We start from the raw sequence: 107493 nt of genomic DNA on the forward strand, positions 1-107493 counted from the left end.
AAACAAACAAACAAACAAACTTAAAAAAAAAAAAAAGACTGCAGCATTAATTCCTGCCTGAGTTTCCAGCATACTGACTTATCTTATAGATTTTGAACTTGCCAGCCCCCACAATCATGTGAGCCAATTCTTTAAAATAAATCTATCTAGGGACATGCCTGGGTGACTTAGTGAGTTAAGCATCTGACTTCAGCTTAGGTCATGATCTCAGGGTTAGTGAGTTCGAGCCCTGCTTTAGGTAAGCATGAGCCCCACTTCAGGTAAAAAAAAAAAAAAAAAAAAAAAAAAAATTAGCCCTGCTTCAGGTGAGTCCCTCTTCTCTCATTCTCTCTCTCTCTCTCTCCTTGTGGGATTCTCTCTTTCTCCCCTCCCTCTCTTTCTGCCCCTCACTTATGCCCTCTCTCTCTAAAATAAAATAAAATAAATCTACCTACCTACCTACTTACCTACATATGTGTGTGTGTGTGTGTGTGTGTGTGTGTGTGTATCCTATTGTTTCTGTTTCTCTGAAGAACTCTGAAACAGCATCTAATTTTTTTTAATAGGAGATGAAGTTATCACTGGAGAGTAAAACAAGAAAATGGAAGATGAAAGAGTACACGTAGGAAATAGAATTTTCACAGAATGGAAGAGTAGACTGACAGAAAAACTATAATTCAATTTTTAGGCAGTGTTGAGGGCTCAGTAGAGGCCACTGAACATGATTCCCTTCTGTCCTTGTCTGTCTGGAAAACCATTGTTTTAGGGCCATGAATTTCAAGGCCTGCTGTGACTCTGGGACTCTTCTTTGCCCTTTCCAGGAAGGGCTGCTGCCCTCCCTGAACACTATTATGTCTTGTCCACCTTTACCTAAACAGCACTTGGTAGAGTGCCACAAACAACAAAAACACATAGCTTCACTGAGCTTTATTCTAGGCATTTTACGTACATTAACTCATTTAATCCCCACAGCAACCCTGTTAGGTAAATGCTGTTATTACCTTCATTTTATTTAAAAAATTTTTTTTGATGAGGTGCCTGGGTGGCTCAGTTGGTTAAGTGTCTGACTTTGGCTCAGATCATGATCTCTCATGAGTTTGAGCCCCATGTTAGATTCTGTGCTGACAGCTCGGAGCCTGGGGCCTGCTTCGGATTCTGTATCTCCCTCTCTCTCTACCCCTTGCCCATTCACACTCTCTCTCTCTCTCTCAAAAATAAACATTAAAAAATTTTTTTTAATTGAAATGGAGGCAAAATACCATACAGCTAGTGAGTGGTAGAGTCAGGTTTTCGATCCAGACAGTCTGACTCCAGAGGTGATCCCCTTTCTCATCAATGAAGACTGCTATACATTTATGCATTTGTTCCATAAATATTTTCTGATCACCTACTCATGGTGCCAGCACCAGGGAATGGGGATGCAACAGAGAGCAATCAAAATCTCTGCCACCACGGAACTTATGTTTCTGGTCAAGGGAAATAGGCAGTAAGCAAATAAGTATTTATATGAGATGGTACTAAGTGCTGTGGAGAAAAATAATGCAGGGTAGAAAGGGTAAGGAAGATAGGAACAGTGTTGTTATTTTATGCTGGATAGTCAAAGAACTCATTGATAAGGTCTCTGAACAGAGACTTGAAATGAGGGAATAAGCCTTGGGGACATCTGGAAGAGTGCTCCCTGTGGTAGAAGCCTCTCATTGTCCCTCAGTATCCATTGTCTCCTTTCTTTACTAATTGACTCTTGACTTTTATCTGGGCACATGGCCACTGGAAATAAAGATCAGATTTTACAGCTTTCCTTGCAGCTAGGTGTGCCCATGTGTTTGAGTGATGTGTGCATTGCCAGATTGTGCCCTTAAAAGTAAAGGTGTGCCCCCTACTTGGGTGCCTGGGTGGCTCAGTCTGTTAAGTGTCCAACTCTTGATTTTTGGCTCAGGTCACTATCTCACAGTTCATAAGATTGAGCCCTGCATTGGGCTCTGCACTGACATTGTGGGGCCTGCTTGCAATTCTCCCTTTTTCTCTCTCACTGCCCCTCCCTTACTTGCTCTCTCTCTCTCTCTCTCTCACTCTCAAAATAAATAAACATGAAAAAATATATAAAAAAAAGTAAGGGTGTGGCTCCTAATTTTTCCTCCACGGACTGTGATGGGACCTAGCAGCATGGTGGTGAACTCTCTTGGACATGGAAGACAAGGACCACCTTCTTGGAGAAAGTAGAACAACTGAAAGGCTGCCACGTTAGCCCTCAAGTATTTATACTTGGGCAGTTATGTAAGAGGGGAAAAAAAACTTCCATATGGTTTAAACCACTGTATTTTGGGGTCCTTTTGTTGTTACAATATATGTGGTGGGCAGAATTTTAAGATGGTCCTGAATTTCCCACTCCCTATGTGCATATCCTACATAATCGCTAGGACTATGAATATGACAGCTTATATGGCAGACTTGACTGTAAGAAAGCAATATTATCTGGGTGGGTCTGACCTAACCACATGGACTTTTTAAAAGCATGGAGATTTCTCTGGCTGGATTCAGAAAGATTCCAAGCTTGCAAAGAGTTTGAGACATGGTTGCTGGCCTGAAGGTGGATGAATCACATGGCAAGGAAGGAAGGTGGCCTCTAGGACCTGAATATGGTCCCCAACTGATGGCCAGAAAGGAAATTGGGACCTAGTCTTACAACTGTGAGGATCTGAATCCTGCCAGCAAGAATGAGCTTGGAAAAGAATTTTCCCCCAGAGCTTTCAGATGAGAACTCAGCCCAGCCAACTCTTAGATTTCAGGTTTCTGATACTCTGAGCAAAGAACCCAGCCAAGCCATGCTAAACATGGATCTGCAGAACTACAAGGTACTAAACGGGTATTTGTTTCTAAGCTACTTAGGTTGTGGTAATTTGTTACACAGGCACAGAAAACTTGTATGAAACCTTGTATGTCTCCTAATAGATACACAGGCAGAGTAATTGATACATAGGCTCTGAGATGGGAGCATCCTCGGTGTAATCCAAGCACAGCTCGAGTGGAGTGGATGAGGAGAGAGAATAGGAGAGAAGGAGAGATAGTAGGTGGCTGATCACATAGCAACTTGTAGGCCTTGTAGGACTTTGGCTTTCACTGGAGGGAATGAGATGATAGGGCATTAGTTTTAAGCAGAGGAGTGACAAGAGCTGCCCTGTGAAAAGGGTCACTGGCTGCTCTGAAAAGAACAGATTGTGGGGACAAGGGTCGAAGGAGGGAGTCCAGTTAGAAGGCTATGGAATAATCCAGGTGAGAAGTGATAGTGACACAGACTAAGGTTGTGGCACTTAAGGTGGTGAGGAATTGTTGGATTCTGGATAGATTTTGAAGCTATAGCCAACAGAATTTGCCAAAGGATTCAACATGGGAGGTAGGCTGAGGTGGGAAGAGAGGGATGGAAAGAGAAATCTAATGTGATTTCAAGGTATTGACCCAAGCAACTGGAAAAATTGACTTGTCATTTTGGGGGAGGCGGTGAAAGGAGTAGGTTTCTTTTGCCACCGGGAGGGAGGTGGTAGTTAGAAGTCTGGTTTGGACATTTTAAGATTTTAAGTTTATGTTATTTATCAGATATCCAAGTAGAGCCATTAAGGAGGCAGATGGACGTACAAATCTGGATTGCAGGGCAGAGGTGGGACTGTGTCATATGCCGAATTTTCTTTCTTTCTTTTTCTTTCTTTCTTTCTTTCTTTCTTTCTTTCTTTCTTTCTTTCTTTCTTTCTTTCTTTCTTTCTTTCCTTTCCCTTCCTTCCTTCCTTCCTTCCTTCCTTCCTTCCTTCCTTCTTTCCTTCTTTCCTTAAATCATTCAGACCTTCCCACCCCCCCATTTTGGACTTCTTATGATCAAGGATTTTGTCTTATTAGGGGTTTGCTTGTGGGGGAGGTAGTAAGGTAGGGTTGGTGGATATGTGGATGGGGTGCAGGTAGGGTCCCAAAGACATAACTTGCTGGTACTTGGTGCCAGCTAAGACGTTCAGTGAATGCATAAATAGGCACAGGGATGATACTTTCCCACGACGCCCTCACGGTTGCTACTTCCCCAAATCACCGTGTCATTTCTTTTTCAGACCCAGCCAGACTGATCACCTATTCTCAAAGCGTGTGGGCAGCCAGCAGGTTTGGTCTGGGCCGCAGTGCTTTAGCTTCCCTGTCCTCGCCCTAGCCCCTCGCCCTGCCCTTGTGCGACCCCGGACCAGCACGGATGCTGACTCCTCCCCTTTCCGGTTTCTGAGGGTTCCGGAATTCTGGGGTGAAGGCTCGGGCCTTTAGGGACCCTGTAACGGTTCTAACAGCTGGGAGGGCATGGAGCTGCGGGTGAGTCTCCAGCTTATAATCCTCTTCCCTTTGCCCTCAGACCTCCCTTGCCACTGCCCCCAGGAAGTTCCCCTCCTCCCACACTCCCAGGGACCCCCTGCCCCTCCCCCTCTTCTTCTCCCCTTCTCTCTCTCCTTCCTTTTCCTCCTCCTATTCCTCTTCCTCCTCCCCTTCCTCCTTCTCCTCCTCCTCCTTCCATCTTGGTCCTTTGCCACTTTTTCCTCTCTACACTCCCCCCAACCTCATCTGAACCATGTAGTTCTCTGTGCTTTCTGTTCCCAAGAGCCCCCCTCAGCTCTTCAGACAGGACTGGGGCTTTGTTGCCACAGAGTGACCACCTGTTCCTCCCTTCAGGCCATCCCTGGGCTCCACTCCCAGTGACGTTCCTTGCTGTTACCAAAGTTCTCTGAGTGAGCCCTTTCCAAGTGTGCATCAGTTTGTGCAAGTGATCACTCCTCCATGTGCCAGTCTCTCTGTATGGGCAGCTGTGATTAGAGTGAGCCTGTGCTTGGGACCCAAGTCTTGGTTCACCAGTTTCTCCAACAGGCAGTTGGGATGAAACCTTACCAGCACATCAGTCTCTCTTCCCTTCCGTTGCCTCCTGTACCCCTTATACCAGGTGAGGGGGACTGTGTCCTGGGTGGTGGGAAGGAACTCTTGTGCAGAGAAGGTCCCTGCCTTTGTCTTGGGCCTGCTTCTTACCAGAGTCATTGGGGAAGCTGTTGTCCTCTGCTATTCTGGCTCTGCCCTGCAGCTGCCCTGCAGCTCCATCCATTTCCCTGTCCTAAGTCCCTCCCCTCCCCTGTCCCCCAGCCCCTTAGACCCTGACATTCCTAGCCCAGGACCTAAGGCCCCTTCTCTCACCCCTGTTCTGGGCTGGGTCATGCAGGTGAGACCCAGCAGCCAGGAGCCTGGAACTGGCAGTCAGAACCTGAACAGTGGGCAAGGTCAGTTCGACAGCAGCTGAATGCCCAGCTCCTCTTGGTCTCGGAGCCAAAGGCGGACTTGTCTCCTGAAGAGGCATCACCTGAAGCCCTTGAATCTCAGCACTCCGTCTGTGTTCCAGACACAGAAGAGCAGCTCCAGGACCGTCAGAGGACACAGAGACAGTCCCCAAAGGCAGTGAGCCAGTCAGAGCAGCCCACAGCGCTGGAGCTCCTGGTAGCTGAGCTCCAAACTCTGTTCTCAGCTGTCCTGCAGGATGGCAGCCCTGCAGCTTGGCACTACCTGCATGCGGTGCTGCGTCTACTGCCTCCATATCGTGTGCTGCTTGTTGGTCACCTTGATTTGCTGCCCTTCCTGGAGCAGCTGTCCCACTGGGCACCCTGGGTCCAATCCCAGCTCCAGCTGGACCTGCTAGATGCCATAGAGCAGGCCTTTCCCCCAGACACCTCTTTGTTAGAGAGTGCCTCACATATTGAGTGCTGTTCCCAGAAGCAGAAGTTCCGTCACAGGCCCCCACACCCAGCCTGCCCTTTTGTGCAGGCCCGCTGGGGTGGGCAGCACGTGGGGGAGGAGTTGGCTACATGGCTGCGACCACTGACACTGCCAGAGCTACAGCGCAGCCTGGGTATTGTTGGTGCCCAGGTGGCCCTGAAAGAGACCTGGTGGCTAGATGGCCTTAGCCTCCTGCCCTTGGCACTGGCCACAGACATCCCCGTACGGTATGAAAGCAGGGACACTGATGATGCAGAGGAGGAGCCTGTTGGAAGAAAAGAGACTAAGTAAGTGAGGGACCCAGAGTGGGGCTTTGAGCAGAGGGGAAAAAGAAGAAACTTAACGGGTGCCTCCAGCATCACTTCGAAGTCTAGGGCCAGCTCCCTATTGATTTTAGGCATTAGCCTGAACCCCAAGCTATGCTGGTTGTAGCTGTTTCTTTCTCCCTTTTTGTCTGCAAATAAACCGAGTGTTCTGTTAATCCCCTTCAGGCAATGCAGAAATTAATGAAAATCAAAAGTCAGCTATAAGGAAGCCAAGGCATCAGAAAACAGCTTGAGTTTCCACAGTTTCCAGATCTTTCTCAGATGGTGCTAGAAGCTTCTTTAGTTCTTTTTCTCACTCTTTCATAATCCCTGACCCTCTCCTCTGGGCCTGCCTAGGGCTGGGTGCTGGATGTTGTGTACAGGTTCTTCCCTCAGGATGCTCCTAGGTGAATGCTTGTCTGAGGGACCTTCCCATACATTTGTGTGTGAGCTAAGCCAGCCCCAAAGCACATTAGAGTTGGCAGCTCAGGCAAATGCGACATTCATTCTGACCTTTTCAGAGCCTTCTTCCTGCCCTGCCAGTGTGGGTATCCTGGCCCCTTGAGTGCCAATTGTTTCCTCCAATCGGACTCTCATTGCTCCTTTCAAGATTTCAGAGTGTCTACAGAGACCTCCTCTTCTGAGAGTTCTTTAACACTAGTCTTAGAATTCCCCCCACCCCCCATCCTCTGGCCTGATTTTCTTCTTCTTTTTTTAATCTTAAAATTATTTATTTATTTATTTTTTTAATATGAAGTTTATTGTCAAATTAGTTTCGATACAACACCCAGTGCTCCTCCCAACAGGTGCCCTCCTCAGTGCCCCTCACCCACCCTCATCAACCCTCAGTTTATTCTCAGTTTTTAAGAGTCTCTTATGGTTTGGCTCCCTCCCTCTCTAACTTTTTTTTTCCTTCCCCGCCCCCATGGGTTTCTGTTAAGTTTCTCAGGATCCACCTAAGAGTGAAAACATATGGTATCTGTCTTTCTCTGTATGGCTTATTTCACTTAGCATCACACTCTCCAGTTCCATCCACGTTGCTACAAAAGGCCATATTTCATTCTTTCTCATTGCCAAGTAGTATTCCATTGTGCATATAAACCACAATTGCTTTATCCATTCATCAGTTGATGGACATTTAGGCTCTTTCCATAATTTGGCTATTGTTGAAATTGCTGCTATAAACATTGGGGTACAAGTGCCCCTCTTCATCAGCACTCCTGTATCCCTTGGGTAAATTCCTAGCAGTGCTATTGCTGGGTCATAGGGTAGATCTATTTTTAATTTTTTTGAGGAACCTCCACACTGTTTTCCAGAGCGGCTGCACTGCTCCCACCAACAGTTTGCCTTCCCACCAACAGTTCAAGAGGGTTCCCATTTCTCCACATCCTCTCCAGCATCTATAGTCTCCTGATTTGTTCATTTTAGCCACTCTGACTGGCGTGAGGTGGTATCTGAGTGCGGTTTTGACCTGTAGTTCCCTGATGAGGAGTGACATTGAGTATCTTTTCATATGCCTGTTGGCCATCTGGATGTCTTCAGAGAACTGTCTATTCATGTTTTCTGCCAATTTCTTCACTGTATTATTTGTTTTTCGGGTGTGGAGTTTGGTGAGTTCTTTATAGATTTTGGATACTAGTCTGGCCTGATTTTCTAAGTGCTTTGCAACTTGTCTAGTACACATTCACTGGGAAGAAGGGTAGCTTTACCTTTAATCTGGATTGGCTTCCTCAGTTTTTGCTCTAAGTTTATGGCTGGGTCAAATTTTTTCCTAAAATCTTAAAGCTGTAATGGTGGACAGATAGGTAGGCTCCTGGGGCTCTGATAGAAGCGGACAGTGCTGACAATTTATATCTTCAAGATCCCCAGCAGATCCTTTCTTTTTCCAAGACCTGCCCTGTGCCCTGAATATGTTTCCTGGGAGTATATAACTAAAGTGAGAATGGACTGAGATGTTGGAAAGGGGTCAAGTTCTTTGCTTTTCTCTTTGGACCTGGTGATAAGTCTCTGAGGCCTAGCTAATGTGGCTTAGCTTGCATGAAGTTCTCCAGGTCTGTTCCTCCAGACATCCATTCATTCAATAAGTATCACTGGAGACCCAGTACGTATTAGGAACTGCTAGATGTTGGAGATACAGACATGAACAAGACACACTCATTCTCTTTCTTTGGGGTTTTACAGTTCAGTTGGGGGAATAATATTAAATAAGTTGATGCCAATAAAATAATAATTTCAAATTGTGATAAGTGCTATATCCTAAAGAGAACACCGCCTTTCCCCTGGCTGCTCCTGTGTGTGTGTGTATGTGTACAGGTGCGTGTGTACATGTAGGGGAAAGCACATCAGAGGCATTTTGGTTTAGATTGAAGTTATTAACAAAATATCTTGCAGGTTATGAGGTGAAATAAGAGGAGAGTTTCAAGGAGGGGGAAGCAGTTAGTATTAAATGCTACTGAAGCAAGTAAGAAAAATCTGAAAAATGTTCATTGGTTTTAGTAACAAGGAGGAGGTTGGTGAGAGTGATTTATTTCAGGCAGTTTTGTGAAGGGGAAGCCAGATTTTAGTGCATTCAGGAGCAAACGGGAGATAAGGAAGTAGAAATCACATTTTACTATTCTTTCATGAAGGTTGGCTTGAAAGGGAGAGAGAGATAATGGGACACTGGTGTCTGGATAGGCCTCCTAAAAAAAATAAGATAGATGTTCATAGCCCTTACGACAATGCTTGAGAAGTGGGTGTTCAATATTTTTTTGCACAGTGCATGAATAAATATAGGCTAACAATAAGAAAAGAAAGAGATTGAAAATATAGCATGAAGAGAGGATAAAGGATCCACTTCACAAATGGAGGAATTAGTCTTACAGAGAAGAAAGGGCATTGCTTCCTCTCAAGTTGATTAGGATGGGATTAGGATGGGAATCTGGGCAGATAAATGTGTGGGAAAGCAGCTGAACTAGGGGAAGTTAGTTGATGGCCAAGAACCTCAGTTTTCTCTGGGCAGGGAAGGAGGCAGGGAAGGGAATGAGGTGGGGCCTGGCAGGGCTGGGCATGAGAGTAGGTAGAGGTCTGGAATAGCAGCTGAGGGGACTGAAAGATATAGGGTGCCTGAGGACTTGTATGAAGATACCAGAGCAGCATGAGCCCATAATTGAGATCAGATACCAGGAATCCGTCGAGGGGCTGATATTCCTGGTTCAGTAATCTTCTGAACCAATTTAGATCATGTAGGACTCTTAACTGTTGAGGAAATGAAACTTCAGTAGCTGTTACACGGTTCAAATGTCCCGATCCAACATCAAGGTTACAAGCCCTATTGTGCGATATGAACTTTTAGAATAGGATGGCACTGTTATCTCTGGGGTAACTTGTTCTGTTGATCTAGGTTTGGATCAATTAGTGACATTGCTATACACTTGACTAGTATAGTCCAGGTATTCAGTTTTTGGTTTCTTGGAAAATTAATTTTTATATCAATTTTGTTGGCTGGCGTTGAAGGGTAAAAAGACTGAAAGTACTGGTGTAGGCTTGAGGGGATTGAAGAATGCACCATTGGATCCTGGCTGGAAAGGAAAGGATGTGAAACTAGAAGTTAGGTGGTGATGGGGGAAGAGCAAGAAAGACTCACAGGCATGGAATCATGCAGAGTTGGAAAGCAGGCATAATGGGGGCAATGGTTAGGAGATCTAGGTTAGGAAGCAGTGGTGGAGAAATCAGGCCTGTGGGCTTGCTAGATGATGAGCTGGGAAAACAAAATATTCCCATTTCATTCAGTATTATATAATAATAGCTTCATAGTAATCATAAGAAGTCCAGAATGATTATTCATTTGTCAGAAAGGGAAGGGTTGTTCATTGATTGGTCTGTGTGAATATAGCTGCTTGACGGTATTTGCTCGGTATGTGAATACCTTTGGGTATAGGTGGTAGGGTAGGGTATAGGCTCTGACAATACTACATCACATCCTCTTCAGCATCCAATCTGCTCCTCCTTTCACTGGCTAACAGTGGCAAGCTGACTCCTTGCTCTCTTTTCTCCTGATTTTTTTTTTTTTATCATACAGGTCTCAGCTAGATACACAAGTTCCTGGGAAGAAAACATTACAGAAGAGAAGCTCTGGCTTCTCATTTCAGACTTCCCTCCTGGGTAGCCAGGTGATGACCATTATGAAGACAGAGAGATACCTGAAGAAGATCCACTTCCTCTATCTCAATGTAGCTCCCAGCCGGCACTTTAGGTAAGTCCAGATGGCTTTTACTCTGGCCACTCCCTGTTTTCCTCCCATGCTATCTCCCACCCGGCTTCCTCTCCTTACCCACTCCTCTCCTGTCCTTTCTCTTCTCTGGCTGCTTCTCCTCTGTCTTCCAGTTTGCCTCCCTCTTCCCTTCTCAGCTTCCTCCTTTCCGTTCTGCACCTCTTCTTTGCTCCCTTTGCTCTCACAGCCTTTTCTACTTTTGGTTCTGTCTTCTTTATTCTGTCCTAAAATGGTAGAAACATTTGGTCGTAGCCTCGGAAGGGAATTTAATGGGGATCTCTTCCAACTCCAGTGCACAAATCTGGTGTTTGAACAGTGAGGGGAAGCTTTGAGTTTCCCAAGGGGCCCTGTTCCTTAGACTGAACCAAGCTCTGCCTTCTTTTAACTTCTACCTTCTGGTCCTGGTTTTAGCTCTGGGGCTATAAAAACAAGTCCCCTCCTTCCACATGACTCAGGAGGTGTTCATTTTCTTCTGTTAGCTCTAAAATTTATGTATGTCTCAAAGCCCTGTTCAAATCCCATCTCTTCTCAGAAATAATAATTACCATTAATCAATTTTTTTCCCAAGCATTGTGCTGTTATTATTTCCATACATGAGACGAGCACCCTGAGGCATAAAGAGGTTAAGTAACTTGTCACATACTACGTGGTAGAAACAGACAAACCTAGCACTGTCTTAACTCAAAAGTCCATTCTCTTCAGCAGTATGTCGTGTACCCTCCCAGAAGGCTCTGTTTCCTACATACACTGCTGTCTTTCTCCTGAGCTTATGTAGCACTAATGGGGCATAACCATGCATTTACTGATCAGGTCATTTAACAAGTTCTCACTGAAAGCATTGTGCCAGTTATTAAGCAGTTGTCTTTTGGCTCTTCTCTCACTACTTCATGACACTGGGGCTGAGACTGCAAACTTTACTCTTCCTTTTTCAACTGGCCTCCTGTTAGGTTTTTCTTTTTTTTTTTTTAATGTTTATTTATTTTTGACAGAGAGAGACAGAGCATGAGCGGGGGAAGGGCAGAGAGAGAGGGAGACTCAGAATCCGAAGCAGGCTCCAGGCTCTGAGCTCTGAGCACAGAGCCCGACACGGGGCTCAAACTCACAGGCCAGGAGATCATGACCTGAGCCAAAGTCGCGCTCAACTGACTGAGCCACGCAGGCACCCCCTGTTAGGTTTGGTTAGTAGGGGGTGCTAGAAGGAGACTGGACAGCAAGATAAGAGAAGGAACTTCCTCTTTCCCTTGCTTGCTCCTTCTGTCAGGATTGGTCCTCCACCCTGGCGGCAGTGGGCACCTTCTGAATTAGCCTCTTCATGATTCTGACGACACCAGCGCCAGCTGGGTGGCACCTGCCCATCAGCTTTCTGTATCTTGACTGCCCCTCCTCCAAACTCCAAAGGCACTAGTACCAGTCTGGCAGCGCCTCCAATGAAATCCAGGCCCCAGGTCTACAAGCCCCTCCCCCAAGCTCATAGCTTCTGAGAATCCAGACCCCTTCCCTATGTTCCTCTCATTCTCGAGCTGGCATCGATTCCTGCGGTTATTGTATCAGTGCCACCTTGGTGTTCCCTTTCGGCTGTTTGTTTCTTTGACAGCTTAAAAAAAAAAAAAAGCTCTCTATTAAACTCACTTTGTTGAAATGCCCTGTTTGGTTTCTGCTTTCCTGATTGGACCGTTACTGATATCATGAAAGGAAAGGAGCCTCAAATATGGGATTCTGATACTGCCTTGGTAATGTCCTTGGCCTTGAACAGTACTGAGCTCCGTGCAAATGGTGTATAAGTCCTAGTAATCCATGCCATGTAGTGGCATCACAGTTAATGAAATGATCACTTGTGGCTGACTGTGATGAACTACCTACTGACACCCAGTGGCCAGCCACCACACCTGACCAGTAACAGTGGCGGTGTGGGACGGGATGCTTACTGACTGCAGTGGAGAGCTCACACCAAGAAAATTACAAGCTTAGAACTTTTAAACTATCAGCTCCATCATAATCACAGAAGCAGCACAATCAAAGATAATTAGGCACACGGAGAGACAAGAAACCATGAGCAAGAGAACTAAAAGGCAGTGAATAATTATAGGATGAACATCTGCCAAAGAAGGAAATCCAGTGAAGTGAGTTTAGCATTTGGTGGTGCTTTTCCCCAAACAGAGGCGCATGTGGATCCCACTATTGGCGATTGTGTGTCAGTTTTACTGTCAGCTCCTGAGCCGAGCTTTGGGTAGGCACAGACAGCCAAAGATCAGAGGCTGCAGCTGGGGACCCACACCCAGGAAAGCCATGTTTTCTGCTTCAACCTATAATGTGACCAGGGTACAAATCCAGAGCCCACGGCATTTAATTTGGACTTCCCTGATGTGTCCATACAGATGATTTTCATATTTTACCAGTTTATTTTGCCTTTTTCTAGTTGTTCTCAAGTGAGAGTGTTCTAAATTTCTAGTGCACCATTAGTTAAAGCAGAACCCTGCCCTTTATTGTTTCCTTTTGTTTCTTGGACATGTAATGGGTTTTTTTTTTTTTCAATGTGTTTGAATTTATCAATTTTTTCTTGGATTTGTCCCAGGTTTTTTAATTAAGTTTTTCATTTTAACTCTAACATAGTTAACATACAGTGTTATATTGGTATTTGTCCTGGATGTTAATTCATACTCAGATAGGAATTTATTTCTTCACTTCCTTAGGGTCTTCATTCAAGTGTCACCTCTCCCTCCCTCCCCCCTCCCCCCTCCCCCCAAAACTCCTGTCCTCCCCTGGCATTGCCAACCTCCTCTTCCTGTGCTTTTCTTCCCCTCTCATTTATTATGTTTATCATCTTTCTTCTTCAATAGAATGAGAGCTCTGTCAGGGCAGGGATTTTTGTTTGTTATGTTTAACAGCATACCCTGAGGGTTTAGAACAATTTGGCATAGAGTAGAGACTCAATAACATTTGTTGAATGAATGAATGAATTATCCAGAGTAGGAACAGGCATGGAGGCAAGTAGATGATGAGTTACATATAGAACTTGCTGTGTTTCAGTAAGGCAGAGAGCTTGAGGTGTTTTGGAAGCAGTTGAATACTCTCTAGCATCACTTAATACTCTGATTGATCTGAGCCCTTTGAGGGCAAGGACTATGTAGCAGTTATTTTTATGTCCTCATCTCCAATCACAGCACTTGGACAGAAGGGAAACTCGATAAATGGTTTAATTAAATTCCATATGAAGTCAGGGGCTGAATTTTTCCTGTTTACTGCTATATCCTTAGTGCCTAGCACAGTCGAATGAGTAACTATCCCCCAAAGGAGCACTTGCTGTGGGGAGTGAGAAGAGTACCCTCTATCCTGACCGTGTGCAGGAAGAGTAGCATTTAGGGGTGCCTGGCTGGCTCATTCTGTAGAGCATGGAACTCTTGACCTTGGGGTTGTAAGTTTGGTTGTACAATGTTGGTTGTAGAGATTACTTAAAATCCTAGAAGAAGAAGGAGAAGAGGGAGAAGAAGGAGGAGAAAAAGAAGAAGAAAGCAGCTTTTGAAAAAGAGAAAAGAAAGAGTAGTGTTCATTAAGAAGGTCATAAGGGAAGGAATGACCCCTTGGGGGAGCCAGGGTTCAATTAGTACAGGAAACTGTGGGAAACTAAGCAGCCCAGTGGTTAAGGGAGGTGACTTGAGTCAGGTAGATTCAGTTTTAAATCCTATATTCTTTCCTTAACTATCTTGGAAAAAGTTATGGCTCCTCTTTGTTTCAGAAGAAATGGTTTGGGGAAAAAGAGTACTTGGGAAAATCTAGTCACTTTGTCAGAAAGGAAACAAAGTTTTACATGACTTGACTTAGTGAGTTCATTCTGGATCTATCTAAATGTTCTTCAGTCATTTGCTTAATCATGTATTCTAGAAAGTTGAGAGGGAAGAGATAGAAGAGGGCCATTTTATCTCTTAGGCATCATAGGCATAGGAACTGGGACATCAAAGCTTATAAAGGGCTTTCAAATATACTTAATGCTTAAGTATATTATTGGCTCCAAGTTATGAAAATAAAACTGTAAAATAAAAGTTGATAAATACTTTATTGAATGTGCCCAAACAGCATTATGCTAACCAGTCCCCTGCAACTAGATACAACTATATAAATGGCATTTAGTTTGGGAAGCAGGTGCATTGTGCTGAAGTAAGAGAACTTAGTAGGATTTTAAGGTGGCTCCGGAGGTACTTGAGTGGTTCTTTTGGTTGCAGTTTTCCTCTTTATTTGCCTGTGTCGAGTCTTCTATTCACCCCCTGCTTTTCCCCATTCTCAGTTACTCCCAACAGCACCCACTGATTTTCTCTGCATGTTATTTCAGTACCTAGAGATATACATATTTTATCATCTCTAAGATGTACTTTTTTTTTTTTTTTACATTTTAACATCTCTGAAATTATGATGCATCTTACAAATTGGTGGAGTATCACATTGGCAGCATTTTAATGTTTCATTTTTTTTTTAACACTGCAGCTTACAACTGATGGCATCTTAGGTTTAATGGAATGTAAGGTATCTGGATCTGGAGATATGATCTTCTTAGACCTGGCTGGGTGCCTTTTTCTTTCTTCCCTTCCATCTTTGGCTTCCATTTATTCTTAATATTTATTTCCTTGGGGCACTTGGATGACTCCATTGGTTAAGGGTCCGGCTCTTGATTTTGGCTCAGGTCATGATCTCACGGTTTAGTTCGTGGGATGGAACCCTGTGTGGGGCTCTGCACTGACAGCAGGGAGCCTGCTTGGGATTTTCTCTCTCTCTCTCTCTCTCTCTCTGTCCCTCCCCCACTTGCTCTCTCTCTCAAAATAAATAAATAAACTTTTAAAACATTAATAATATTTGTTTCCTTTTTTGAGTTTGAAGATCATTCTTTTCTCTTTCCCTTCTTCCCACTTTCTTCTGCCTTCATTCCTGCTGCCATGTTTCGCCTCTCCATCCTTCTTTTGTCCCTTCCTGACGTCTGCAGGAGTTCCCAGGGCTCCTGCTGACCAGAGCTCTTTTCTAAAGGCCCTACAGCCTGGTGGTGGTGCCACCCAAGAAGGTGAACCCTGAGTACTACATCTTCTCTCCCTTTGGGATCCTGCATGTCCATCCTGTGGAGGGCAGTGAGACGATCACGCTGGGCACCTGGCACCGCCATTCTGTCCTCTGGCAGCAGCTCCAGTCCATCCCGTTCTTCAAATATTGCCTCTTATACAAGGCCTTGGCTTGGTAGGTGGTGACAGTATGGGATGTGGGGAGAAGTGTTGTGGGGAGCAGTAGCATGCTGTCGCTGCCCTCTGGTCTGTAGTTGGAAGAGGAGTGTGAAGTTGCACGGGCTGCACCGGCACCGGACTTTCCTAGGAAAGCATCTGCTCTTTGCTGTGCCCCACTTTGGAGCTGGGCTTCTGCATATTAGCAGGTAAGGTCTTCAAAATACAATGTCAATGGACCTTTTGAATTATTGTTACAAAAAAACAATAACATGTTCCTTGTAGAAGGTTTGGAAGACATGAAAAAGCACAAAGAGAAAAAAATCTTTAATCTTACCAACCGTAAATAACCACGACAAACATTTTGCACATTTCCCTTCTGGTCTTATTTTCTATCACATATACGTATGTGGTCATACTTGACATACTGTTAAGTAAGCAGTTTTTTTATGAATAATGTATCTTGAGCATATTTTCATGTAATTAGGTATTCCTACATCACCTTGCCCCAGACCACACAATTATTGAGTATTGGATCTAGGGATGTAACTCAGGTGCCTGAATTCAAATTCTCTGCTCTTCCCATGGTACCTTTTGGGTTCTTTTTTTTGAAGAAAAGCTTAGTTATTCCTGTTTTCAGTACTTTCTTACTTATCTTGCACTCCTCAGCCACTCTAATTCTCTTCAGTGATAGAAGTTGCAAACTCAGATGCCCACAGGGCCTGAGCCGGAGCTATGGAAGAAACGTAGTGGATTAGGTGCAAGACATGAGGGAGCAGGGGCATACAGTCTGGAGACTGCATCTAAATAGGACAGTCACTACTGAGTTCCAGTTGTCTGTTGCCTCTGGGAATATGGGTACAGCATTCCAGCTGCCTTGTTTTTCAGGATTTCCTGGAAATCCACATTTTGTTGTAAAATGTCTTAATTTTACCTACTTAACTCAAATTTTTATTAAAACAGTGTGCTGGCCAACTCTTACTGGAACATGTGAAAACATTTTCAGTCTGAATTTGACCCACGGGTTACTAGTTTGAAACCTTTGCTCTGGGAATCCTCCAGTCTAGCCTAATCGTCATAGTGTAGCTAAAAGCATAAGGGCTTGGAGACTGGACAGATCTGAATTTAAATCCTGAACCCTAGCAAGGACTTTACTCTTTGAGCCTCGTTTCCTGATATAAAAACTAGGGATAAACGTTCCTACCACGCAGCTATAGTGAGAATTAAGTGAGATTGTAAATATAAAGTACCATGTTCAATGCCTTTTAATAGGTGCTGAATAAATGATACCCATTATGATCACCTTTTGCTTATTGGGGATCTTTCGTCTTTTTCAAGGATTTTTAGAGATGTAGAATTCTCATGGAGAGAGTAGATAACAGAAGCAGGTTTTCTCAGGGATGGTCAGCCCATAGAGAAGTTAGAGGTTCCTCACCTTTGATCCTAAAACTGATCTGCCCATCTAGATTTTTTGGGCCCTTAGGCCTTTCAAGGAGACACTCTCCTGGCAGAAAGGTCAGTCAGTAGAAACATTTGCACACAACTCCAGGCCTTTCCCAAAGCATTCCCCGGCCAGCAACTTCCTCAGCTTGAATTCTTCCAAAGAATTCTCAAGAGGAATCTGTCTCTGTAGGTCACCAGGAATATTAGAATCTTTCTAAATCTTTGCTTATTCTGCGGTGTGCTGGGCTAGGAAGAGGTCAGAAGTGTTCAAGGAAAGAAGGCTGAGATGCCGGCTCTGACAAGCTTAGCCATTGATTGCAGGCTTCTGCAGGAGCTGCGCTCTGTATCCTGGCTCCCCCGAGACCCTGATCAATGCTATGGGCTGCTGGACCTGCAACGGGCTCTAGCCAAGGAGAACCACAAGGCTCTGCAGCTGCTCCATCGCTGCCTGCACCTCTGCACATCCATCCTGCACCTGGTAAGAGGCTTCAGTGCAATTTATTGTGAACCTTTTCCCCAAGCTGAGCTTGCCAGAGGCCCAGTCTCCTCTTGGCTCACGCTTCTCCTGGGATCCCCTGTGTGGTCTGGACTCTGAAGTTGGCCCAGAGCCATTGTCCTGCCCGGCACCAGCAGTCTCTGTTGTGGGGTGGATGGATCAATTACAGATGGGCAGAGGCTTAGACCCAACCTTTTCCCTAAGGGTTGGTCCTGGCCTTGAGCAGGGAGGAGAAGGAACATAGCAATGGTTTTTCTTTAGCTGTTTGTGCCAGGGGCATTAGGGAATTTGAAAGTTGGAGTCTGGATCTTTTATGCTACTAGGCTTATCTTTGAACCTATTTTGAATCTTCGGTGGGCCACTGTGGCTGGTAGAAGCATCCGGTGATGGAGTCCTTCCTAATTATGCCTACTTTGCATCCGTGGTACCTGCCCTCTGCCTAGGGCTCCTGGAGGCCCTGCTACATGTTCCTGTCACTATAGTTTGCTGTCTGTCGGGTGGGGCTGGATATTTACCCAGTTCTCTGGCTGATCGCCGTCTCTAGGTAAACTAGATCTGAGAGAGATCTAGTACATGAGAAATAATGTACGAGAAGCCCTAGGTAGATTCATACAGGGAAATGGCCTTCAGCCTCCAGACAATAACAGCTGGACCTGACACTGCACTAAGCTGAATGGGGCCGAAGGTGGGGGCAAGCTATTCCATGGCCTTTCTGTACCTCCCAGTTCCTAAATCCCACTCTTGTTTTAATGTTAGAAAAATATTAAAATTTTTTAATAGTGGTTTACTTTGGGGGTGCCTGGGTAGCTCAGTTGGTTAAGCATCCAACTCTTGATTTCAGCTCAGGTCATGAGCCCATGGTTGTGGGCATGCTGGGCATGGAGCCTGCTTAAGATTCTCTCTCTGCCCTTCCCCTGCTCTCTCTCTCTCTCTCTCTCTCTCTCTCTCTCTCTCTCAAAATAAAAAATAAATAAATAAAAATAGAGGTTTATTTTGTCAATTAAGGTAAATTTTGCATGCAGTAAACAAATTGTAAGTGTGCAGTTTGTTGAAATATTTACATGTATATACATCCATGTAACCACCACCCAGATCAAGATGTAGAACACTTCCAGCACCTCAGCAAGCTCCCTGGTACCTCTCCTGTCAATACCCCCACAAAGGTAACTACTACTCTGATCTCTGTCACCATAGATTAATTTAGTCTGATTTTGAATTTCATATAAATGGAATCAACATTTTTTTTTCACTCAACATTATGTTAGCAAGGTTTATCCATAATCTTCTAGGAAGCAGTGGTTCACTCTTTTGTATGCTATGTAGTATTTCCTGTATGAATATACCACAATTTATTCTCCTATTGATAGACATTTGAGTTTGTTTCAGCTTTTGCTGTTATGAATAATGCTGATGAGAACATCTTTTTAAAAAAAATTTTTTTTTAACATTTATTTATTTTTGAGACAGAGTATGAACAGGGGAGGGTCAGAGAAAGAGGGAGACACAGAATCTGAAACAGGCTCCAGGCTCTGAGCTGTCAGCACAGAGCCCGACGCGGGGCTCGAACCCACGGACCATGAGATCATGACCTGAGCTGAAGTCGGACGCTTAACTGACTGAGCCACCCAGGCGCCCCTGATGAGAACATTCTTGTGCATGTCCCTTGGTGGACATAAGCACTCATTTGTTTGGAGTATGTGTTCTAGGAGTGAAACTGCTGGAATAAGGTACATGTCTGTTTTACAGTACCAAACAGTTTTCTGGAGTGGTTGTACCAGTTTGTATTCCCCCAACAGTGTAGGAGACTTCCAGTTGTCCTATGTTCTCATCAACCTTTAGTATTGTCAGGGTTTTTAATTTTAGCCAAACTGGTATATAGTGGTATCTCATTGTAGTTTTGTTTGTTTGTTTGTTTGTTTTAGAGAGAGAGCACATGCAAGCAGGGGAGGGGCAGAAGGAGAAGGAGAGAGAGAAAATATCAAACAGGCTCCACACTCAGTGCAGAGCCAGATGCGGGACTTGATCTCACAACCATGAGATCATGACCTGAGCCGAAATCAGGAGTCAGACACTTAACCGAATGAGCCACCCAGGTGCCCCTCACTGTAGTTTTAATTTGTGTTTCTATGATCACCAAGGTTGTTGAGCGTCTTTTCATATGCTTATTGGCTGTTTTGGTACCTTCTTCTGTGATGGTCTAAGTCTCTTGTTTATTTTTAACTGTTGTCTGTTTTTTTCCTATTAATATGTAAGAGTTCTTTAGATAGTCTAGATATGCATCCTGTATCAAATATATATATATATATATATATTTGATAAAAAAATATAATATATATATTTTATATATATATATATATATATATATATATATATATATATAAAATAGATATTTTCTCCCAGTCTGTGGCTTACCCTTTTACTATTTTAATAGTGTCTTTTTTTTTTTTTTAAGTAAGCTCTATACCCAACATGGGGCTTGAACTCATGGCCCTGAGACCCTGAAATCAAGAGATGTATGCTCTACCAATTGAGCCTGCCAGGTGTCCCTTAATGGTGTCTTTTGATTAACAGAAGTTCTTAATTTTCTTGAAGTTCATTTTGTCAATCTTTTTTGATTAGTGCCTTTTGAGTCCTGGTTTAAGAAATCTTTGCCTGCCCCAAAGTCATGTAGATATTTCCTTGTTTTCTTCTAGAACTTTTATTATATTTTCTTTCACATTTAGGTCTATAGTACATTTCAAATTAATTTTTATGTATGGTGTGACATAAGAGCCAAGTTTTATTTTCCCCATTTATTGAAAAAAATATCCTTTCCCCACCTAATTACAGTGGTGTCATTTTCTTAAATCAGATGACTGTATATGTGTGGGTCTGTTTCTAGACTGTCTTGTGTCTGATTAGTCTGTCTTTTGGCCAGTGTCACTCCATCTTAATTATTGCAGCTTTGTGGTACGTCTTGATATCTGGTATTATAGGTTCTATAACTTTTTATTATACAAGATTTCCCTGGCTGTGCTAGGGTCTTTAAATTTCCATATCAAGTTTAGAATCAGCTTGCTAATTTCCACAAAATAATTTGCTGGGACTTTTTTTATTGGCTTGTTTTAAATTTGTATATCAATTTGAGGGAGAATTGATATCTTAATATTTCATTTTCTAATTCATATACATGGATATCTTCATGTATTTTGATTTCTTTAATTTCTCCTACTGAGGTTTTATAGGTTTCCTATAGAGGTCTTGAATATATTTCATTAGACTTATTACTAGATATTTGGTATCTTTTTGTTGCTATTGTAAATGGTATTTTAAAACATTATTGTTTTCTAATAGTTGCTACACCATACACAAAAATTAATTCATGGTATATAAAAGACTTAAGTGTGAAAAGAAAATCCAAAAAGCTTTCAGAAGACCATATCACATGTTTATTATCTCAGGGTTTCTTAAGATATTAAAAAGTGTAAACCATAAAAATATCAAGACATTTGTCTGTACTAAAATTAACTTTTTGGGGTGCCCAGTTGCTTGAGCGTCCAACTTTGGCTCCAGTCATGATCTCATGGTTCATGAGTCCAAGCCCCACGTGGGGCTCTGTGCTGATGGCTCAGAGCCTGGAGCCTGCTTCAGATTTTGTGTTTCCCTCTCTCTCTGCCCCTCCCCAACTCATGCTCTCTCTCTCAAAAATAAATAAACATTAAAAAAATTAAAATTAACTTTTTAAAAAGCACCATAGGAAAAGTGAAAAGACAAGCAAATGCAACATGTAGAGCCACTTTCTGTGCTGCTGTGTGGAATGGAATGGAACTTGTCCCTGTTGGCAGTCACCCCAAAGGTGAGGGGTGGCGCAGGGGAGAGGGAGAAGGAGTAATCATCCCAAATGGCAACTGAATTGTTATAGAGCCAAGCCTGTACTCTGTGCTAATAAAAGCATGCTGCTGCCCAATAAATTGTAGCATTATTAAATAACTAAAATAGATTTGAAACACTAAATAAATAATGATATAAAATGTGAGTGTTTGGTAGATAACCTTTATCAATTTTTAAGGATGTTCCCATCAATTGTTAGTTTGCTAAGAGGTTTTACCACGAATGGGTGTTGAATTTTGTCCAGTGATTTTTTTTTTTCTGATTCTGTTTAAACGATTATGGGAATTTTTCTCCTTTAGTCTAATATGGTGAATAATTGGTGTTACACCAGCTTTGCATTACTGGGACAAACCCATTTTCTTTTTTTCTTCTTACTTCTTTCTTGTATAACTTTTTATTTTGATATAAGTTCAAGTTTATTAGGAAAGTTGCAAGGATAGTATAATAAACTCTCATTTACCTTTTACCCAGATTATTAGTTTGTCTTATTTATCATTTCTGCTCTTTTTCTTTCTCTATGTAAGTATACATTATTTTCCTGAACCATTTGAGAGTTTTAAGTTGCACATGGTAAGTTCCCTTACCCCTAAATATGCCAGTGTGTTTCTCTTTAAGAACAAGGACATTTTCTTCCACAACTCCAGTGCAATGATCAAACATTAGGAGATTTCACTTGGATACTATTTTGTTATCTAACCCATAGTCCTTCCTAGAAATTTGCGAATTATTCCAAAAATGTCCTTTATAACTGTTTTTTTTTGGGGGGGGGTTGGGGGGGGTTTGTTTTGTTTTTTGTTTTTGTTTTTGTTTCAGGATGCAGTCCAAAATTGTGCACTGCATTTAATGGTCACTTCTCCATAGTCTCTTTCATATGTCACAGTTCCTCTGCCTTCTTTTTGGCTCCTTGTCTCATGGTGGGACAGCCGTACAATAGGGTCTTCATTCCAAAGCCTCCTCCCCCTCCACATCAGAACAAGAATAGCCTTTGCTGAGCTCTTGCTTGGCACTTTCCCCTTTCCTGTTTTGCTTCCCTCTTTCCCTTGGAGGTTTGTTTCCTGAAGATCATTCCTTTAATAAATCACATTTTCCCAAATTCCTCTCTCAGGCTCTTCTTCTAGGGAACTCAGTCTAAGAAAATGTATATATTAGACCAAGCTCACTCATTGTTCTGTGCAAATATTCTACCACCACAATAATTTTTTTAATCCACCTTATCTTTCAGTTTCTGAGAGATGCATGTTAAAAACATCCCCTCCTATGACTATAGATTTGTTCATTTCTCCTTGATGTTCTTTCATTTTGCAACATGTATTTCAAAATCATGTTGTATGCATAAAGATTCATAATAGTATTTCTTGGTGACTTTATTGCTATGAAAAGTCTGCATTCTGTTACTACTTTTCTGCTAGAGTTCTCTTTTGTTTGAGGTAAACTACATCAGGCATTTGCTCCATGTATCTTTTTCTATTAGTTTGTTTTCAACCTTCCTTTGTTATTTTGTTTTATGTGTATCTCTTACAAATAGCTGGAAGACATTTAGTCTGAGAGTCTATGTTTATCTCATTTATTATGATGACTGATAGGTTTGGACTTATTTTTTCCATCTTATTTTGATGTTTTCTATTTCCTGCAATTTCTGGTTGGTTCTTCCTTGTGTTTCTTGTCTCTTGGTGGGTTGTTTACATTTTTGTTGCCATTATTGTCCTCTAATGATTTGGATGTTATACATTTTATTTTTCTCATAGTTGCCCAGGAACCACTCAATGCCTGTTCATCCTTCTTAGTTTTAGAATCTTGATTGTTTCTTTTCATAAACTTGTAGCTGGAGGAAGCCACTTAACTCTGTTCAGGGCAATGAAACATAAGTGGAAGTCACCGAGAAAACTTTTTAAAAGAGGCATATCTAACCGGGATGTCATAGTGAGCATTTACTCCTGACTTATTGTCTGACCCTTGGATGAAATTTTTGGTGATAGAGAAGCTTTTACACAATGATAAAGGCAAAAGTCATATTAAAGATGGAGGAGAAGGAACATAAAAGGAGCTTTTTTTTTTATGTTTTATTTTTGAGAGACAGAGAGAGACAGAGCATAAGTGAGGGAGGGGCAGAGTGAGGGAAAAACAGAATCTAAAGCAGGCTCCAGGTTCTGAGCTGTCATCACAGAACCCGATGCTGGGCTTGAGCCCCACCAACAGTGAGATCATGACCTGAGCCAAAGTCGGACGCTTAACCGACTGAGCCACCAGGTGCCCCAAAACGAGTGTTGTTTTTATCGATACTGTTGGGCCAATATACCATTAAGGGATTTCTTATTGCATTAAATAAACCTTTTACTTGCTTAAACCGCACTTTTTTCCAGTTTTCTCTCACTTGCAGCTGAATCCATACGTAAGAAATGTATACACCTGCTCAAAAGATGTAGCTGTTCCATTTACACTTTTATAACAATGTCTCTTTCATGTCTTTTTCTAAAAGCACTTTGTCAGGAAGGCCTTCTCTGGGTCACCCTATTTAAACTTGCAAACCCCCACTATCACCAGCATCCCTGACCCCTTTTTCTACTCTGTGTTTCCTTTGCTCATAGCACCTATAACCTTTTTACATAGAATATAAATTACTTATTTATTATTATATATTATTATATTATATATTATTGTATTTCTCCCCCCACCTCCAAGAGGGTAGGGATTTTTATTTGTTTCATTCACTGATACATCTGTAGTGCTTCTTATAGGTTATGTCATATAGTAGGTGCTCAGCGAGTGTTTTGAGTGAATGAATGCCAAGTGTGCATTTGTATCCATGTCTTTCTCCCTAGCAGAATAAGAACCTTTACTGTATTCTAATTTCCTTTCTCTCCTCTCTTCCTCTCCCCACCCTCCACCCTCCCCATTCCACTTATGTTCAGATCTACTGGAATTTAATTCTGGATTGTTATGAACATTCTTGTTTTGTAGCCTGCTCATTTAGACCTGGCAATATGTTTTACAAATGCCTTTGCTCATCAAAGCTTCTTGTAGCTCTTATATTCATTTTCCTCTGTCAAAAATATACTGTTGTTTGTTTTGTTTCATTTTTTTCAGAGAGAATCTGTGGATGGTAAATGTTTAGAGTATTTGTATATCTAAAAATGTCTTTATTCATCCCCAAATTTCAGTGTGATACTGTGGCTAGATACAGAATTACAGGTTAAAAAAATTCCTCAGAACTTTGAAGGTATTGAAGATATTGCCCCTTAGTGGTGAGGCTTTAAAAATGTATACTGATTACATACTTGTGTAGTAATTATTGTTGCTTTGTGTATGGTTTTATCCTAATTGGCACTCAGTAAGCCCTTTCAGCTTGAGTGATACATTCTTTTTATATGTCCTGTGGAACCACCTGTGCCAGGCATTATGTGAAGCATTAATGCAATAAGATGTGACAGAGGCCTCGTCCTTGTAGAATTGCCAGTGCAGTGCACGAGTGACACGAGTAACTAGCTAGTGGTGATGCGTCGCACTATGGGCTGTGAAGTGGGAAGCACTCAAAGTATGGAGGGTATTTCTAGAGCGTGAAAGAGAACCTCTTGTCAAGCCCAAGGGCACATTTGTGTATGATGTGTGGCTCAGGCCTCAAGTGCCTTATGTCTGGGTCTCAGAAGACTGGGGTTTGAGCTCAGGTTGAGCAGAATACAATCTAATCACAGAGTCTACTGAGCATCAAAACAGACAGGAGAGCTTCAGGGACAGAAGGTCCATCTGGCCAAGCATGTCTTCCTGGTGTCTCCCCTCTGTTCCTCAACAGGACAAATCCTGAGAGGTGGCAACTGTCAGCAACCTCCCAGATGTGAGAAAGAGCCACCAAGAGGCTCTTAGACTTTTATCCCACATTCTTCATCCCCCAGTGGAAAGCCTCTGTCAGTGCCCCGAGACAGCATCTGCTGTCACGTAAGGAGTATTATGCTAGCCAGCAGGCCACACCTCCCAGCCCTGCTGATTGGAATCCGTGTCCTGGAATTATTGCCAAGCCCTACTTATCCAATCTTTCTCTTCTTTTGTGTAGCCTGTGTGTTAGTAAGCTTCTCTGTTTACACATGCACACATTTTCTCTCTGAGTTCGATCCTTAGGGCCTTTAGCAGACAGGCCTGGCCTATCAAATTAGCACTGTGGCCTCTCAATGTATGTTCTCCATTTTGCATCTTCTCTGGTCACTAAAGGATTTTGGGGGCTAATCTCTACCAAAAAGCAGCCTTCCGTGGGTATATCGAGGTGCTAGGTTTCAGACTCTGAGACCCGAGAGTTTTGCACAGGCCAGCGGGTAGCCAGTTTGTTTTCTTTTCCCTTTGTCCAGTGAGTTTTCCACTCTCTATTCTGACAGGTTCATGAAGATACGTATCACATGCAACAGGGCCTGCAGGAGTGGCTGAAAAACTGCAAGAGGATCAGGACTGACCAACTCTCGGTGTATCTTCAGAAGGTACAGGGCCAGCAGCTGGAGCAGAAGCTGAGGCAGACAGAGGCGTGGTTGCTGCGGCTGGGACAGTTGGCCCGCCTGGTGGACCACATGATTGGCCAGAACCTTGTGTCTATCATAGAGGAGGAGATAACCTCCTTCGTGGCCAACATCCTGCAGGTAAGGGAGTGGATGGCATGTGTGGAGGCGGGACAGGCAGTCAAGGCCACATGGCAGACAGCAGATACTGACCTGTAGCCCCACGAGCTGTCATGACCTTTCTTGACAGGCCCCAAGGCAGAATCCCTTTCTCTCAGCAGAGCTGGTCTTTGACGATTGTGGCCAGCTGTCTCATGAGCCATGTATTGAAAACATGATCCAGATTCTAACTAGGGGCCTGCAGTCTGTCAAGGCCTCTGCCCTGAAGGTATCCTGGACTGGGCAGGGGGGCTGGCTGCAGGAATTCCCAATTCTAATCCCCTGTGTAATCAGAAGTTCTCAGCCTGGTCTGAACTTAGTTCCTTGTTTTCTGTTTCTGCCCCCCTCTACCTGCCTTGGTGTGAAGGTAATGCAATCTACAGACCTGAAGACCCCCTGGGACTCCTTGATTTCTGAAGGTATTTAAGTAAGGAGACACAGGCAGGCAGGTAGGAAGGGTGGAAGGAGCAGGGAGAGTCACATGCACAGTGCCAATGGCATGGCCACAGAGTCAGGCCTTAGGTGTGGAGGGAGCAGCTATGACCTGGGTACTGCACACAGGTGTGGGGGACGGGGGTTAGAGAGTGTGGGTGTGTCTTTGCTCACTCATGCCTGTGCTTGTGTGCATGTGTGTGCATCCAGTTGAGTGGAATGAGAGGTGTGTAAAAGAATGTAAGTACATTGTCCTTCCTCTCGTTCATTCAAACTCCGTGAAATTACTCTCTAATGTCATAATGGCATTTTGTTTACTATTAAATTTGATTGCCAAGTAAATTTGTATTTACTTGAAGAACTCTGCTTATTTGATATTTGCTTTATTTCAGACAACTCTTTTTCATTTCATGTAAGATAATCTATTAGTATTGAGCTATTATGGTGACCAGTTATTACTGGCTTTCAGTCCTCAAACTTGTTAACAATCAGGGAGGAAATACATGTTCACATTTCCTTTATTTGCAATACTAACCCAGTTACAAATAAAACTATTACATGCATTCAGGCACATCCAACATGTAAGTACTTAACCCCCACCATCGCCTTCACTCAACTAGTATGTTTTCAGCAGGATGATTTAAAGACATGAAGTTGGGCGCCTGGGTGGCTCAGTTGGTTGAGCCTCCGACTTCAGCTCAGGTCATGATCTCACAGTGTGTGAGTTTGAGCCCCGTGTCGGGCTCTGTGCTGACAGCTTGGAGCCTGGAACCTGCTTCGATTCTGTGTCTCCCTCTCTATCCGCTCCTCCCCTGCTCACACTCTGACTCTCTCTCTCTCTCTCTCTCTCAAAAATAAATAAACATTAAAAAAATTTTTTTAAAATAAAGACATGAAGTCAATTTTAGGAAATAGATGACAAGGAAGTGGAAGGTTCATTGAAAGCAGCACATGTCTTTTACAAATCACACCAATTGGGGCATATTTGTTCTCAAGTGCATCTAGGTTAAATGGTAGAGACTATTGATATTTGTTTTACATGGTCAGTGGAAAGAGGTAGGGCTCTAGAACCAAACACATTAGTTTACTAGCCTGTAAAATGGGAATTAGGTATTTTTGTTAAAATACCTAACTTGCAGCATTAAAAGAGGTGATATGTTTAGTATAGTGCTCAGCACATAATGATACATGCTAAAGATAGTAACTTCTTAGCATTATTAGTATTAAGGACTGAGGAAAACCAGATATTTCACATTATTCTCTCATATTTTTTACTAATTCATGTTTTGGTATATTGTAGTATTTTTCTTTGAATGGCAAAACAAGCAAAAACCTTAATAAAATTTTATTCTAAATTCTAATGAAAGTGAAAATATTCACTTGCAATGTCCTGGGTTATCCCGTCTACTTTTTTTGTTTGTTTGTTTGTTTTTTGAGAGAGAGAGAGAGAGAGAGAGTGAGAGAGAGAGAGAGCACACACAGAAGGGGCAGAGGGAGAGACTCTTAACCACGCTCCACGGTCAGCGAGTAGCCCAACTCAGGGCTTGATCCCACAATCCTGGGATCATGCATGACCTGAGCTGAAATCAAGAGTTGGACGCTCAATTGACTGAGTCACCCAGGCGCCCCTATCCCTTCTACTTTTAAAGGATCACCATGGACCGGTACATTTAGGCATGAAATGTCCTGATGCTTGTTATCTTACTTTCAAATGTTTTTGAGGAAAGAGAAAAGGAAAATCAAAGCAATGTGGGCAAAATGTTAATAATTGTTGAATCAAAGTGGATGGGTAAAAGGGGTTTGTAGTACTTTTAAACTTTCTTACATATTTGAGATTTTTCAAAACCAACATTTGAAGGAAAAAAAAAAGATCAACATGGAAAATCAAAGTAATATCATGGAGGAACTAGAACCAAAGTTCTGATTTAGGATTTTTCTTAAATTCTTGATGAAAATTGGAGTAGTATTTAATAAAACTAAATATCTAGCAGTTAAAACAGAACTAGTGGTGTTTAAGAAACATACATCTATCTGAGAAATTTGTTACTTAAGTGAGGCAAAATGTGTACATCGTTTTAGCCAAATTACAAAATAATTTCAGTACCTCTACTTATATATACAAACATGAAAAATCAGCCCCTTAGAGTAGAAACTTACACACTGACTAGAGTCTGACCCCTAGAAGAAGACTCAATCTATTACTAATAACATAGTTGCAACATGTCTTGCAGTCTTTAACCTTCATTCTCCAACATTTTCCAAAGAACAGTCTTAGTACTAGAACCAAAAAAAGATGATCAATATTGTTACCCTTACAATCGTTTCAGGAATTTTGAGCAGTTTAAAACTAGGAAAATACAATCAGATAATGATTCTTCTCATCTGGCAGGTGTCAAGTTCAGGAACTTAAGGTTCTTATGTTAACTTTACCCAGATCAGTGTATCTTTTTGATATCTGTGGTAAGATAAATCTGTTACATTGAGAAGGGACAAAGGATTGCTTCATTTTTATTATAAACTCTTTCCTGTATGTTTTGGTTGGGGTGGTGTTGAAGTTAGCGTAGAGATAGAATGTAAACAATTAAACTGTCCTTACTGTATATTTTGGCCAAGGGGCTACATGTGGCAGGAAGGGTCTCTTGGGAGTGTGACACATAACGAGTATGACCAGCAAGAGGAAGAATAGAGGTAAGGATTGTAACAGTGAGTAGACCAGAAATGGAAGAGAAGAGACACTTTTTTCCCAATCATCCTGTAAGAAACACTGAAGACATGAAAAGTATATAAATATGTTTGACGAGAAGATTTTGCTGCTCTGTGGACTAAGCAGCAGTCTGAGTGACTCATTCAAGGAAACCTACAGTAAAGGTCTACATTATTTGGTTTTTCACAGTTAGATTGATATTTAAAAATGCAGCTCCAGGTTGACTTATACACACACACACACACACACACACACACACACACACACAGACACACACATTATACTGATACATATCTATTTTAAATTGAAGCCCAAATCCCTCAGTGGTGACAGGTAATTTATGTTTCTTTGATTTAATTGATATCATATTTCTTATCATAAGAAAGCTTTATTTGACTCTTTCTTTCACTTGGCTATGAAGTTGTTAGTGATTTCTGTTTTGTTTTGTTGGGATATTGCATTCACCAAGTTGTATTAAAAATACACTAGCTTTTCTTTCCATGGCCCAGAATCACACAGGAATTGACTGTATCGCACCGTATTGCTTGAGTGCTCCTGTGGGTCTTGGTACCTTCAATCATAGTTCTTCAACCTTGTCTCGTGTTTTGGAGCTCACAAAACAGAAAGTTACTAAATTCAAAGGCAGAAAAGATATAATAGCACCACTCTTCACAGAAATGGAGACTAGAAAGTCAGGAAGAGAGCCACATCTCTCAAATTGCTGCTTATCCTTTTATCTCTACTTCTCTCTGTGCTTCTTCCCAGTTCCCCTGATTCTCTCCTAAAACTAGCTGTCTCTGCTTTCTTTGAACTTTCTGCTCCCTTATAACTATTGCTTCCAAATGACTTGGGCGTCCTGTGGTACCAACCCCATCCTTGACTCTAGATGATCTGTCAGTTAAGTTTTCCTGTATGTGTGACTGACTTATTTCAAATTTTCAAGAGAAGGAATATGATTGATTTAACCTACCCTATAGAGAGAACCACATATCCATTAGCTCTGGGAAGGGGAATGGGTTGTGTTACAAACTAGTTGGTTTTAGCTACAGGTAACAGCAGTTCCTCTTAGAAGGGTATGTATAGTAGAGGAGGCTCCAATCTTTAGCTATGCTTGTATTGGCTATAAACCTACATTATGTAGGCCTAAATGTGCAAGTTGGGTTTGGATAACATGTTTCTAGCTCAGAGCTACGTAAGCAAAAAGGGGAATTTATTGGCTCCCATAACTAAAAAAATACATGGATGCAGCTGGATTCAGGCTGAGCTGGATTCAGCACCCAGGCAATGTCATTGAGGCTTTATTTCTCTTTGTCTTTTGACTTTGCTTATGTGTTTGAATTCTGAGTCACCGAGAATGCTTTTAGCTGGAAGTAACAGAAGTCCTGAGAGTAGCCTAACAGTGAAAACAATTCTCACATAATGAGAGGTCTCCAGGTAGGTGCTTCCAGGTTGTTTCAGTGGCTCAAAAATGTCATCAAGTATCAGGTTCCTCACATCTGTCCCCTGCTCCTTTCTGGTTTTAGCTATAGGTAAGGGCAGAGCCTCTTAGAGGGGTGTGTGTGGTACGGGAGGCTGTAATCAAAAAAGTTTTTTCAGGGCGCCTGAGTGGGTCAGTTGATTGAGCATCCAACTCTTGATTTTGGCTCAGATCATAATCTCACAGTTTCGTGAGTTTGAGCCCTGTGTCAGGCTCTGCACTGGCTGGAAGGGTAGAGCTTGCTTGGGATTCTCTCTCTCTCTTCCTCTCTCTCTGTCTCTCTCCCACTTGTGCTGTCTCTGACTGTCTCAAATAGATTAAACTAAAAAAAAAAAAGTTTTTTTCATCCTTAGGCTTATTGCCTTATAAATGCAAGACAAGCTCCAACTCCAAGCATCCCATTCTTAAGCAAAATCAGGGGAAAGGGAAACAAACACTGGAGGGAGAGCTCTTCCTGCCCGACTCACATTATAAAAAATATTTTTAAAGGTTTTATTATCATTATTATTTTAAATAATTTATTGTCAAGTTAGCTAACATACAGTGTATACAGTGTGCCCTTGGCTTCGGGAGTAGATTCCCATGATTCATCGCTTACATACAGCACCCAGTGCTCATCCCAGCAAGTGCCCTCCTCAATGCCCATCACCCATTTCCCCACCCCTCCACCCTTCCCATCAACCCTTAGTTTGTTCTCTGTATCTAAGAGTCTCTTATCATTTGCCTCCCTCTCTGTTTGAAACTATTTTTTTTTTCAACGTTTTATTTATTTTTGGGACAGAGAGAGACAGAGCATGAACGGGGGAGGGGCAGAGAGAGAGGGAGACACAGAATCGGAAACAGGCTCCAGGTTCCGAGCCATCAGCCCAGAGCCCGACGCGGGGCTCGAACTCACGGACCGCGAGATCGTGACCTGAGCTGAAGTCAGAAGCTTAACCGACTGAGCCACCCAGGCGCCCCTGAAACTATTTTTTTTTTCTAACTCTCACATTTTATCAGGAAAGGAAATCTTTTCCAGAAACTCCCCAGCAGACACACTTCTACATCTCATTGTAAAAATCTAGGTCATGTGGCTACCTCCAGCAGCAAGAAGGGCTGGGAAGTCAAATGGCTGACATTTCTAGTTTCTCGTGGAAGATGGACTCTACCACCACAGAAGAAGGGAGAAGGGAATAGCTATTGGGTCGTCAGCCAACATGCCTTCCAAGGTTCTAGTCTTCCATTCTCAAAACCTGGCAAGCAAGAGAATTACCAGCATTCTCCACAGCATCATTTCATACTATATTGTTTCCCTTCTAGTAACTGATATTTAGTAAAATCTCATTTAATTTTAGCTCTACAAGCAACAATGTATTTAAGCAGTCTGTGTTGATCAGTCTCTCAGTAATTTTGTTTGTCTGAAGCTAATTCTCTTTAGATTCCTCAGGAAGGGCTTGTGGAAGCAAAATTTTATTTCCCCTTTTGCCTGGATGCCTGAAACATTTCTTTTCTTTTTTTCTTGAAATTCAGTAATTTTAGTAGAGTATGCTTGTTATTGAACATTCTGAGGCAGTATTCTCAGGTATGCTCTTTCAAAATGTAATTTTACGTCTTTTTTATTTCAGGAAAGTTTTCTTGAAGTTTTTTAGTATTGATCTCTTCCCTTGCTTTGGTTTTTTCTTTAGGGACTCCTGTTACATGTATGTTAGATCCTTATCATCTATCCCAAATATTTGTCCCTTTATCTTGAAATTAAAAAAAAAAACACCTCTATTTCCTTTTTATTTTATAGTTATCCTTTTTTTACATTTTATTTCTCTTAAGGTATTACCTGTTAAGTTTCTTTGCTCTCAAATTCCTTTTAAGTTTCCATTCTGAAATGATTTTTCCCTTTATTTCTAATCATTTCCTGAGTTCTATCAAATGATTTCTGAATTTTTCTAATTCTGATATGTGTTCTTCTTTCATGATTTATATAACTTTCCTAGTGTCTTTTATCTTGTTTTGCAATGGGCTTGTTTTACTGTTTCTTGATATGTTTCCATTGTCTTTAAAGATGTTATTCTGTCTGGATTCTTTTTTCTTATAAAAGTTTTGTACGAGTTTGATGTTGATACTTTTCTGTTGCTCACCTTTGAAAAAATGGCTTTTCTGAACTTTTAGGAAGAGGTGAGGTTCAAACTGGCTTTCTAACCTCTCTGTTTCCTTTTCTATTGTTTTTCTGTAGTGTTCAAAAACTGGTGGCCAGCATTCTGAGATTTCCTGGTTTCTGTTTTGCTCTCCCAGTTTTGTCTGGACCTTTTCTCTTTTTCTCTATTGCTTCCACTCTGCTCAGTTTTAATTCCACCCCCAGCACTTTCTCCTTCTTGTCAAGCTCTGTCCCAGAAGGGACCCTGGCCAGTTGGTTTCAGGAGTCCATCGGGCATAGATTGCTTCAGCTCCTACAGACTTCATTGCTTTTGGAGTGGGAAAACTCCCTCCGCTTTCACCTCCTGTTCTCAGATTTGCCCTCTGATCCCCAGGAAATGCCTTTGGGCTGTATTGGAGTTTTCCTAGTCTCAGGTCTGTCAGTTGTGTCTTTATTCCCCTCTGCTTCCTCCCCTACAAATGACAATGCCATGTAACTCTTGAGGCTGTAGGTGCTTTGTCCCCACCCGCTTGCATTTTGGGGTTTGTAAGGATCTCTTAGCCCCATTTTCACTAAAATGTTATCATTGGGTTTGGGGTTTTACTGTCTAATTGATCTGTCACTTTTATGTCCTTTTATGTGGGAATTTGGGAGAGATTTCAAAATTGTGCTGTCACTCCCACCATTTTTCCAGAATCCCTCCTAGTATTATTTTTAAAGGGTCGTTCTTGATGTTATGTGAGGCAGAGACTGTAAGGTGTTGGAAGCAAGGGCCCAAAGCAGGGAGATGAGTTAGAAGGGCATTGCAGTAATGCCCTTCTAACTGAAAATCTAATAGTGACTTGGGCTGAGGTAAGGGGGCAGGTGGTGGTAATGGTGATGAGAGTTGGTTGGATTCTGGATATATTTTTAATGTAGACTCAGTGGGATTTTGTGATGGTTGGGTTTGTTGTATGTTAGGTTAAGAGTCAAAGATAACTCAAGTTTTTGACTGGAGCAAGTGGAAGGATGGTGTTCCCATTTACTGAAGTTGGAAGACTGCAAGTAGAGTAGTTTGGGCTAAGGGAGAAATCAGAGATCTTTTTTTTTTTTAATTTTTAACATTTATTCATTTTTGAGACAGAGAGAGAAAGAGAGAGAGAGAGAGAGACAGAATGTGAGCCAGGGAGGGGCAGAGAGAGAGGGAGACACAGAATCTGAAGCAGGCTCCAGGTTCTGAGCTGTCAGCAAAGAGCCTGACATAGGCTCAAACTCACAAACCGTGAAATCATGACCTGAGCCAAAGTTGGATGCTTAACCGAATGAGCCATCCAGGAGCCCCTTGAGGTACATGATAGACATCCAAGTAGAGATGTGGAATAGGCAATTGTTTAAATGGGATTGGGATTCAGTGAGAGATCTGAACTAGACATAAATTTGAGAACAAATAGATGGTATTTAAAACCATGAAACTGGATGAGTTCTCCTAGAAACTACAGATGGAGAAGAGAAGAGACCTGAGGACTGAGACTTGTTGGGTGGGGGGGGGGGCACTGTATGTTTAGGTGTTGGTACTATGCATCTAATTTCTGAACATTTCAATGCTTCCCCCCACCTTTCTTTTTCAGTTTATTTATTTTTTGTGTGAGAGACAGAGAGAGTGCATGTGGGGGAGGGGCAGAGAGGGGGACAGAGGATACGAAACAGGCTCTGTGCCGACAGCAGAGAGCCCAGTGTGGGCCTCGAACTCATGAATCGTGAGATCATGACCTGAGCCAAAGTGGGATGCTTAACTGACAGAGCCAGCCAGGTGCCCATCAACCTCTTTTTGCACAAAGTTTTAACACAAATACTGAAATTGGCACTTAGCCGGTTTCTAAGAAGTTAAAGGAAAAGCCAGGCTCAAGGATATTCCTTAAGACATACTGAGGACTGGCATGTTCAACATCTTTGCCACCTCTTCCTCTGTTCCACAGAGGCTGGAGTTTTTCCCATATCTCCTTATTGCTAGATGTTGTATGTGCTTGAGATCTGCAAGAGATTTCAGTTCAGAATTAAGGTAAGAGGGGGAGAGAGCCAACGCATATGCCATCCATTCTGCTGGAGGAGATCATAATAGAGGTAGTGTGCTTTTGTAGCTGCTGTTATGGCAGTGACATCCCAATTTGCCAGGCAGCACAGAGCCATAGATACTCAGCCTCGAGTGTTTTTGTTTGTCAGCCTTTCCAACTATTTGCAACTCATTTAATATCCCATAACAATTCCCTTTCTGCTTATACTAACTAAATTCTGTTTTCTGAACCTGAGCCATAACTAGTAAATTCCCTCAGTGGGTTGGTGCTTGTGATATAGATGTATGTGTAAACTCACTCAGGAGCAGGGAGTGTGTGTGTGTGTGTGTGTGTGTAATGTACACACTCAGGTAGGGAGAGAGGTTGTGTGGAGGCCCTGAAGGGCACTCATGGACAATTTTGGCATGTGTCCCATTAGAAGAAGAGGAAGAGGAGGACTCAAACAAGGAATTCATCATGCCCAAGCTCCAGGGCCAGCCTAGCGATGCTGTGCACATCTTTTGTGGCCCAAATATAGGATTGGTGTGGCCCTGGAAGTCTCACACAGTTACTGAAGCCCTGGAGGTCCGTGGGTGCCGGCTGCGGGGTCAGTACTTGCCCCCCAATTATAAGCAGCTGCAAGAAGACCTGGACAACAGTCCTCGAATCCAGCAGGCACTGACTCTGCAGCAGGCCTTGCTGGAGGTGAGAAAAGAGGTTTAAGCAGTGGGGTCATGCCCACTAATTCCAATCATAGCCACCCACCTCTGCCCTAAGCACCTTGTCTGTACCTAGGGCATGCTGTGGGAGGTGAAGGAATTCTGCAAGGAACATCACTGGATGACAGGCATTCATGAGTTCCTGCAAGCCTGGGGGCCTCAGAAGCTGGAGTCCATGAGAGGTTGTCCCATCAAGAACTACATGATGCTGGTGAGCCGCGTGAACATGTGGCAGACTGATGTCTCCAATATACCTAAGAAGTTGATCACAACAGGCAGATTGCTGCAGCTGAACTGCTATCACATACAGGCAGAGATGGGTGAGTGCTGCTTATCCTCTTTCCTTTCCTTCCACCTTCCTTATCTCATCCGCATGGCCCTCCTTGGGCCTGGAAATGTCCTTCAAGGACTTTTGGTGAAGGCCCCTCATTGGACCTCTAGAGCCTCCTAAAGTCCCAGGTCCCAGCCCCTTCCCTTTGCAAGTAAAGGTGTGATCATTACAGATGATAGCCTCTCCATCTGTTTTGGCGCTACTCATTCCCCATGCTCTGTGGGAAACATGTTTCTGTCACCTGACACTTTCTATTTTTCTGGCATGGAAGTAATTCAAACCAAATGTGAATGAGAAAAATCTTAGCCTACTCCTTAGGCTAGTGAGCTCAGTTTCTTTGCAGATATTCTCAGGAATCAAGAGTGCCCTTCCCCACACGCAGCAGAGTCAAAATTGACACTATAATTTGCATGTATAAAATGTTAGTCTCCTTAACTGATGTCCTCTTACTCTGTAGTCCTAACTTCTGCAGATGGCGAAAGAATGTATTCCAATTGAAAATGAAAGCACTTTTCATTTAAAGCAGCACTTTTGGTTTAACTCAGTCTATTTTGGGTATTTGGTCAATTCAAAATTCGTACTACAGTTCTGGGTTGTTTTTATTCTCAAGTGTCCTCTGCTCCTCTTCCTCCCCAAGGTGGCAGCTGGCATTGGAGAGGGCTGCTGGGCTGTGTGCTCTTCTTTGCTGGCTTCTGTCAACCCTTACTGAGGTGTGATATATCCATTCCTGGTCTCTGCCCTCCTTCTGACTTTGCTGCTTCTGGTGCAGCTATGGCCTGAGCTAGTGTAACTGTGTGTGTTCTCTTGGCTAGTAGGAGCTCAGAATGTCTACCTTTGCTAACTCAGCCCTGCATTGGATCCTGCTGGCTTTGCAGATCCATGGGATTTTAGTCAACCCTTCATTCCATCTTTGTCTTGGGCTGGCCACTCCCATAGCTTCTGCTTCAGGGTCCCTCACCCCTCTACATTGGAACCCATCCAGGCCCACTGGTTATTAAATCTCTATTATATCTTATGTATCCCCTGCCATTTGGAAGTTGTGGGGGACTTTGGAAGCATTGTATTTAGCCCTCTTTCTGCTGCAACACATCACATGATTTCTACTCTGCTATGGATATCTCATGTTAGCATGTGGGCAATCTGCAAGGTGGTATCTTCCCTAAGTTCCACATGGAAGGTGGAGCTGAAACCCATTCTGCAATCTGTTTCCTCCTCAACCATCTCAGTTTCCCTCTTGTCTCTTATCTACCCCCACTAGACCAAGGCCCAGTTGTTGGTCTCTCTGGGTCTCTGAGAAATCTGGTTTAAAACCTAGTTTTGGTCCTCTTCCCCCCCCCCCTTCCAATGGGAAGGATGTCTAATGCTATTGTTTACTAGCTAAAGTGTCTCTGCCTAGAAACTGGTCTTAGAAAGGTTCACAGTGGGGTAGATTGGGAAGCCATTGATTTGTACTTCTAGGAAACAGAAAGGTGGTTCCATTTTCTCACCTAGCTCCCAATAACCAATAGTGTCTGCTTCCTGCAGAGAGAATGTTCTATCAGACCCATGGTCCCCAGGGCTGCTTTCTTTATGAAGGTGGGTGGCTTTGGGTGGCTCTGAAAGAGATTTCTTGAAAGTCCTTGCCTGCCTCACCCTCCTTGTCTTTCCTTTTCAACAAATAAAAGCAATGCCAAATTATGTAGCTTTTGGGCCACAAACTCCCCACTTTGCCCTCCCTCAACCCCACCTAAATGTATAGGGGATTCAGGCTGGCATGGGAGGAACAGGGAGGGCCTGTGGTTAGCCTACCTTCTTTCTGACCTTGGCTTTGCTCCAATGTTGTTCAGGAAGCCTCTGTTCTTTCTAGTTTGTTAGATTCTTCGTCCTTAGTCCAAGATCAGCTGGCCTCTTGAAGAAGAACGGATGGAGAGAGAAAACCATGGGGTTCAGAATCATGGCTCTGCTTTTCACTGGCTTGTGTGACCTCAGGTCACTGTTCAGTTCATTTATTTGTAACATGGACATGATAATGCAGTCACCCACAGGGTTATGATAAGGAGGAGTAAATGAGATATTTTTTGCAGTGTTTTTAGCATTGAATGAGGCATGCAACAGGTGCTTAATTTTTTCATTTAACCTTATCCCCTTCTGTCTACTCTCATTCTTCTTGTGATCTAATTTTGTCTACTTGTCCTCCAACTCTGTTCGTCTTCTGCCTGGGCTTCCCTGCACTGTGAATGACATAATTATTCACTCTTGTGAGTTAGTGTTCATCATTTATTCTTCCCTCTCCCTAACTCCACCACATACAACCTGTCACCAAATCTCTTCCATTCTTCTACCTCCTAAATATCTCTCAAATCTGTCTTCCCATCCATCTCCAACTTCTAACCCCCAGCAGCCCTCTGGTATTTTCAGTCTGTCGCTGATTTACACCATATGATGTCGCTGTTGAGCTCCTTTCTGCCATCACCTGCCTGATACTGCTGGTCTAAAAAGCAGCACAGGGGTACCTGGGTGGCTCAGTCAGTTAAGCGTCTGACTTTGGCTCAGGTCGTGATCTCACAGTTTGTGAGTTTAAGCCCCATGTCGGGCTCTGTGCTGACATCTGAGAGCCTGAAGCCTGCTTCAGATTCTGTATCTTCCTCTCTCTCTGCTCTTCCCCTACTCACGTGCTGTCTCTCTCTCAAAGATAAAGATTTAAAAAAAATTTTTTTTTAAGCAGCACAATTGCAACAGCCTAGCTACTGCTAGAGGGCACAGGGATAGTCTGAAAAAGGAGATGTTCTCTTCCTTGTGTTCTGTTCAACCTTGGATCCCTCCATGGCTTCCCTCTCTCTTGGTTTTCTCAGTCTCATTTCTTGGTATTGAGTCCTATTGGTTACTTCCTTCGAAGCTCCAGATGGGTCATACCCAGTGTGTCTCAATTATCTGTCCCTGGAACTCACTACCTCACTTTCTAGTTGCAGAGATGCTCATAGAGGATAAGTCAGTTTATTTTCACCCCTCAAAACATAAAATAGAACAGAATGGCGCCAGGCTGCCTCAGTTTGACTATTTGCCCTGCCACTGTGTGATATACTTTTTAAGTTTTTATTTAAATTCTGGGTAGTTAACATACAGTGTAACATTAATTTCAAGTGTAAAATATAGCGATTCAGCACTTCTTTGCAGCACCCAGTGCTCATCACAAGTGCACTCCTTAATCCCCATCACCTATTTAAACAATCCCCTCACCCACTTCCCTTCTGGCAACCATCAGTTTCTTCTCTATACAGTTAAGAGTCTGTTTCTTGGTTTGCCTTTCTTTCTCTTTTTTTTTCCTTTGCTCATTTGTTTTGTTTCTTAAATTCCATGTAGGAGTGAAAACATATTGTATTTGTCTCTCTCCAACTGACTTACTTTGCTTAGCATAGTATTCTAGCTCCATCCATATTGTTGCAAATGACAAGATTTCATTCTTTTTATGGCTGAATAAGATGATATGATATAATTTATTTAACATAAATCATATATAATATAATAATATATAATATTTTATTCTATACACACACACACACCACATCTTCTTTACCCATTCATCAATGGATGGAACTTGGGCTGCTTCTATAATTTGGCTATTGTAGATAATGCTGCTGTAAACACTGGGATGCATATATCCCTTTGAATTAGTATTTTTGTATATTTTGAGTAAATGCTCAGTAGTGTGATTCCTGGATCATAGGGTAGTTCTATTTTTAACTTTTTGAGGAACCTCCATACTGTTTCCTACAGTGGCTGCAACAGTTTGCATTCCTACCAACAGTGTAATTGAGTTCCCCCTTCTCCACATCATCACCAAGACTTGTGGTTTCTTGTGTTGATTTTAGCCATTCTGACAGGTGTGAGGTGATATCTCATAGTTTTGACTTGCATTTCACTGATGATGAGTGATGATGAACATTTTTTTATGTGCCTGTTACCCTTCTGAATGTCTTTTTTTGGAAAAATGTCTATTCATGTCTTCTGCCCATTTCTTAATTGGATTATTCATTTTTGGAGTGTTGTGTTTTATAAGAATTATAAATTATTATTATAAATATAAATTAACTATGTTGTGTTATATAAAGAATTATATATATATTTTACATTTATCAGATATGTCATTTGCAAAAATCATCTCTATTCTGTAAGTTGCCTTTTAGCTTTGTTGATTGTTTTCCTTTGTTGTGCAGAAGCTTTTTATTTTGATGAAGTCCCAATAGTTTATTTTTGCTTTTGTTTCTCTTGCCTCAGAAGATATATCTAAAAAAAAGTTGCTATGGCCAATGTCAAAGAGGTTACTGCCTGTATTCTCTTCTAGGATTTTTATGGTTTCAGGTCTCACATTTAGGTCTTTAATTTATTTTGAATTTATTTTTGTGTATGGTATAAGAATGTAGTCTAGTTTCACTTTTTTGCATGTAGCTGTCCAGTTTTCCCACACTACTTGTTGAAGAGACAGTCTTTTTCCCATTGGATATTCTTTCCTGCTTTGTTGAAGGTTAATTGGCCATACAGCTGTGGGTTCATTTCTGGATTTTCTATTCTGTTCCATTGATCTATGTGTCTATTTTTATGCCAGTACCATACTGCTTTGATTACTAAATTACTGCTTTGTAATGTAACTTGAAGTCCAGAATTGTGATGCCTCCAACTTTGCTTTTCTTTTTCAAGATTGCCTTGGCTATTCTGGGTCTTTTGTGGTTCCATAAAAATTTTAAGATTGTTGGTTCTAGCTCTGTGAAAGATGCTATTGGCATTTTGATAGGGATTGCATTAAATGTGTAGATTGCTTTGGGTAGTATAGACATTTTAACAATATTTGTTCTTTGAATTCACAAGCATGGGATGTCTTTCCATTTCTTTGTGTCAGCTTCAGTTTCTTTCATCAGTGTTTTATAGTTTTCAGAATACAGATCTTTCACCTCTTTCGTTAAGTCTATTCCTAGGTATCTTATTGTTTTTGGTGCAGCTATAAGTGGGATTAATTCCTTAATTTTTCTTTCTGCTGCTTCTTTGCTGATGTATAGAAATGCAATAGATTTCTGTATGTTGATTTTATATCCTGAGACTTTACTGAATTTGTTTCTCAGATCTAGCAGTTTTTTAGTGGTCTTTTGGGTTTTCTTTTTTTTTTTAATTTTTAAAAATTTATCTATATATATAGAGAGAGAGCACATGTGCATGCGTGCAAGTGGGGAGGGGCAGGAGATTGAATCTCAAGCAGGCTCTACACTGTCAGTGCAGAGCTCAATGTGGAGGGAGCTGGAGGTGGGGCTTAAACTCAGGAACCATGAGATCATGACCTGAGCTGAAATCAAGTGTTGAAATTGAGTGTTGGACGCTCAATGGACTGAGCCACCCAGGTGCTCCTCAGGTTTTGTATATATAGTATCATGTCATCTATAAATAGTGAAAGTTTTACTTCTTCCTTGGCTATTTGGATGCCTTCTTATTTCCTTTTGTTGTCTGATAACTATGGCTAGGACTTCCAGTACTATGTAGAATAAAAATGTTGAGAATGGACTGTAGTGGAAAACCGCTCACTTTTCCCCCCATTTAGGATGATACTAGCTTTCAGTTTTTCATATATGGCCTTTATTATATTGAGGTATGTTCCTTCCAAATCTACTTTGTTAAGGGTTTTTATCATGAATGGATATTATACTTTGTCAAATGCTTCTTCTGCATCTAATGAAATGATCATATCGTTCTTTTATTAATGTGATGTACCACATTGATTGATCTGTGAATATTGAACCACCTTTGCAACCTAGGAATAAATCCCACTTGATCGAGGTGAATGATTTTTTTAATGTATTGTTGGATTCAGTTTGGTAGTATTTAATTGAGAATGTGTGCACATGTGTTCAGGGATATTGACCTGCAGTTCTCTTTTTTAGTGGTGTCTTTATCTGATTTTGGTGTCAGGGTAATGCTGCCATCATAGGATACATTTAGAAGTTTTCCTTCCTTTTCTATTTTTTGGAATAGTTTGAGAAGAATAGGTATTAACTCTTCTTTAAATATTTGGTAGAATTTGCTTATGAAGTCATCTTGTCCTGGACTTTTGTTGACATTATGTGATATTGATAAAGCTATTGAACCTCTCCTGAGGCTCAGTTTGCTTATCTGTAAAACAGGGACAATAATAGTATCTACCTCAAAGGGTTTTGTGAGTATTGAAAGGACTAACATAAGCAAAGTAGTTGACATTGCATATGGCATGTAGTAAGCAAGCATTCTATACTGTATTTCGTGGTATACTGCGTATCATATTTCTGTATTGTATTTTGCTGTCCTGGGCATATTTTAACATCTCTGAACTTAAGAGGTGTATTATGATTGATAGCATGTCAGAGTCCAGATGGCATTGTTTTTTTCTTTTTGCATGGTATATAAAATAATGATGCTTCTTATAATCAGTGTTACTTTAGTGGTGTTAGTGATTTGGTGAGGCATCATACTGGTGCTGTTCCTGCCCTTGGAAACAGTGGAGTTGCTCATATCACCAAAGGCAGCCTCCAATATTACCTTCTAAGCCCCATATCCACCTGACATCTTCTTTTTTCTTTTTTTTCTAATCCTTAAAAACAAAACGCAGATTACACATTCTTCTTGCTACTTCTTCTACTAGAGCAAAGCCACTAAGACTCCCCAAACAGAAAACTTTTATCTGGATAGGTTGTTCTACTATTCGTGAGCATGTCATTCCCGTGCCTTTACACGTGCTATTTCATCTGCTTGGCATGCCTTTGCTCCTGGAGCATTAGCTCCTCACAGCATTCAGCTCCAGTGTTCCCTGCTGGAGGAGGCCTTTCCCAGCTTCCTCAGGTCTCCTCTCCTTTCACTTGAAGAGGTGAGCACTTGAAGAGCATTTATCGCACTGGTTTGTGATTGTCCATTTGTTTGTCTATCTCTGCCACCATGTTGTGAACTTCTGAGGGTGGGAACATTTTCTGTCTCACCCACCCACTCTGGTCTCCCGGTGTCCAGCATAGCCTTTAGTAGCTGTGGATAGCACCAGTGGATAGCAGCTGGCCAGACACTGGGCGGGGGTCCAGTAAGTGTTCACTGAGTCAGGGAATCAATTTGTGGTCTGGCTTCCCCATTACCCCTCCCCCACTGTGGACCCACAGCACTTGACCAGCACCCCTCCTCTTTCATGTACCTCCTAACACCGAACCTTCTCCTGTCTTCAGAATCCAAGCTGGATGGCGTCAGGAAGGACATTCTTACACATGTACAGAATGAGTGCCGGACCCGCAGTCAGCAACTAATAACGGAGCTCACAGATTTCATGGAGGTCTTCCAAACCATCAACTCAGACATTCATACCATTGCACGGTGCTCCCAGAAGGTGGGCTTTTCTCATCCTTCCTTCCCAGCTTATCCAGGGGCCCATCTTGCTCACATGCTCAACACACTCTCTTCAGGTCTCTGCTGAGCTCCCATTGGGGCTTGATGCTTCTAAACTGTGCTCACATATGTGATCTGTCCTTACTAACTCTCACTCTGTTCTCGTGGCCCTCAGTTTCCTCATGTCAGGGAGAAGCCCTGGTGTGAGAGAGACTCTATGACAGTCAGCTAGGGATCTATCACCCTGTCATCAGGGTAATGAGTTGGTGGGGGAGGAGCCTGCTGTCTTCAGAGAGACCTGGGTCAGATGGGATCTGATCCCACAGTGCCCCTGATCCCAGTTGGGTAAAGGTGGCTGTTGGGGTCTGGGGCCCCTAGAAGATGGGAGCTCCCCTCAGAATGAGCCCAAACTGGTGCACAGGGTTGTGGGGGTGCCGGTCTCATGTTGTAGCCCCCTGCAGTTGAACCAGGCCAACGAGCAGTATGCAGAGCTGGAGAAGCGAATGGAATACATACGGGCACTCCACGAACTCATCCGCAACCACTTTAGCCTCTTTAGTGCTGAGAATGAGGCACTGGACATCTCGGTGAGAAGGCAGTTGGGGAAGTCACCCATGCCTCCCAGTCTCCCTCCCCCACAGCCGCACCTACCTGACCGCACTCCCCTTGCCCCACAGCTACTGGATGTGTGGGAGGCATTTCAATTTGAGAAAAGCCAGGCCTCAGAGTTCCTGATCAGCAAGCGACATGCCATTGTGCCCAAGCTGCAGCAGCTAATAGCAGCGGCACTTGTGGAGCTGGAAGGTCTGATTGAGAACGCCCTATCTGGCCCCTTCATGGACCCTGCGCAAGAACAGAGGAGCATGGAGCGTCAGCTCATTTCCCTGGAGCGTCAGTTCCAGAACACAGCCAGTCACCTCAGTGAACTGCACCATGCCTATGCCACTTTCACCGGTACTGAGGATCCCTGCTCCCTCTACCACCATCCTGTGAGAGACCCATCAACTGAGATAAGGGTCCTGTATCCTGAGTGTCCCTAAGCAAGTCTCGGGAATCACATACCTTCATTTTAGTCTCTTTTATAAATGAAAATTACAGGACAGAATCTTTGTACATTGGCTATGTTAAGGGCTCTGCTTAGCGGGGGAAGACAGAGGGCTCACAGTCTGGTAGGGAAGGCAAATCGGTGAATGTTACATTAGAATGTGATGGGGCTGAAGGGCTAAAAGCCTCTGCAGGGGAAATGTAAAGGTGCCCTCATTGTAGTCCTTAGCCGATCCAGCCCAGTCCTGTACCAGGCTGCAGGTCCCAGCTAAAAATAGGTCTTGATAAGTCATAGCCCCTGCTTCCAGCCAATGTAGTGTAGAGGGGCAGCTGCCGAGGGTCTCCCTGGCCCACAGAGGAGACCAGGGCAGAACTATTGGTCTTAGCCCTCTGTACAAAGGGGTGCAGCTAGACTGGTTCCCTTCTGCACATTAAGAACTTTGTGGGCTCAAGTTTCTCCTTTCAGATTCAGTCACTTCTTTTGGTTACTTTTATCCCCTGGAAGGGCACACTGCTTCTGAGTTGCCTCTTGGCCAACTACCAACTATTACCAACTCTGCCTGTGGGCATCCCTAGTTCCAGGGCCGTTTGGCCAAATGTAGGGTGGAGGGGACACCTTGGGACCATCCTTAAGCAAGGGACTTTTTTCTTCAGCCAAGTATGGAGAGACCCTCTAACTGACATAGACCACAAACCTTAAACTTTCCTCTAGGGATTGGGTATGTTTGTGAAAAGGCAGAGTAGGGGCCTCAGGCCTTGTGATGCTAGGCCCAGGAAGCCCGAGAGCATGCTTTTATTTTAGTTCCATCGTCCATCCCTAGCTCTTCACCAAACTCCCAGCTTTTGTTAAAATAATCCAGGATCTTAAAGCTAGATTATTAATACTATTCTATATTTTCCATTATGTATCTTATTTTAATTAATACTTTAAAAAAAAGTTTATTTTCAGAGAGAGAGAGAACACAAGTAGAGGAGGGACAGAGAGAGGGAGAGAGGGAGAGTCCTGAGCAGGATCCACACTGTCAGCGCAGAGCCTGACACAGGGCCTGAACCCATGAACCATGAGATCATGACCTGAGCCAGAATCAAGAGTTGGACACTTAACTGCCTAAGCCACCCTGGCACCCCAATCTTAATACTTTTGACATTTGCTTGGTTTTATAACCAAGTTATCAACTATTTTCACATATAAGGTTTACTGGTTTTGTTTACCCACTCCCCCCTTTTTTTTTTAATCAAAGTATGGTTGACAACCAATGTTACAGTAGTTTCAGATGTACAAGATAGTGATTTGACAAGTGCTTCTATACATTCTGCTGTGCTCACCACAAGTGTAGCCACCATCTGTCACCATACATCGCTATTACAGTACCATCAACTATATCCCCATGCTGTGCCTTTCATCCCCGTGACCTTTCCGTTCCATAACCAGGCGCTGTAACTCTCCCTCCCCTTCACCCATTTTGCCCAACCTACCACCTCCCTCCCCTCTGGCAGCTCTCAGTTTGTTCTCTGCATTTATGGGTCTGTTTTCTGCTTTTTGTTTTGTTTATTCACTGGTTTTGTTTTTTTAGATTCCACACATGAATGATATCACATGGTATTTGTCTTTCTCTCTCTGACTCATTTCATCTAGCATAATGCCCTCTAGGTCCATCCATGTTGTTGCACTACCATTTTTAGAAATACCCCATCTTTTCATTATTTTCATTCTTTACTTAAATGGCAGCAATATTTCTTTGAGTATTTATTTTTTCTAAGAAGGGAGTTAGAGGTGTTAAAATTTCTAAGTTCTTTATGTCTAGGATGACTTTATAATGTCCTTATATCACAGATTGGCTAGATATTGAATTCTGAAGCCACAGACATTTTTTTCTCCAAACCTAGGATATTGCATCATTGTCTTCTGATATTTAGCATTGTGGGCCAATCTGTTATCAATCTGATTTTTTTTTTTTCCTGGGCAGGTAATCTGTTTATCAGTTATTTGATAATGGCTCTTAGATTTGCTCTGGTCTCCTTCCAGAATTCATACTTGAATATTGGATTTTCTGGATCTCTTCTCCATTTCTTTTATCTTCAGCATCATTCATTCCTTTATTCTGAATTCTGAGGAAATATCATGAGCTTATCTTATAAACTTCCATTTTTCTTGGCATCTACTCTGTAATTTCCGTTGCATTTAGAAGTATACACATATTATATGTATACGCATGCTTATGTGCACATGTATATGTATATAAGTGTATGCATATGTGAATATATACCTGAGTATATTTCCTAGCCCTGTCTACTGAAGAGACTAAGAAGCAAAGACACTCCAACAGCAAGAAGCAACTTTGTGTCCTGGTCTTAGTTGCTAATATCATTCCCTACCAGGGCTCCTCAGAAAATGGGTGACTCCAGGGCTGTCACAGGGTAGGTACAAGATGAGTCTAGAATATGTTTTTAAGGTCTTGAGGACACAGAAGGGATGCCAACTGTCCAAATCTGAGGCAATTTTAGCACTGAAGTACAAAGTAAACTATTGGAAAAATAGGAATTTATGATCCACACTGATAATAAGTAGATACATAAGTGAGGGAGAAATGAGGACTTGCACTTACAATAGAATGCCGAGAGCCAACTGATAAATGTAGAAGGAGAAAAATTGGAGGGAAAAATCATCATTTTGCAAACATTCTGGTAAATGTTGGATCAGGTAAAGTCATCAGTGGAGCAGATTCGATGAGATGTAGAATATTTGCACAGTCTTAGAGATTCTCCTACAGAGACTACTTATTAGTTGCAAGGGAGGGGAGAAAAAACACTAGCAATTATTTAGTAGAGAAATTGGGCAACATTTTGACCAGGTGATCAAAGTTAACATCACCAATGAGAGACAGACATCATGTGCCTCCAAACATGATACCCAAAGGACACAACATTACCTATTCAGTAGTCCAGCTGAGAATGAATAACTTCAGTCATGAAAAGAATCATATAAACACAACATGAGGAACTTTCTGTTAACAAAAAAGGGAGAAAAGGGTCAATATACTTCAAAAATGTCTGTTAGAAAAGATTAAAGCTATGGGGAATGTTCTAGATTAAAAGAAGTTAAAGAGACATGACAAGTAAATGTGGTACTTGATTCTGGACTGGGTGCTGTAGTTGAGGGGGAAAATGCTATAGGACCTTATTAGGTCAATTGACAACATTGGAACATGGACTATAGGTTAAAGAATTGTATCAATATAATATATGAAGTTGATAATTATAGTTATATAAGAGAATATCCCTATTCTTAGGGAATACACAGTATTTGGGGGATAAATAGGGCCATGATATATGTAACTTACACTTAAATAGCTCAGTAAAGAATTATGTGTTGGTGTATACATATGCCCATATACATACAGAGCCTGTAAACACAAGTGATAAAGAAAATGGGTAAAATGTTAACAAATGGTATACATCTATTCTTTTTACTGCTCTTTCTTGCAACTTTAAAAAATTTGAAATCACTTCTAAATAAAGTTTTAAAATGCAATGAAACTTACTGAGTAGATACCACAGCAAATGTGTGTCAGAGGATATTTGCTGTTAATCCTCAAGAGTGTATCTTCTCACGTGTCTGGGGATACAATGCCTGCTCTTTTTTTTTTTTTTAATCTTTTTAACGTTTATTTATTTTTGAGACAGAGAGAGACAGAGCATGAATGGGGGAGGGGCAGAGAGAGAGAGAGAGAGACAGACAGACAGAATCTGAAGCAGGCTTCAGGCTCTGAGCCATCAGCCCAGAGCCCGACGCAGGGCTAGAACTCATGGACCGCGAGATTGTGACCTGAGTTGAAGTTGGACGCTTAACTGACTGAGCCACCCAGGCGCCCCAATGCCTGCTCTTTCTTACAGAGGAAGTTCTTCACTTGTCCAAGATTTGATGTTGAGACAACTGCTGTCAAAGATTATATGAGTATCTAGCCAGATCTTTTGAGTTCAGACAAAGGAAGATTGGAAGGGTTTAAATTTACTATCATTTTTTTTTTTCTGGTCAGATGAGAGCTTTGATAGCCTGATAGTGATTCTCAGTCTTTCATTATTCTGCTCTCCATGATGGATGATGCTTACACATGTAAGATTCATGATTCCCATCATTTGGGTATTATTTTATCCCTTTTTATCTCACTGAAGAAAGTATACTGGAACTCAGATGAATGAGAATGACAACTTTACTGTAATATCCTTGAGTCTAGTCAGATATATTTTAAGTAAATTACAAATCTCAGTACCATAACTATTATTAACTGCAAATTGCTTTTGACACATATCTCACAACCAAATATAAATAATTGGTCAAGGATTATGCAGCAGCTTATGAGATGAAGGGAGGGAATAATGACCAGAAGTACACAAAATAGGAAGCATCACCATTTACCCCTTATGGTCCTCTCTATAGACCAGATATTTTTTCATATGCATCTCACTGGATTTATTCATTTGTCTAACAGGTATTCCTTGAGTGCCTATATTGTGCACCAGGCTTGAGGTATATCAATAGATAAATAACATCCCCCCCCCACCCACCCTCATGGGCCCAACATTGTAGCAGGGAGAGAAAGACAACAAATTATAAACATAAAATATAACCAAATTATGGAGGCACCTTGGGTGGTTTAGTCAGTTAAGCATCTGACTCTTGATTTCAGCTCAGTTCATGATCTCATAATTTGTGGGATCAAGTCCCACGTTAGGCTCTGCACTGTCAGCAGAGCCTTCTTGGGATTCTCTCTCCCTCTCTCTTTGCCCCTCCCCTACTTGCACACAGCTCTCTCTCAAAATAAATAAATAAACTTAAAAATATATGTATGTATCTAACCAAATTATGGAGTACATTAGAAGGTGATAAGTGGCATAGAAAAAAGAATAGAGAAGGTAAGAGGTGTTGAGAATGCCAGAGAGGGTAGAAAGCGGTTTTTAACGGGTTGAGCTACACAGGCCTCATGCAGATGGACTTGAATTTGGTGAAGAAGTGAGGTATATGGTTTTCTAAGGGAAGAGTGTTCCAGAAAGAATGAGCTACCAGTCAGAGGCTCTCAGCAGGAGAGGGCATACCTGGGGTGTATACAAGCATCAGCAAAGAGCCTGGTGTGTCTGGAGCAGAGTGAGATGGAAACTAACAGAAGAGGAACCCTTCCCTTTTGCTGCCATCACATTTTCCCAGATAGCCTTTCCTTGGAATAACTATCTCTTAGATGGTCCCCACCTACAATAGTCCCCACTGGACAATTTTGGACACCCCATCCCTGGCACTTTCAGGGCCTTCCTTCCTGCCATTATGGGCTCTTGACAGACAACTCCCTGTCGTGCCCCTCCCCTGCATCCAGCCCAGGCCTTAACCTACCCTGTCCCTCAGGGGAGGAGAGTCCTGTGCCCTTGCCAGTCTGCGGGACCCGTCCAATCGTGCAGCAGCAGCGCATCTGGCACCTGTACCGAGTCATCTCTGAAAACATCAGTGAATGGAAGTGCATGGCTTTTGCCAAGGTGCTGACACCCTTTCTTGGAGCCCCTGCCTCAGAGTGGAGAGTCTGCAGGGGTGGGCGGGGAAGAGTATCCAGCTAACAGTGAGCCTTCCTCCCTCCAGTTCAGCATGACTATCGCCCAGGAGAAGACAGATGGCTGGCTGACAGAGGCGGCCCGGCTGAGCACGACCCTGGGGCTGCACAGCCCGGTTCTGCAGCGCTGTATGCACATGCTGGAGGAGTTTCGCATCTACCTGCCAATACTTAGCAGGCTGGGCAGCTTCCAGCTGCAGAACTTAAACTTCCAAGTCCTCCTGCGAGGTGTGTTTTGGGTAGAGTCAGAGGGGAGGGGAAGGGAAGTACAGGGGGATTAGAACAATGTAAGGACTCAGTTCCCTGCTGCTCCTGTAGGAAACACCTTTCCTCCCTGGGTTGCTCCCTGCCTTTGCCCCACAGGGATAAACATTTCTAACCTCATGCACACCATGTGAGTCTCCTCTGCTGACTTGGGCTAAACTCAAGCTACAGTCTTAGCTCTGGGCTCTGTGTTGTGTTCTGGACCCTAGGTTCTGGGTTCTTGGCTCTATGTTGTGCTTTGAGATCTGCTGTCTGGGAGCTGGGCTGGGCTGGGCTGGGCTCAGGGTTGCAGATCTGGGCTCTAGGATATGGGCTGGATTCTGCCATGTACTGAGTGTTGCTCTGACTTGTCCCCTCTACCTCCAGCCTTAGGGCTGGGCAGTCTTCAGAACACGGAACTCCTAACACTGGGCCAGCTGCTAACTTGTCCGCTGCTCGAATTTGCAGATCAAATCAATCAGGTGGGGCCCTCCAGAGAGAAGGAGTTGATCCAAGCCCAGAACCTATGTGCTAAACTCTAATAGAGCCAGTTAAGTCCCAGCAGCCCCTTGAGACAGGGGACAGTAGATACTGGCTTGTGGGTGGGAAGGCGGGAGGTTGAAATTTTGGTCCTGCCTGGGGGGTGTGGGGATCTGATGGGTGGTCTCAGACTCTGCCTGAGAGCATGCCCCACCCCCAGAAGGAACTGGGTGGCAGCCCCAAATTTGTGGGCACACAGGATGGCAGATGTCCTCCAACACTTGCCCTGTTCCAATATGAACTGATTAAGGCACTATCTGCTCAGCTGAAACCTTGCAAAAGAGTAGGCTTCAAGGCAGCAGCCCTAGGTCAAAGTATGCTGCTGATGCTACCTGAGGCCAAATGGTCCCACTCTACATTTCTGAGACTTCCATTCCCCTGAGCCCTAGCCCTGGAGTCCCACTTTCAAGGCTATCCCCTGAGCCATCACCCAGTGCTGGTTCCTGAGACCCAGCTGTTCCAGATTTGGCAGTGTGAAAACGAACAAATCCGTGCCCAAGAAACTCTCCGGCGGCTGCAGCGGGTCTGGGAGGCACGCCAGCTGCGACTGATGAACTTCATCCTGTATGTACCCTATGAGCCCCCCGCCTTGGAGCGCTCCAAAAGGCAAATGTTCCATAGCCCCCAGTGGGAGGTGGTGAGCAAGGATAGCGGCACCTTCATCCTTTCAGGTGAGACCCAGCTCTTGTTGTCCAGTTATAGCCCTCTGCTAGGGGCCACATTTGTCCACCACATCCACACAACCCTGCCCAATCTGGCTTCTCTAGCCAGGGCCCCATCCTTACTGAGCAACCTGAGACATCTGTTCTGAGACAGTTCTTCCATGTAGCACCTGTATAGTCTTAATCTTGGGAGCCCCCTGCTCCCTCCCTCCTACCCAATGCCTGGCCCTTTCAGCAAAGGTCCTTCCCTTTCTGGGTGGACTAAAAAAATCCCTCACAGTCATGTCTCTCCATTTTCCAGTGCTCTTTCCTCTATATTGCATCCTGTTGTCGGATCTCTTGCCCCATTCATTCACTCTTTTGTCATTCCTGCATCAAACCTACCTGCCTTCTCAGAGCCAAACACAAGAGACCTTGAGATTTACAGTCCAAGTTCTGTCCTCTAGGAGCTCCTAGTCCAGTGAGAGAGGATGATAGAATAGAGATAAGTGCATGATGGAGAATTTAACTGAGGGCAGTAGAATCTCAGAAAGAGGACTAGCTTCAAAGGATTGGGGAGAGTCAGAGGAATCTTCCTTTCCCGTAGGTAAAGGCCTCATTGCTGACTCCTGAAGGAGCAGAAGTTTGCCAAACTTACAAGGAGAGCAGGGCATGCTGAGCAGAGAGAACAGCATATGTACAGGCACCCAAGATGGTATAGTTAGGGAACTGCCAGTAGAGGAGAAATTGTCTTATCCAATCCACTTGAAACTCAACTGGCAAATTCAAAGTTAGCTAAATAGATCATAAAATATGAGATATACATGGCTTAAAATTTTTACTTTAGCTTAAAACATATAAAAACCTTTTAGCCTAAGGACAAGGGCTTGACCTTGATTTGCAGTCGACTGATAGAAGTTCCTCACTGCCTTTCCTGCATTAATGCATTGTCCGCCATTTCCACTTTCAGCTTCTGTAAAGTTGAGCAGTGACATGAAGACACTTGTGAAGTTGCTGGAGTCCAAAATTTTTCTAGATGTTATTATAGTTTCCCAAGTTTTAAAAATTGACTGGCCTAGGGGCACATGGTGGCTCAGTCAGTTAAGCAACTGACTTTGGATCTCGGCTCAGGTCTTCATGTCAGGGTTGTGAGTTCAAGCCCTACATTGGGCTCCCTGCTGGGCGTGAAGCCTACTTAAAAAAAAAAAATTGGGAGTATACCTAATTTAATATCATGTTTTTATCAGCTCACCTTTACTGAAGGTTTTCCATAGTTTCCATAGAACCAGCAACTCTTCCTCACCCATATTTCAGTGGTTAACATAATATGAGATCAAATTCTGTAATTAAGATTATAACTCACATGGACAGGCTTTAAACACACTCTGACTCTAGGAGAGCATACTTTGCAACTAGTGGAAGAAAAAATGTTTGAGTCTTCTAGGGAATAGCTTGAGAACTGAGTTTCAGTATAATTTGGGTATTCACCACCCCTGCCCTTGCCCCATCTGCCTGCCAGCTCCGCTCAGCTAGAACCCACTCTTCCTCAGATTACAGCAGCCTGCAGGATTCTATCCAGGAGAGTCTTCAGGTATTGTTCAAGATCCTGGCCATCCAAAAGTCAGGAGACTTAAACAAAATAGCTTTGGAGTGGGTGACCATCATGCATAGCCTGAGTGAGTGCAGGCCTCTAGCCTGGAGAGTGGGTGGGATCTAGGACAGGAATGCCCAGAGGGATGGGGTGAGAGGTGGGGGTTGGGTGGGGGAAGACCAGAAGGACCGAGCCAGGACCTTCTTCCTACTTCTTGGGCTCAGGTGACCAGGTGAAAGTTTATTCACAGGACAAGTTTGCTCTCCAAGGAAGGTCCCTGGGTCCTGCTGAGTATTTGGGGGTGGGGCACCCTGGAGAGGTCAGGGTCAGCTGGACCTTGTGGAAGCTGGAACCCTAGCCTCCCTCCAGTGATCCTCTGGTGTTCACACAGGTGCCCTGCTGGAGGTGTGGGTGACTTTCCAGCAGAAGTGGATTTTTCTGAATAAAGTTCTGTATGAGATGAAGATCGAGTTTCCTAGTTCCAACCTGGTAGGAAAGAGGGGTGAGGCAGGTGGACAAGGGCTACTGCATAGTGGGGCTTATCATGGGAGGGGGAGCTGCCCTCACTTTTAACCCCTCCCTCACTGCAGAACTCCCGGTTCAAGGCCATGGATGATCAGTATCGGATCCTGATGCAGACCTCTGTAGCTGACCCCCTGGTTCTGTCACTTGTAGTGCCCAGCATCAAGCGGAGCCCTCACTTCCGAGGCCAGCAGCTACAACAACTGCTGCAAGCAGGCTCGGTGGAGCTGGAGGGCATCATCATGGCCCTGGAGACCGTGCTTTATGGGGTGTGTGCTGACTTCCCCCGCCTCTTCTTCCTCAGCAATAGTGAGCTGGTAGCCCTGCTGGCTGCCCCCCTGGAATCATGTGAGGCCCAGCTCTGGGTACGACGCTGCTTTCCTCATGTGTATGCTGTGAGTTTCAATTCCAGCCTGACTGACAAAAACACGGATGACCGGGACTCAAGCCCAAAGCCATCTACTCAGGTGGAGGCATTTGCAGTGCTTGGGGCGGGTGGGGAGGAGGTGAAGCTGCAGGGGTCTGTTCCTCTGCATCCAGATCTCCCCAAATGGCTGGCCCATCTGGAGAAGTGCCTGCGTTTGGCACTTGTGCACATGCTGCAGGGCTGTGTGGCTTCCCGTCTCGCTCTGGGCCCGTCCCTAGATGAGGCCTTCAAGCAGCTGCCCCAGCAAGGCCAGCTGCCCTTGCAGCTGTGTGTCCACCACTGGCTAGACTTAGTCCAGGCCTTCCCTTGGCAGTGTGTGATGGTGGCGGAGGAGGTGGTATGGTGGGCGGAGATGGAGGAGGCTCTGGTAGAGGGGAGGACCCTGGCCATGGTCCCCACGCATGTGTGCAAGCTCGAGGCACTGGTGCATTTTATACGGGCTCACAGGGCCTCCCAGGGTGGGCAGCCCCTGTCTTCTGTCCGCCAGACCAGCCTGCTCAGTGCTCTGTTGGCCATGGCAGTGACTCACCGGGATATAGCACAGCTGTTGCAGGAGCACCAGGTCAGTGATCTGACAGATTTCCATTGGGCCCGCCAACTCAAATACCACCTGGGTTCACCTCACATCGTCCCCCAGAAACCCCTGCAGAGTCTCAAGACTATTGCATCTACTGAGACTTCTCTGTCACCAGCTGCATGCTGGATAGATGTGCTGGGTCGGTCCTTTCTGTACAATTATGAATACCTGGGTCCCAGACTAGGGTCTCTACCCAGCCTGCTGCCCGAGCGGCCAGCCCTGGTGCTGTTATTGGCCTTGGAAGAGGTGGCCTGTGGGGCTCTACTGGGCCCTGAAGGAGTGGGCAAGACAGACATGGTGAAGAGCATGGCACAGGCCCTGGGACGCCAGCTGGTGACAATGCCCTGCCTGCCTCAGACAGAAGCCCAAAGCCTGAGCAACTACCTGAACGGGGCCTTGCAGGGTGGTGCCTGGCTGCTGTTGGAGGAGGCTCAGCGCCTACCCCTCGGCTTGCTCTCTGCCCTGGGCCAGCGCCTCACTCAGCTGCACCACCTCTGTGCCCCACTGTACCAGGAGGCCTCCCGAAGTACCAGCACTGTTGACCCCACACACCCCCAGCTCCTGGGCAGTGGCTTCTTTGAGAAACATCACGTGTACATACGCCTTTGCTATGGCTGTTTCCTGACGCTGCGTTCCCTGAGTCCTGCTGTGCCTGCCAACCTGCACCTGCTGCTACGGCCTGTGGCACTGACACTGCCTGACTTGCAGCAAGTGGCAGAGCTGACCCTGCTGGGTGCAGGGATGCGGGATGCCTCCCGCATGGCTTCCCGCTTGTCTAAATTCTTCTCCCTAGGGCGTGAGCTGGTGTCTGCATCCCTGCCCTGCCGCTTGCCATTGCTCAAGCAGGTTCTGGAAGACACGATACAAGACTTACATGTGACCAAGGAGCCCAAGTTCCAGCAGCCCCACAGCCTAGCTGTCAATGAGGAGGCTGCCCTATTGCGTGCCCTGCTACGCTCACCACTATTCAGCATCCTCAGTGGTGTCCACCTGCACAACCTCCAAGAGCTGCTCTGTGGGCTCTTCCCTAATGCCCGCCAGGTGTTGGCAGAGCCTGTGACCCACACGCTGAGGAAGCCATTGCTGGTGGAGGAACTACAGCAGATAGGCCTCCATCCCAGCCCTGATATTTTGGGATCCCTGGAGCAGCTGAGCCAGGCTCTGAGCCGGGTTTCAGGTGTTTTGCTCCTGGGCCCTGCAGGCAGTGGCAAGACCACTTGTTGGCACACCTTATTTAAGATCCAGAATCGGCTGGCAGCCAGGGAGGACACCTCAGCTCAGGGCTGCCAGCCTGTGGAGATCACCCACCTGTATCCCAATGTCCTCAGCCCCCAGGAGTTCCTGGGATGGCTAGAGGGCCCCTGCTGGCACCATGGCGTCTTCCCCAGGCTGTTTCGTGCAGCCAATCCATGTAAGGCTGCCGGCCCAAAGGGGCCACCACAGGAATCGGTGGGTATCCAGCACTGGATAATATGTGATGGAGTCGCCAGTGCTGCCTGGCTGGACTCTATCACTTGCCTTCTGAGCGATGCCCCCCAGCTCAGCCTTCCCAACGGGCAGCAGATAGCACGACCCCCAGGTACTTTTCTCCTGATGGAGGTGGGAGATGCAACAGGTATGTCCCCCAAAGTGGCAGGCCGGTGTGCCCTCGTCTGGTGTGGCGGGGAGCAGACTTGGCAAAGCATGCTTAGTGTTCTGATGGCAACCCTGCCCCACGAGTACCACCTGCAACCCCAGACAGTCACTGAGCTCAACCGCCTGGCTCAAGCACTGGTGCCAGCGACGTTCCGATTCCTCACCCGGCAGGGCGCCAGCTCTCTGCTGCAGGTTCATGGGCAGCAGGCCGTTTGCCCAGGTGTGGCCGAAGTGACCAGCCTGGCCCGTATCTTGCGTGGTCTGCTTGGCCCCCACCTGCGCATAGATGAAGGGGAGAAGGCACATGTCTCAGGTGAGGGAAAGAGAAGGGATGGCTTGGGACAAGGGGCCTTGAGGACAGCTGGCATACAGCTGGTGCCTGGGGTCTGGGTTCCTTAGTCGATATGGGCCTGGGGACCAAAAGTGGGCAGCAGAGCCAATCTCTACTCACTTCCTCCACCCCCCACTTTTTCCTACCTGTGCTCCTATTCTGGCCATGGTGACCTTTGCAGAGGACCTCAGCTGTAGTGATCCTGTGGCCCAGAGCTTCAAGTCCTCAAAAAGCAGCTCTCTGAACCCATCCCAGGTTGCCAGTGATGATGTACCTAATAAGTGCAAGGAGCATTCGCTGGCTGTCAGCAGCTTTCTCTTTGCATTGGTTTGGGGCTTTGGAGCCCACCTTCCCTCCAGGTATCTGCAGGGGTGGGGCCAGGGGTGGGGGATTCAGAGAGCTGAGATGGACTGGCACATGGGAGTTAACCCAGGTGACATGACTGTCGGGGAGGGTGGAATGTGTGAGTGTGTCACAAACGGAATTGTTGTAACTATCTGACACTTTTGCCTGTACATCCATCTGAACAGGCTCTGGCCCCTCTTTGATACCTTCATGAGGGGTTCTATTAGTTGCCTCTGCAACTACCTGGAGCCACTGCCTTCAGCCTTGGTGTTTGATCTACATGTATGCCCTGAAAATGGGACATTGGTCCCCTTCACTGGCCATTACCTGGGTAGCCGCATCAGAGGAATTCCGGGCACCTTCAACCCTTCTCCCCAGGTGTGAAGACAATGGGGCAGTAGCTGGGCTTGGGGCTCAAGGAGATATCCTGGGGGAGTCTATGTTCTGGGGCCAGCTGGGGCTCCCCCCTGCTTCTGTTCTTCGATATGTTTTCACAATCACAAGAATATGTGAAGTGTTCTGCAGGTGCAGCTCTAAGACAAGACCCCTAGACCTTTGCTTTCACCTAGATTACTGCCTAGATTGGCACTGCCCCAGTAAGCCCTGCTCCTGTCCTGCAGACTGAACGGCTCTTATATGTGGTGGACCTGCTGCTGTCAGAGGGACACCCAGTGCTGCTGGCTGGAGAGGCGGCAACAGGGAAGTCAACCTTTGTGGAGATGCTGGTGGAGCCACATCACCCTTACACGTACAGCCCCATCCACTCTGCCTTTAGTCCCACCCACCTGCGCCTGCTGCTGAGTCAAGGGGTCCAGGGCCAAGTACAAGCTGCCCCATCACCTGGGTCGCACCTGGATTCTAAAGGCTCCCTCCTCTTCCTGCTAGAAGATCTGCACCTGGCCACTTCTAGTAAGTAGCTGGGCGGAGGAAGAAAGGAGTCATGGTGATCTCTTGAGACTGTAAAATCCCTAACGATATTTACTGACTCTCAATTAGACACTTACAGACCAAACCTCAGCATCCCATTCTTAATATCTTCTCATTGAAAATGTGCTCCCTGAACAATCACACCCCTCTCATGGCCTCATCTGCCATCTCTATGCTTTGACTGCTAAATCTTTATCCCTGGCCAGGCTTTTCTTCTAAGTGCTAGACCTGTTTACACAGCTACTTACTGTATATCTCTATCTTGTCCCACTGGCACTTCAGACTCAACACTGAACTCATCATCTGACCCTGAAAACCTGTTCCTGTCCTTTAGTAACGAGTACAACCATCCATCCAGTCACTTAAGTCAGAAATCTTGTTGACATCCCTGCCATCTTACCGAAGTCCAGTCACCATGTCTCTCAACTTTGCATTCCAAATATCTCTCAAATCTGTCCACTTATTTCCATTCCATCTTCCCTGGTTCAGTCAGTCACTACCTGGAACTTTGGTGAATGCTCTTGAAAGATTCCTTGCGATGAGGCTTTCTTCTCTGACACTCTGTACTCTAACTGGAGTCAACTATGTACAGGCATTCAGTAAGTCAGGTTTCCTCTAGCCTCTGGGATTGCTGTCTTCTCTGTCTTCCCTCCTCTATGTATCTGGATAAGTCCTTATTCTTTACACATAAGCTTAGGCAACATCTTTTCCAGGAAATCTGAGCCTCCAGGCTAGGTTAGATATTCATCTCATGCTCTGTACAAAAATCTGTGACAACCATGGTTTTATGATTGTGTATTTACTTGTTGATCCTTTCCACTACACTCTGAGCTTCATGAGAAGAGAGATTTGTCTTATTCATTCTGATAGACCCAAGAGGAAGTAAGTACTCACTAAGAGTTTATAGAAGCAAAGATTACAAAGGAAAGGGGAAATTGAGATAAAAGTCTGGGATACTAAAATTTAAAGTTTCTAAAGTGATAATGACAGGTTTGAATGTGGCCATGGGATATGCCCATGGGAATGGGCAGAAGTAAAGTATAGGGCAAAGTATTAGCTGGATTGTCCAGTTAGACACTGACATCTTTTATGAAATGTAGAAAACTTGAATCAGGTTGTAGACACACTTAATAATAATAGGTACAATTTATTGAGGACTGTGTGTTACAAACTTTATATCATCTTTAGTGCTCATAAAATCCTATTAAGATGGAAATTTGCTATGATCATTTTAAATTTTTTTTTTCAACGTTTATTTATTTTTGGGACAGAGAGAGACAGAGCATGAACGGGGGAGGGGCAGAGAGAGAGGGAGACACAGAATCGGAAACAGGCTCCAGGCTCTGAGCCATCAGCCCAGAGCCTGACGCGGGGCTCGAACTCACGGACCGCGAGATCGTGACCTGGCTGAAGTTGGACGCTTAACCGACTGCGCCACCCAGGCGCCCCATGCTATGATCATTTTAAAGATGAAGAAACTGGAAGATTTTTATAACTTGCCCAAGATACTCTAGCCAGTAAAATGTCAGAACCAAGATTAAAATTAAGTCTGTTTAGCACCAAGACCTGTAATTTTCTGCAACTATCTTATTTGGCCCTTTCAGTAAATTTGCACAAATAATCAGATTGTCAGTTGTAAATAGAAAGGGTAAATTCAGATCTGAATAGCAGCTGAGAAGAGATTTCAGCAGGAAGGCTGAAAACATTGCAACGATGTTGTGGAGTGAAGTATATTACAGCTGGCATTGTAAAAGTTGTCCTAGGGTGGGGGTGCCTGGGTGGCTCAGTCGGTTGGGTGTCCGACTTCAGCTTGGGTCCTGGTCTCATGGTTCGTGAGTTCTAGCCCCACCTCGGGCTCTTGCGCTGTCAGTGCAGAACCTGCCTAGGAGTCTCTCTCTGCCTCTCTCTCTCTTTCTCTCTCAAAATAAATAAATAAACTTTAAAAAGATATTAAAAAAAAGATGTCCTACGGTAATAGCCAACAAAACATTTAGTATAAAATTAAAAAAAATTAAAAGACATACAACAAAACAAAAAACTGTGACCCATTGTCTAGAGAAAACAGTCAATAAAAACTGACCTTGAAATGGTCTAGAAGTAGAACTTAGCAAATATTTTATAGCAGCTATTATAAAAGTACTCAGATTCTTAAAGGAAAATATGATCTTAATGAGTGAACGCATAAGTAATCTCAGCAAAGAAATAGAAACTACCAAAAATAACTAAATGGAAATGGAAAGAACTGGAAAACACAATAACTGAAATGAAAAAGTCACTGCATGGTTTAACAGCAGATTGGCAATAGCAAAAGTCAGTGAATCCTGAAGAACAGAAAAATACTGAATATGAATACAGCTTCAGTATAACACACATGTAACTGGGGTTCCCGAAGGAAAGGAGAGTGAGATTAGGGCAGAAAAAAACCTATGAGGAAATAATGAACAAAATTTTCCCAAATTTCTTGGAAAATACTGACTTTCAGAAAGGGAAAGCTCAGTTATCCCCAATTAAAATAATAAAAAGAAAACCACACCCAGGCACATTATAGTCAAACAGCTGAAAATCAAAGAAAGAGACACTTGAAAGTGGTCAGAGAAAAGATAAAACACATTATGTACAGATGAATGATATTAAGAATGATGGTTAACTTCCCATCAGAAACAACAGAACCCAGAGGATAGTGAAATATCATCTTTAAAGTACTAAAAGGGGAGGGGGACCTGTCACCTTAGAATTCTCTGTCCAGTATAGATACTCTTCATAAATGAGGATAAAATAAAAGTATTTCAGATGCATGAAAGCTGAGAAGATTTACTATCGCTAGAACTGCACTATAAGAAATGCTAAAAGATGTTCTTCAGGCAGAAGGGAAATAGAATTGTATGGCAACTCAGATCTATGGAAAAGAAGGAAGAGCACCAGAAATGGTAAATGTGTGGGTGCATGTAAGTAACCTTCTTCTTCATCTCTTAGTTTCCTTAAAAGATAGTTGATAGTCGGGGCGCCTGGGTGGCTCAGTCGGTTGGGTGTCCAACTTTGGCTCAGGTCATGATCTCATGGTCCGTGAGTTCAAGCCCCATATCAGGCTCTGTTCTGTGCTGACAGCTCAGAGCCTGGAGTCTGTTTCAGCTTCTGTGTCTCCCTCTCTACCCCTCCCCTGCTTGCGCTCTGTCTCTGTCTCTCTCAAAAATAAATAAACATTTTAAAAAATGTAAAAAGACAGTTGATAGTTTAAAAATAAAAGTAATAACATTTTTGGCAGAAGTAGAAAATAACCTGGAACGGTAGCAAAAGGATAGGGTGGGAGCAGTGAGTAAAAATTATACTATTGTAAGGTTCTTGCATTCGTGAAATGTGAACTAGGAATTGGGGAAGGTCAGGCATGAGGTGTGAAGTGGCACAATATTACTTCTAAGTATTGATACATTAAGGAGGCATATTGTTACCCTAGAAAAATCACTCAATAACAATAGCAAAGAGTATAATTTAAAATATATAATATTTTAAATATAAAAATATTTAAGTATGTAAAAGGAAGCAGGAAATGAGCAATAGAGGAATTAAAAAAAAGAGAGACGATTAGAAGACAAATGACAATATGATGGACTTTAAACCAACTGTATGAATAATTACATTAAATGTAAAGTCCTAAGCACTCCAAAAAGTCCTTCAAGACAAAGGGTATTACCAGAGATAGAGAACTGGATATCTCAGAATTAAAAGATTTAATTAATAAAAAAGACATAAAAGTCCTAAATGTGTATGCACCTGAAACCGCTTCAAAATATACAAAGAAGGGGCGCCTGGGTGGCGCAGTCGGTTAAGCGTCCGACTTCAGCCAGGTCACGATCTCGCGGTCCGTGAGTTCGAGCCCCGCGTCGGGCTCTGGGCTGATGGCTCAGAGCCTGGAGCCTGTTTCCGATTCTGTGTCTCCCTCCCTCTCTGCCCCTCCCCCGTTCATGCTCTGTCTCTCTCTGTCCCAAAAATAAATAAACGTTGAAAAAAAAATTAAAAAAAAATATACAAAGAAAAAGAGGGGCGCCTGGGTGGCTCAGTCGGTTAAGTGTCCAACTTCAGCTCAGGTCACGATCTCACAGCTTGTGGGTTCAAGCTCCGCATTGGGCTCTGCAGTTAAGCGTCCAACTTTGGCTCAGGTCATGATCTCACAGTTTGTGGGTTCAAGCCCCACGTCAGGCTCTGTGCTGACAGCTCAGAGCCTGGAGCCTCCTTCTGATTATACTATTGTATAATATAGAGGTATCTCCCTCTCTCTCTACCCTTACCCTGCTCGTTCTCTGTCTTTTTTTCTCAAAAATAAATAAATAAAAAATAATAATAAAATAAAATAATAAATAAATAAATAAATACAAAAATATACAAAGAAAAAAAATGGATAGAAATGAGGGACAAATAGCAAGTCCAAAATCACTATAGGAGATTTAATACTCCTCTCAATACTTAATAGAACAGGAGAGAGGAAATAAGGATATAGATCTAAATAGCCCTATCAACTATATTTACATTTACAGAACATCATACCCACCATCTGCAAAATACACTTTCTTTTCAAGTGTATATGGAGCATTCTCCAAGATAAATGATAATGCTAGGCTATAAAATAAGTCTCAACAAATGTCAAAGGATTAAAATTTGTAGAATATTTTCTCTGACTACAATAATAAAACTCAATAACAATAATACAGCTAGAAAATTCCCAAATTCTTTGCAATTAACACACTTCTAAATAATTCATGCATCAAAGAAATCACAAGGGAAATTAGAAAATATTTTGAACTGAATAATAAAACAAAACATATCAAAATCTGTGGGATGTAGTTTAAGCAGAGCATTGTGATCAAATGGACTATATCCCCAGAATGTAAAGTTGAGTCAGCATTCAAAAATCAGTATAATTTATGACATTAATAGAATAAATGAGAAAACATGTAAGATCATCTTAGTAGATAAAGAGAATGCATTTGATAAAATTCAACACTATTCATGGTAGCTCCCAGCAGACTAGGAATAGAAGGGAACTTTCACAGTTTGATGAAGGACATCTATTAAAACCTACAGCTAATTACGTACTTAATGGTGAAATATTGAACACTTTATAAGATCAGTCACAAGGCAATAACATCCACTTTCACTGCTTCTATTCAATATTGCACCAGAGGCCCATCAGTGGGTCTCTGGTGCACATCAGTGCACCACATCAGTGCAATAAGAAAAAGAAATAAAAGCTTTTAAAATTGGAAAAGACAAACTAATACTCTCTCTACTGTCATATAACATGATTTTGTTTCTTTTTTTATTTTTTAAATGTTTGTTTATTTTTTGAGAGAGAGAGCAAGCCAGGGAGGGGCAGAGAGAGAGGGAGAGAGAGAATACCAAGCAGGCTCTGCGATCTCAAGACAGAGCCCGATGTGGGGCTCAAACTCATGAACTGTGAGATCATGACCTGAGCTGAAATCAAGAGTTGGACACTTAACCGACTGAACCACCCAGGTGCCCCAACATGATTTTCTACAGAGAATCCTAAGTAATCTACACCATCACCAACAACAACAAAACAACCCTACAAATGCCAATCTAAATCTTCTAAATCTGAGCAGGCTTTTTTGGGTTTTTTTTGGTTTTTTTTTTTTTTTTTTTTTGGTATAAAATGACAGGATTGATAGGCTGAGACTTTTTTTTTTGGTATAAAATGACAGGATTGATAGGCTGAGACTTATATGGAAACACAAAAGACCTAGAAGAGCCAAAACGACTTTGAAAAAGAAGAATAGGGGCACCTGGGTGGTTCAGTCGGTTAAGCATCCAACTTCAGCTCAAGTCATGATCTCACTGTTTGTGGGTTCTAGCCCCACATCGGGCTGTGTACTGACAGCTTGGAGCCTGGAGTCTGCTTCGGATTCTGTGTCTCCTTCTCTCTCTGCCCCTCCCCAACTTGTGCTCTGTCTCTGTCTCTCAAAATAAATAAATGGAAGGAAGGAAGGAAGGAAGGAAGGAAGGAAGGAAGGAAGGAAAGAATAAAGTGGAAAGGCTTACACTATTTATTTCAACGCTTACTACAGGGCTATAGTAATCAAGAGAGTGGGGTATTCATATAAGGACATGGATACAGACAGACTAATGGGAGAAAACAGAGAATCTTATATAATCATATATAGTCAATTGCTTTTCAACAAATGTGCCAAAATAATTCAATGGGGCAGTTGGAACGACTACACATCTGTTTGGTGAAAAAAAAGAAACCCTGAATCCTACCCCATGACATACACAAAAATTAATTATAAATCAGTTAAAGACCTAAATGTAAAAGCTAAAATTATAAAATTTTACAAAAAATGTTAGAGAAAAATCTGTATGACCTTGGTTAGAAGCAATGATTTCTTAGGACACAAATATTGGATTTTGTGAAAATCAAAAACCTATGCCCTTCAAAAGACACTGTTAAGAAAATGAAAAAGTAAGCCATAGACAAAAATACAATACACATATCTGACAAAGGACTTATACCCAGAATACATAAAAAATCTCTTACAACTCAATAAGAAAACAAACTCCATTTTTAAAAATGGATAAAAGATACTTCACAAAAGAAAGATTAGTGAGTGGTCAACAGCACCTGTGGCAGTATTATTCTGCACAGTCAAAACCTAGAAACAACCTAAATGTCCATCAGCGTGTCAGTGGGTCTACAGGTTGTGGTATTTTTATAATGGACTACTACTCCAATAAAACAGAATAAACTGACACACGTGAAACATGGATGAATATCAGAATCATGCCGAGTGAAAGAAGCCAGACATGCTAAATTACATACAATACGATTCCCTTTACATGAAGTTCTAGAACAAGCAAAGCTAAGCAATAGTGATACAAATCAGATCATATAGAAGTTCCTGGGACAATGTGGCAGGGTACTGACTGCAAAGGGTCATGAGGTGATGAAAATGTTCCAAATATCATTGGAGTAGCGGTTACATAGGTGTGCACATTTGTTAGAACTCGTGAGCTACACATTTAAAATGTGTACATTTTATTTTACATAAGTCATAGTTTAACACTGACTGCACAGAAGTGTGTGTGTGAGAACTCCTCTCTCTTGACTGTGATGACTGCACTTTCCCCCTATTGTGTCAGATCAGGCTTCCATCCGTCCCAGCTTCCAAACTTCCTGTTGTTAACAAATAATTGGTCACAGAAGTAGGATTTTCAGGGAGAAGGAAGAAGAAATCACTCGCTTTTAGGGAGGGTGTGGGGGAGACAGAACAATATACTCAGACATGACAAAGTCCCAGCACATCCGGTGTACAAAATTCCTTTAGAACCCTGTGTGTGCCCGAAGTAAACCCAGGGAAGCAGGAATAGGAAGAACAGGTGACACTGGCATGTGCGCACCTGCATGTCCTCACTGTCAGTCTTCATGTCCCACAGACCCAGAGAAGACCTGCCAGCCAGTGTTGGAGACTTTGCGCCAGGCCATAGATGGCACGGTGTATGCCCACAGCACCTTGGAATTGCAGATGCTGCAGCCTCTAGTCAACTTCCTTGCCACTGCCACAGTACCAGGCTTCTGTGAGCTCCCACTGTGCCCACGTCTCTTTAGACTCTTCACAGTGCTGGCCCTGGGTAGCATGACCCAGGCCATCCTTCTGAGCAGGCATACACCTAGCATCCAGGCCTGGCTTGAGCGCTTCCCCTCTGTGGAACGGGAGGGGGTTCTAGCGAAAGCCCTGGTCCGGGCCTCAGTGGAGGCCTGGGAGGCTGTCGGCAACTGCTTTATGCCTTCCCCGCTCCACCCACATTACCGCTTTTCCCTGCACTCTGTGAGCCAACTACTGGGCAGCTTGCAGCTGCTGCCAACCAGGATGGGCTCCTGGGGTTTTCTGGATGTTCCCAACCATCAGGAGCACTTGCACCGGGTGTCAGGCTTACGTGGCACTCGCCTGACAGTCATGATGGCCACACGTAACATGGTGCGTCTTTGGTTGCATGAGGCACAGAGGACATTTTGTGACCGGCTGGATAGCCCTAGAGAACGCTCCTACTGTGCCAACCTGCTCCTAGAAGTAGCTCAGAGTGTCTTCTGCTGTGAGCCAGCACCCCAGCATGGGGGCAAGGGCTATGAGGAGGAGGAAGAAGATGAGGAGGAGAGAGTGCCCGAAGTGGAATCTGAAGGGGAGTTGGCCCAGTGGGAGGACTTAAGCAACAGTGGCAGTGAGACAGAGGAGGAGGACGACCCTTATGGCCTTCAGGTCACCACAGGCTCACCCTCCAATGATTCAGGTCTAGCACCTTCCACAGCACCAGTAAAGAAGGAAAGCACAGAAATTATAAGTCAGGATACAAGCCAGGAGGAAGGCACAAAGACCTGCAGCTGCAAACTTCAGTTAAACAGAAACAAGAGTTGGTGGCAGAAAACCACCCAGATGGACCCGGTCTCTCCTCTGTTGCTACCAGTGCTACTACTCTGCCCCTGGGAAAAGCCCTCTGACCTGGTCTTCAGTCAGGAGCTGACCCTAGGGTCCAACTCTGAGAGCCCCAGCCTGTACCTGGAACGGCAGTGGGAGAGCCTGGAGGAGCAGCTGTCCACCACAGCCTCTCAGCTGAAGTTGAACGCCTCCCTTGCCTCTTGCCACACCATGGCCATGCACGTGGCCCGCCTGGTCCGGGTGCTGGCCAGGCCTCGGCAGCACGGCATACTGCTCTCAGGGGCTTTGGGTACTGGGCGCCGTACTGCCATCACTCTGGCAGCTAGCATTTATCAGGCCCACCTCTTCCATCTGCCATCTGGCTCAGAGGAGGCCATTCTCCAGTGTCTACGGGATGCCAGCTGGCATGCTGGCATGTTAGGCGAGCCAGTGGCCCTGCTGGTGCCCAAGGGTGTGGATCTTACTACCCTTCATCGTCTGCTGGCCCTGGCAACCTCAGGCAGTTTCCCTGACCAGTATACAGAGGCAGATCTGGAAAGTATTGAAGAACATCTCCCCAAGGAGAACCTTAGTGTCAAGCAGAACATCAAGAAGGAAGTGCTGTTGCACAGGTGAGGCCAAGAACCCCATACTAGGAACTGCTTTGCTCTTGCTCTGTCCTGGCCAAAAGGCCAAAAAGAAATCTAAGAGCTGCCGTGAGAGCTCAGATCAGGGATAAGGGGTCAGGTTTGGGGTTGGGACCTCGATGGGCAAACAGGGATAAAGGGGAGGACAGTATCTGAGCTCCTGGCCCACAGGTTCTACCAGCAAGTGTGCAACCACCTGCACATCTTCATCCTGATTGGAGATGACCAGGCCCACAAACAGCTGCCTTCCACCCTTTACCTGAGGCTTCTTCAACTGGCCATTGCTAGCATTGACCACTATGAACCCTGGGACCAAGACTCCCTGATCAGTGTGGTCCGGCACTACCTGGAGGGTGCTCAGAATCCATCCATTGATGATGGTGAGCCCTTTTTACTGTTCTCACTACTCATCCCAACCAAGTTTTAATGAGGGTTCAGGTCAGTCTCTCTCTCTCTCTCCCTAGAACCTAGTGACCCCCTTCACCTTTTCTGCCCCTTTTCCTAAATCAGAAGAGGGTCCCTTTTCTTTCCCATTCCCCTACAAGTTCACAAGCCCAGGCTAAAGTCATGCCCATTTCAGACTCCTTGAAGTGCCCAGACCTCCAGGCGTCAATTCCCAGTGTGGCCAAAGCCATGGCTCTCATCCACCTTTCGGCTGCCAGCTACCATGGACACCTATGCCCTGAGTTGCCACTAGTCACCCCCAAGACATTTCTAGACTTTCTGGACACCTTCGTGCTGCTGCAGCAACAGATGACTCTGCAGATTAAGAAGAAGGCCCAACGGTGAGTGGCCCCATTTCCTGCACTGTACCTCCTGCTTCCTTGGGTCCACTAATTGGTATATTGTTTCTCCAGGATCCAGAATGCCCTGGAAAATCTGAGAATGCTTATGGAGAAGCACAATGCCCACACCAACTTTGTCTTTAACTTGGAACAGCTGCTGAAAAGTTCCCGCAAGGTAAAGGGGGAGAAGATTGTGAGGTATGCACAGTAGGGTCAAAGCAGGAGACCAAAGGGGGATTTTGGAGGAACCAATCAAACCGAACCTAAGGGTTTTTTTTTTTAAGTTTATTTTTATTTATTTTGAGAGAGAGAGAGAAAGCAGGGGAGGGGAAGAGGGCAAAGGAGACAGTATCCCAACAGTGCAGAGCCCAGTCGCAGGGCTCGAACTCATGAGCTGTGAGATCATGACCTGAGCTAAAATCAAGAGCCAGACACTTCATACCTACTGAGCCAGGCACCTCTGAACCTCAGTTCTTATCTCTTAAGAGTACTCCTTTCCTCAGGGGATCTCTTTAGTCTCTGCTATCACCTCCTTTAGAGCTTAGGCTCAAGGTTGCCCATGGCACAGCTGAGATCAGGCCGATTCTTCTAAACACATGAAACCCCAGTGTCTTCTTCTGGTGTCCTCAGTATGTACCTTGACTATGGGAAGTTCAGTGTACTCCCCAAAATCTCCATGGATTCCCAACGGAAACAGGGCAGAGATTATACTCTCATGATTACCTCTACTCTTATCTCTTCTTCTCCTGGATTCTCTATCATGACTCGTTAGCACACCTCTTATAGCCATCCTGTTCTCCCATATAGCTTTGTCTCTGTACCTCTTCCCTCCACAAAAGCACTGACTATACAAGGCTCTTGTGTCCACCGAGGAAATGTGGATGGGCAATGGCAGTGGGTCAATTTAGATTTTAGACCAGACCAGAGACTGGAATGGTACACTAGACCTCAATGTCCTGAATTTCTTTAGTCACCCTCCACAGGGCATTTCCCAGTAATCAGCTCTTCTCTTCTCCTCCCTCTCCCCGTGCCCACTCACAATGCTATTCAACCACTCCACTTTTCCTTTAGAACTCTCCCAACACAATTCTCATGTAACAAGAGATATTTTTCTCGTCCAAACTTAAATCTCATTTTGTTCTTAATAAGAGAGAATTCCAAAATAGCTTTTCTTTTTATTCCTGCTACACAAGGCTTTGGTGAAGGTTCAGGGATAACTGCAGAGAAGTGAACTAGTGGTCAACTCACTAGTTCAAATGGGTTGGACAAAAGGACAAATACTTCCCCTCAACTGGGCTTTCGGGCCATACAGCTCCCAGTGGCCAGTCTGTCCCTTTTGATGGGTGCCTCAGGGATATCACCCAGTGCTGTGCAACTCTAGGGGCATGGCTTCCATTGTGTCTACATGCATGGTTGTCAACGTGTTCTCTGTAAATGATGTTGGAGTTCTCACGGTACTGGTACCCTCCTACCATTCACCACCAAGGGTCACTAGCTTAGATAAAACTTCAGGGCTCATTAAAGTGAAAACAAAACAAAACAAAACAAAACAGTTCACAGAGGGACAGGAATGCCCATTCAAGTGTTTTCCAAATTCCAGTGTCTTGTGTTGGGTCCTGCCATTTCCCAAAGTGATGAATACCAGGAATTGTTGATCTGATTTAAAGGTGCTACTATTCTTTGAGTCAGTTATATCAAAGCACAACATAAGAAACCCAAAAATCTGAATAAGAGATGTTCATAGTGGATGCGCCTGGCTGATTCAGTCGGAAAAGCATGTGACTCTTGATCTCAGGGGTTTTGAGTTCGAGCCCCGCACTGGGTGTAGAGATTACTTAAAAATAAAATCTTAGAGAGAGAGAGGGAGAGAGAGGTTCATAGTGTCAGAGGCATTCAATGTCAGATCCTTTGCCCATTCACTCAACAGCTGTAATAGTGTGTACTTCTTTCAGTGTCCCCCACACCAGGAAATGGCATCACCATCCATTTAGTCACTTAAGCCAAATCCCAGGAGTCATTCTGGAGCCCTCCATCTCCCTTTTCTCTCATATTCCACTGGTCCATTTATTCATTACTGTACTCTACAACAATTAAGGGAACTCCACTTTTTTTCTGTCCAGCCACTCATTGATATTTATGTCTGTGTCTACATTGATGTCTACATCTAGATAGATAAGTCACTAGAATCCTTGCCAAAACTTTCTGAGGTGGCTATCCTTTTTCCCATTTTATAGACGAGAAAAGTAAGACCCAGAGAGGTTAGGATGAGGATTAAATGACATCTTACTTGGAAAGCATTTAAAAGTGCTGGCACATGGGGCGCCTGGGTGGCGCAGTCGGTTAAGCGTCCGACTTCAGCCAGGTCACGATCTCGCGGTCCGTGAGTTCGAGCCCCGCGTCGGGCTCTGGGCTGATGGCTCAGAGCCTGGAGCCTGTTTCCGATTCTGTGTCTCCCTCTCTCTCTGCCCCTCCCCCGTTCATGCTCTGTCTCTCTCTGTCCCAAAAATAAAAGTGCTGGCACAGGGGCGCCTGGGTGGCTCAGTCAGTTAAGCGGCTGACTTCAGCTCAGGTCGTGATCTCGCGGTTCATGGATTCAGGCCCCGTGTCAGGCTCTGTGCTGACAGCTCTGAGCCTGGAGCCTGCTTTGGATTCTGTGTCTCCCTCTCTCTCTTCCCCTCCCCCATCACGCTCTGTCTTTCTCTATCTCTCAAAAATGAATAAATGTTAAAAAAATTTTTTTTAAGTGCTGGCACATAGTAAGAGTTCAATAAATGATAGCTCCTCCCAATTAAGAAAGATAAGGCACTGTCATTGCCTTCATGGTGCCCAGTTTACTGGAACATATAGACTCGGCTAGGCAATTACTGTTACTGTGATAACACTGTGTTATCACAAAGTCCAGGGAGCTCTGAAGTATCAAGACTTTCTAAAGAAAGCAAAGTGCCACAGTAAGTAGCACAGAGCCATGTGTAGAACACGGCAAGCACTAAAAATCATTCCTTAAATATGTAAAGAAATGAATGAAGTGCACCAAAGGTGATGCCTGGAGGTTAGCTAGGATTTGGCGTAAAAGGGAGTGGGGGTGGGTGGGAAGACTGTCACAGGCTGAAGCAAAAGCGTGGGCAAAGGCCCAGAAGCAGGAGAATGTGTGTCACGTTGGAGGAGCTGAAAGTCAGGAATGGCTGGGAGAGTGGGGTGCTGGGGCAAGGACAGACACAAGGTTAGAAAGCGGAGTTGAGGTCTCCTGGGCACAGAGGCCTCGTAAACCAACTGGGAGAGTTGGCAAATGTTCTGAAACATGATGATGATGGTATTTGGCTACGGCATGGAGAGCAGAGGAGAAGAAGTGGGTAAGAGTGGAAACTGAGATGCAGTGAGGGAGCAGACATGATGGACATGTGGGAGGTAGAACAGAAAGGCCTTGAAGATGAGTTGGGTTTGGGGGAATAGAAGAGATGGAGCCAGAGTAACAATGAGATTTTCTTCCTTGGGAAACTGTGTTTTGCTACAGTTCTCTGTGAAAAAGAACGGGTGAGGAGATGAGTAAGATTGCAAGAGATCTGGCAGGGCACAGTGAATATGTTGTTCATTTGTGGGCATGTGGGCTCTGAGGGGCCTGTGAGGCATTGAAGAGGAGATTGCCATGAAGCAGATGGACACATGGATGTGGGGCTCAGGAAAAATATCTGGCTAGAGATAGCAATTCGAGAGTTGTTAAAATTTAAGTGGTAATGAAAGGCATGAGTTTAGGGAGGGCACATAGAAGTGTAGTATGAGAAGGTAAGGGGGCCCTGAAACATTGCTGTGGAATACTGAAGGGATGGTAGAGGAGAAGACTGAGTAAGAGCAGCCACAGAAGTTGGAGAAAGCCAAAGGAGTACATGGGGTCATGAAAGTCAAGGGAGGACAATGTTTCAAGAGGGAGGGAACTGTCTTGTATGACAAATGCCACTAATGGGTCAAGTAAGATAGAGTATGGCATAATGGTTAAGCATGTGGGCTTCAGAGTCAGACTGCCTGGGCCTATGTGGCAGTTCAGGAGAAGCAGTCACCCACTGGGAGCTGCATCACCAAGTGTGTAAGTCATAGACCAGTGAGTGATAGTTCCAGGGCCCAGTCTTTATCTGTGGCCTACATGGAGTTCAACTAGCTCCTCCTGACTATCAAGTGAGGAGTATGCTGCAGTCCCAAGCCCACAGGGCTCCCCTTGGGGTAAGCCCACCTGGCCCAGGATCTGGAGCTGCAGTGCCTGGACCTCTGTTTGCAGAACCTCCACATACTTCAGCAGCAGCTCCAACAAGACAAGCTGCTGTATAGGCGGCAGCTGGCGGAGTGTCAGCAGCAGGAGGACCTCATCAAGAACCTGACCAAGCAGCGGGATGCCCTGCGGGCTCAGTATGAGGCTTTCCTGGAGCAGGTGGGGTCTTGCTGCTGCCTGCCCTGTGCTGCTCTTCTCTTGGGAGGGGACAACACTTCACAGGATGCCCAGAGGAAAGAATGGGGTGACTTGTCATGGAGTCTCGTGGGGGAGGGGCAAAGTAGGATGGCTTGAGGAATGGTCCCTCATGGGAACTCCTAGGAAGAGGTGATCACTCCTGGCAACACACTGAAGGAAGAGGACACTTTGGAAATTCACTTCAAGAGTGCATATCTCCTCATTTAGATGGGCAAGGCATTCCTGGGGCCTCTGAGCCAGCTGCAGGTAGCCGACTTTGAGGAGCTACGGAGCTATCGAGTACCACCGGAATCTGTGGTCCGGGTGACGGATGCCCTGTGTGATCTGTTCCACTGTGAAACAGGCTGGGCCAGCGCCAAGCAGCTCTTATGCACGGAGGATTTTTATCAGGTAGGGAATGTGGAGCACGATGGAGGAGGAGAGCAGAGGCACAAAGGGGAGACTTGGCAGAGCGAGGCTGTTAGGGCCAGGTCCAGAGCACCTGTGTCTGCCCCTACCCCTCTTAACACATTTTCCCAGGAGCTGGTGTTCTTCCCCAAGGAGAAGATGACAGACTCTGAGATGATAAAGTTAGCCCAAGCTCTGAAGGCTCCAGGTATGAGTGATGCAGCTCTGCGGGCAGTAAGCATACCTGCAGCGAGCCTGGCGGCCTGGCTCTGGGCCGTCCTGCGCTATGGGCTGGCACAGCGTCGGGGACTGCCCACGGGCCTGCTGCTGCGGCAGATAGAGGCCACGCTGGCTCGGGAGCAGGCCCTCCTGGGCCACCGCCAGTTCCAGGCCCAGGAGACCCTGGAGCACAAACTGGATCTGGCCAACAAGCTGGAAGACTCCTGGGTTTCGCACAACCGTGTGATGGAGAATCTCATTCGCGCTCAATGTGGCCAATATCACAAGTGGCCCATAAAGACTGCACTGCTCACACCTATGCAGTCCTGGACTACAGAGCTCCAGGTAACCAGCTCCTGCCCCGGTCTTCCCCCAAAGCTCATTTCTGTCCCACTGACCCCAACAACTCTGCTCCTCCCTGCACCCTCACTGCCTCCCTTTGTCCCACTGCCCTCCTTACCATGCTTTCCTGCATACCCTGCTTCACGCCCTCTCTACCAGACCCTCTCTGCCTGCACCCTCCTCGCTGGCCTACATGCCCTCTGTTCTTCCCTTCCACACCAGAAGTTGAAGGGGCACTGCACGACTATGTTCGGGGATGCCCTTCTGTGTTCAGCTGCCATCATCTACCTGGGTCCTTTCCCAGCACTGCGGCGCCAGGAGCTACTGGACAAGTGGCTGGCTCTGTGCAGGGGCTTCCAGGAGCCCCTGGGCCCAGATGATGTGGCACAGGCCCTGAAGCAGAAGCAGAAATCTGCCATCATGCCACCAAAGAACCCCCTGCTCTCCACACGCTCTCCCTTCAACCTTCTGACCCTGCTTAGCTCCAAATCTGAACAGTTCCAGTGGGACCGAGACCTGAAGCCCCAGGCAAAGTCAGCCCGCCTGGCAGGCCTGCTCCTGCGAAGTCACACCCACTACTCCAGCTTCCGTTGGCCTCTGCTGCTTGACCCTAGCAACCAGGCCCCCATCTGGCTGAACCCACTGCCTCTGCAAGAGACTAGATGCTTGGCCCCAGGTCCAGGTAAAGTGCAGATATAAAGCCAGGGATAATGAACATAATGCTTCTCCTTCTCAGGTATCTGAACAGCCAGCACTCAGCCACAGGTGGTCCTCCCTTTCATAATAAAGACACTAAATTTTTGTAGCCAGCGTATCCTAGATTTCAGCAGCCTACATGATATTAATAAATTAGGTCACATTTGCATCTTGGGGCCTATACTGCAATGATTCTGACTTTACATGTCTGACCAGTCCATGATCTTCCACTTCCTTGGTCTGCTCAGCACTCTTAGAAACTTGGCCTACAACTCGGAGCCTTCCTTACTGTCGGAATTTATCCCATGTTCAGGAATTCTGGGGAAATATTTCTATTATCTCTGCTTGGAGCAGAGACCTATCTGGGTAGAGTGTCAGAAGGAGGTGTTTCCTAGGGGAAGGAAGCAAAGGTATTGGGTAGGGGAAGGAGAAAATGGTGTTTATTTCCCAGAAGGGGTTGGGAGTTGCACCGGGGACAGTAATAGATATCTACAATGGAAGGTACATAATAAAGCAGTCTGTAATGTGGGCTCTATAATCCGACTGTCTGGGTCAAATACCTGTTCTTTGCTAGCTATGCAAACTAAGACATGGTACTTAATCTCTCTAAGCCAAAATTTATTTGACAATAAAATTAGCATCTTAATTATACCCATCTTACAAAACATCATATTAAATGAGATAATTTATGTAAAAGGGGTTCACATAGTGCCTAAAAATAATTTCTCAAAAATTCTGGTATTACTACTCATGTATTACTGCTACCATTATTACATTCCATCCCTTGGCTGTCCAGCATAACCTTCCATTGTGCCCATACACCATTATGAAAATACACAGTATATAACTTTCACATGTGCAACTATAAGTAAATTTACACCCTTTCTAGTAAGGGACACAATGAAGAAACATCTAGCTGCAGCATCCAATTCTGAGTCCAGGAGCTGTGAACAGTGTTCATTGTTCTTGATCAGAGTTAGATGTGGCTCTTTGTGATTCTATAACCTATGACAGAGTATACTCTCAATCTCACCATAGCAGTACATCCAATATGCAGAGTGAAGCAAAATCAAATCAAGATAACTACAGTAAACTTCCTGTTTAGAAACTGGATAAGGGTAAGAAACACACACTTATCTAATTAGTCTTTAGCATGTACTGTGTAATGCCAGACAGAGATAGGAAGGCAAATGATTAGCATCACTTCACTGGCTATAGAGTGAGTTCTTGGGACAGCCACTTCAGCTATCCTGTGTTCTAATGAACAGTATGATGTTCCTTGTCCATTGTACCCAGGGCTATCTGTGAAAGGAACATTGGTCAAGAATCCTGTTTGTAGCTGTTCAGCCGTACATAGCCACTTCCTATCGGAATGGGATGGGGGCTTAGGATTTGTCTTCAAATTAAGCAAACACTGATCACTTGTTACCAGATAGAGGATTTTCTGGCTAATTCCACTAAATCTCTCATCTTCTTTCCTTCAGATTTCATCTGTAAGGATTCTGTTAGCTATTAACCAATGCCAGAAATCTTGGTACACTCTCATTCTTGAATTTAAACCCTATTTTCTGTCTTCTCTCTTAACATTGGTTCTGGGGGCTTGAGAAATTCCACTAAGCCTTAATTGCCATCCAGCTAAACCTTGGCCTTCAGCTCAGAGCTGTAGTAAGAAAATAGTTTGAGTAGTGAGCTCAGGGTAATTGGCCATGGAGCATAGCCCCTAATACTTGGGGGCTGTATCCAAATCAAAAGGGGAAGGGAGACTATTAAATTTGTCAAGCAGAGAATGCATAAAGAGAAGTGCTTGAGATGGATCTGGAAAATTACCTTCCCTGATTTTCCAGCCTCTTCCAATAGCCACTAATTTCCTATTCCATGCAACATGAGGTAGATAATCATCTTTACAAATCAGCAAGATACTCAAGGTGCATGAGTATCTGAACATTTGTGGTCTGAAATTGCTTGATATGAGCAGAAAGGAATTTTCTTACAGTTTTTTTTTTTCCTGAGGGTTGTTTCTCTCATCTAAGTAGAGAAGTAGCCAGCATGCCTTCTTCTAAATCCACTGAAGTTCAGTGAGCATATGGTCCAAATCCCATGAGATAAACCAACTTCTTACCCACCACACAGATTAGTAGGGAAAAGAAAAATCCTCATTGCCTCCCCACTAACTCGCTGTATCAGGTAGAAATGCTATCACTATCAGTAACAAAAGCCCAACTTACCATGGCTTAAGACAGAAGGATTTATTTATCTCACATTATAAGAAGTACTGAGATAAGCAGGCACCAGCCTTCAGTGTTGCCTTCAAGTACCCAGATCCTTCTGTCTTTCTGCTCAATAATCCCTAGCATGTTGGCTTATCACATTATAGTGGGTTGAATGTAGTGGGTTGAATCCTAACCCACAGAACCTCTATGTTAAAGAGTCTTGCAGATATAATTAAGAACCTTGAAATGAGATTACCCTACATTATCTGGGTTGGCCCTAAATCAATGACAAGTGTCCTTAGAAAAAAGAGAAGGCATAGGGACAGAAAGTAAAGGCCTCATGAAGAGGGAGACAGACAGTGGAGTTATGTAGTCACAAGCCAAGGAACTCCTGGAACCACCAGAAGCTGGAGGAGGCAAGGAAGGAGTCTTCTCTAAAAGCTTCAGAGAGGGGCGCCTGGGTGGCGCAGTCGGTTAAGCGTCCGACTTCAGCCAGGTCACGATCTCGCGGTCCGTGAGTTCGAGCCCCGCGTCGGGCTCTGGGCTGATGGCTCAGAGCCTGGAGCCTGTTTCCGATTCTGTGTCTCCCTCTCTCTCTGCCCCTCCCCCGTTCATGCTCTGTCTCTCTCTGTCCCAAAAATAAATAAACGTTGAAAAAAAGAATTTTAAAAGCTTCAGAGAGAGTGCTCGCTTCGGCAGCACATATACTAAAAGCTTCAGAGAGAGTACAGCTTTCTCAACACCTTGACTGTGGACTTCTGGCCTCCAGAACTATGAGGAAATAAGTTCCTGGTTTTTCCAGCCACCATATTTGGGTGCTATCCTTCCAAGCATCATGTCAGAGTTGCTGCTAGCCATTTCTGTCCCTTTCATCAGGAAAACAAAAGATCTTCCAGAAATCTGAACAGCTACATGTGGTAGGCAGAATTTTGGCCCCCGTCATCTTTGTCCTCTATTTTTACTCCTATGATTATGTTACATGGCACAAAAGACTCTGCAGATGTAACTAAGATTACTAATCAATTGACCGTAATAAAGAGATATCCTGGGGTTGCCTGGTGGCTCAGTCAGTTAAGCGTCCAACTCTTGATCTTGGCTCAGATCATGATCTCAGGGTTCGTGAGTTTGAGCCTAGAGTCGGGCTCTGCACTGATAGCACAGAGCCTGCTTGGGATTCTCTCTCTCTGCCTCTCTCTCTCAAAATAAATAAGCTAAACACGCACACACACACACACACACACACACAGGACAGAGATATCCTGAATTATCTGGGTGGGCCCAATGTAATCACATATGCCCTTCAAAGAAGCAAGGAGGAAAGAAGAGGCAGTCAGGAAAACTTGAAACACAGAAGGATTCAAGGAACTATTATTTCTGGGTGGAAGATGCAGTGGGCTACAGGGAATGTGTGAGATAGAAATGAATTCTGTCAAAAACCAGTAAGCCTAAAAGAGGACCCAAGTCCCAGATTAGAACTTCAGCCCCCATTGATGCCTTGATTAGCCCTGTGTAACCCCAAGCAGAGCATCCAGTCATGTTGTGCTGGGCTTCTAACCTTCTGAACTCAAACATAACAAATGGGTGTTGTTTTCAGCTACTAAGTGGTAATTTGTGGTGATTTGTTAAGCAATAGGAAATGAATCCACCAAACTGTGGGCCCAGCAACCTCCACTTGCCCACTTCTTAATGCTTAATACTTTTAAAAAATTCTTAAATTTCTTAATACTTAAAAAGATATTATTTCTCTCTTCCAGCTCCTGCTGTAGAGGAGGCAAAGGAGAAGGTGGCTGGGGAGCCAGCCATCTGTGTCCACCATACTGTGGCCCAGGACTTGGCTAATTCCACAGTTTATGGTCTTTCACTTAGCAGTTGCTGCTTCCAGGCACTGATTTCTATATTAGCAACAATTATTTTCGTCATGATAAAAGTAGCTTAGGCAAAAGGAGAGATACACGGAATCTTCTAACCGACCGCTGAAAGGCAGAAATGGAGCAGACTTCCCTGGAGTTTTAGGGAAATAATAATGACAGCTAACATTTGTTGAGTGCTTACTATGTCCAGCTGAGTACTCTCTATGTATCGTTTCATGTCATCTTCACAGTAACTCCGTGAGGTACCTACTAATATCAACCCCATGTTGCAGCTAAGGAAACAGTCAGAAAGAGCTTAAGTGACTTTCCTGAGGTGTCTTCCTGTGGACCTTCCCTCAAGAGAGAGAGCATTGAGGGTGAATGGTGTTCCCTAGGAGCCCAGTTTGTCCTCTGAGAGGAGCTCCTCTGCATCTTTCTGTCATAGGGATGGGCTTTGTGAGAAATCAAGAAAAAGAAGAGGCCATGGAAGAGGAAGATGACAACAGTGAAGACAGTGATAAGACTAAGGGCAAAACAAAAGAGCAGAAGACAGAGGACAGAGAAAATGAGGAGGAGGGAAACAAGCAAGAGCACGAAGAGGAGGAGGAGGAAGAAGAGGAGGAGGAGGAGGAGGAGGAGGAGGAGGAGGAGGAGGAGGAGAAGACAGAGAGACAGAGGTCAAGGCCGGCCTCAGAGACTGGGGCTCTGCCCCTTCCCTCCCTTAGTGTGCTCTCAGGCACTGACCCAGAGCTGGGTCCTCAGCTCCAGGAGGCAGCTGCCAGTGGTGAGAACTGGTCCCCACTCACCATGTCCCCCTTCTGTGGCCCCACAAGCCTCTCACCCCCAGCCTGAACTCTGCTCCCATCCTTAACCCAAGCACTAACTCTGTTGAAGAGCCCTGAGGGAATCCTCCTATTATCCATGGGGGAGCCAGTGAGAGCCAGATTTTGTACAGGAGAGGGGGCTGGGTGCTGGCATGGTGAGTAGAGTGTCCTTGCCTCCCCCTCATAGGCCTGCCCGTGCTACTGACCAACATGGAGCTGGGCCTAGGGTGCCAAGAACTACAATGGCTACTGCGGCGGGAGAAGCTGAGCCCACCCCAGGTGCAGCCCAGCTTCTGTCTCTATCTGAGCACTACTCTCCCCCTCAATGCCTTGGAAAAAGGTGAGTGCCAGTGGGTAAGTTGCCACCACAGCTCTGTGGACACACCAGGTCTCCAGCTTCACTCAGTCTGACCCCGAGCAGGCTCAGTACTGCAGCAGGGTGCCATACTCTCTGTGTACCCCAACCCTGGTTCTGTCAAGGGGTTAAGCATCCCCTATGTCCCTATGTGACCCCAAGTGCTAGGTTATGAGCTGCTGAAGGGGCTGAATGTACTGGATCTGAGCCTGAACATGGAAATCCTAGAGGAACAGATGCTGCACGAAATCTTGTGCGTTGAGTGTCCCGAGCTTGAGAGCCGCTGGCAGGACATAAAGATCAGAACCCTGGATTCCTTTGAAGCTGTGGAGGCTGCTGAGGTGCCTGGGGGTCCTGTTATGGGTGGGGATGAGCTCGGGGGGGGGCAGATATGGGTGTGGAGATGAGTGTGGATGGTGGGGGAACCACGTGAGAAAGAATCAGACCCATGGAACAGGTGACTGTCTGCAGGAGGGGCTGCTGCTGATGCTGCTGCTCCAGAACCCAAAACATCAGAAACCAGCCAAATTCCTCCGGGAGATGGTGAGGGCCCAGGCAAAGCTATGTCAGCTGCGTGCCCACTGTGAGGAGCTAGAAGAAATGAGACGGCAGGAGGTGGTACTGTGGGCACCCTATCGGCGTGTGGTCTGGCATGGAATGGCCATTATAAAGGCCCTTAGCCCACTGCAGAACCTGCTTCCACTTTTCCGTATGCACCCAGACAACTGGCTAGCAGCCACCAAGCGGGCCCTGAACAGCATGGAGCAGTATGAGATTCATCAAGGGGAGGACCTGCCCAGCCATCTGCTGCAGCTGAGAACACAGCTGACCCGCCAGCTACTGGGCAGCACTGTGGCTGCGCTGGGCCTGACCCAGTTACCGTTGGTGGGTGCCTTGGGTGCTCTGGCTCTGCTGCAAGTGGCAAGGAAAGCACCAGAGCTGGAGAGGCTGGCGCTTTGGCCTGGCCTGGCAGCCTCTCCTAGCACAGGCTACAGCAAGCCAAGTGTGGCTCGACCAGCCTGGCTGGGGCTGAAAGCCTGGCAAGAATGTAGGATGTTAGAGCTGCTGCCACCATTCGCTGGGCTGTGTGCATCCCTGGCACACCACTCCAATGTTTGGCAGGCTTATCTGTCCCTGTCATCCACAGTGCTGGGTCCTGCGCCTGGGCCTGGACCTGATCCACTTAGTCTCCTCCAGAAGCTGATTCTGTGGCGTGTGCTGCGACCTGAGTGCCTGGCAGAGGCCCTGGCTGACTTTACCACCAGCCTCCTGGGCCGGCCCCTGGATGAAAACCTGGATGCCTCCACCATACCCTTGGAACACAGCCAGGCTACTCAGCCCGTGCTGATCTTGTTGCCACCACCTGGTCACCCCACAGCCACCATGCATCCCCTGACTGTCATCCAGAAACTGGCTGCCAGGCATGAGCAGGTTTGAGCCTTGCTTGTTGGCCACACAGACACCAGACCTCTGTGGACTGAGATGGGGTGTGGTGGTCCCTCCCAGCATGCCCATGGATCTTTCTGGCTTATTCAGGGACTTTTGGGGGTCATTTGTGGCATTACCTTGGGTCCCTTGGGTCACCTAGGATCACTTTGAGTTACTCTGCCACCTCTCTGTTGGTCTTCAGGGACAGAAGCATCTGGAGGTGATCGCCCTGGGCTCTGAAGCCTGGGATCCAGTCTCGGTAGTGGTTAGCACTCTATGCCAGGCTATGCACAAAGGGCACTGGCTGGTGCTGGAGAACTGTCATCTGATGCCTCACTGGCCGAAGGAGCTGCTACAGCCTTTGTGGAGGCTGTTGGATGGAGCCAGGGGTGCGTTTGCTACCTAAATATGGCTTCTTGGACCCTGTCCAGTATCTGGCCTGACCTTGAACTCTCAGGCCTCATGGCTGATCCCCTCACTCCAAGTCTGTCCCTTGTATCTGACTCCTGACCCTTGAGCCTCAAGTCTGATCCCTAAATTTACATCTGACCCTTTGCCCAGTGATTGATCTCAGCCCCATGTTTGACCCCTAGTGGTCTCGGACCTGGAGTCAGAACTGCTTCTGGCCCAACCTGCAAGCAGGAACATGGCCACTGTCCACAGAGATTTTCGTCTTTGGCTTATTTTGTCTGCAGAGGCTATTGCTTCCTTACCAGGTGAGGAGCTCCCCACTATAGTCTCTCAGATTGGAGGAGGATGGTACCTGTGCTGTGCTGACCCAGCGCTCTCCTTCTGCCCCAGCTGTACTGACTCAGCACTCCATGCCTGTTTTCTGGGACCAGTCCCTGGAGCTGGGCCATGTCTTGATCAACAGCATGGAGCTAGCCCAGCAAGGACGGAATGTACAATCCCCAACCAGGACGCTGCCTCTGGTCCTCCTACATGGCCTCCTGCTATACCGGCAGCTCTATGGAATGAAGCTGCAGGCACACAGGGGCCGTTGGTGAGGGACCCCATCCATCTTGCTCAGTCAGTCACTCAGCAAACATTGTGCATTTTCCACATCCTGGATGAGTATGACTAATTCATGCCTGGGAAGCACCAAAGTGTGAGGGCAGGGGGGTAGTCAAGAAAGTCTCCTCCAAGGACTTTGAGATCTCACTTTGAACTGAGTCTTGGAAGCAGAGGCAGATCAGGTACCAATGGGGCCTTTCTGAGCAGAGGGATCTAGGCTCAGCAGGAGGGAGATTTCAGTGTGGCTGAGGTGGACACGCTGGGAGGTTGAGTGGGGACAGGCAAGGTTTATGGTAAAGGGCCTTTAAGATCATGGCAAGGGACTGGATTTTATCCTGAGGAGAGTAGGAAGCCACTGGAGGGTTTTAAGTAGGAAAAGAAATGTGATCCTAGTTGTCTGTTGGAAAGATCACTCTCACGGACTGCAGTGTGAATGGACCAGATGGGATAGGGCTGGAGGCAAGCAGAGCAATTTTAAAGGAGGCTCTGGCAGTCTCAAGGGACAAGGCCATGGTATGGGTGGAAGGGACTAGGGTAGTCATAGTAGAGATAGAGAGTAAATATGGAGTGAAGAAGAAGGAGGAGTCAAGACAGCCTCCCAGATTTCTGCCGAAGACAATTGGGTGGCTGGTATGGGGGAAATATGATTTCAGTTAAAAAGCAAGCTGTATGAGGGGTGCTTGGATGACTCAGTTGGTTAAGCATCTGACTCTTGATCTCAGCTCAGTTCTTCATCTAAGGATCCTGAGTTCAAGCCCCATGTTGGGCTCGGGGCTGGGCATGAAGCCTACTTTAATAAACAAAAACAAAAACAAAAAAACAAGTTATATTGGAAGTGCTAAGTGCAAATGACTGGTGAGCCCTTATGAGTTGGGAGCTTGGGCTAGACAGACCAGAGTCCTCAGCATATAAATGGTTCTGAAACCCTGCTTCCTGCTCCCCTCCCCCAGGAGTCAAGTGACCCTGACCCAGGTCCTTCAGATCCAAGACCAGCTGTGGGCCAGCCTTAGCAATCCCAGTGCTGCCATGCAGGAGCTGGCTGGTGAGAATCTTCCTGTCCCCATGGAAAGCCCTGGAAGGGGCAGGGGGAGTGGGAGTACTGAGTTTTTGGTTTGGGTTTGGGAGGTGGTGGAAACTGGAGAGGCTAGAACTGAGGGGTTCTGACCTCATTCTCAGCTTCGGTTTTCTATGGGGGTCCTGTGGGAGACAGCAAGGACAGGGAGGCCCTGACTAGCCTAACACAAGCCTGTCTGAGCCCCAGCAGCAGGAGCTGGGCTCAACCACACACACCCCAGTATCTGCTGGCCACCCTGCTGCCCAGCCCAGGTAAGCTCCAGCCAGGTATCTGTGTTGGGGTGGGGAACCATGCCATGCCACTCTCTCAGGAATGTGAGCTGCATCCTACAAAGGTGTAGGAGGGGGCAATATTCACACAGTTATGGGATGGTGGCTTAAATGTCAGAGGAAGGCCTACTCCCTTGAGTCTGGGTGGGGCAGAGTCCATTTAATCTATCTCTCTTCCCTCTCTCCACCTACAAGAGCTAGGGGAACTGGATGCTTTGGCAGAGTGCAAGGCCCAGATGCACCTACTGCCCACACCTCCTGAACCCCAGAGCTGCGGACTGAGTGCCGGCCCCCGGGCCTGGCTGTTGCACCGCAAGAGTCGCGCTCTCTTGAGCGCGCTACAGCGGAGTCTACCCGCTTGGGTTCCTGCGGCTCGAGGAGGTTCCAGGCGCACGGAAAGGCGGCTGCGGCAGCGCCTAGTGCAGGCCAAGAGGAGGCTGGAGTCACTGCAGGCTCTGCTCACGGACACCGCCCGCCCGGAAGAGTCTGGCGCCGGGTGGGTGGTGCCGCGGCAGCGGCCTCTGCAGGCCTTCCTCCAGACCGAGGTGCTGGAACTGAGCCAGCTGGCGCGCACGGTGCTATGCGACCTTGATTGCCTGTTGCAGCAGCTGAAAGGCGCGCCCCCGTGCGCCTCCCGGCGCTGTGCCGCGGTGGCCCACGCTCTCTGGACTGGCCGCCTACCCCCTCCTTGGCGTCCCTATGCGCTTGCCGGCCCGCAGCCGCCCTGGCATTGGCTGCGACAGCTGTCCCGCCGTGGGCAGCTGTTGGTTCGCTACCTGGGGGTGGACGCCCAAGTACCAGGGCGCATCTTTCACCTATCAGCCTTTTGCCACCCGCGCCGCCTGCTGCTGTCACTGCGCTCGGAGGCTACCTTTGCTACGGGCGCCCTGCACCAGCGTGTGCCCAGCTCGAATCTCCCTGAATGCCAAGGCCCTGGCTTCAGTGGGCTCCCATATAAACGTCAGGAGCTGAACAGCAACCCTTTGCACCTCCAGGTATATTCATGCCATCCCTCCGTTTACACTTCCGCCCCCTCAAATCCTTTATTACATCGTGCAATTACCCCATCTTGCCTCTATTGTGATCTTTCCCCTTCAGTAGGCCCATCTGCTCGGATACCCCGCACCCCCAGGACCCCTCCTAGCCTTGCCTGATAAGCTTCTTGCGCCCCCAGGTGGTGAACAGCCCAAATCCTACAGTTCCAGAGATGGGGCTGCTGCTGATTGGGCTACAGCTCCGGAACGCTGAGTGGGACCCGTTAGCAGGGGCCCTGCAGGACAGCACCTCCAGCCAGCCCTGCCCTCTGCCTCCGGTCAGCGTCTGCGTCCAGGCTCGGGGCGCCAATGACCTGACACCCCCAGCCGGTCTGGCTGTGTATTCCTGCCCTGTGTACATGGAAGGCCCCCTAGGCATTGTTAGGCTGCACAGCAGGAACATCCTGATGTACCTGCCCCTGCCCACGAAGCTCAGCCCGGCCACCTGTGACCAACTGAGAGTCCATGTGTGCAGCCCACCCTTGCCATGAGCCCTCAACCAAAATAAAGTTGGGGTGATTCGATTAAAGGTTTCTGAGATTTAGTAGTGCAAGGTGGTGTGCACATGGAGAATTGACACGCTAAGGGGAAACCCCAGTGTGCACAACTGAGAGGGGGGTGTGGGTATCCCGTGGGAAGATGGGCCTAGTGTTGGTCATGTATCCAAGGCTCTAGGCAGATGGGGATGGCTAATACACAGGATCCTGAATCCTTGCCCAGCTTTCTACTGTGGTCTCAGTACTTGTGCTAAATCCACAAGGGGTGGAGATATATATATATATATTTCCACATATACATACATACATACACACATTTTTTTTCACAAGGGATATTTTTATAGAGAACATTAGAACTGAAAAATTATTTTTTAGAGCCTTGGTTGTATTACTGAGAATGCCTCAGTCTGGCCCTACCAGTCATCCCCTCCCCTGGGATGGATTCTCCCAGTGAGTCATACACATAAAAAACAAAAGCCAAATTAAGATACAAGGTTTTGGGGCGCCTGGGTGGCGCAGTCGGTTAAGCGTCCGACTTCAGCCAGGTCACGATCTCGCGGTCCGTGAGTTCGAGCCCCGCATCAGGCTCTGGGCTGATGGCTCAGAGCCTGGAGCCTGTTTCCGATTCTGTGTCTCCCTCTCTCTGTGCCCCTACCCCGTTCATGCTCTGTCTCTCTCTGTCCCAAAAATAAAAATAAAAAAAATAAATAAATAAAAAGATACAAGGTTTTATGTGCATTCAACAATTACTTATTGAGCACTCCTCTGGATCACGTGCTCTTCCTAGCACTTATGAGGTTGTTCCAAAGCAGGAAGACAGAGAAGGAAAAGGTCAACATATGGATAAGTTAAATTTGATGATTTCTATGTGTTATAAAGACAATAAAGGAGGCTGACGTGTTAGAGCACGACTAGGGGGAAGCAGTTAGTATAACTTGGGTGGTCAGGGGATGCTTCCTAAACATTAGAAAGGGAGCTACTTGAAGATCTAGCAGGAGAGTTTCTGGATAGAGCCCTCAGTAGGTGCAAAGGTCTTGAGGCAGGACAGAACATGTAGCTGGAGTGTGGTGAATGAGGGGCAGGGTGATACAAAATGATGGAAAAGTATAGAAAGGGGTAGGCCACATACAGCCTTTTTGTGATAATGATCTTGTATTTTATTTTAAAAAGCATGAGGAATCTAGTAGAGAGTATTAGGTATGAGAGGACATGATCTAATTTGGATTTTGAAAAGATAACTCTGGCTATTCTGTGGTGGATGGATAGAAGAAATTCCAGAGTAACAAGGAGGAATATTTATTTGGAGGCTTGAAGTAATTCTAGTGGAAGATGATGGAGTTTGGATTAGAGTCCCAACAGCGGAGATGGAGAATTGATAGATTTAGGTAATATTCAGGAGGCAAAGCCATAGGATTTGCTGATGGGCTGGATGTGAAGAGTGAAGGAAGAGGACAAGTTTAGGATGACTCTGAGATTTAGGTTTGAACAACTGAGTGGAGCATGGTGTCATTAATTGAGATGGGAAATTGGCTGGGGGGTAGGGAATCAAGAGTTCTGCTTTGATATGCTCAAACTTTGATATGCTTATTAACTGATTGCATGCTATCCCAGGACAAACTTCTCTGATATAAGCTAGGTTAGTTGTACAGCTGAGCTAAAGACCTACATGGGCTCCTCTCCTTGCCCCTGAGCACCAAAACTCAGTAGGTGCAACCTACTTCCCTCTCTGTATGGCTAGGTATGAGCTATGTGGTGGGAAGTAATGCAAATGGCAGTGTCTACTGAACATTGGTACACAACCTCTTCCAGTCACACCTTCACCAGTGACTGTGATGCAACTGATGTCCTTTAACAAAAGGCTGAGCAGAGGAGCAAAAATTCCACTTTCCTCAGAAACCCTTTCCTTTTCTTTTCCACAGTCAACCAGATGCATGGCTATTCCTTTGGGAGAGGAGATTGGCAGAGTGTTAAAGAGCTCCTTTTGGATAAATGAACCCTGTGCTCTATCCATATATACCATCGCTACTATCTATTCTCCAGTGGGAGCAGGGAGCAACGATCTAAAATTGGTTAGCACAGAACATTTCCTACAAAACCATGTCATTCTCTAGACTGAAATTCAATCTTTTTCGCTTTTATGTAGGATTTTCTCCTTTTTTTTTATTTTTGCAATTTCAGCTTTACTGAGGTATAATCAACAGAAATTTATTCCTGAATTATGTCCAGCCAAGTTATTAAACTTAGTCAATTAGAGATTATAAAATAAGTACCATATTACTGCATTGCTCAAATACAATGACTGCTATGTAAAAATGTTCCAGATTTAACAATTCCACTATTGAAATTGTCGACCAGATAAATTAAAACCCCACTAGGAAATCAAAAGTCCCAAACAATGAAAGGAAGGAAGACAGATGACAGAAGGGAGAAACAGGTCCCATCCTGTCCTGACAGATGGGGGTAGATAAAGTAGAGACAAAATCAACCTCATCTGGGACTTTGGGATGAAGGAGTAAACTGAGGTACTGAGGGCAAGGAAGCATTTACCCTTTTTTCTAGTGAGACTTTAGAAGGAAACTACTCTGCATTATGGACCTACCATGGCCCCAAGAGCATGAAGAGGGCAGAATGGCATGGCCAGGAATAAGTGTCCTTTGACCCCTCTATGGTATGGATACTGAACAGAGACCGTTTTGGCTGGATGGAATAGGAGGCAGAGAATCACTGGGGTCTGCAGCACTAAAGAGGAGGCCAAAGTGGCAGGGAGGGGCACAAGGCCCTGAGAGCAGAGACCACCAATTCATCAGCTTTAGAAGGAGATGTTGGCAGAATGCCTATGTGTGGGGCAGGGCAAGCCATACCCAGAAGATTCCAGCTTGAGCACATCCAAGAACCATTATTAAGCCAGGGGACTCCTTCCTTCTAATACCAAAATGCCACATAAGCCCTCCCTTCTATACCCAGATGCCACTTTGGAGAGGAGCAAAGGTAGAAAAAAAAATGAAACCCAAAGAGACTGAATTTATTTCTAGACTCTACTACTATCCAGTGGAGTGGAGGAGGGAGTGAGGCTTGTGGGGAAAACCAGACCAGTAACTAAGAAAGGAGCTAAATTTTATTTACATATCCCAATTTGTAAGGAAATTTGTGATTCTGTTCTGTACTCACTGTATACACTAATAATCCGAAGACCAATACTTTCATGGACTACTGCTCTGTAACTCACCTGAAACTCACTTATTTTTGTAGCTTTTCAGTCTAATTTGAAATCCTTATTCAGAAATAGGATAAATAGAAGACCCGGATTGAGGGATGAAAATAGGTGTGCCTGGAAGCAGATTTTAAAAGCAGTTTCTCCAGGTCATCTTTCACACCACCGGATAAGCATCTTGAGTCACCATGGTATTAGCAGCAGTAAAACGGGTGATATCAAACAGAACTATCTGGAAACATTTATTTCCGATTCAAAACGGAGCTTTATATTGTGTTTGTCATAAATCTACGTATTCGCCTCTTCCAGATGACTATAATTGCAAAGTAGAGCTTGCTTTGACATCTGATGGCAGAACAATAGTATGCTACCACCCTTCTGTGGACATTCCATATGAACATACAAAACCTATCCCACGGCCAGATCCTGTGTGTAATAATGAAGAAACACATGATCAAGTGCTGAAAACCAGATTAGAAGAAAAAACTGAACCCTTGGAGCAAGGACCTATGATAGAACAACTTAGCAAAATGTTCTTTACTACTAAGCACCGTTGGTATCCTCGTGGACAGTATCATAGACGTCGTAGGAAACTGGATCCTCCAAAAGACAGATGATATTGAGCTTTTCAGGAATCAAAGAGATGTTATCTTGTGTCTTATTTGCCATTTGAGAAAATGCAATTGAGTGTATTCACTGTTATGTAGCAAAACAATAATAAAATGTCTTTTTATGTCTTAAAAAAAAAAAAGAAATAGGATAAATAGAGGGAAATGTCTGAAATGGGGGGAAAAAAGTACCAGTTTTACCCACTAATGTCTAAGAAGCTCTGGTATCTATAAGATAGGTACTATTCCATGTTACAGACGAGAAAACAGACACAGATTCAGTAAATTATCCAAGGTCACAAAGTCAGAAAATGGTAGAGCCAGTTTATGAATCTATACATTTGTCCTCAGAATTCATTCTCCTTACAGCTTTCCATTGCCTCTACCATACCAAATGTCGGGGGGGGGGGTAGTGGAAAATAAGCATTCTCATACACTGTTGGTAGATGGTTATCCTGGTGTAGTTATTCTGGGGAGCAATCTAGCAGCACTTGGTGAAATTAAATATACTATATGCTAAGGGAAACAAAAGCAAAAATAAACTATTGGGACTACATCAAAATAAAAAACTTCGGGGTGCCTGGGTGGCTCAGTCAGTTGGGCATCCAACTTCAGCTCAGGTCATGATCTCATGGTCCGTGAGCTCGAGCCCCGCATCGGGCTCCGTGCTGTCAGTTTGGAGCCTGGAGCCTGCTTTGGATTCTGTGTCTCCTTCTCTCTCTGCCCCTCCCCCACTCACGCTCTGTCTCTATCAAAAAATGAATAAACGTTAAAAAAATATTTAAAATAAAAAACTTCTGCACAGCGAAGTAAACAATCAACAAAACTAAAAGGCAGCCTACAGAATGGGAGAAGATATTTGCAAATGATATATCTGATAAAGAGTTAGTATTCAAAATATATAAAGAACTTATAGCATTCAACACGCCCCCACCAAATAGTCTAATTTCTCCAAAGAAGACATTTCTCCAAAAAAGACAGTCAGACGGCTAACACACATACATGAAAAGATGGTCATCATCACTTATCAGGGAAATGCAAATCAAAATTACAGTGAGATATCCCTCACACCAATCAGAATGGCTAAAATCAATAACACAAGAAAAAAGTCTTGGCGAGGATATGGAGAAAAAGGAATCCTATTGTACTGTTGGTGGGAATGCAAACTGGTCTAGCCACTATGGAAACACAGTATGGAGATTTCGCAGAAAGTTAAAAATACAACTATCCTACCATCCAGCAACTGCACTATTAGGTATTCACTCAAAGAATACAAAAACACTAATTCAATGGGATATATGCACCCTGATGTTTACAGCAACATTATCTACAATAGCCAAATTATGGAAGCAGCCCAAGTGCTTACTGATTAATGAATGGATAAAAAAGAGGTGGTACATATATACAATGGAATATTACTCAGTCATAAAAAGAATGAAATCTTGTCATTTGCAACAACATGGATGGATCCAGAGGGTATAATGCTAAGCAAAATAAGAGAAAGACAAATACCATATGATTTCACTCATATGTGAAATTAAAAAAAAAAAAAACAAACAAGCAAAGGGAAAAAAAAAGAGACAAACCAAGACACAGATTCTTAACTAAGAGAACTTTTTATATAGGTAACTCTGATAGAGGGGAAGTGGGTAGAGGTAAGGGTTAAATAGGTGATAAGGGTAAAGGAGTGCACTTGTGACGAACAATGGGTAATTAAAATAAAAACTTAAAATATATATTTACTATCTTCTAGCAATTCTGCTCCCAGGTTTATGTCTTAGTGGGTTACACACAAAGTGAGTGAGGACGTGTTCTCTCCTACTCTACTTTTTAAAAGAATTTGTGTTGGATTGACATTTCTTCCTTCCTTAAATAGTTGATAGAATTTGCCAGTAAAGCCATCTAGGCCTGGAGTTTTTAGTTTTGTTTTTGTGGGGGGAAGTCTTAAATTTTAAATTCAGCTTTAGTAGATTTAAGGCTATCAGGTTTTTTATTACTGGATTTTGAGAGTTCTTTATATATTCTAGATACTAATCCTTTGTCAGATACATAGTTTGCAAATATTTTCTCCCAGTCTGTAGCATTCTCTTAACAGGATCTTTCACAGAGCAAAGATATTTAGCTTTGATGAAGTCCAATCTATCAATTTTCTTTTATGGATCATACTTTTGATGTCAAGTTTAAAACTCTTTGCCTCACCATAGATAGCAAAGATTTTCTCCTGTGTTTCTTTTCTAAAGTTCTTTTATTGTTTTATACTTTACATTTAAGTCCATGATCTATTTTGAGTTAATTTCTGTATAAGGCGTGAGACTAGATCAAGGTTCATTTTTTTGCCTATGGGTGTCCAAGTTCTCCACCTCTATCTGTTGAAAAGGCTTTCTCCCACTTAATTGCTTTTGCATCTTTGTCAAAAATCAGTTGGGCATAGTTGTGTGGGTCTATTTCTGGGTTTTCTATTCCATTCTACTGATTTATGTGTTTATCCCTCCCTCCACCAATACCACAATCTTGATTATTGTAGCTATATAGTAAGTCTTAAAATTGGGTAGACTGATTCCTTCTACTTTATTATTCTCTTTTCAAAACTGTCTACTTATTCTAGTTCCCTTGTCTTTCCATAAAAATTTTAGAATAATCTTGTCTGTGACTACATAAAATCACACTGGGATTTTGATAGGAATTGTGTTCCACCCTCTGTGGTTTGCGTATGTACACAAATGATATCTTTACCATGTTATGTTTTGCAATCTGTGAACATGGTCGGTCTCTACATTCACTTAGATTTTTTACTTCTTTCATCAGCATTGTATAGTTTTTAGCATAAAAGTCCTATAAATGTATTTTAGGTTTACAACTAAATATTCAATTTCTCTGTGAGCAAGTGTAAATGGTACTTTCAATTTCAGTGTCTACATATTCACTTTTAGTGTACAAAACCATGGGTTTTTGGTTTTTTTTGTATGTTGATCCTATATCTTGTAACCTTGTTGAACTCATTTATTCTAGGAATCTTTTTGTAGATCCTTTAGAATTTTCTATATAGACAAACATGTCAACTGTAAAGAGGAACAGTTTGAGTCTTCTGTTCTGTATGCCTTTTATTTCCTTTTCTGTATTGCACTAGCTAGAACTTCTAGCGCTAATTTGAGTAAGTGGTGAATCCTTGCATTCCAGGTAAGTATTCCATTTTTCACCATTAAGTGTAATGTTAATACAGATTTTTTAAAAAAGAGATATCCCTGGGGTGCCTTGGTGGCTCAGTCAGTTAAGCGTCCGACTCTTGATTTGGGCTCAGGTCATGATCTCACAGCTTGTAAGATTAAGCCCCACATCAGGCTCTGTGCTGATGGCGTGGAGCCTGCTTGGGCCTTTTCTTTCTCCATCTCTCTCTGCTCCTTCCCTATTCGTGTTCTTTCTTTCTCTCTCTCAAAATAAATAAACATTAAAAAAGAGAGAGGGATTTTCTGAAGTTGAGGAAATTCCCCTTTATTCCTAATTTTCTTAGTTTTTAACCTGAATGGGTGTTGAATTTTGTCAAATGCCTTTTCTGTATCAACTGATGTAGTCCTGTGTTTTGTTTTGTTTTTCTCTTTAGCCTTTAAATATGGTGAATTACATTGATTTTCTACTATTGAACTAGCCTTTGTATTACTGGAATAAACTCCATTTGGCCATGGCATCTAATTCTTTTTTATATATTGCTGTATTCTATTCGCTATTATTTTGCTAAAGATTTTTGTGATTATATTCATCAGGGATATTGGTCTGTAGTTTTCTTTGTTTATACAATCTCTTCCTGGTTTTAATATCAGAGTAATACTAGCTTCATAAACTGAATTGGGAAGTGTTCCTTTCAATTTTCTGAAAAAGATTGTGTAGAATTAGTGTTATTTCTTCTTTAAACACTTGATAGAATTCCCCAGTGAGACAATCTTGCCCTAAAATCCTTTTTCTTGGGAGTTTTAAGATAGTAAGTTTAATTTCCTTAACAGTTCATAGGGTTAAATTAGTTCATATTGCATGAGTTGTAATACTTTTTTTTTGAGGAATTGTCCCATTTTAACTACACTGCCAAATGTATGTCTATACAGTTGTTTACAGTATTACTCTATCTTTATATAGTTATGTCTGCAAGGTCTATAATAATATTTGTTGTTTCACTCCTGATATTGGTAATTTGTGTTTCTTTGTTAGTCTTTTTAAAGGTTTGTAATTTTACTGATCTTTTCAAAGAAACAGGCCTTTGTTTCATTGGTTTGTTCCACTATTGTTTTTTTTTTTATTTTTTAATGTTTTTCTTTATTTTTGAGAGAGACAGAGACAGAGCATGAGCAGGGGAGGGTTAGACAGAGAGGGAGACACAGAATCTGAAGCAGGCTCCAGGCTCCAAGCTGTAAGTGCAGAGCCCAATGCGGGGCTCAAACTCACAGACTGCAAGATCATGACCTGAGCTGAAGTTGGATGCTCAACCTACTGAGCCACTCAGGTGCCCCAGTTCCACTGTTCTTCTATTTTCAATTTCATGGATTTCTGCTCCTACCTATATTATTTCTTCTGTTTGCTTTAGGCTCATTTTACTCTTTTCCACCCCTGGATTATCAAGGTGGGAACCTTGATTATCTTTCTAATAATGTATGCTTTTAGTGCTAAAAATTTCCCTGTCAGCATTGCTTTAGCTATGTCCCACAAATTTGGATATATTTATTGTATTTCAATTTTCATTACATTCAATGTAATTTTTTATTTCCCTTGTGACTTCTCTTTGACCAATGGATTATTTGTAGGTACACTGTTTAGTTTCTGAATATTTGGAGATTTTCCTGTTACTGATTTCTAGTTTGATTTTGTTGTGGCCAGAGAACACTCATATATTATTTCAATTCTTCTTCTTTTTTTTAATTTTTAAAAATGTTTTTATTTATTTGGGGGGGGGCAGAGGCAGAGAGAGAGGGAGACACAAAATTCAAAGCAGGCTCCAGGCTCTGTGCTGTCAACACAGAGCTGGAAGCGGGGCTCAAATCCACAAACTGTGAGATCATGACATGAGCCCAAATCCGAGGTTTAACCGACTGGGCCACCCAGGCACTCTGATTTCAATTCTTCTAAATTTGTCAAAATTTACTTTATGGCCCAAGATAGAGCCTATGTATGTTCCATGAACACTTGAAAATGTGTATTTTCTTGGGTGGAATATTCTATAAATGTCAGTTAGATCCTATTGGTTCACAGTGTTAAGTCCTTCTGTATACTTGTAAGATTTTCTGTCTTGTTTTACCAGTTGTTGAAAGGGGTGCTGAAGTCTCCAACTGCATTGTGGTTTGGCCTAATTTCTTTTTTCTGCTATATCAGTTTTATGTCACATATTTTGTACAATGTTGTTTGGTATATACACATTTACGATTGTTATGTCTTCTTGCTGCAGATTCATTTATCATTACATAATGTCCTTCCCTGTCTTTGCCAAATTTTCCTCTTAGGTCTACTCTATCTGATATTAACATAGCCACTCCTGGTTTAATTAATTTTTGCATGATAAATCATTTTCACCCTCTTACTTTCAATTTGCCTATACTGCAACATTAAAAAAATTTTTTTTAATATTCATTTACTATTGAGAGGCAGAGAGAGACAGAGTGTGAGTGGGGGAGGGGCAGGGAGAGAGGGAGACACAGAATCCGAAGCAGGCTCCAGGCTCTGAGCTGTCAGCACAGAGCCTGACACGGGGCTCGAACCCACAAACTGCAAGATCATGACCTGAGCCGAAGTAGGACACTTAACAGACTGACCCACCCAGGCGCCCCCCCCATACTGTAACCTTTAAATTGAGTTTCTCATAGACAAAGTAGTCATCTGCTCATCTCTGTTAATTGGTATGTTCAGTTCATTAACATAAAATGTAATTATTGCTATGTTAGGAAGTCAAGTTGCCATTTTTTTTCTTTTCTGATCGCTTCCCCCGATTTTTGCCTGTTTTCTTTTTTGTCCCTTCTACAGGTTAGAATTCTATTTTATCTATAGTGATTTTGAGTTTATATATTTGTATAGCTTCTCAGTTGTTGCTATATGTATTGCATTATAAACGCATTACTCAACATGGTCTACTGGTGTCATTTTACCAGTTCAAGAGAAGTATAGAAACCTCACCTCTCTTTATCCTTCCCCATTCATAATTATCTTAAATATTTCCCCTACATATATTTAGAACATCAGACAGCATTATAACTTTTGCTTCAACCATTAAACACAATTCAGAGAACTGAATTGTGAAAGCTAGTTCAATTTGCACATATTTTGTTCACATGCTCTTTCATCTTTCTTTATGTTCCAAGATTTATCATTTCCTTTCCACTTGAATAACTCCTTTTAACCATTATTTTAGGGTAGGTTGCTGGTGACAAATTCTCTTAGTTTTCCTTCATCTGAGAATGTCCAAATTTCCCCTTTATTCCTGAAGAATATTTTCACTGGGTATACTATTCAGAGTTAACAGTTCTTTTCTTTCAAACCCTAAAAAATACTGTACCACTCCCTATGGCTTCCATGGTTGACAAGAAATCTATTGTCAATCAAATTGTTTTTCCCCCCTTAGGTAAGCTATCATTTTTCTTTTGCCACTTTCAATATTTTTATTATTTTTTTTTTAGTTTTCAGAAGTTTAATTTTTTTTTTTTTCACATTTATCCTGTTCAAGGTTCACTCTATTTCTTATCTCTGACCAAAGTTTGGGAAGTTTTCAGCTGTTTTTCATTAAGTGCTTTCTCGGCTCCTTCTGGGATTTTGATGACACAATATTAGACCTTTTGTTACAGTCCCACAGGTTCCTGAGGGCCTGTCCATTTCTCTCAGTCTATTTTCCCGGTTACTCAAATTGAGTAATTTGTATTGTCCTTTTCTTTTCGCTTTTAGTTATTTATACTTTTCAATTCTAGAATTTCCATTTGATTTCTGTCTCTGGGAAGGTTCCTTATCTGTATATTCATTGAGGCCATACTTTAGTTTCTAATACATATTTTCCTTTCATTGCTTGAATGCACTAATAACAGCTACTCTGAAGTATTTGACAGCTAAATCCAATATCTGTGTCCCCTGGAGTTAATTTCTATTGAGTGTCTTTTATCCTGAGTATAAATTACTGTTTATAATTTCATGTTTTTATAACAGGGTTATAATTTTCTGTTTATTTGTATGTCTGGTAATTTTGGTTAAAAGCTGGTTATTGTGGATAATATGCTGTAGTAAGTTTTCATTCTGTTATATTCTAAAAATTTGTTATTGGTATTGTTATAGCAGGCATTCTGGGGTGGGAGCAGGCCTAAATTGCAAATTTTTTATTTCCTGTGTTGTGTAACGGTAGATGTCTCTGCTTATTTTTTAGCTTATAGCAGCAGCATGCTTTTTTTTTTTTTTTTTTTTTTTGTAAGCCTGGTCTAGAACATCTCACCTGCACATTTACAGTTTAGTCACTGGCCAAGGATCTAGGCAGAATTTGGCTCAGATTTTGGGGCTCACCTCCTTTACAGTCCTTTTGCTTCTGGGGTTTCCCTTTTAAATTTCCAGCCGCTCTCCACTACCGAACCCTGTCCTCTGACACTTCAGTTGCCATCCAAGCTGGACATAAATTGAGGAATGCACTCAGTCAAAAAGCAAATTTGCACATCTCACACAGTGCACTTCTGTCATTCAGGGGTAGACTCTTCTCTGGACTCTGCCAGTTTTATGTGTTAGGTACCCCCCCTAAGTCTCCTCTATATGCATGTGTATTTTAGCAGTCATGCAAAGGTTTGGGCAGAGTTTATGTTCATATTTTGGTTTCACCCCTCATGGCACTCTCTCACTTCCAGCATTTCTGCTCTTAAATTTCCAGCTGCTTTACCAGTCCTCTGTCTATTTTGAGCCAGTATGGCTGTGGTTTTTTGCCTTTGGAACTGGTGGATGCTGTGGGGCTGGGAAAGACTTTCAGGCAAAGACCACAAAATCATAATTTCTATCCATTGCAGTTGAAGTATTTTAAGGGTAAATTCTCCTCTAGTTTTTGCCTGCTTTTCTTCACTTTTCAGTGTCTTCAAATAGTTGTTCTTTGGTTTATATTTTGTTCAGATTTTATAGTTGTTAATTTTGTTATATTTTATAGTGGAATAACCAGCCTGACAAATTAAGTTGAACTCTGGAAGCAGGACTCACACATATATATTTAAGAGAACACTTATAAGAAAATTCTTTACTCATTTTTTTTGTGGTCACAAGGATTTGCATAATCTAAATGTCCTTAACTAGGGAAATGGATATGTTAAATGTTCTAAACAGACACTCTGGAACACTAAACAGACATCAGAGGCAAATAAGCCTAGATCCTAGGGGTGCAGTACTGAATAAAACAGATCGAGTCCTTGCTGTCTTGGAACTTACATTCTAGTGTGAAGAAATACGCACCAGTCATATAAACAAATAAATATGCAATTTAAAAGGTGATAAGTTCCTTGAAGAAAAACTAAGTGTGGTATGGCAGTAGAGAGGGGGAGTATAAAAACTGACTTTTCAACAGAGATTTGAATGAAGTGCCTAAGTGAGCCAGGTAGATATCATGGAAATAACATTCCACATAGATGCACAATGACCCGGAGGCAGGGAGGCATGCTGAGAATATTCAAGAAATAGCAAGATAGACGGTATTTCTCAAAAGGCATGAGTAAAGGGAGTGAATGTTAGATAACTGGAATCCAGAAAACACAGGGCCTCTTAGGAAACAGTAAGAATTCTGGACTATGTTATGAGTGAGATGGGAAGCCATTAGAGCATCTGAAGAGGAGGAAGAGTGAGTCAAAGGTACATATAGCAACATGCACAGCACTTAAAAGCATTGTGGTGAGAAAAGATTTATAGGAAAATATCATTTATGTTCACTCATGAGCATAGCTGCAAAAGTCCTAGACAAAATATTACCAAAATGATTTTAGCAATGTATAAAGAGAATAATAATCAACTAAGGTGATTTTATTCTAAAAATTCAAGGTTGATTTCACACATGAAAATGAATCTATTACTTGCTACACTGAACAAAATTAAATATATATATATGATCATCTCAATTCAGCAGTATTTGACAAAATTCGAAGTCCAATTCATGATAAAAATAATAGCAAACAGGGGCGCCTGGGTGGCGCAGTCGGTTAAGTGTCCAACTTCAGCCAGGTCACGATCTCGCGGTCCGTGAGTTCGAGCCCCGCGTCGGGCTCTGGGCTGATGGCTCAGAGCCTGGAGCCTGTTTCCGATTCTGTGTCTCCCTCTCTCTCTGCCCCTCCCCCGTTCATGCTCTGTCTCTCTCTGTCCCAAAAATAAAAATAAAAAAAAATAAAAAAAAAAAAATAATAGCAAACAGAAAAGCACATCATTAATCTGATAACCACTAATCAGAACCTTAATGCAAATATCATACCCAATGATGAAATACTGAAAGCTTTTCTTTCAAGTTTAAGAATGAGATAAGGACTTCCACCAACATCACTTCCCCTGAACATAGTAAGAGACCTTCTGGGTTGTTCACAGCATTATTTGCAGGGACCACAAGCTGGATGTTAGGCAGTTCACCAACCTTGTTTGTCTTCCCCCTGAGCACACAACAGGAGTACACTTTCACCAACTACAGAGTTCTACATGGAGAACTCTACAAGGAGACTTGTTTTGGCCAATTACATAGGGGCAAAAAGGGCTGAAACTTTGGGTGCCAGGGAGTGATTTCCCTCGTTCCCTTTTCTTTCCTAGTGATTTTGGAAGCGTGCATTGCATTAGCTAGGGTTCCTGAGTGACTATGAACAGTCCCTGCCTCTAGCAATAGTAAGAAATTATCTTCTGTGGAGTTAAGACATTAACATTCTGGATTTTAATTTCCTGCAGCATGGCACAGCCCATTCTGATTGATGTACAACTCAAATTTACCTAAACAATTGAATTAATCAATCATGGTTTACAATCGTAATTTACTTACAGAACAGGATACTTCTATAGTAATAACAGTGAATGAAATTCATTTGTACTAACAACATGGATGAGTCCCATAAACTTAATGTTGAGTGAAAAAGCCAGACACATGAAAATACGTACTATTTAGGTGTACACGCTTTAAAAAGGGTCTGAGCACCCAATTCCACCATGGGAGAAGGCCCCCACACCAATAAACAATTCTCTGAGACACCAGCAGGGTGTTCTACAACTCATCTTAATTCTGACACTAACTGTCCTGAGACAGCATTAGATTCCACAGGCTCAGCGCTCAGTCCTACATGACTGCTCTCCTCCCGCACTTCAAATGCTAGTCCCAAGTCCAAGTTGTCACAGAACTTGGAAAAAGTTTATTTACATTTGCCGGCTTATTATAAAAGGACATAGTAAAGAATACAGCTGACCATCCAGGTAGAAAAGATGCACAGGGCAACCCCTCAATCCTAGGTGATTTGGGGGCATTCCAAAAGTCATCTCATTAACCTAACAAAAGACCGGTTCCAGCTCTCATCACTTAGGAAACCCCAAGGGTTTTAGAAGCTCTGTGCTAGAAACGGGAGGACTAAATATGTATTCTTTATTATAAATCACAATATCACAATGCTTAACCAGTAAGACCACAAAGGAATGCAAGGAAATGGTCACGAGAGTCAGGATGGTGGTAACTTTGTATGGTTGAGAGAAACAAGTGGTTGATGTTTGGGAGGTAGCATAAAAGGTTTTTGGGTGCGGAGGCTTTCTCAATTTGGATGGTGGTTGCAATGGGGCTGGCCTATGATAAAACCATGGGTCAAACATTTTGGTTTCATTTACTTTTCCATATGGGTATGTGTTTTGCTTACTTTTCCGATGTGTTCAACTAAGAATAATTTTAAAAAAGATCAATAGTTGCTGTAACAACAAACCCTCAAGTGTGTAATGGTTCATCTATAAAGAAAATGACTTCTCACTCAGGTGAAGTCCCAAACAGGTGGCTCTCCTCCAAGTGTTGTTCAGGGATCTATGTTCCCTCCATCTTTTGGCTCCATCATGTTTGACATGTACCTTTCAAGGACATATGGGCAAATGCATCAAGTTGGCCAAAGTGGATTGACATGGGGACTAATGTGTAGCAAAATATAAGGACCCAAATATGCAAGTAGCATACCTTAGTTCCACTACCACCCAACTGGCCAAATTCAATCACGTAGCCACACGAAAGTATAAGGGGAGCTGGAAAACAGAGTCCAGCTAATTTCCCAGGAAGAAAATGGGTGTGAGGAACAGCTGCCAAGTCCCTACCACAACATATATACACCAAACCATGCACGTTGCTAACATACGTATCTAGGGACACACAACAAACATATTGTGGGAGTGAGGAAAAAAGAGCAAATAAGTAATAAAGGAAACAAATAACAGGAGAGAGGGCTTTCATGGGCCAATCCTAAAACAGGGCCACAAATTTAGGAGGATTAACTCAATTCCCAGCATCAACCTATGTGGCAACAAAAAAACACAAAAAAAGTCCAGCAGCCATGGTGCCAGCAGTGCCATCCTAACCAGACTCTCTGAAGTGTGACTTAGGTTTTGCAGTTGGTCCGTGTTTGTTTTCTAAGCCTCACTCCCTGGACTTCTCACGAGTTCTGTGAATTACTTAACTGATATCCTCCCAGTACATTTTTTTCTTAACCACACTTTCTTATAGTGTCACAGAGTAAGTTGTATTTTGCCTGTTGAACCTCTGTCCCATGTTGAACTTGAGCCATTACAGTGGGAATCCTTACTTTGTCCTTGGCCTCAAGGGGAATGCTGCTGCAGAAAGCCCAACATCTAGACAAACCTGCTCTCCAGCAGCAACAGCCAAGCAGCAGGAAGATGCCCCTCGCCTCCCAAACCTCAGATGAGCGCATCTAATTGGTGGAACATAGTTTTTACTCAGAACCCCAGCTCCAGGGATTTTAATTTCTCCAGGTAGCAAAGAATTTGAAGCAACCAAGTGAATGGATACGTTTACTCTGGTGGATGTATACCCTGAACACTCCACGGTGACCCACGGCTGACAGAAGCAACAAAGTATGCATAAGAGCAGCTAGTGGAGTGTATCCCTTATTTACCTATTTTCTTAGGGCTCCTGGCCTCTACAGATCTCCCTCCACCCCCCACTCCCCACCCCCTTACACACACTCTTTGTGTTGCTGCAGCTGGGAGTCTGCAAACTCTATTTCCCAGAATCTACTGCCAGCTGGTTCCATTAGTTCCTGTCAATGGATGTCCTAAAGGGAACCTGAAAGTGAGAGGGGAGGAAGGCCCTTTGTCCCTGTTTTCCAGCTGCTGTCTCATTACTTCAGCTGCAGGCAGCTGGCTCCAGCTATTAGCTGCTTCTGCACTCAGCAGCAGCTTTGCCGCATTTGTCAGATTGTAGAAGCAGACAGGCAGTCACTCCCTTCCTCAGAGGTCCAAGCACTAGGTATGTAGAAGGAGCTTCCCCCACAAAGATGTGAGTATCAGTCAAAAGGGGGTCTTTCTCTGAGCTCCTAATTTCTGGTGATTACACCACTTCTTCCTGTTTGTTTTCCCAGGACTTGGGATGCTCTCGGAATTCTCCAGTTAATTTTTGAATTACATCAGCAACTTCGACCTATTCTTTCATCCTTCCAACACTTGGAATCAATTCTCAATAAATGCCCTTTACTTGAAATGCTTTGCATTTTCCCGACAGGGCTCCGATTGATACGTGAATGGATACTAAAAACAGAGCTGAGGGAGGGAGGGAAAGTAAGAATACATTGTCAGTAATACTCTATATAAATAAAGCAGTTCACGTTTTCTTTTTTTTTTAATTTTTTTAACGTTTTTTTAATTTATTTTTGAGACAGAGAGAGACAGAGCATGAGTGGGGGAGGGTAAGAGAGAGAGAGGGAGACACAGAATCCGAAACAGGCTCCAGGCTCTGCACTGTCAGCACAGAGCCCGACGCGGGGCTCGAACTCATGGACCGTGAGATAGATCATGACCTGAGCCGAAGTTGGACGCTCAACCGACTGAGCCACCCAGGCGCCCTGCAGTTCACGTTTTCTAAGAATATGTACATAAGAAAGAGGATGTTAAATGAGTTTTTCAGTCGTCTAAGACCTTTGGATAATACACCAAGACTGAAGACCATAGGTAATAGGCACTGACACATTCTAAATAAAGATGCTGGATACATCCACATAGGATTTATTCTAAGAAAATAAAGCTGATCCAGAGACCATCAAACTTTCTACTGTATATGAAGTGAGAAATGAAAGATGCATTGATGGGAATTTTTTTAGGAATAGAGAACTTTTCCCCCCGAAAGGCATCCTAAATCAAGTGAGGAGGGCTCTAATAGAACCATTTATAGTAGTTCTGTGTCTCCACGAGAGGGACAAGCTTTACATTCATTCAGATTACATTCTCGAGCTAGAGGCTTGCCACACTCAGGAACTTAATAGAGCCATCTGTATATGGCCACTGAGGTGGGGCCTGGGGCAGAGGCCTCTTGGGAGTTAATACAACCTGAATCACTTATGAGGGTTTGCAGCCATATGCATATAGAGATTGGTGCTTCTCACATGGAGAAGTCAGTCAGGCTGGCTGAGGCAAGCAAGGGGAGAGGGGTCAGCTGCTGACTGCGCTGCACTGCCAGTGTTGGTGGGAAAAATATGCATGAGTTTCTGGTGGGCTCCCTGAAAGGGAACTAATCTTGAAGTGTTTGTTGGAAACTGTCCCAGGTCCCCTCCCTCTGTGCCAGGGATAGGGATGTTAGCATTAGGAAGCTATGGATTCATGGACAGGGGCAGAAGCTGAAGAGCTGAGGGGGAGTGTGGGCTGTGTATAATAAGCAGCAAAGCCAGCCAGTGCACAAGTCCCTACTGGGGGGCTCCAAAGAACCCCAATACCCCACATGAGAGCCAACATTTAAATAAGTGCCTGTCTTAGTAGAGCACACTGATGGTGTTTACCTTTTTCTCCTCTAGTGTGTCCTCCCCATCCCAATTCTAAGTGACAGAGGAGGTAATGAATGAAATAAAGACCATGCTTCCCCACCCCACTGGGCTGGAGGAAGAACAGCTTCAAACTGGGTAAGTTGCTAATAGATCACTGAGGTGTGGGAAGGAGTGTGGGAGACAAATATATTTTAAAATGTTAATATTTTAGGGGCACCTGACGGCTCGGTTGGTAGAGCATGTGACTCTTAATCTCAGGGTCTTGAGTTCAAGCTCCACACTGGGTATGAAGCCTACTTAATATAAAATTCAAAAAAATAAAGATAGAAAAGAAAATGTTAATATTTTAAATTGGCCTCAATTATGTTGTAGGGAATAATGAAACATATTTATACCAGAGTATTAATAACATAGAAGGACCCTTGAAGTAAAGCCAAAAAGGTAGGGGCTGTGGCAATCAACAAGACTCCCAAGAAGTGTAACAGTAAGTAAGGTGTCCCCGACTAATCAAGAACACATCATCTTGTAACCATTAGAATCAAGACACCAAGAGCAACAAAGACCTAAAACTTAACATCCTTGAATTCCTAAACCACTGACAGCAGCCATCTACCTTCAGGTTTCTAAGTATAGTAGAAGAAAAAAATCTAATTTGTTTAGGACATTCTTCAGTGGGATTTTTTTTTCTGGTCACAATCAAAATGCAACTGATAAAATGAGTATCTCAACTTCCTCACGTGGACGTTTTTTTCTCAATTAAGATTCAAAGTTATAGGATAGGTAGGAGTGTTGACTGGCATCTGGTAAGATAATTACATGTTTGAAGCACCCTGAGGGAAACAAAAAAAGGTTTTGTGGTCAAGAGCAAGGTGGACAGGATGCCCAGAAAAGATATATTAGCCAGAGTATATAATACTAACTTCTGTAACCTTCCCAAAGCTCAGTAACTTAATGCAATAGAGGTTTATTTTTGTTGAAAAGTCCAATGTGGATGTTCTTGGTCAAGCAGATTTCCTCCAAGCAATTGACTCCACAGTCTTTAAAACATATGCTTCAAGCTCACCCAGGAAGGCAGAAGAGGGGATGGGAGAATGTGGAGAAGGCTCATCCACTCTTTAATTGCCTTGGCCTGGTAGTAAAGCATTACTCCTACTTACTTTCCATTGGCGAAGACAATAGCCCTGCCTTGATGCAAGGAGCTGGGAAACATAGTTAACTATGTGTCCATAAAAAGGACATTTTGGTGAGCATCTAGCCAGTTTCTTCCAAAGAAGAAACGGGGATTTGGTGTGAAGATCTGGAAGATGAAAATGAGCTCATCACAAAAAGTACTGTAAAAAGATAGAGCAGCATGTGTAAAGACCCAGCAGGAATGGCTTGGAATGCTAGAGGAATGAAAAGAAAGCTTGCATGGCTGGAGTCTTGTGAGGAAGGAGTGGGTTAAGATGCAGTTGGAGAGCAAGGCCTGAGCAAGATCACACAGGGCCTGGGAGCGAGTCTGTCTTTTGTTTTCAGAGCACTGAGAACCCATTGAAGGATTTTAAGCAGAGAAATGACAATATCTGATTTACATTTTAAAAACATCACTTGGCTGTGTGGGAAACAAATTGCTTTGGGGGCAGGAGTGATGGAATTAGACCAATAAGGCAATTGCTACAGTAGTTGAATATCCTAGAAACAGGTGGCCAGTCTGAGAAGTCATCTGGGAAGGAGGACCACCTGGGGATAAAAAAAACACTATTGTGGGTCTCTGTGAAAAGCTGTAAAGGGCTCTGTGCATTTATGTAAATGGCTGAGTGTTTGGAGCTAAGTTGTGTCTCTGCCAAGATCATGTTGTTTCCTTTGGAACCGTGTTCCGTAGGACTGTGTTACAGGAACAAGAGCTAGAGCACACCAAAAACTGCAGCAGCAAGAAACTCTCAAAGGCATGCTGAACAAGCACAAGGCACAGACTGCCATCCAAACCCAAGCTTATTCTTGTCTCTCACCACCCCTCCAAAGCATTTTCATTTGGGGACACTCTTTCCCTGCTGTGGAGGTAAGCTGCAGCAAGCCCGTGACTTTTCAGCTTATTCTTAGTTAACGGTCTTACGCGATCTCAAGCAATTAGAATATCTAACCCTAGGTAACTATAAATAATGTGCCCCCACTTGGAGCTTTAACCACCTTCCCCTCCCAGCTCTGCCCCATTTACTATGTCTCAATGAGCCTGAGCTGGGAGAAGAGGAATAATAGGAATAATCTGTGTGCTCTCTGCTCTTCTCACCTCCTCTTCATCTCAAGCAATTAGGATATCTAACCCTAGGTAACAATAAATAATGTGCACCCACTGGAGCTTTAACCGTCTTCCCCTCCCAGCTCTGCCCCACTTACTATGTCTCAAGGAGGCTGAGTTGGGGAGGAGGAGAATAATCTGTGTGCTCTCGGCTCTTCTCACCTCCTCTCTACCTAATAGCTGCAGAGAAGGAAGGGTTGAGAAAGGGGATAAAGTTCCTGCTGGACTAGGCGATTCTGTGCCTGAGGGGCTTGGCAGATAATTACTTATTTATTTATTCAAATTTTTAAATGTTTATTTTTGAGGGAGAAACACACAGAGACAAGCAGGGGAGGGGCAGAGAAAGGGAGACACAGAATCCGAAGCAGGCTCCAGGCTCCGAGCTGTCAGCACAGAGCCTGATGCAAGGCTCAAGCTCATGAATACTGAGATCATGACCTGAGCCGTAGTCAGCCGCTTAACCGACTGAGCCACCCAGCCACCCAGGTGGCTGAGATACTCAGCCACCCAGGTATCTGAGTACCTGGATACTTAAAGGGGATATCCCAGCTGTCCCCTTCACCCTGGAGGGGTCACATATTAGGGGGCGGAGCATTAGTGGGTGGTCCTAGCAACTCCCTCAGCCCACATGGCATACACCTACCTTCTTTGCACTGAGGTCTCCTTGCCTCCTCAAATGGTCCTACTGGAAGGGCCCAAGACCACCCCATGCTTCCCTCTCTCTTGCAAGGTGCACAGGATACACACATGCATCGCTTGCTATGGCAACTTCTGGGAACACAGGCCTGCAAAAGCTGCAGCACTCCCCTGGCCCCACCACTGAAGCAGTCAGTGAGCTCTGCTTGCCCTCTACATTCCCAGGGCAGGAGTCAGACTCCAAGTTCATCATTCCTCAGCAGGCCCAAAGAATAAATACCTCAAGCTTCCTGAATGGTCCCAGTGGAGTCCACAGTCAGAGCTGAGGTGAGGGGGCGGGTCCTGACAGTCCAGCTGTGCTGTCTCACAATAAGCTCTCTACACAGCAATCCTGCATGGTCTCTTCCTACACATTCTCTTTCTGACCCTGAACCAAAAGCATGCAGTTAATACCACCAGCAAGCATACTCTATTTCCCCCATTTGTTCATTCCCTCTTACTCTCTTAAGGATATTCATGTTCTCCTCACCTCACAACTCCAACCTGTTCACTGCTATTCTCAACCCTACTTCCTGCTTCACTGTGAAAAACCAAAGCAATCAGAATAGCACTTCTCAAACCCTATCCTGATGTTCTGAATCAGAAATTGGGGGAGGGCTTGGCAATCTGCATTATATTAAGACTTCCAGGTGATTCTAACAGTGCCTTGGGTGGTACAGCAACTCCTACCACTTATCTCTTACTACTCTTGCCTTTCCTTTAATGTGTTCTCAAATTGTTCCTTAAACTAGTTTGTTCTTTGAAGACCTAGCATGCTGTTATTTTTTAAGAAAATATACACTGTTGTCTCTTTTCAGTCTAGGCTTTCAACATTAAACACTGAAGCCCAGGAACTTGGGCTTGCATAAGAGCTTCTCCTGAAGCTGATGATGGAGCTGGGAGGCCCCAGTTCAGGCTCAGGGGAGTCCTGCTTTCAGAATCAGAGCAACTGATGGAGACACTAGTGGGGCTGGGCTGAGTTATGGGAGGCCCAAGGCCTGAATCAGCCCCAAAGATTTACTCGGGTGGATGGAACAGGACTAGGCAAAGGAAGAATCCAAACTCTTTTCTGGGAGAAAAACAGAAAAAGGAGAAAGGTGTCCCAGCTGTCCTGCTGAGCATAATGAAAACAGGGAAAATTAACCAAGATCTAGGAATATAAACATTCGGGAAATAATACAGACAGGTAAGCTATTAAAGGTGATGTGTGTCCCATAGTGAGATGACTGCTACTCCAACAATTTCCTTGGATTTTTAAATTTATTTTGAGATAGAGAAAGCACATGCAGAGGGACAGAGAGAGAGGGAGAGAGAGAATCCCAAGAAGGCTTCATGCTGTCAGCACAGAGCCTACATGGGGCTCAATCTCACGAACCGTGAGATCATGACCTGAGCTAAAATCAAGAGTCAGACACATAGCCAACTGAGCCATCCAAGCGCCCTTCCTTGGATTTGATGGCCTGCCTCCCCTTTACCCCAGGAGGCTCTTGCCCTATGGAGCTTTTATGATCGTCATTTCCCCAGTAATCTGCAGTGAATCCTGACAAGCTGGAGAGGACTATGAGGGTGTCAGCCAGCTCCACTCACCAGCCTCACATCACCCCCACAATGGAAGTCTCTCTAGTAGGCAGTCCAAACCCCCTGGACTTCTGAAATTCATGCCATCTAGCTTCCCTGTCATTTTATCTGCAGATCTCTGGGATCTGCCCCCTCCCTCAAGAGGCTGGCACTTGTTCCATACCAACTTCTACCATGATCCTGGAGAACTTCAAAGTCCATGCAGACAAGACCTCCCCACAATACCAGAGCCCTCAGTCCATTATCTGAGGGGCAACCTGCCTCACATGCCTCTCAGGCACTGACCCATGTGGCTTTGCTTTAGACTCAGCCACCGCCTAAAGCTGCTGGGCCTCGGACATTAATCACTCGAGCATTCCGATTTCTGACCATTGCCTCCCGTCTGCCCAGGTGGCCTGTTTAATGACTCCCAGTGCAACAACCCACTCATGTCTTCACTCTCCTACCTCTTCTACAAAATTCCATAGTCCAGCATAGTAATCAGTTACTTCTGAATAGTGTGAAACGCCTTTGCTTACTTTCAAATTGTTTTTTAAATTGAAAAAAACGTTTATTTTTGGGACAGAGAGAGACAGAGCATGAACGGGGGAGGGGCAGAGAGAGAGGGAGACATAGAATCGGAAACAGGCTCCAGGCTCTGAGCCATCAGCCCAGAGCCTGACGCGGGGCTCGAACTCCTGGACCGCGAGATCGTGACCTGGCTGAAGTCGGATGCTTAACCGACTGTGCCACCCAGGCGCCCCCAAAAAATTTTTTTTAATGTTTATTTATTTTTGAGAGAGATATGTGAGCAGAGAGAGAGAGAAAGAGAGAGACAGAATCTGAAGCAGGCTCCAGGCTCTGAGTTGTCAGCATAGAACCTGACGCAGGGCTCAAACTCACAAACCGTGAGATCATGACCTGAGCCAAAGTTGGACTCAACCAACTGAGCCACCAGGTACCTATTTTTTTTTAATTTTTAAACATTTATTTATTTTTGAGAGAGTGTGTTTTTTTTTTTTTAATTTTTAATGTTTAAGTTTTTTGTATTTTTTTAACACTTACTTATGTTCACTTTCCTTTCATTTCCACTATATGGCAAGGTTCCAACTCTGGATGATTCCTTAGTACTCATTTTTCCCACAGCTACACCTAGACTCCTGAGTAGGCAGAGATAACTACACC

The 107493-nt window shown here is 44.2% G+C and overlaps 2 protein-coding genes across 2 annotated transcripts; both read left to right on the forward strand.

The window, feature by feature from the left end:
* The first annotated feature begins 4485 nt into the window (after nucleotides 1-4485).
* DNHD1 (dynein heavy chain domain 1) lies at nucleotides 4486-84511 on the forward strand. The gene is made up of 42 exons (XM_047071485.1): nucleotides 4486-4933; nucleotides 5204-6038; nucleotides 10117-10290; nucleotides 15319-15522; nucleotides 15602-15712; nucleotides 17268-17424; nucleotides 25674-25928; nucleotides 26038-26175; nucleotides 26314-26365; nucleotides 35136-35401; nucleotides 35492-35735; nucleotides 42949-43106; nucleotides 43567-44059; nucleotides 49545-49672; nucleotides 49773-49971; nucleotides 50374-50468; nucleotides 50990-51197; nucleotides 52718-52843; nucleotides 53150-53247; nucleotides 53349-56232; nucleotides 56432-56609; nucleotides 56781-56973; nucleotides 57216-57504; nucleotides 64966-66574; nucleotides 66761-66969; nucleotides 67170-67374; nucleotides 67447-67549; nucleotides 71642-71791; nucleotides 72038-72220; nucleotides 72350-72781; nucleotides 73001-73460; nucleotides 77980-78318; nucleotides 78546-78698; nucleotides 78876-79054; nucleotides 79185-80144; nucleotides 80344-80530; nucleotides 80735-80857; nucleotides 80943-81144; nucleotides 82106-82197; nucleotides 82332-82481; nucleotides 82695-83494; nucleotides 83674-84511. The coding sequence occupies exons 1-42, from the start codon at nucleotides 4870-4872 to the stop codon at nucleotides 84022-84024; spliced, it is 14436 nt and encodes a 4811-aa protein (XP_046927441.1). The 5' UTR covers nucleotides 4486-4869; the 3' UTR covers nucleotides 84025-84511.
* A 2828-nt stretch (nucleotides 84512-87339) lies between these two features.
* LOC124505189 (39S ribosomal protein L42, mitochondrial) lies at nucleotides 87340-87992 on the forward strand. The gene has a single exon (XM_047071049.1). The coding sequence runs from the start codon at nucleotides 87430-87432 to the stop codon at nucleotides 87856-87858; it is 429 nt and encodes a 142-aa protein (XP_046927005.1). The 5' UTR covers nucleotides 87340-87429; the 3' UTR covers nucleotides 87859-87992.
* The last annotated feature ends 19501 nt before the right edge of the window (nucleotides 87993-107493 follow it).

Source organism: Lynx rufus, unplaced genomic scaffold, assembly GCF_022079265.1.
Source record: "Lynx rufus isolate CCGP_SWC_20201006 ecotype Redwood Valley unplaced genomic scaffold, mLynRuf1.p SCAF_9, whole genome shotgun sequence".
NCBI lineage: Eukaryota > Metazoa > Chordata > Mammalia > Carnivora > Felidae > Lynx > Lynx rufus.

Excerpts from the sequence above, each read along its gene's own strand:
- DNHD1 (XM_047071485.1), top strand. The coding sequence starts at position 4,870 with ATGAAACCTTACCAGCACATCAGTCTCTCTTCCCTTCCGTTGCCTCCT. Across the intron at positions 6,039-10,116 it reads GTTGGAAGAAAAGAGACTAA|GTCTCAGCTAGATACACAAG; the intron begins GTAAGTGAGGGA and ends TTTATCATACAG. Across the intron at positions 73,461-77,979 it reads ATGCTTGGCCCCAGGTCCAG|GGATGGGCTTTGTGAGAAAT; the intron begins GTAAAGTGCAGA and ends TTTCTGTCATAG.
- LOC124505189 (XM_047071049.1), top strand. The coding sequence starts at position 87,430 with ATGGTATTAGCAGCAGTAAAACGGGTGATATCAAACAGAACTATCTGG.